The sequence below is a fragment of the Lissotriton vulgaris genome, chromosome 7 (genome assembly GCF_964263255.1).
Source record: "Lissotriton vulgaris chromosome 7, aLisVul1.2, whole genome shotgun sequence".
Lineage (NCBI taxonomy): Eukaryota > Metazoa > Chordata > Amphibia > Caudata > Salamandridae > Lissotriton > Lissotriton vulgaris.
The window spans coordinates 600,428,703-600,572,881 of NC_141695.1; positions in this window are offsets into that span (position 1 = coordinate 600,428,703).

Sequence of the window (144,179 nt, forward strand, 5' to 3'; positions counted from 1 at the left end):
AGGCACATGAACATCGGCAGACAGAGGTATTCTATTCATGGATTCTGTTTCCTGCAGCAAATGCAGTAACACACGAGTTCAACTACTACAAAGTAGAGGAACCTCCAATGGAATACGTTCCTTTCGAGGACGTTGAAATTCCATTAACTTACCAAGGGCATCAGCTCTGGTTTAAAGGCGCCCTACAACATCAAAATCACATTACCAGGCTCGGTCCACTAGGTAGACCAGGAGCAACATGGCCGGTACTAGCCAGCTACACACCACATCCTGAAATTAACGGAATGACAGGTCCAGAACTGTTAGCTCAGCTGAAACAGTTAATTAAAATACACAGACAATTGGTTCAATATGTCATGAGTACTTTAACAGTCCAACCACTGGTAAGAATTCCACAGCACACCCCTCACCAGGGGAATACAAATAAAATAACACCACAGATATTGGTAAATTACCCACAAAGAGGGAACAAATTCTGTTCTGGTTAGCTCAGAAAATTACTCAAACTGAGGCAGTATTCCCTGATAGTACACCTCATGAGAAACACAGAATTCTGACAATCTGTTTACCAATGGGGATAGCACCCCATGTGGAGGGCTGTGACACTTGGGGTACCATCTTTGCTTCAATCTACACAATTACACATGGTGTACCGTCTATGGCGGTAATACCAGATGTTCTGAGGCAGATTCAAAATGAATACGGTCCAGAACCGGCCTTAAATCTAGGTATGAAATTACTGAAAGATTTCAAACAAGTCTATATTATTAGCTAACATTAGAGGTGAAGCAGAATCCGTGGCAATCCGCCAAAAGTTAAAAGAAAGTGATATAACAGACCGACCATATGACCTTCCTAGAATTATTGAAAAATCTTATAAAGAACTAGGAAGAGATAGTTTGGGTGGGAAATCAGTAAAACCTGAATTAACAGAAAATCCTGAAAAGGTGTTTATTAAAAATAATCTCACTACTCCTAAAAAGAAGTGGGAAAATACTAAACAGACACTTCCTAAAGAGAAACGTTCTCAATCCAGAGGAAGGTCTCCCAACGGGAACCCTCTGAAAAAAGGTATAACCTTAGAAATAGGGATACTTTAAGAAAACCTGATAGATATCAAGATACTGATACACGTTCCTCTCGTCCCTTTCAGACTTCCTTGCAGAAATCCGAGAAGAGAGGACAGTCAGAACAGAAAGAGGAACACGTGAAGTCCAAAGATGAACAGCACGTTCCAAAAAATAAGAAAACTCAATTCACCAAAAAGAAGGTAGCAAGCAATAAGATCAGACATGCCGAGGATCTTGAGGATCTTGAGGACACAACTCAAGAACGGGGAGTGGGCCCAGACAATGCTAGACGGCGCAGCAGAAGTCACCATAGTTCGCAAGATCTTGAAGGATCATCTGGAGACAGTGGACTTGAATGAATCCATTCAAGTTGAAACTGCAGACACGAGGGTTAGTGTACCCCACAAGTTATATGAAGTAACACTCCAGATGGAGTGGGACATAACTAGAAAAATAAGAGCATTCTTTTGGGAGAAGCTCTCTAAGGGCTATGACATTCTTCTAGCTGAACAAGACAGGCCACCTGAATTTGTCAGGGAGTGCCTACATGGCGAAGAGATAATTATGCCAGCCTTCTCAAATCACATTTCAATTCATAAAAAATACACATATGCCAGAAAATGGGCCGTAGCTCAGGCTCCAGCATTATATAAAAATCATGTAGGATGGGATGAGGACTCTCCTCACCATAAAATCCAGTTAAAAAATCAGCTCACTGCTCAAAGGCAGTATCCAGTTAAGCAAGAAGCTAAAAAACAGGTCAGGGAAATTTTAAATCAACTTGAATACCAAGCAGTGATTGAAACATACACCTCGTCAATGAACAATTCCTTGCTTCCTGTCTCCAAATCAGACAATTCATATCGTCTAGTATTAGATTACAGACATTTAAACTCCTGTTGCAAAACATTTGCAGTACAAAATGCACACAGTGCAGCACTGATGAATAACATTGTGCGCAAAAAATATAAAACCACATTAGATATTTCGAATGGGTTTTTCTGTCAAAACATTGCACCTGAAAGCAGGCATTTGATCACTTTCTCAATTATGGGGACACGGCGACAATTTTGCCGTCTCCCCCAGGGATTCAAGAATAGTCCAGGGTTATTTTCAGCCAGAGTAACAGAGTGTTTGATGATGAGGCATTATCTTATGTCGATGACATCTATCTTACAGACGATGATTTGGATGTGCACTTGAAAAGAGTGAACACCATAATACTTGGGTGCGCATCTGAAGGGTATAAATTCAATTTTAAGAAATCATGAATTACCCCCCTCAACGTCCTATTTTTAGGCTATGTGTTATCAAGTGAAGGCAAAAGTCTGGAAGGTAACTTTCTAGAGAAATGTGCGCTGCTCCAACCTCCAAAGTCGCTGAAAAACTTACAGTCAATTCTAGGTTTCCTGAATTTCGGAAGAACGTATGTTCTGAATTACGCAGAGAGGGTTAAACCTCTCTACGAACTAATCAAACCTGATTTTAATCCAACTAATTGGACTCAAACACACACAGAAATTCTGTGATCAGTGCAAACAGACATGTTAGCAAAAACACAGTTAGAAACACGCGACAATGTACGCAACCTTGTGATCCGAATCATCCCAGGAAGATGCAGGTTCACATACCGCACCTTTAATGAAGGTGAAAAGGTACCAATTGCTTACAAATCACACTTGTACACACAAGCTGAAGTGAAATTCAGTTCTACAGAAAAAATTCTGACAGCGGTTCAAACTGCAGTAGCAAAAGAGAGAGCCCTAGCACAAGGAAAACAAATAATGGTTGTTACACCTGTACCAGCTTTAGAAGCAGTGACGAAAGCAAGCATTCCCAATGCTAAAGCTTTACATCCGAGATGGATACAATGGGTTAACTCTCTTGTTGCAACAGACGTTGAATATGTCTTTGACCCCTATCTGAAGACCCAAGAATTCCTACAATACGAATACGAATGTCCTCTGGCGACCAAAATTCTGCCTCTAGAACATTACGGATGTATAATATAAACAGACGGATCAGCATAGCCCGCAATTGGGTGTAAACAAGCCTATAGTGCTGCGTGCGCGATTGTTAAAGGTCGCTGGCGCGAAGGCAAATTTAGATCTATGGTCACTAAAACTCAATCACTTGGAGACTGTACAGCTCAGCGAGCTGAACTACAGGCTTTCAAGATGGCGCTTGAAAATACCGATCGCGAATTCCCCACACTGATAGTGTGCGATTCGTATTACTGTGTCCAGTCCTATAATGAATATCTGCAGAACTGGATTCAAAACGGTTTCAAAGATGCAAAAGGTGGCACAATCAAGCATAAAATGCTTTGGGAATAAATAGTTATTTTACAGAAAGAACTACAAAAGACTCACGTGATTCACACACTGAGTCATCAGCGTGATGGCGTTCACGTTGCAGGGAATTCATTGGCTGATGAAGCCGCGAAGGCAGCTGTACAAACGGCTTCCGTAGCTGCAATCACTCGGTCAAAAACAAAAATAGACAGCAAAATAATGCAAGCTGTCACTGCTTCAGTAAAAGACAGTGGTAAGACACTCCCGAAAGGCTTTCCCGTAAAGTACTCATATATAACTGATGCGAATAATGTTCCTTTTGCTCAAATCCCTGGAGTAGGGGATAGGGCAATTCCAAACATGGAACATAGGTTAGGACTAATCTTAGCAGCACATGAAGGACTGGCCTCTGCACACGCAGAAGTTTCCACCACAATATCATTATTAAAACCGAGATATTGATGGCCGCGCATGAGGAAACAAACTAGAAACTATGTTCTAGAATTTGAAATCTGCCAAAAAATGAAAGTTTCTACAGTAAAACGTCCTGCACAGACGCCCCTTCTAATTTCAGATAAACCTCTAGCGTGTGTTTACCTGGACCACTGTGGTCCCTTAACAAGGGACGGCAACTATAAATATATCATGGTCGCAGTGGATTCCTGCACAAGATTTATTTGGATGTGACCGCAGCGCTCGGCTGACGCCACAACTGTTATAAAGGATTTTCTAGTCTTTATTGGCACATACGCAATCAGCACGCTACATTCTGACCAGGGTCCTGCGTTTAGCTCTCGGGCTCACAAAGATGCCATGGCTAGCTTGGGCGTTGCATTGCGGTATTCTAGTCCCTTCCATCCTGGGGGTAATGCGGTAGTGGAAAGAAAAAATTGTGACATAAAGCAATCCATAACAGCTAGGGTATTAGGTTTGGGTGATGGGTGGGTCAAACAACTAATAAGTGTCCAACGTAGTCTTAATAATCTGCCAAGAAATTCTCTGGGTGGAATCACTCCATACGAATTACTATTTGGTACTAGAATGTTAATCGAAGACCTTGATTGTCAAACTTCAGTGGTGGAACAAAAACCCTTTGATGTCAAAGATTGTTTGGCTGTTTTACAGGACTTAAATTAAACAAGAAGAAGTCTGAGTAACACAACACAGAAGCCAACGACCACTGAAGAAAAACCACCTGTCCCAGCAAAGCCTGTCTGGATTCCAAAGATTGGGGATCTAGTCAAGGAAAATATCGCAGTAAAGAAGGAATTTGGGCCTTCTTACAGAAAAGCAGTACCTGTTTTGGCAATCCAAGGAACAAGATCAGTAGTACTACCGCCCCTTGCTGGTTAAAGGGAGAACAGAGTTGTGTCCATCGACCTAGTCAAACCGCAACATGTGGCCGATAATAAGTAGTAGGCCCAGTGGACTCCCAAGAAGTAGCAGAAGACCAAATCTTGCTACTATCCAAGAGGTACAAACTGAAAGACTTATCACCTTTGATAAACCTGCAGTAAGAAAAGACGGACTATGTAACAAAGCCATGGAACTTGTGCCTCTTGAGACCCAAATAACAGTTCATCAAGAAACACCTGTCTACAATGATGTAGCCTCTGACTATACCAATATGACAAAGGAAGAAGCAACTCCAAAGATTAATAACAATCCTGATGCAATTCCTACAATTAACAGAACTGCCTCTGGCTATTTTATCAACTTTGATACCTTCTCTGAGGATCCCAGTGAACCTGAAGATAGGCCAGCAAATAAAACTCTCAAAGAAAAAATACCAGAACTCTTTCATCAACTTGAAAAAACATATCTGGTTTCACCATGGAATGAATTTTGGATTGTGTTAGGTGTACTTTTCCTCCTGCTCTGGCTCATTCTGGGTTTAAGCTTGGGAAAAATGATAGATGGAATATACAGTTCAATGGACACAGCAAGTCAGAAAATCAACTTGGTCCTGAAACCTCACAAATCATCCCATCGTGAAAAAAGAGACCTCTCATCAGTGAACATCACAGCCGTTCCCATACCTGGTAGTATAGCATGGGACAGAACTGATTATGACATCTATGGCCCGGTGGAGCTGCTGAAGATTCCACACCAGTTCAAGGTTTCTTTGAGTGACTTTGTATCACCCAGCACATTTTCTGATGATTGGAACTTTGAGACTATTAATAATATGATGTCAGATTTAGAAATGTCTGCAAAATTTACAGAACATGAATACTTAGACGGTTCATCAGATTATGAACAAATGTATTGTTTTAATCACTATGGTCACCATTATTTGCATAAATCTGCAAGCCCTAGGAATGTTTTTACTAATAATCAATGGGAACATTGTCCAACGCCGCCAAAAGGCAGCTCAAAAACATTTTATGAAAAGTTTCTGTACTTCTCAGGGTTTAATGTTACAAATCCAGAAACGTTTTATTTAAAAAATATGAATAAGACAGGAATGAAAACAATGTTGACCAATACTAAACAAATTTATTCAGCAAACTTTTATGCTCAGCTGTCTACACTAGATTTTGACTTTTGGAAAGACAACATTGAGACAAAAACTGTCTGGGGCACAAAAGACTGGCAGGTGCAAGGTTTAGAAGCCCTGTTCAGAGCCTGCATTATACCAGAACAAATAATGTTTTTAAATGACACTGTGCAACAAACTTCTTGTCTTGGCCCGGCTAAGATAAAAGATTTAAATAAACCGTCTATACCTAAACCCACATCTGAGAATAATGATACTACATAAAAGGAGGTAGACGTACCATATATTTTAAAACACAACAGAACTAATCCTGGTTGGAAAAAATGGTTAATCTGGCCCACATACACTATAACTGTCATGATAGATTCCTGAATAAAACACAGGGGTTCAAAATGAACAGGCCAGATCAAAGATAATCCCAGAGACAACATCCAGGGACAGTAACAACATACAGTGTAGGAAAACTATGCCTTGAGTGGCTACAGACATCCACACTTCCAGAAATCAAACAACACTTATCTTTACTTAAAGAAAGCAATGATTTGCGAGATTTCTTAATGGGGCCTCGCAAACCACAGCAAAAACGTTTCATATACGCTGGTATATACGCTGCGTACAATGAAGCTTGGAAAATAACGCAAATGGAAACTGCAGAAAGAATACGAGAAATTGATCGTATTAATTTAGAGAAAGCTCTCTCTGTAGTGGACAATGGGTTAACGACTCCGTCCTCCAGAATATATTCTTTGGACCGCATTGTATCCTCTGCAATTGACATAATAGAGCAGGACTTGCTAATGTTACAATATGGCCAGTCTCAATTACGTTCTATAATGCAGTTAGGCTGGACGTTGCAAAATCTTTGTTCAGGCTATGTGCCATGGCATCTAATCAACACAACGTCATTGTTTGCTGTATTTAACCTTACAGATAAACAAATCTCTTTGGCACAAAGAGGAGCAGACTATACGGTGCTGAGCATGGAAAAATTGGAAAGATTACCATTGGCAGTTTCTGAGAAGCCTGTCATTGAATGGATAATATATGGCACCATCACGATACCAGTGACGATTTTCCAAATTCAATATTGTCTACAGCATATACCAGCGGGCCTGTATGAAAGGTTGGGTAAAGAATACATTAAGTCGACCTGGACTTTACCTTACACACACAAATGTTGGAATGGGGAAAGGAAGTATTCCTTAGTGGTAAAAATTGTAAGAACTCACTAAGTGGTACACTTTTGTGCCAAGGTATTAATTTACACGGAGCCAAAAAAGGATCTGTAAATAACCTCTCTTGCCACCTGCACGGTACACCCTCCACAGTGATAGAACCAATTTTCAGGCAGCTATCCAATGGCAGCTAGGTTATGCTCAATGATCACAGCTGTTGTGGCATGTTGCCAGGAAAACTTTATCTCGTTAGTGTGTCATCCAGGGTCACTTGTTGTATGCAAGTATTGTATCCAAAGAGCAAGACAGACAGTGGGACGGCATTATGGCCTTCACTGAATATCTCTTCTATACAAATTGATACTTTAAGGAGAATGAAAGTCATTCTTTTACAAAAGACTGTGCCACTGACCTCGTCTAAAGAAACGTATGATCTGCAAGTTGCAAGGACTTCTGCAGAGATACATGCATTATTATCAACAAACTGCCCAGTACATTTCGCAGAAATGTTAAGGCAAATCTTAAACATGTCTGATACCAGTGGCATCGCACATGTATTTAAGACAATTTTTTCGGGACTGTTAACACCATTTGAACCAGTCCTCTGCATTTTTCCAAATTTCGTGCACTCTGTGTTCGGCGGTCTGCCTCTCATTTTAGGACTCGTAGCAGGAATCCTATTTTTATTCCTTCTGCTCTGATATGGCAAGTCCGGTCACCAGCGATACCCAGAATACCATGGAACAATGCCTCCTTGCCATGAGGTATCGTGAGAGGATTACACAGAGTCTTGGCTTGGCTCGTTTAAGAGATCTGAACACAACTTGGTTTCTATCGTTCAGACCAATCTGGCAAGATTGCATCTTACCTGTTCTACGATGCCTGCTTTGCGGAGAGGAATGCGTGTTGGACATTTGTACTACACTTCCATCAGTCCTGCCATCGGATGTCGACGCCTTGCTGGGTCCGGTAACGACTCATGCATCGTGTTGTCCCCAACGGCTACCAATCCTGATGACGGCATTCATTGAGGTCTCACCAGTAAGTCTAACTGAGGGTGAGATACGAGGATCATCAGGCACACAGGTTCCATCTGATATGATCATTGCTAACGCGGCACCTGGGCTGACGGCAATGCTCCTCATCTGTGCGCATTTGATCTACATGATGAAATAGAACCACTATCACCTACTGTGGTAGACGATTTCTTTGCCAGCCTAGATGATCTGATGTTTACTCCTGACACCGAGAATAACTCTTGATTCATGCACACAGCGTTCCCTGAACTCTGAAATTCGGCCTTCCCGTTTTCAAAACAAAGACTTCTAACTCTAGTTTTCTCAAACGATTGCATATTTTTTCCTCCCCCAAAACATTAAACTTTTGGCACAGACTAATCTGCTTAAAGTAGAACTATTCTTAGAGAACAAGAAATTCTTTTTGAGAACTTCCTAGAGGAAATATTTGGCCTTGTCCTCAATACTATAAACGTTGATATGTTATGTTATGAAATGGTCTCGACCTTTTTTCTGTACTTAAGAGCCATTTTTCATAAAAGTAATTACATGGTTCATTCAGTTTGCATTTCAGATATGATACCTTATGCTTAGAATGGCAACATTTTCCTAAAATGCGTGCAGTAGAAATGCTCAATTTTTCGTGTACAGCCATTTCAAGTGCATTTCATGTATTTTGGGGTGGGATTGTAAACACATACCTTAGATATGTTCAGTGCTTATACATTTAGTTATTGAACTTAAGATCGTGGAGTGGGTGTTGTAAATAAATCTAGGACCCTAGTGTAATTTTCCCGATTCATGCCCTTATATAGGTATGAATTACCCGTTCCTTATATAGGCATAGAAATCATTACCATACTTGGACTGAGCCTATGCAGCCCAAATATGGCATGGCTACTTCCACTAAGTTCCACAAATCAACAACGATTTCTTAGAAAAACCCGCCTTCAGCAGCTAGGGACTTCCCCTCGCCTGAATACTAATTTATCTAGGAAATCATGGAGTTTTCAAAGAACTCAGTCTTTGAGTGACGTTATTAAGTCCAATCATACGTCAAACTCGGCACCTTCAAAGTATAAATATGCCTACATTTGCCTAGACAAACACACGGTGGTTTGGAGCAGATCGACTAACTACTTGCCCGACGCCTGCAGCAGCAAGTGCCGAAGGAAGCCAACCCTCCAGCTGACGCACTGAGAGACGCTGTCTTTTCTCCTGCCGAGAAATCCAGCTCCAGTGTTTCCAGGCTACCCTTGCGGGTTGCTGAGAAATCGAGTCCTGAGAAAGAGATACAAGACCTCCTTCATTCTAAACCAAGATACGGAGCTGATTAGACCCTTAGAGAATTCTTGGATAGATCCTTGGCAGAGTAATACAAAACTTAAGCTACTCCTCACTTACTTCTTCCCTCGTACTAGACTTAGGTTAGGTACACCGGGGTAGGCGTATTTTAGAAGCACCAGTTGAGTACTTTTAGTCTGTATTTTAACACTGTATGTATTTTATATGTTTTAAGGCAATTTATGGCTTAGAAACCATATCATGCTTTTACAGTACTACTTTATAATACTTTTCGTATTTTATGCCCTGTACTTTATAACCAGTATTACTATTGTAGCAGTACATTTCTTATCCTTGAGAAAGAAGACTGTTCAATAAATACCTTTTATTGAAAACGCCCGTCTCTCTATTTTCCCAGCACCTCTGGTGAAACGAAGCATGCACAATTGACTGAGTAAAAAAGTTATCTATTGTTTCCGTGACTCTAGAGATTGATTTCTTATTCTTGGGAAACAAAGTTGTCATGATTATGCGGTTGTCAGAAACTAATCCCTTCTTGTTTATTCGAGTTTCTAGTGACCTCTGAGCTAGCTGGCACTCACAATTAAGTTTAATATATACGATAGAGACCTAGTCGACCTCAGTCCAACGTCTAAACTATAGTATATGTTATTCCAATACGCAGAGCCTATTGGGAATATAGGAACTACACTACAAACTGTTATGATTGAAATATTTGTAATTGCCCGGGGCAGTACACAGCGATAAGTGCAGCTCAAACTGATTATTAATTAAATCTAATTGGACAAGTTTAGGCAAAACCTCTGGTCTTAAGTTTGAACATCTGGTCAGCAAATATCTGATGATATGGAATACATACGCAATTCATGCTCCTGCAAGTCACTCACATGTACCACATCTATGTTGAGAAGATACTAAAGTCTCCGCTTCAAAATGCTGATCATTGAGAACGTATTCCATCATTCTCTTTACTTACTATAAATTCTGTCTAGAACTGCAGTAACAATGTACGTGCAAAGGGCATCTGCACTTACAAGATCCAATTTTATGCTTCCCCTAACAAAAGATGCTTTGTGAGCAGGAGGAGTTATTTGTTTTTTTTGCAGCAATGACCATTTTAGTTTTAAAAGAATTTTATTTAAGAATATAGATGTGTCATTATACAATAAATGCGATTAAGCAACAATCAATGAGCTACAAACATTGTAATACAATTGTATTCCAGCATAAATAATTGAATAAAAAGAAGGAACAATTTTATCCGTATTAAGTAAACAAGCGAAATATAATAAATGAATTACAAAAGAAAGAGAAGGAAAGTTAAAGAAGTCACGGAGGTTTGAGTACTTCTTGTTGAGAGGGCTTCAGTAATGAATGTTTTTTGCCACAGGTGTTGGAAAATGTCGTAACTGGTAACCATAACTGAAGTCTTTTGAAAGCAGTGGGCGACGGTGAATTGGAGAAGGTATCCAGTCTATGGTTATGGCATACATCATACCACTAGGCCTTGAAGGAGATTTTCGTGAAGTCCTCCCAATTTCTTGTTATTTGTTGGAAAGCAACTGCTATCAAAAGATGAATTATTTTAAAATTAGTTGCATTATTATCCCATACTGATGAAAGGCTTCCTAAAAACATGTGTGTTGTAGAGAAAGGGAGATGTGTGCCAAAAATTACGTTGATTTGAAGCCAGACCTGTTTCCAAAAATGATATACTGGTGTACATGAGAACAACAGGTGAAAGGGGGGGCGTGGCTAGGGCGCCGATGGTGGAGGTCGCCTGAGCGCTCGGCTCCGCGATCGAGCCGCCATTAATCCTGTTTCCCGGGCCCCCAGGGCTCCCCAACCCCCGTTTGTTTAGTGAGGTGGAACGCTGAACCGGGGGGTGACATCGGAGAGCCGCGGCGAGGCACGGTCGAGGAGAACAAGGACCGATCGAGTGCCTACGGACCGGACGGCGCCGAGCTCAAAATGGCACCCACTCCGTCTTGGTGATCCTGAGGCGGCCCGCGGACCTGGGAAGCCGGAGAAACCGGCGAAGTCTTCCTTCTCTTTCCCCTTAGTGGTGGAGCGACGCATGTGCCAGCTGCCTGAGCGGACGACGGCGCTCGTGAACTCTTCGAGCGGTGCCCGTCGAGAACGCTACTCAGTTGGACCCTTGGAACGGTGCGTGGCGCGGAGCTGAGGAGAGCGGGGGGAGCTGACCAGAACCCTTGGGGCCTACGCGGTCCAACAACGGTGACGGTGGAGGCCTGCAGTTTGAGACAGTGTTGGAGGTGGCTCGAGAGGGTCGCTGCCTCCGGCCGAAAACTAAAAACTGGTGGTGGCCCTTCTCCCCCCTCTCCGAGGGAGTGTGCTGCCGTCCCTCGCTTGGCCCCCTGATTCCGACAAAGAGACGATTCGAGAAGGCCCGCGCCACGTGGTGATCGCGGCGGGCGCCATTGCTGCTAGATCCGAGCAACCTCGGCTAATCCACTACAGGCCTACCAACAAGTATCCGTGGACTCTAGAATCAACTACGAGCGGAGCGACTCGAGTGGGCGAGCTCCTGGCTCAACGCTCCTGGACCACGAGCGGTCGGGACCCTCTCCGTCGCCACACCAAGAGCTGGCTGAATAGAGACCAGTTGGGCCGCGCCGATACACGAGCTGAGGCGGGAGCTGTCTGCGGCTTGGTTGACATTCCTCATCTGGGCGATCGCCCGGTCCACCGCCGGAGACCACGGCCACCATGGGGAAGCCAAAGGGACCTAAGGGTGGTGCGCAGGCCACCTCGGACGCAGAGGCGCCGGACAAGGGAGACCAGCTGGACCCGGAGACGTCGAGGGACCCGCACCTCCAGCACCAACTGGACAAGATCCTGACGGCGATAACCGATATGAGATCTGCACTCCAACAAGACATTGCCCAGGTTGCGACGAGCCTGGGATTGCTCAGGGCTGACCATGGCAAGCTCTCGGACAGAGTTAAGGAGGTGGAGAGGTCGGTTAGTACCCTGGATCAGGCGCAAAAACCGTTGGCTGCCACCATGAAAGACGCCCTGATTCGGATCGACGCATTGGAGAGGAGGGCAGAGGACGCGGAAGGACGCAATAGAAGGAACAACATTCGCATAGTGGGGCTACCGGAAAAAATCGAAGGTGGGTACATGGTGGCCTATCTGGAGGACTGGCTAAGGGTGGTGGTGGCGACCGAGGGGCTCTCCTCGTTTTACACCCTGGAACGGGCGCACAGTGTTCCAGCCAGACCACCGCAACAGGGCCGGCCTCCGCGTCCCGTGGTGGCGTGGCTGCTGCACTTCCGAGACAGGGACCTGCTTCTTAATAATGCCAGAGTAAATGGACCCTTCCAGGTGGAGAACAGTAGAGTAAATATCTTCCCGGACTACATCTACGAGACCCAGCGCAAGAGAGCCTCCTTCTTTGCAATTAAGCGTGAACTGAGAAGTGAGAGTATACAGTACTCATTGCTATTTCCAGCGAGACTCCGAATCATACTGGATGGCACGACTAAATTTTTTGATACCCCTGATGACGCGTGCAGCTGGCTGGAACTGTATAAAGCTGGCAAGGATGGCCCTGGGTCTTCTTTCTCGGTTATCTCGGAGGTCGGACTGCGGCGGAGGTCTAAAAGGATCGAAATGGCCGGGGCAGGCTTGGTCGACCCTCGACTCTGGAGACAACGGCGGAACGGCGAGGTGTGAGATGGTTTCAGGTATGTCAGGGTCTCAAGGTGGGCCCATAATCGAAGACACGGAACCTGGCGGTGGAGAAGACCGCACAGACACGGAGGACTCCGAAACTGACAGTGTGCCCCTTCCTGTGATCACCCCAGAGACGGCAGAAGGGCTACTTGATGGACAAGGGTGATTCCGGGTGAGCCGATTACAACAAAGGAGTGGGTGGTGAGAAGGGGGGCGAGCTCTCGCGGGGAATGTTAGCTAATGTGATGATGGATGGGTTGGGGATAAGACCTATGCTTGCCCTAGATACTTATGGCTCGATTGCAATTAGGTAGCTCGGGCGTGGGGAGGCCTCCTGTCGGTGCTCGACCCCCATATTGCCCTTAAGGCAAGCCTGCGGTGGATACCGTCAGGATAGTCTTCGTTTTTCTGGGGACAGTTTGAATGGGAACTAGATTGCGATCTTTGGGACCTGTTCTGGGGAGGGTGGGTGGGGGAGATATGGTTTGGGGTTGAACTGTTGTTGTTGGGGGGTGGGTACGCCATTGGTGCAAAGCAACTACTGTGCTTGACCTTTCTGGAGCACGAATGGGGCAGAAGTGGCAGGACGCAATGGGACATTGGCTGAACTATCCACTTTGAAGTGCATTACCTGGAACGTGCGCGGGCTGCATACCATGTCCAGGCGCCACAAGATACATGCTTATTTAGTGCGTAGTGGAGTACAGATTGCGCTATTGCAGGAAACGCACCTCACGAAAGCAGAGGGACTAGCATTACAGCACAGGTGGAGGGGACAGGTATACAACACCACATACTCGGCCTATGCTAGAGGCGCGTTAATTTGGATAAGAGCTGGGGTCCCTCTGCAGGTGACGAAACATACTGTAGATCCGGAAGGGAGGTTTGTGGCCATAGCGGGCAAATTGGGGGGTAAAGACATAAATATCTGCAGCATTTATGCGCCTAACGTGGACCAACAAGCCTTCTTCGCGGCGCTGTCGGGTTCCTTGGCCCACTATCTGGTAGGGCCACTCCTGATCGGAGGAGACTTCAACTGGGTGGTGGACATAGACCTTGATAGATCACACCCTCCCCTGGCGGACTCACCAACATGCCGGGTAGCCAAAGGTAGACAGGAATGGCAGACTAAATGGGGACTGACGGACATCTGGCGAGCCCAACACCCGTATACCCAGGACTACTCTCATTTCTCCGGTATGCATGAACTACATGTGAGGCTGGATGGGTTCTTGGGATCGGCGGAATTGGTATCCTCGGCCGCGAGATCTGAGTACTTGGCGAGGACTATTTCCGACCACAACCCTCTTCTGGCCGACTTCAGGTGGTTCCCGGGTACCCCCTGTGTTCCAACTTGGAGATTGCGCCCCGAAATGCTAGAGGATTTACTGTTCCGGAGCGAACTGGGAGACAGGATCACTGACTACTTCGCAGAAAATGAGAGCACGACTGGGGAGAGGGCCACAGAGTGGGACGCCTTTAATGTAGTGGTGAGAGGCTATTGCGTAACTAAGAAAGTGGGGATGCGACGAGTCCTTTTGGAGGACCTCGGAAAGGCAGATCGAAAACTTTGCGAGTTGGAGCTCTTGCGACCCGGCCGCCCGGAGCTGCAACAGCAGACCGCAGCGGCGAAAGAAGCTGTAGCTGTTGAGGTTGAAAGACTGCGCAGTTTTGACTATAAAACTTACCTGACCAGATTGCTAGTAGAGGGTGACAAATCGGGGGCGCTCCTGGCTTGGCTAGCTAATCCCACGAGGCGAACCTCTCCCACGGTTTCTATGCGTGACGCTGAGGGAGTGGAGGTCTATACCCAGCCAGAAATCCTCAGTTGTTTTATGAACTACTACGAAGACCTGTATCAAAGTAGGATGATAGCGGACACTGCCCCCATAGATAACTTCTTACGGGATTTGCCCATCCCTACACTCGAACCCAAACAGGCGAAGGACCTGGGGAAAGACATAGAACTAGGGGAGATCCGCAGTGCCATAAAACGTATGGCACGCAACAAAACTCCGGGATTAGACGGGCTTCCAGTAGAGTTCTATGCCACCTATGTCGACCTGCTGGCCCCACGGTTGTTCGTAGTATATTAGGAGGCAAAATGCCTGGGGCGCCTCCCGGGCTCGATGCGGGAGGCCTTAGTAGTCCCCCTACTTAAGCCCGACAAGGAGAGTGGCGACCCGGCGTCTTATAGGCCGCTATCGATGCTCACGGTAGATTACAAAATATTAAGCAGCATCCTAGTGTCGAGACTACTGGGACACATGGGCTCTCTGGTGCACAAGGACCAAGCGGGGTTCATTCCCAAGCGAAACACAACAATGAACATACGCCGCCTGCTCCGCCTGTTGGAAGAGGGCCACGAGGAGGCTCCCCAACCCATGATACTTTCGATTGACCTGGAGACGGCTTTTGATAGTCTAGAGTGGGAGTACCTCCGTAGGGTGCTTAGTTGTTATGGGGTAGGAGAGGGATTCTTGCGGTGGACAGCAGTGCTCTATGCCTCTCCGATGGCGAGGGTAAGATGGGGACCGCTGATCTCCCAGCAATACCCGGTGGAACGAGGTACGAGGCAGGGCTGCTCGCTATCCCCGCTGCTCTTTGCGCTGGCGGTGGAGCCCCTGGCGTTGTCGATCCGCACCGGGGCCCACTACGGAGTACTGAGGACCTTATTGGGGCAACAGTTTATTTCCCTCTACGCTGATGACCTGTTGCTATTCCTGGAGGATGCTGAGGGGGCCTTAGCTGGTGCCGATGCCGTGCTCACTTCCTTTGGCGAAATATCGGGCCTCAGGGTAAACTGGTCGAAAACTTGCTTATTCCCAGTTCACAAAGGAGAACCTCAACCCGACACGCCCAGAGCAATCAGATGGGCACCCAGCTGCCTGAAATACTTGGAGGTTTACATTTACCACTGCCCTGCTGACGTACTGGCGGGCAATATATCCCGTAGCATTAGGGCGCTAAAGGGTAGCATATTAGGGAATCTTTTATGTAGGAGTTGAGGAGATAACAAAAGTCTATTATACACATAAAACAATGTTTGATTTAAACTAGCTGATCTGGAGGATTTACGTATTATAATCCATATATCGTTCCACAAAGTAAGAGACCAATCCGTATTAAAATCTTTTTCCCACATCTCTTCAGTACTTGTTTTCTTTCTCAATATATTTTCAGAATGTAAGAAAAAGTATCATTTTGATGCCTTGGGCTGAGTATGTAATAGATCGGATAGGTCTTTATGTATGTGATTGGTAGGGTTGACAATAGTGATATTTGATGCGATGTGAGGACATCAAGGACAGCTTTACAGAGAACCTGAAATTTGGAGATGAATGAGGTAGGTAGCTTAGAAAGTTGGTTGAGCGAAGAAAACAAAAGAAATTCTATATTAGAGAACAACTGATGGACCCAAATTATGCAACGTTGTCTCCAGGATTTCCAGTAAAAAGGTCTGTTACGTATTAATAATTTTTTATTATGCCATATGGGTGAATTCAAAAAGGAGTCTGGAGTATCATAAAATAGAGGGAATATAGGGCTGAGTAATTTTGATGTAAACTTGAATAATGGAGTAGAAAGTGTTTGGGGTTTGCAGGAAAAAGAGAGGTATTCTTGAAATGAGAAAGGAGAGAGGAACGAGAGTTCCACTGATGTCCAAAGAGGATAATCCTCCTCAGAGTCAAGCAGCCAGTAAGAAGCTTGGCGCAAAAAAAAGCATTTTGATAAGCAGTAAAGTTCGGAAAATTGACTCCACTTTCAGCTTTAGGACATGACAATTTTGAGATAGACATGCACGATTTTTTCTTATTCCATAAAAATGAAGACAATACTGAATTAATGGATTAAAATTTTTTAGTAGGGATGAAGACTGGAATATTAGATATGGTATATAAAGCTATGGTGGAAAGCATCATCTTAATAGTATCAAGGCGTCCCCACCAGGATAAATAAAGAGGATGCCATTTATTGGTAAGCTCTGTGAGTTTTTGGATGCAATTATTCAAGCATAGTGTGACTGTCTCCTTTATTGTCGGTGTAAAATTTAAGCCCAAATATTTAATAGAGGACGATTTCCAAGTAAAATTAGTCAAAATAAAGTCAGCTTTAAAAGTAAACTTGGTCAAGGACAATATTTCACATATATCATGCTCAATTTCAACCTGATATTAATGAAAACGAATGAACTTCATCTAAAAAGGCTGTTATCGACTCAGTGGGATTTGAAATAAAAAGCAAAATATCATCAGCATACGCTGCAAGTTTGATATCCGTTGTAGGGGTTTGAAAGCCTTGTATGTGCACATTTTGACAAATTCTTGAAAGGAAAGGTTCAAGGGCTAAATTAAACAGAAAAGGGGATAAAAGGCACCCCTGACGGACCCCTCTACCAAGGTCAAAGAAGGAAGAAGTTAACCCATTAGCACAGACAGCAGCACGAGGATTTGAATGCAATAGAGAGATTAAGGAAATGAAGTTAGGACCAAATCCAAACCACTTGAGAATGTAAAATAAATAACGCCATTCCACTCTATCAAATGCTTTTTCAGCGTCCAGTGCTGTAGCTGCAAAGGGATGTTTCAAATGCAAAGCCTTGGATAAAATGTTGAAAAAAAGTCTAGTGTTGACTTGTATAACACGGCCTTTCACAAAGCCAGACTGCTCCTTGCCTAATATCTTGGGGAGATAGGAGTCTAAACGGAGGGCAAGCGTTTTGGAAAAAATCTTATAATCAATATTAACAAGCGAAATGGTTCTAAAATTCTTACAGTGTTTCGGATCTTTCCCTTCTTTGGGTATCAAACATATGTGGGCATCTGAAAATGTGCCGCTAGACATTCCTAAGGATTGGAAAGACTCAAATAAAAGGTATAGTTTAGGCATTAATAAATTGGAGAAATGGAGAAAAAACTCAGCAGTAAACCCATCTGGCACAGGAGCCTTGTCTTTTTTCAAATGTTGAAGTGTGATTAAGAGTTCTTGTTGCCTTATGTTAGTTTCCAATAGTGATAAATCAGCAGAAAAGTGTTGGGGTTGTTGTAAGAGTGAAAAGAACTGTGAGCGTGAATGGTCTGTGGTTTCTGTTTCGGATGAATATAGTTTTTTATAAAATAAAGCAAACTCATCTAAAATTTCAGAATCCTTAAACTTTAAAATAGAATCACCATCAAAAATAGCATCAATATTCACTTTGTTCTGTTTAGTTTTTAAATATTTTGCAAGGAGTTTTCCTGCCTTGTTTCTACCACCATAAAATTTTGCACTAGATTTCAATAGATATAACGAGGCATTATCCGTTGATTCCTTATTAAACTGTAACTTTGCTCTGATGAGAGTATTACGGACATCTTTAGAATTGGAAGTGTAAAAAGAATGCTCCAGCCTCTTAATGTCTTGGAATAAAGAACGAGTACGGTTGCGGGCAATAGCACGCTTTTTTGACACGTAGGATATAATAAAATCCCAAGCAGAAGCTTTAAAAGAATCCCAAACAGTTGAGAAGGGCAGGGAATCAGTATGATTTAAGAGAAAGTATTTGTCAGAAAAAGTTCTAAACGAAGAAGAAAAATCTGGATCCAAAAGCAGGGTATTGTTAAAGCGCCTTCTTTTGGGAGCATTGGGTTTGGGTAAAATGTCCACATTAATCAGAGCAGGAGCGTGGTCAGATAATAGATAGGGCCTAATTCCGCATGTGTAAGTGCTTGCGAGATATTATGCGATGAAAAAAAAAATCAACAAGTCGTGATTGGGAATGATGCTTCGGAGAGTAAAAGGTGTATTCCCTTGTAGTAGGATTACATAATCTCCAGGCATCTAAAAGATTATGTTGTGTGACCGTGTGAATAAAGGATTTGTGTGTTTTGTTAGGGATAAATGATATTTAGAGTGCTGATCTAAATATTTAGAGTGCTGATCTAAAAAAGGATCAAAAACCTGATTACAGTCTCCCGCCAAATAAAATTATCCACCATGTGAAGAGTGATCTGCTTGGCCACTGAACGCCAAAAGGAGGCGTCACCGCCTGTAGGGGCATAGACAATGAAAAAAGATACTGGAACATCCTTAAGCATTAGTTTAACATTGAGCCAATGGCCATCTGTATCAGAGTCTTGTGAGATGAAAGTAAAGTTAAGGGATCTACGACACAACATCATAACTCATTACGTTTATCATCTCCTCCAGAATAAAATAGTTCTCCTACCCATCCCTTTATTAATTTTAATGACTCGTCATCTGTAAGATAAATCTCTTGCAGGAATACAATGTCAGCGCTTAACTTAGCCAAATGAGTCAGTACCCGCTGCCGTTTTATAGTAGAGATGAGTCCTCTAACATTCCATGAAACTAGCTTTAATGACTTAGGGCCAGATGTAGGTAAATTAGATTTACCGATTTTTAATTACCGAATTTTACCGATTCGGTAATTAAAAATCGGTAAATCTAAAGGGTGGATATGTAGGTATTTCCAGATGTGGAAATACCGAATCTGTAACAATCGGTATTTACCGATTCTTTAAATACAGAATCGGTATTTCCCAGTGATTCCTATCGGCTTTGAAGCCCATAGGAATCAAAGGGAAATACAGATTCTGTATTTACAGAATCGGTAAATACCGAATTTTGCAAGGGTGCAGGGGGTGTCACTTTGACACCCTCTGGCACCCCACAAATAGGCATGTGCGCCATGTGGCACACAGACATGCCCTAAGGGCATGTCTGTCTGTCACATGGCTAGGTGTGCATGCACACATGTGCATGCACACCTGAATTCGGTATTTTACCACACAATAGGATTGTGTGGTAAAATACCGATTTTGTAGGGCCTTTGGGACTCAGAAGAGTCCCACCTACATCTGAGATTTACCGAATCGGTAAAAATACCGATTCGGTATTTTACAGAATCGGTAAATTTACCGAATCGGTAAATGTACCGATTCTGTAAAATTGTGCCCCTACATGCCAATCCTTGAATACCGGTCGGTAACGGACGAAAATACTGATTTTCGGCCGTTACCGACCGACCTACATCGGGCCCATAATGAGTTAGAGATAGTAAAAGTTATCACAAACATACCAAAGACAACCAGAAAAGTTAAACTATGGGAAAAAAGCATAAATCAAGTAAAATATCAAACAAATAATGATCAAAGTTGGAGAGATAAGAGAGAGATATGCAAAAAATAGTGCATAAAGTGAAAACGCTGGAAATAACAATAAAAATAATGATAAGTATAAGGAAAGACAGTAAAGGACAGATAATCGATAAATGGACGAAAAAAGAAACTGTAAGGTAACAAAGATAATTAACGATAGAAAGTGGATATAAAGAATATTGAGATAAGAAGAAGCATATAAAAAGAGAGTATCAATGACACCTAAATAGTAAAGAAGAATGGCAATTACAAGAAAAAAGAAAGGAAAGAATAAAGGGACGTGCGGGGAAGGAACATACCTACAGGAGTACAATACATGTATAACAAGAGGAGAGATGGAACCACATGGGACTGACGGCACATCCAAGATCGGCTGAACGAGGAACCAGGAAGACATCACAGGGCGGGTATAGGAAACCTGTGTGAGTAATGAGGAAAAATAAAAGATTAAGGAACCGAATTAGAATGCAAAGTGACAACCATAACAATGAATTAAAGTGAAAAAAGCCATTAACAGAGGCATAGAAGCCGAAACCATGGTGAAAATTTCAAATATAATGAGGATTAACCAAAAATCAACATGTCAACAACCCAAAAAATATAACTCGAAAGGCAAGTTTGTAAATGAGATCATTATGAAAGTTCAATCATTGGAAAAAGAATATGGTCCAGATAAATCCATAGCGGACGTTTTGCAAGAATTGATGAAGCTTTGCAGACGCAGCAGGTCTTCATACGCAGTTGTTCTATTGTTGTAGGTAGCTTTGAACTAGCAGGGGTGGAAAAGACCATATCTGGCACCCATTAAACCAAGATCAGCTCTCATGTTTAGAAAGGCCTTACGTCGTGCAGCTGTAGCTTTAGCATAGTCTTGAGCAAAGAACAAAGAGGAACCAGACCAGGTAATTTTTGGGGAAGACCTAACTGCTGCCAGAACTTTCAGTTAGTCTGTGTATTACAAAAAATATAAGTTGACTCCTCTTGGCCTCTGTGAGGGTGATGCAAGAGATGGTGGGCGACCTAGCCGGTGTGCTCGTTGGATATTTAGAACAGTGTCTTCTGGTAAATGAAGCAATTTAGGGAGGAATGATTTAAAAAAAGCCAGCGGATCGGAAGCTTCAATTCCTTCATTTAAACCATAAATACGTAGGTTATTCCGCCTGTTTCAGTTTTCCAAGACCTCAACCTGCCTCTGGAGTGTAGAAACTTAAGAATGAAGATAGGAGATGTTGACACAAGTTTCTTTTAATGTAACCGTTTGCTGAACTGGGGAAACTCTTGTTTCAAGCTGCAACCAATTGTCTGTCAAAACCTGGAGTTTAGCATTAGTCTCTTCCATGAAAGGACGCAGTGCTCTAATTTCCTCTAGTAATAACTCCATGGAAACAAGCGACGCTTGTTTAGGAGGGGAAGGAGGATCTTTTTTCAGTCGTTTAGTATTTGATTTCTGGGAAGCACTTTGAGAGGAATCCATCGTTGTTTCTAAATTGTGTGAGGAACATGCTAAAGAATCTTCTAGCTTAGAAAACTCAGAGAAAACCTTCGAGTTTTTTTACAAAAATGCAATTTGGGAGAAGAAGAATGTAATGACTTTGTTCTACCCATAAAGTCTAAACTACACTGAAATACGAAGTATGAATTTAAGGGAAGTGTATCGCCATGCGTTGGAACTACATATTTAGGAGGAATGCATTACAAAAAAGAAAATACCACATATCTATTTATGAATAGACTTGTGAGCCAAAAATGTAGAGGTCGCTTTTAATCCAAGCAAACAATCAAAAAATAATACCTCCTTGAAGGTTGTGCATTAGAGGCTATAGGCAGTGCATAATAAATATCTGAAACTAAAATGGCCACCTTACAGATTGTTGCAGCGGCCTAAATAGGAAAAGCATATAAAATACGTGGTATTAAGGCATCAAAATTCAACTTGAGGAATGGCAGGATAAGACGCCTTGCATTCCAAACATGTTAGTTATGTGAGAAATGGCAATTCCACGTGAAGGTATGAAGAGAGGATCCAGTAAAATGCAATTCCTCTAAAATGGCTGCCATGCAAGAAGCAGAAATAACATGAAAAGCATTAAAATGAGCATGCTTCAGAACATAGATAGCTTCCAAATTGCAGCAAAACGTAGGTGGGCCTGGTCTGTTAAGGCTTTGTATAGCGCTCTATTTGGAGGAGGTTCGCTGAGGAAAGCTTGACGGAGCACAATTAATCTTGCGGAGAAAACAAATGGCGGCCGCATCAAAAACGGGATCGCAGTGAGCTCACTACCTCAAAAAACAGGTCCATTGCGCAGCACAAAGACTTCCAGGCAACCCGAAATGGTCCTGGTACCTTCCGACGGCGTCTCACATCGCCGGTGTGGTAGCGGAGAGCTTACAGCGCCGTGTCTTCAGGTCCCGCCGCGGACCCTCACTCGGCAGCCGCCATGTCCCTCGGGCACCAAGCCACGCCCCCTTGCAGCAATGACCATGAGATTGAGTTTGTTAGGATCCACACAAAAAATTTGAGTTGAAATGAGGAACACTGTAGTTTCTTCTTTGACATACAGGGTCTGGATTAATTTATCCTGGTTTCAAAAACACAACCAACTGAGAGCATCTGGTAAGGAAAATTTAGAAAGAATGTGGTACAGGAGGCAGGAGGCTCATACATCAAAGCTATGGAGGGTACATCTGAGGTGGAAGAGGTTGGGACACAGTTCACCAATGCATTTGTTGAAGAGGCGATTCTTTCCTGTCATTAACATGGAGAAGGCCTTTAACTGGCATTTATGAACGCTCTGCGCTTTGTGTTCAAGCAGCGTCGACAAGCTGACACATCTTTGGCAGGTGGCTGTAAGTACAGGCATCGGGTGTAGCCATCTTCGCCTGACATCGTCAGCCTAGTACTTGAAAGAGCACATTTTAGCAAATCTGTCATTAGGCATAACAGATGTATCTGTGGGGAAGTTGTGTTCATTTGCATATTGTTCATCACAATGGACTGATTTAAAAAAAGAACATGGAAAAATTCTTAGATCTTCGATCGGGTCTAATTAACTACAACATTCGGGGCATGCACACAGCTTCCCGTAGATATATTGTATATTCTTACTTACGCCGCTGGGAGATGCGCATAGCATTTCTGCAGGAATCTCGCCTCACTCAGGCAGAAGCTGCGAAGTTGCAAAAGAGCTGGAGGGGTCAGGTATTCTCTACTAACAATTCTACATATGTTTGTAGGGTTTTAGTGTGAATAGGAGCAGGAGTTTCATTTGTTGCTGATACCATAGTTGCAGACCTAGCGGGGCACTACACCGCCTTGGAGGGTAGGTTGGATGGCCTTCATATGCTGCTTGTAGCAATATATTCTCCTTACTCAGAACAGGCAGCCTTCCTGGATACACTTTCTGCGGTTTTGTTGCGTTGAAGTGGACTGCCCTGGTTATTTGGTGGGGACTTCAACAGTGTCTTGCATTTTGAATTGAACGCCTACTCCCCCCCCACTCCCTCATGCACTGTTAACGCTTCAATAGCACATATGTTATCTGGCTGGCTAAGTCACTAGAGCCTCCTAGATATCTGCCATTGGTGTAATTCCTCAGCAAGGGGTTATTTGTTGCATTCACATTCTCATGACCTCCATCTTTGAATAGATTGCCTAGTTGGCAGCCTGGATTTAGCCCCCTCCATTGTTTTCATTGATTTTCTCAGAAGAACCCACTCTGACCATAACCCCCAACACCCGCATTTGTGCTAGAAACAAGGCCTTCCTCGTCTTTCAACATGACGCCTACAAGCAGCGGAGATGGAAGACTTCCACTTTTGCTCTTCCCTCAGCAATAGTATATCTGAATACATTAATATTAATGTGAACACTGCATGCTACCCAGTGGTCAAGTGGGATGCTTTTGAGGTTGCAACCAGAGGACATTGCCTGGGAAGTGCCCTATATGCCGCTAGCTCCACGGTTCTTCTTCTCAGGGTCCTGGGCATTACGATCCTTGTGCCTCTCATTATTACCCCTTTTTCACTTTCAGATAATTCTTCATTGACTCTTTTGAAGGCCAGCAGCTCCTCTTTGTCTACTCCCCTCTCCACACTGGTGTTGGCGTTTACGTGTCTCCATCGTTGTGTTTTGGTGATCTTCATGATCTCCTGCAATGTCTCGTCTTTTACTGTTTCATGTTCTAGTTCTTCTAGTGTTATCGTTGCAGGCGTGCTTAACTTCAGTGCGAAATTGAGGTATTCTTCCGCCATTGTTGCTTATTCTGACTTCTTTGGTAAAGGGTGTCTTGACACATAGTCAGCTGGATTTTGCTCCTTTCCGGGCTTGTGGACTATCTTGAAGTTGTAGTCCATTAGTCTGATCCCCCATCTTTCTATCCTTGGCGGTATTTTTGCATTTGGGTTGCCGTATATCGTTATCAGCGCCTGGTGATCCGTTATGATTGTGAAAGGCTTCCCGTAGATGAACATGTGGTAGTGTTCGCAGGCCCATACCACTGCCAAGCTCTCCTTCTCGGGCTGGGAGTATCCCTTCTTAATGTCTGACAGGCTCTTGCTCCCATAGGCCACTATGTTTCTTGGGGAGTCTTTTCCTGGTTGGTCCTGTGCCAAGATTGCCCCTAGTCCGACTGGACTCGCATCTACAGTTAGTTCTGTGCACAGTTTGGGGTCGAAGTATGCCAGGTGATCCACGCCGTCACAGCTTTCCTTATTTCTTCGAACCCTTTGTCACACTCTTTTGTCCACACGAAGCTCTGTCCTTGCTTTGTCAGCTCTCATAGTGGGGCGCTTACAGTGGCAAAGTCTTTTATGCAGCGCGCGCAGTAGCTTGCTAGCCCTAGAAATGACCTTATTTCCGCCACATCAGTGGGTTTCCTCGCCTTTTCTAAGGTCTCCACCTTGCTGTGATCCGGCCTCATTCCATTCTTGGAAAAGATGTGGCCGAAGAATACAAGTTCCCTCCGCCCCAGTTCACATTTCTCTTCGTTGAGTGTCAAACCCTCATTTTCTAGTTGCGAGCACACTTCTCTGAGCGCTTGGTCATGCTCCTCATCTGATTTTCCGAACACCAGGATATCGTCGCTGTAATTTAGGCTGTTCATGACCGGTCTTATTATTTGTCTTATTGTCTCTTGAAAAATTTCTGCTGCGGATGAGATTCCGAAGCTCAGGCGCTTGTACCTGAACAGGCCTAGATGAGTGGAGAACGTCGTGATGTATCGCGACTGAGGGTCTAGTTCCAGCAGGTGGTACCCTTTGCATGGATCTAGTTTCGAGAATCTTCTTGTGCCTGTGAGACAGCTGATCATGTCGTCTAAATGTGGTCCTGGATGACGCTCTTGCTCAATTGCTTTGTTTGGGATTCTCATGTCCACACAGATTCTTATTTTTGATTTGTCTTTCTTTGGGACAGCTACTATTGGCGATACCCATGGTGTCGGACCATCTGCTGGCTCTATTATGTCCTGCTTTAGCAGCTCTTCCAGTTCTTCGGCCACTTGTGGCTGCAGGTGTATTAGTACTCTCCTATGGTGTTGTGCCACTGGCCTTATTGTCTCATCAATGTGCAGGGTTATCTGCCGTCCCTTTAGTTTTCCTAGTCCTTTTAGCAGTTTGGGGTATTCTTTCACAATGCTTTCCTTGCCTACCATGTTATATGTCATCTCCATCAGCCCCATTATTTGGGCCGTGACATTGCTCAAAAGGCATGGCGCAGGAATGTCCCCTTTTAGCACATGTATTACTTCTCTCAGTCTTTGGTCCTTATATTGTAGTTCTTCTTTGAACTTTCCCAAATTTATTACTGGTGTCTTTGCCCCCCATGTGAACACTTGTACTCTCGATGGCTTCAGTGTTGGTTGCACCTTCATTTTTTTGTATTCGGAGACGCACATGATGTTGCACATCGCTCCGCTGTCCAAAACGAACTTCGTTTCATGTGGCCCTACATTGATTGTTACCGATTCAGTCTTTTTTATTTTCTTTTTGTCCACCAGGCATATTCTCTCTTCACTTTCTTCTTCTTCTTCCTCTGATTCTGTGGTGATCTCTGTCATGAGGTATAGCCGTTCTGGTCTATCTTCTTCACTCGCTTCCCCCGACTCTGCAGACGAGCTTCTCACTCCTGCTTCCACGTGCCTGATGTGCCTGCTAGTTGGCATCCGTGCTCTTCCAGGTCTTCCCCGGTCATTTCTAAATTGTGTCCCTTGGCACACGCTGGCGTAATGATTCCGCCCGTTGCATTTGCGGCATGTCTGGCCGAATGCTGGGCACTGCCCTCTGTGTGGACACTCCAGTCCACATCTGTAGCAGGTTCCCTCCGGTTGCTTTTTGTTTGCCTGGTCTCCTCTGTCTTTCTTCCAGTTTCCTGGCCGATTGTTAGTGGTCATTCGTTGTATCTGTTCTCCTCCTCTTGTCTTGCCTCGTTCCATCTCTTTTGCGTGTGCAGTCGCTCGTGCTTCTGCCCTTCCTAGTGCAAGGATGTTCTCTAGGGAGATTGGTTCTTTAAGTACCCTTGCTCTGAATTCTATGTCGCGGCATCCCTCGATGATGCGCAGTCTTATTGCCTGTTCATTGTCAAACTTGTCGAATTCGCAGTGGGTGACCAATTTCCGCAGCCTCGTTGCGAATTCCTCCAGGGATTCCTCCACCTGTTGGAACGCGATCATGAAGCTATATCTCTCAAAGTCCACGTTTCTTTGCGGGTCAAATTTTGCTGTTAGACACGTTATCAGCTTGTCATATGTGTCAATGTCGCCTTTTGGTAGGGTCACTAGCAAATCCTCTATTTCGTCTCCAACTAAATTTATGAACTGTCCTCGCTTCTTGCCCTCTGTCACATCAGTGGCATCGATGTAGTTTTCAAAGCGTCTCACCCATTTCTCCCATCTGATCCCAGTCTGGGGTTCAGATAAACTAAATGGTAGTGGCCTCCTATATTGAGCACTTGGTTTTGGGTCTGCCATTTGCACTTTCTCCTTTGTTCTTTTGTCTTCTCTCTATATGTTGCTTCACCTTTCCTTCTCCCTTTAGTGTTCTTTATTTTCACTTTATTTCCTATTTTCCATTAAATTTAGTCTTTATGTCTACTTTCTTTCTGTTTGCCAATGCTTCTTTGCACTTTTCTGGCAATTTTCGTCTTTTTCGCGCTTTGCCTGTCCTCAAAATGGCCGCCGCGCTGGTTCTCTGTTCCTATTGGCTTGTACAGCCTGATTCTAAGATGGCCGCCGTCTTCTCGCGGGACTTCGCGGCTAATCGCGATGCAGCCTGACTTCAAAATGACCGCCGCGCTTGTTCTTCGTCCCTATTGGCCCTCGCGCCTGGCCCCAATATGGCCGCCGAGATTCTCGCGAGAGCTTGCGCTGGCTTTTCCTTTATTCTTTGAAACTCGCGCTCTTTGGCTGGCGCTTACCGGACTTGTTGCTTCTTCGTTCGCGGCGGTCGGGGTGGGCTCCCACGTCGCTGCTTGCTTCTGGATGGCGCTTCACTCTTCCCTCTTCCTTTTGACCACAACGCGATCCAGGGTGGGCTCCTGGTTTTCAAATCGCGATTCTTCGATTCTTGCACGCTGGATTCAGATCCCACCCTCGTCGTGTTCCCTGGACCCACAGAACACACGCCAGACGTTGTGGTGTTACCGGGTAACCTTTATTGTGTTTGTATCATGCTTGGTCATGTGGCGCCCCTCACCCTGCGACCTCTCGCCCTGAGGTCCGGTCCTGCACTGCGTCCTCGATCCCTCCCCTGACCGGATGTGGTGTCCGGTGTCCCTCGTCCCTGACCCTCCTCTTGCAGGGTCCTAGTGCCACCTGGGCACGACATGGAGAAGGTGCTCTTCAGTCACGAGAGCAGGCACAATGTTGCGCAGAGGGCAGGGGCGCCTCAACCAAGCACGCCCTGAACATGGTGCATTACTGGAGAGACTCCTCTGCCTCAATTATGCAGCAAACTTTTTTTTTCAGCGTTTTATATAGCATGAACTTGACGGGTATCAGAGTGCTTTACATAGCACCAGTTACGTTACATGAGGACACACATTAATTTTGGTTAGGCACAGGAAGGTTAAGTGATTTGCCCAGAATCACAGGATGTTCAGCGTCATTGCAGAGACTGGAACCCAGTTTCCAAGATTCGAGGTTGACGCCCTAGCCGTTAGGCCAACTCTACAAAGGCACACTCTGAGGACGATAAATCAGGAGAGCTACATGCCTGGCTTCTCCGGCAGATGACCCACAATGTCCCATACTTGCCATAGGAGTCGAGTCTGGGGCTTTCATACATGTGTAGAGGGATATACATGCAGCATTCACGCAACGTTATACTAGGAGGTTGAGCTCTTAATAACGAATGTACCTTTCATTGAGTGCTGGCAGAACAGGGGGAGGCTCTTAACAGCAACATCACACTTTTAGAGATCAATGAGGCTGTATGCATGCTTGGCAAGGCTCTGGGCCCTGGTAGGCTACCACTTAAATTCTATACACTTTCCTTCTCGAGCCACGGTTGAAGAAACTATACGACTGGGACATGTTGGCTGCTTGTTTCCCACCCTTACTTTGTGAAGCTCTTATATTAATACCCAAAACTGTCTGGGATCCCAGTATGCCAGAGTCTTATCGACCACTTGAAATCATCAATGCTGATTACAAAATATTCGCTAAGATCCTAGCTCATTGTCTTGTCCCCCTAATCTTGCATTTGGTCCATCCATCCCAAAATGGGTTTGTACTAGCAAGAAACACTCCCTCTACGTGCTGCTGTTCCTTTCCCATACTGGAGTGTGCTCCTGCTGTCTGTCACAGGGCAGACTGTCTAGTGTTAGATTCTGAAAAAGCCTTTGATTCACTAAAATGGACCTACTTATTTGAAGAGCTCCCACATTATGGTCTGGGTGTCTGCTTCATTTGCTTGATTAAACTCCTTTATATCTCATCCTCTGCTAGGGTAAAAATGTCCCGTCTTATTTCAGACCCTATCTCGATAAACAAGGGCACCCTTTGGAGGCAGACCACATAGACCTCACGCAAATGGAAATGTTGCCATGCCTATGTTATTTCTTTGTGTCACTAAGCCCTTCTTTCGCTCTCTTGAACAACTGACTGGCAATGTTATCTATGCTACACGACGTAGGCTTGCACTCACCAATCTTTACCTCCTGCCAGATCAGGGAGGTATAGGAGTTTTAGCACTGTTGTCTGTCCTCTCAGCTGCAGTGTGTGACTAAATGGTTATTAGGCTGCCAGCTGGATGACACTCTGACTGCCTCCCCCCGTGGGAGTTCATACGTCTGCTACACCCTTTTCACCCCTTTTCTAAAACATCACTGCCCCGCTCCAGTCTCATGCTGGTTGCATGTTGTTGCTTCCAGAGAAGCCTCTTGTTAGGTGACGTCATATCCTTCGGCGCTCCCATTGCCAGGTACACCTCGAGGAGGGTCGGTCACTTCCCTGGCAGAGGTGGACCCTTGGCATGGAGCGGGCCTCCATAGTCTACAGAACCTTTACCGGGACGGGTTCTCCTCCCATTGGAGGAACTTATTGCTGACGCTGGACATCATCTCGTTCAATTTCTGCAATACAACTCCCTTATCTGGGCAATGGGTGTGCACTGGGACACAATTCAGCAGGAACTCTTGATGCACCTAATGATTCAGTATCTATACATCATGGGGATGGGCCATCATCTAATAAAATGGTTTGCTAGCTCTTTACGTGTGCATATTGCAGTTCCTCTTGCATTACTACCCTACCACTGTGACTGTGACCTGGGCCGCCCCTAATCGGATAAAACATGTCAGAATAGAATATGCTGCCATATTCAGCCTTGGTGTCTTGTAACGCTGTTTTAATTAATTCAGTACTGTTAGAACTGGGGGTCTCTAGTTGGCTGAGGCAGTTACCTCAAATAGGGACCCTTGCTTCTAGTCAGGGAAAGGAGGGACACCCTCTTTGATAGCCCCTGCTCACCCCCTGGTACCTTGGCATGAGCAGCTGGGCTTATCTTCAAGACAATGTGTACAGTATTTGCAACCACACTCCCAGTGATGCAATGTTATGCAGTTCGTAATGCAGTTCGTATCGTCAGACTAATGCAGTTCGTAATGCAAGAATAATGCAATCCTCAATGCAAGTAATCAGGCAGCTCGTAATGCAAGAATAATGCGATCCTCAATGCACGGAATCAGGCAGTTCGTAATGAAGAATAATGCAATCCTCAATGCACGTAATCAGGCAATTCGCAATGCAAGTAAAACACACTCCAAATGCAAGTAATAAGGCAGGTCGTACTGCGAGAAAAATTCAATCCTTAATGCACATAATCAGGCAGTTCGTAATGCAAGAATACACTCTTTAATGCAAGTAATAAGGCAGTTTGAAATGTGAGAATAATTACATCCTCAATGCACATAATCAGGCAGTTCGTAATGTAGGAATAATACACTCCTTAATACAAGTAATAAGGCAGTTCGTAGTGCGAGAATAATTCAATCCTCAATGCACATATTCAGGCAGGTCGTAATGCAGGAATAATACACTCCTTAATGCAAGTAATAAGGCAGTTCGTAATGCAGGAATAATACCAGGCCGATCAATGCGATTAGCGCTGGCACCACTAGGCCCCAATCACGGACAACAGTTCTGAACTACCGGGGGCAGCCCCGGTCCTGCCGGGCAGGTCCAAGCCGCTCGAGGACTCAGCGCGTCTAATGCGATGCAGCGGAAGAGTGACGGGAGCACTCCTGTACTCCTCCTGCACGCCTCCCCAGGCCACACACTCTTGCGGCTCCTGACTGGAGTCCAAGCCTTACCTGGGGATGCGCTGCCTCACTCTCTCTCTCTCCAAGCCCGTTGGACGTCCTGCTGGGCGCTCCTGATGCCGACGCAGCTCAAATGCAAGGCGGCGCTGCAGCCGGACAGGTTACGGCACTGCCTTTCGCCGTTGCTGACGATCTTGGGCAGATTCCTCTTGCGGACAACGATCATGATTACCTCACGACTTCCTTAGCTTTACGAAATCCTTCAGCACATTGCGGCTCGGGCGGGGGGCGGCGATCTTGATCCGCAGCCTCCGTTACGATGACGGCTCAGGCCACAAACAGCTACACAGCAGCATGGATGATGATTCATGCTGCGGGGGCACTGCAGTCACGGGACACTTTCCAACCAGCAACACAGACCCCCACGGCAGTCTCAGGCTGCACACCCACATGTTAAGCAAAAGAATAACATGCACAAAGCGTCGCTGAGAGTCGGTTGGGTTTTGGGCCACACAGTCCAGAGGCAATGCTTACGAAGATCTTAGGCTGCAAAAAGCACATGCACATAGCGCCGCTGAGACACACTTGAAAACATTTATGTTCCTGAGTTTCAACAACAGGGAGCCAGCTCTCCTCGGGCCCTTGGAGACAAAGTTACTTCGGGACACAGCACACAGCAAAGTCCCTTACCCTCTCCTTAGTTAAATCAGCAAACTTCAGGCCAGCCCCAGAACACACAGCAAGGCTCAGTCCTTCTCTTCAGTCGATTCAGCTGTTCTTCCTTGGCAGAGGTTTCTGTTGACCACAAAGTAGTTTCAATCCTTTTTAGTCTTGATCAGTCCAACGTTCAGGGGTTTCAGCACTCATAGTTATACCCCTAAATGTCTTTGAAGTCTTTGTGTTCAGGGGGCATTGACCCATGACCAAACCAGTTCTGGGTGTCTCCCAGCCAGTGACACCTTCTTCCTTTGATAGTGGGGGTCTGGTTCCTCAATCACTCAGCAGGAGGGGGGGCCATTCTTTTAAGGCAACAGCCCAGACCTCTTCACCTCCAGGGGGCTACTCCTCCCCGTACACTCCAGATACATGTCAGCATATGGCTGTCTTACCTACTCCTCCCCTGGGTCAAGACTTTTCAAAAATCCTATCACATTCAACTCCAGACAGTCAATCCACAAATAGGCAGAGACACACAGAATCGTTAGAACAAAAAAAACAGCCACTTCTAAAAGCGTGATTTCTAAACACACAATTCAAAAACCAACTTCACAAAAAGATGTGATATTAAATTGGGAGTTCAGGCACACTAAACTTCACCTCTCCATCTTAAGCCTATGGAAAGATAGGCTGGAAACATATTACACAGCCTTCCCTATTCTGTCCTATGGGCAAGATGGCCTTGCAACAGTGAAAAACGAAACAGAGAGTATTTCACTGTTAGGACATGGTACACACCTCAGTACATGGAGAAGTGTGGCTCAATGGTTAGAGTGGCAGACCTTGATGCAGAGCTCAGGCCTGGGACCAGGGTTCGATTCTTGCCTTGGCGGGTCTCGGGCTCATAAATTTCTCTGACCTGATATTCTCGCCTCAGTGCCTATTCTAATCATGGGCCCCACGCTGCAACTCTGGGCAATAGCTTGCTTAATCTCCACAATGGCCCCCAACAGCGCTGGGGATGCCTGGTTTCACCATGGGGGTGTCCAGGAGTGGACACTTCACAAGGAAAGCCAGGAAGCGTTCCTCAGCGGTATGAGTACAAGCGCCGGGAGACCCGCGCTATACAAGTACAAAACATTTACATTTACATGTCCTACCTTTCCCAGACACTGCACCCTGCCCAGTGGGGTACCTTGGGCCTAATATAGCTGTGTCTGATGCGCAGGGAAAGGAAAGGTTAAGGTCTGGCAAGTGGGTGCACTTGTTAGGACAACATGGCAGTTAGCAAACTGCATGCAGGCACTGCAGTGGCAGGCCTGAGTTCTAGCTTTAGGGCTACTTGTGTGGGTGGCACAACTAGTGCTGCAGGCCCACAAGTAGCATTTGCATTAACAGCCCTGGCACACATAGTGCACTTTACTAGGGACTTTACTAGTAAGGCAAACACACCAATAATGGTCAGTCAATTACCATAACACTTTACACAGAGAGAATATGCACTTTAGCACTGATCAGCAGTAGTAAGGTGCCCAGAGGCCTAAAAGCAACAAAAACAAGTCAGAAACAATACAGGAGGAAGGCAAAAAGTTCAGGGATGACACAGGGCCTACCTCACTTCAGACAAAATCAACCTCTACTTTCACTGCACAGACAATGTTTGCCCCCACTATCTCTTGCCAAACGCTAACTTCCAGCACATGTTCTGGTCATGCCCCACACTCTGCCAGTACTGACTGGGTATCACAACTCTCTTAACCCGCTGCACAGGGAACATCATCGTTAAATACAAGGGAGGTGTGCCAACTGGGTATGTTTCATTGTACCAAAAAGAATAGAGTAACTGCGGTTCTTATGCCTGGCTCTTTTGCTTGCTAAGCGATTGATCACCCTCAGATGGAAATCAACCCCTCCACCACACTCTCTGCCTGGGTGCCCTCCACGGATACCTGGGGTCAGACTGAGAGCACAGGCTTACATTGGGAGGATAATACGGGCCTGCATAAATAACCAATATCTAGTGCTTAGTATGTTAAAAAAAATAAGTGCCAGGGCTCTCATAAGGAGGCCAGTGTAGTTGCACCACACATTGCCCCTTCCATTCTAACAATGATAGTAACAACATATCTTCTCACTGTTGATGGGGGTTTCATGTTGGCTAGGGTATGCACCTAAGCCAGGCAGAACCCACCACTCTAGTCAGGTTAAGGGAGTTAGACACCGAAGATAACCCCTGCTTACTCCCTTGGTAGCTTGGCAGAGCAGTAAGGCTTATCCCAGAGGCAATGTGTAAAGTGTTTGCGAACACACTCACACACCAGTGACACTCTAGGCACACCACAAAAAGAGACTCCACACAAGGGTATATAAATATATCCTTTGTATTGTTCATAAAACTCAGTAGACAACTATCACATTAGTTACTGTGCCTCTAGGCATTTGTCATTACGTCACATACATCATAAATCATTTTGCCATAAAGAAGTGTCATTACATTACGAGTTAGTGCACGCAAGTAAGTACTCATAGGGTGCACACATTAGGAAAACATCATCACAGCACTGTACATATTATGCAGTTCTCGAAGTGATACTCATTTTTCTATCAAATGTAAGGCAAAAATGACATAAATCATCACATCAGGGCACAAGCTGTAGCAGCTGGTTAAAGCACCTATGAGACAGGAATCACCAATCACTATGCAAACATAACAGTACAAGCGCCAGACCAATCTGCATCAAAACATTAGGACATAGGATGCAGCAGCAACTCCCATGGATGAAAACCTATGCATTTTCATGTCACGATACCAGCAGGGACCAAAACATATTCCCAGACACAGCGATCCTGGGCGCAGTAGCACCTACGCGCCAATAACAAGCTGCAGGAATCCTCGCAGAGAATCAGGGGCCTCCGTCGAGGTCCCACCCCGTCCCGACAAGCGATTCACAGTGCCCCAGGTATGTGCACCCATGGTGGGGGGAGGCATACACCGCCTACTCCCTGCAGGTAGACATCACTGGTTCCCCTGCAGGCAGGGCCGGTCCTAGGCATGGGCGGTATGGGCAGCTGCCCAGGGCCTCGCGCTCCTGGGGGCCCCGCCGCCGGCCCCGCAGTAGATTGCAGAACAGGGGGCCCACCGCCGGCCGGCCCGTCATGAAATTAGGTAAAAAAGCGCTGCGCGCATTCACGCAGCTGAGGCAATAATTAACAGTAAGGCAGTTCGTCAGTCACCGTACACGCACCTCACCACCTAGCTTAGTGAGCACCTAGCCTGGTGGTGCCTTAGTGGTGGTGATGGTGCTGTCTGCTGTGCGCAGTGCGCGGGCGCCAGGCTAGGCCGTTAATGATGTGGGTCCCAGGGCCGTCAATCTGGTAGCGCGCCAAAGCGCTACCAATGACAACCCTTGACGTCATTTTGGCCAGCCCGCGCTCTGCAGTTAACAGCACTGTGATGCAGTGATGGTTAACGTCTTAAGGTAAGAAGTGAGACCTCCTGCTATATTATATATACATGATGATGATTGCATACAGAGAGACTCCTGATCCATCACTTGTCGTCATTCATAAGTTTCCAGTGGCGGATCATGGTGACATTTGCAGGTGGTGGGGCGTAAAATGATTGTGATACTTCACCGTAGCGAGCGAGCGATACTGGGGCCTTCATATATTCTCAATGAATCTGCCTCTGCTGCATATTGCACATTTTTGAGGTTGCTGGAACACTGAACACTCAAAGTGGGCAACCAGGTTTGAATCTTGAAGTCGGCTCGCCTCGCTCAACATGCTTTGATTCTAGGCATATCACCTAATCTCCGTGCTTAAAAAATGATTGTGGCCATATGCATCCATGCCAATATTTTAGAAGAAGAAAGCGGGAGAATTTAAAAAAAGCGTAATAAAAACAAATAATCAGGAGAATGAATGTCACACATTGAGCTCTATTTAGGAAGAGGGAATTTCAAGTGGGCGACAGACAACATTAAGCCATTTTCTGGCTTACAAAATCGGTGGTCCCGCCTGAATCAGGTGACAGTCTTGGAATTCTGTAATTGAACTGGTGCTCATGTAAAGCTTTATAAAATTGCAACAAAAAAAAACCCTGCTTTAGGGGATAGTCTCAGGCTAACAGCAGAATCTTCCAAATTCATGGGAAACTTAAGTTCACCACAAAGCCTACAGGCGACGTTCAGCTGCTGTTTTCTTGCCTCATTGATAAGTTTAACCATGCATTAATAACCATGCAGCGTTTTATCGTGTGCGTCATGTTTTGCAGCGCAGTGCGTTTTATCGTGCCCAGAGCCCATATTGGCCTTGCAGCGCTATATAAACAGCAATGGGTGCGTGCTACACCACTGCTACTGTCCTCTTCCATGCTCAATAACTCTCGATAGAAAAATACCGTGCCTTCCCCTTCGGCCATAAGGCGCCAGCGTCAGGTGCATTGAACCGCCGATCTAATGGTGTATCCTTTGCAGATGAAGTAGAATAAGAGTTGACCGTGGAACATGATGAGTGCTAAGCAGGTGTCCCAAGGCCACTAATGTCATAAATACACCTCTTTGCTTGTAGCTTTTGGTGCGTGAGGAAAAAGATGAGCGTGTGCCACATGGTGCTTGAGTATGATGGTGATTTGCCATACATTCTCACCAATTAATTTGTTGTGAACATATATATTTCCATGGCAAATCACTGCAGAAACTCAATAACATAGTAACCTAGTGAGCCTAGGAGCTTTAGTTTGGGGGTTTTGGTGTGAGATGTGTTTTTCCCCAGTATGATGTGGTACATTATGAATAGGGCTCCCGGTTTTATGGTATTTTTTTTTGTTGCCATTTCTGTCTGTATTTATCCACATTTATTTGTTGCCAATTTTATCTGTATTTATCCATATTTATTTGTGGAAAAATGACGCTGAAATTACTATATTTCCACAAATAACTAAGATCAAAAGTCCTGCGAAGTCACTTTCTGTGATGTCACTTCTTGCGATGCAATATGTAATTAGAGGGGCCTCACATCTTCCCTTTCGCCCGGGGCCTCAGAAGGCCTAGGACCGGCACTGCCTGCAGGGGACACAATGGCGTGTGGTTGCTCTTGCTCAGAACAAATGGTGCAGCTACCAACCATGTGAAGCCCAGCCCCTTTTCTAGCGACCGGGCCATCTGTTCTCAGTGCCCTGTCAATGACGGTGAGGAGACTTCTCTGGGTCCATCACGGCAGAATTTCCACAAGTGCAGCTGCCCACGAACATGCGGTGCAGCTTCTGCAAACTAGCTCCATTGAGCCAGGTGGTGCACAGACATAATATCGACTCCAAAATATCGACTGGACATAATATCGACTTTTAAATATAGACTGGACAAAATATCGACAGGACAGAATATAGATGACCAAAATATCGTTTTTAAGGTAAGTGATAAAACTGTTAAAAATATAGATAGTAAAAAATATCGATTTTTTAATAATATCTAATTTTTTATAGTGTATTTTTATGGTATAATATGTGTGAAAAGTGTGTATTTATGTTATAATAAATTTTTATTAATGATTTTTGTTTTGATAATTATTGCGTAATTTAATTCTGTAGCGGGTTGTGGGTTTATAGGGGAATAGGGTGGGAAGTATTTTAATTATAATTAATTAAACATTTAAATTTATTTATTGATAGTAAATTTAAATTAATAGTTAATTAATTTATAATAGTTAATTAATTACATTTTAATTGGTAATTAATTATAATTAATTGATTAATTGGTAATTATGTAAATTTTACTAAATTATTTTTGTAGCGGGTTGTGAGTTTATAGGGGAATAGGGTGGGAAGTATTTTAATTATAATTAATTAAATATGTACATTTATTTATTGATAGTAAATTAAAATTAATAGTTAATTAATTTATAATAGTTAATTAATTAAATTTTAATTGGTAATTAATTTTAATTAATTGATTAATTGGTAATTATGTACATTTTACTAAATTGTTTTAGTAGCGGGTTGTGAGTTTATAGGGGAATTGGGTGGGAAGTGATTAAATTATAATTAATTAATTTATTACATTTATTTATATATATTCAATTTCAAATAATTGTTAAATACTTTTTCATTATTAAATAATTAATAGTAAATATTTTTATTAATTAGTATTAATAGGTGATCAATAGAAATAATTATTGTTAATTAGTAAATTTAATATATTAATTATTAAATTGTATACAAATATTTATTATTTTTAATTAATTATCAATAGATATTCAATAATACATTGTGTAATTATTTATGAAGTATTTACTTTCCCTAATGTTGTATTCTCTGGAGTGGGAATAGTAATTTTAACCCCTACGCTATCCAACTTTTTCCCTACTGTTGCACCCACTGGAGTGGGAATAGTAATTTTAACCCCTACGCTATCCAACACTTTCCCTACTGTTGCACCCACTGGAGTTTGAATAGTAATTTTAACCCCTACGCTATCCAACGCTTTCCCTACTGTTGCACCCACTGGAGTGGGAATAGTAATTTTTACCCCTACGCTATCCAACGCTTTCCCTACTGTTGCACCCACTGGAGTGGGAATAGTAATTTTTACCCCTACGCTATCCAACACTTTCCCTACTGTTGCACTCTTTGGAGTGGGAATAGTAAGTTTTTACCCCCACGCTATCCAACGCCTTCCCTACTGTTGCACCCACTGGAGTGGGAATAGTAATTTTTACCCCTACGCTATCCAACACTTTCCCTACTGTTGCACCCACTGGAGTGGGAATAGTAATTTTAACCCCTACGCTAGCCAACGCTTTCCCTACTGTTGCACCCACTGGAGTGGGAATAGTAATTTTTACCCCTACGCTATCCAACGCTTTCCCTACTGTTGCACCCACTGGAGTGGGAATAGTAATTTTTACCCCTACGCTATCCAACGCTTTCCCTACTGTTGCACTCTTTGGAGTGGGAATAGTAATTTTAACCCCTACGCTATCCAACGCTTTCCCTACTGTTGCACTCACTGGAGTGGGAATAGTAATTTAAACCCCTACGCTATCCAACGCTTTCCCTACTGTTGCACCCACTGGAGTGGGTTTAGTAATTTTAACCCCTACGCTGTCCAATGCTTTCCCTACGCTTGCACTCTTTGGAGTGGGAATAGGAAATTTTTTACACTTCTGCTATTGTACGGTAATATAATAGTATCTTATTTAATTATAGTATGTTACTATATATATGTGTTTTAACAAATATGATTGTAAAAATTTATTTTTATTAATTTCATTTAATATTTAATTATTATAAGTTAATTTAAGTATTTTTAAGTATATTTTAGTAATTAAATTTTAGTATTAATTTAATTTAACACTGTTTTTAATAAAGTCGATATTTTTTAAAACTATATTTTTGTAAACGATATTTTGTACTCGATATTTTTGTACTTACCTGTTTGTAGATACAAACTCGATATTCTGTCTGTCGATATTTTGTCCACGATATTTTTGCAAGTCGATATTTTGTCCCTCGATATTATTTCAGTGATCCGAGCCAGGTCAGCCCTCAAGGGCAGGGTCCCACCCACTGCCCACCCACTTGGTGATGCCTGCGTTGATCGGCAAGGTGGAGACACTGTGCCGAGGTTTCCTTTCGACGTCGTTTTTGAAAGTGGTTGGGAAGGAGGGGGCCCTAAGTGGTCACAGTCCATGCCCCGCGAGTCCTCCAGGAACCATGCTGGATTGCTGGAAACCCCTCAGGACACAGGAAACCTTAACCATGAAGGCACACTATAGTAAGTGCCTGCTTGTGCCCTGGGGCACTAAGTAGTGCACGTCTCGTCACACAGACTCGCCACAGGCAGACAAAGCCTTTAAACAGTGCGCAGGAGAGGACAGTTGCAGGCGGTCACACTCTGTGTCCCATGGTCAGTTCTTAGATGCTTTCTAGCATCCACAGTGCAGGGGGCAGCCACCAGCCACTGGAGAGCACCAGGGAGCACAAGGTGCAGGCAAGCAGCAGACCAGCACACTGGATTTCCTAGCAAAGTAGCTGAGTCTCTGGCAGCCACACAAGCAGGCAGACCAGTACTACAAAGCTTAGACAGTCCAAGGAGTTATCTTTTCTGGCAGCCCAGCAGTCCTTTGGTGCAGTATGCACAGACAGCAGTGTTTGATTACAAGTCCCACGCTGTGTCTTCACAATTTCATGGGGTCACAGTCCCTGTACTTAAAGTGCAAAAGTCTTTGATCTGGGCACACTTCAAACACATATTAGAAGTGCACAACAACCCCATTCACATTTTTAGCCCTGCTCCCAGACACTCCACAGGGGGGCGGAGACAGCATTGTAGAAGGCAGGCACAACCCTATTCCGGTGCAGGTGCAACTCCTCCCACCACCCCAAATGCAGACCAGGCCTATTCAGGTGCAAGGGATACTCCTCCAGCTACTCTAAATTCAGTCAAGGTCTATTCAGCCTAGCGCTGAGTCACCCAGGAAAGGCAGGACACACCTCAACCCCCCTTGTGACTGTCTAGAGTGAATGCAGATCCCCTCTCTCTTGTCAGTCAAAACCAGACGATGAATACACATCCAGGCAGGGCACAAGGACACATAGCACACATAAATGCCCTTGCCTCCTGTGCCACTGGATTCAAGCTAGCCTGGCTGAAGAAGGGTGACATATTCTGAAACTGGTCCCAGGATGCTTGTTTCCGGTCCAGGGAGGACCTGGCCTGGCAGTTCGATCAGGACTGTTCCCTTGGGGCACAGGGTTGACTGATTTGCATATGGCTGGGTCTAAATTGGGGTGGCGTAGTGGGCAAAAGAACAATGGATTTAACCCAGATCTTTTGACTGGGGGATAAGTTTGCATTGTCAGCATTCAGTCCATCATTTGTTTGCTGTAACACTTTTCGCCATAAGTGGGATGGGTATTGCCAGACGTGTGTCCCTTGCTCACTGTGCAACTGGATTCAAGCTAGTCTGGATGAAGAAGGATGACATACCCTGAAACCGGTCCCAGGATGCTTGTTTCCGGTCCAGGGAGGACCTGGCCTGCAGTTCGGTCTGGACTGTCCCCATGGGGCATTGGGTGAAGACTGATTTGCATATGGCTTGGTCCAAACTGGGGTGTCGTAGTGGGCAAAAAAACAATAGATTTAACCCAGATCTTTTGACTGGGGAGAATGTTTGCATTGTCAGCATTCCGGCCATCATTTGTTTGCTGTAACACACTTCTAAAAGTGGCATTTCTAAAATAATAATTACACCATTAGGCAGGGTTTATCACTACTATTCTAAACATACCAAACATGGATATGCTATCCCTCTCATGTCACAAGTTACCACAGAAGTACATATCAGGGAATTCCCAATGCAACCCTATGAGAGGGCAGCCTCACAGCAGTGGAAAACAAAATAGGCTGTTTCTCACTACCAGGATATCCCACACAGTTAAGGCACACACCCTATCTTTTACCTACACAGCGCCCTGCCTATAGGGCTAGCTAGGGCCTTATTTAGGGGTGACCTATATGTAGTAAAAGGGGAGTTTCAGACGTGGCAGCCACTTTACATGTCATGTCACTGTGGCAGTAAACTGCGCGCGCAGGTCCTGCAGTGGCAGAGGCCTGAGACAGGTTTCAAAGGCTACATCGGTGGGTGTCGCAAGCAGCGCTCCAAGCCTACTAGTAGAAATTAATTTACAGGCCCTCAGTATATGGGATTCCACTATACAAGGGACTTACAGGTAAATTAAATATGCCAAACAGGTGTAGACCAATCTTACCAAATTTACAAGCAAGAGCACATGCACTTCACCACTGATCAGCAGTGGTAAAGTGCCAAGAGTCATAAAACCAACAAAAACAGGTCAGAAACAATACAGGAGGAAGGCAAAAAGTTCAGGGATGACCCTGCAAAAAGGGCCAAGTCCAACACTAACCATAACACTTTTATAAGTGTGACTATTTGGACTATTTCAGGCCCCCAAAGCTATAAGAACGGCTTGAGCAGCCGGTAATAGTCATTTTAAATGTATATTGCATTAATAATGAACTGTTGTTGTGGTCCTATGTAAATTAGCCAGACAGTGCTACCGTGTGGCAGACTCACAAGCACTGGTATTGACAATTAACTGCTGGTGCTGGGTACTGATAGTCACTGACTCATATTAAGCACTGTCTATCTCTACCAGCCCGCACACCCTGCTGAATGAGCTATGGTCTGCGTGGGGACGCTGTCCCTGGTGTAAGGCACTGAGCGCTGAAGAAAGTCCCTCATCATGTGTCCCTCCCTGCCACACTGGCACATAAGAATCAAGGAGATTAAAACAAGCAGCCTGCAAAGAAGCATCCAGACTTCTTGTTCTTACGGAGGATTAGAACTAGGGCAAGCTATTGTACCAACTGTATGTTACCTTTACTACAAATCATTTTCAAAATTTGTTATCATGTATTTTTACATCCATGTTCATTTCATTGCATGCATTTACATTCTGTGTAGTTAATATAACGTCCATGCAAAACTAAGCCAACAGTGTGTATAGATAGAATGTTGACAAAATGCAGTACTGACTAATGTTATGATTTAAAAAAAACAGAAATCAGGAAAAAAATGTAAAAGAAGCTTAAAATATAAAATTAATTTAATATCGGCCAAAGAATATCTTTTAGGTGAATAAAATATTTTTCCCATTACCAAAGTCGTTTACAATTTTAGAAAAAATGTTTTGTCCAATTATCATCTTATGAATTCTAAGATTAAATTCTATTTTTTTCTAAAATGACAAAGTTGATGATCATCATTCTGGCATTTTTAAACGCAATTGTGGATTCGGCATACATTTCAAAATATTTCTCTAAAATTATTTCTTTATAAACAAAAAAGCGTATTATTATTATATAAATATTGTCAGTTTTACTAATAGAAAAATTGATGTTAACAAATGAGGCAGCGTTTTAATAGAATGCATTCTAAATATTGATTTAGTTTAATTGCACTAAAATACATTGTGTAAGTGTATGCGGTTTAAAACGTGCTTTATTAATAAATGTGTTGTACATGTTTCCTAAGTAATGAGAGAGATTTGGATGAGGTGCAATAAACCAGTTACTCCTATCATACCTGCGTGTACCTTGTTGCTGTATATTAATAAGAAAAAGCTTTATTAGTCTGGCAACGATCAGGAGGAACACATGTGACAAAAGCCTCAACAAGAGTGTACTCACTCGTTCTAAGATGTCAAAGATTTTGTTAGCATATGTGTTCTAATGAGCACATTTATTAAGAACACAAAACAATGGAACAGCCCCGCTGTCATGGTCCCAGCCACTGCACAACCCTCTTAAGCCTCTATGATCTAGGTAGACATTTTTCTTTTTTACTTGTTCCCTTCACCAAATTGCATGTTCATTCTCTGGTGTGGGTTGCTGTGTGTTCCTTCCCTGGTGACATGGTGGGAACTATTGGCCTTAACAGACAGTTGACTAAACCCAATAGTATTCTTGTTAAAAATCCATAACAACACTCCTGCATCTTGGTAACCGTGACAGGTGCACCTTTTAATCAAATTCATGAGAATAAACTGTCAAGACTAATTTCTCGCCCAATCTGAATGTTTCCAGACACTTGGGGCAGGAGCAAGTGCAATCAACAGGTTGTGTTATTTAGAAACACGCGGCCGGCTTCAATTTAAAAATTGTTCCCACCTTGGTTTTCTGATTGGTCTCTTTGTCCCACACTTACTTGCTTCCCTTTGCCGATCCTCCTCTCTCCTCCTTTAGGTTCTGCAACTTGCTTTTACATCAGGGCAAAACGAATCCTCTCTGCTCTAACTAGAACAGTCAGGCATTAGAATTCGCTCTGCCTCTAGCACTCTGTTGCCTCACTTGATGGTCAGGAGCCAGCTTTCTCTCATTAACTCCATTACAGCACTAATCTATAGTTTAATACCTTTTGTTGGAAAATGGCCCTCTCTGAAGGGGCACCCCAAACATGTTGCCTTCCTCCTTGTCTTTTTCAGACTTATTTTTGTTGGCCTTAGGACTCTGAGCACTGGTAACCAGTGCTAAAGTACATTTGCTCTCTCCCTAAAATATGGTAACATTGGTGTATCCACAACTGGGATCTTTAATGTATCTGTAAGTCCCTTGTAGATTGCACTACCTATGCCCAGGGCCTGTAAATTAAACGCTACTAGTTGGCCTGCGGCACTCATTGTGCCACCCCCACAAGTAGCCTTTTAAACATGTCCCAGGCCTGCCACTGCAGAGCCTGTTTGTGCAGTTTTCCTGCCCCTCCGACTTGGCATTTAAAACCCTTTGAAAAGCTTTAAACTACTCTTTTATTACACATAGGTCACCCCTAAGGTAGGCCCTAGGTAGCTCATAGAGCAGGGTACCGTGTAAGTGAAAGGTAGGACATGTACTTTAAAGTTTTTCATGTCCTCATAGTGTAAAACACCTACATTCATTTTTCACTACTGCAAGGCCTACTCCTCTCATAGGTTAACATTGGGAATTCTTTAATACACTTTTAATATGTATTTCCTAATACAAAAGAGTAGCTGTATCTTGTTTTATATCCTTGGAATGGTAATGACAAATCCAATTTTCTGGTAAAGTAGGATTTCGCATTACTATTTCAGAAATGCCACTTCTAGAAAGTGGACATCTCTCTACTCCTTGCACCTGAAGCTTTTCTCCAATACACGTTTGGGGTGGATGATAGCTATACTTTGTGCATTCCCTCTAGACAATTACAAACACAGAAAGATTAGGTGTGTCTGAGTACTCTTCTGCATTCTGATAACTTTTCCTGGGCAGAAAGGGGGACAGGGGCTGACACACCTGAATAGGCATGGTCCTGTACCCACACAAAGGGCTGATTACCCCCTACAGCTAGTCTGGAGCCAGGGCTGTGAAGAAAGGGCTTCTGCACACCACAAAAACCCATCTTTAAAATCGCCCCCACTCCTGGACCTGTAAAATTGTAATACCTTTTGTTTGCTTCAAGTTTAAGAGAACTCCATTTGCATTGTCCTCAGCTGTAGCTGGGTTTTAGAGAGCAATGGTGTTGATTTTGATAGGTATTTCCGGGGTACGTTGTTACCAAGTCGAACAGTTGATTTTTGGAAGTACTAAGCACCAACATGAACGTGTCAGGGTTGATTTTAAGAGGCTTACTGAAGCGGGTTCTGACCCTTAAATTTGAAAAATGTACATTTGGTGTAAGAGAAGCGAGTTACTTTGGATATCAGATATTAAGTTATACTAATTAATAACCCCAAAGAAGAAGTTGCTTAATGTCATCACGGTGATGAAAGTACCAAATAGTAAAGTTGAACTCTTAGCTTTCTTAGAGATGGTGAAGTATTAAAGTGAATGTATACACACCTCCAACTTGCGGACTTTATTGGGTAAGAAAGAAGAGTTTATATGAAGCCTAGAATGTCAGTTGATATTTGAAGGTCTCAAAAAGGATTTGGAACAGGCTACCTATCTCCAAGATTTTGTTCCAGGTGAAAGAACTGTCCTTTTTACTGATGCTTGTTCAAACTGTGTAGGTGCTGTGTTACTACAAAGAAAGAATGGGGAAGAAAAATGAATGAATTTCATGTGCTTATCTAGCATTAAATACGTTTCTTAATTTGATTTAGGGTTCTGAGTTCACTGGTTGTTCTGATCGTAAACCATTGAGATGTGTTTATCAAAACAAAAAAGGGCTAGATTTCATTTCTTCAAGAATTAGATGTGCAATTTCTCTGCAACCATTCAGGTTCATAGTTGAATATAATGCAGGTGTCAAAAACAATGCTGCTGATTGTTGTCATCACTGGTCAGTGATGTTAAGAAACATGATCATTCAGATTACGGGCACATGGGGATGCGATGGGGGGTAAAGTCCTTACTGACTCGAAGTGGCGTAAAGTTTTGCGATATTCAGGGAAGGTTTCCCAGAACAACCGACTGAAATATATCTAATTTAACTATATGCATATGACTTATATGACACCACATCGACTCAACGTGACATATGGAGGGGAAGTGAGACAATGACCTAGGTGGGCACATCCGGATGCTGACTTTGGACATATGACTTGGGATTGCCAGTGGTAACGCCCCTGTTGGAAGGCGGTGTTGCATAAGATCAAGGACGTGCTTGGTAGGGAGTTGGCATTACCAATTCAGAAGTGCCTGATGGGTCTCTTCCCTTGACCACCTAAACGCAAAGTTGGGAATCGCTTGATTGATCTTGCATTGGGCTTAGGTAAACGCAGGATCGCGATGGAGTGGAAATCTGCAAGGGGTCCACAGATCTCAGTTTGGAAATGGGAGGTCATTGGATGGACGGTGTAGGGGAGTAGGATCTGCTTCCTATGGTTACCCCCACTTTTTGCTTTGTTTCACTGTTTTTTCAACATTAGTCTGGATGTGGCCCTGATAATCAGGACCACAGCCTAGCTGTTCTCTCTCTAAATTGATACCATGTACTTTAGGTACATACCAGATTGGTTACTGGTTTACCCTTGTGAGTCCCTGTATATGGTACCTTAGGTACAAAGGGCATAGGTACCACCGAGGCCTACCAGGGGCTGAAGCATGTATTATGCCACCCCTGGGAAGTCTTCCAAAATGGCACAACAGGTCTGCACTTGCAGCCTGGGTAAGGTGGTGTAAGCACCCCTTACTTAGATATAGTATACCTATATCTACCTATATATATATATATATATAAACACATAGAAACCTATATGTCACTCCTATGGCAGGCCTTGACAATCCTGAAGGCAGAGTGCTTGGTTTTGTGTGAGAGGGTGCCCTAGCATGAGCTGAGTCCCTCTGCAGCTTTCATAAATATCTCCTTATAGCTGTTCTATGATATAGCCATACCATATACTCTTAAGTGCATTATAATCCTCGCGGTTAATGCTAACTTTGGTTTGGCTTTATCAAAACATGTGTTTGGTGTCAAAAACTTTGGAATACTGCCCCCCCCCGCCAGTTCTGGCAGCGGGGGTAGCATTCCACCCTTCTAGAGGGAGAAGACATGTGCACACTGGTATACCCGGTTAAAGTTAAACAGAGCCTCAGAATCACAAAATAGATGCTGCTGCCACAGACACGAGTCTGCCCTCCTGCTGCTGGGCGGAACTCTGGCAGGGGAGGCCTGGACAATAGGTTTCCTGTCCAGGGAGGTGCCAGCACCTCCCCAGACAGGCTCTAGTGTATTGGGGCAGGGTGGGTTGCATTCAGTGAATGCTTTTCAGACACTGTCTGGGGCACACAAGGTGCTCCATGCATTTCCCAGTTCAAACCGGTTGCTGGGGCACTCTGCTCCAACTCTGGAACGAAACTGGACAAAGGGGAAGGGGTGTAACCACCCCCTCCCCAGGTCCTCCCATAGGTGGGACCCTAGAGTTAGTTCAACCCCTAAACTTGGTATAAGTATAGGAACCCAGTCACTAGGACTTTAGATTACCCTGGACGAAACTCTGAAGAAGAAATCTTGGACCTTCGACATTCCATATCGACTGGAAGACGGAAGAAATCTCCCTGGGGGCCAAGGAGTGACCTCCCTATTCAAACAGGCACCAAAGAGCATCTTGCCAGTCTGCGTCCTCGAGGCTCCCGCCGGATCCTGAAGAATCTGTGACACAGGACACAGACTTCCAGACATCTCCGAGGCTGAAACGAGTTCCCAGCAAGGCTGAGACCTGTAGCTGACACGAGAGACGTGGGACCGGAACTCCTGGACATCCTGTAATTTTGCAACTGCACCTACTTCCCGAAGTTTCCCAAAGTTGTGCATTTGGGTATTTGTTGCCCTTGTCCAGAGCACCTTTTGCACTGAAGCTAAGAGGTCTACACTCCACGAGTGTTCCATGGGTCTGTTTTCTTCACTGCAGCTCGAGGCTCCTTTGTGATCCCTAATCCGTTGGCTAGTGGGTCCCCACGAAGTACAATCCTTTGTTTCTTGAGCTTTTCTGGTTGCTCCAGACATGCTCTAACTCCCCTCCAAAGGGTGAGTCCCTCAGACCTTGCTGGTCTGCACCGAAGCCAATCTTGTCATCTTGCGTGGGTTGCTGTTACCAAGGCTTGTTGAGTCCAATCCGGATTCTGACACTGCAGCACTCGACATCCTTTGTGGGACAGCTCGAATCCAGCCCCTGGTTGTCGTCGACGCATCCTGGTCCTTGTGGCTGAAGAGTCAAGCTTTACCCACTCCACTTGAAAGCACCCGACATCGGCTGGCATCTTCTTGTCGCCATCCTGGAAACTGGCTAGTGACCCAGACTCTGTCCCCTCTGCTTTCAGGTTCTTCACATCTCCGATCCACCCATGGATCCCCCCGGACACTTTTCCTCTGGTCGCCTGCAGCACTTCTTCGCAGCTCTCCATTGAAATCGACGACGAAACCTGACACCAAAAGGCACCTATGCACCCGGCTACCCAGGGTTAGGTAACACGAGTACTCCGGTCCTCCCGTGGGTCTTGACTCTCGAAGTGTCTAAGTCTAAAAGGGTTCCATCGTAGTTCACCTCTAAGTGTCCTTAATCTTTAAAACTGTAACTTGTTTATTCTCCATAGAAAGTCAATGGTGATTCGCGGCTGTGTTTAGACACTGCACGCGTCCCCCGTGAGTCTCCTGCGTCCCTACCTTGTGTGGTTCCTGGTTGCCCCTTTGGCAAAACGTATACTGTGCAATTTATTGTATGCTAATTAAGTTCCTTGTATTGTACTTTGGCCTCTAGCCTCATAAAAAGACTAGAGGGGTTGTGTTTAGAATAAATACATACATTTTATATATATATACCTTGTGTGGTGTACTTTCATTTGATCATTCAAGAGATTATAGACTGATAAAACAATCTGCTTTACATTCCTTCAAGACTTAGCCTGAAGGCTGCTCTCCACAGCTACCAGTAGGATAGCTTCTATAAAGGTTGTCTTAAACCTACCCTCAATAAGGGTCATTTGGACTGGTGCAAGGTGCCCACTAGAATAGTGGACATCATATACCAGGCCAGCTTCTCACAGGGTAGAGCGTTGGAATGGGAGGAGGTCAGAGGGGTGAGAAAGCTCCAGATGGCTCAGCAATGGAAGGAAGTGATAGCTAAATGGGAGAGGCCGGCGGGATCGGACAGTGACTGGGTAGAGTCAGACCGTTTGTTACAAACCGATACCGAGATCCAGGTGAATAGACTGGGCCCATCGGGGGCCTCTGGCATCTGACCTATGGTGAGGGACTCTGTAGACTTGGAATGCACCCTAGAACTACTAAGTCTACAAAGGGTGGGAGAGTACTGGCGAAGGGGGTCCCCTGCAACAGTCCATTTGCGGGTTGGGATTGTCCCCAACCCCGCTAGATATTAGCACATAGAGGTGTTCACACCACTACTCTGCACTAGTTAACCGTTGTTTGTTTTCTTTTTGTTTCCTTTCTTTTTAATTTCTCATTGGTTTGGATTTGTATAATGTCAATTGCAAATTATGATTCCAATTATAAACATGTATGCATAAGATGGACCACTATTGGACGACTCTCTAAATAATTTGTGAGATATTTTCGTATTGGTAAAGCAAACTTTCTTGATTGTAGACAGTGATAGTGGTTTCTGTTTCTTCCTTTTTCTCCTGATTGTATTCAAATTGTCGATTCTTAAAAAATGCCAATAAAAATATATTGAAAAAAAAAGAAACATGATCATTCAGAAGAATTAAAAGATGAATTTATGAATGTTGCTACAGGGCGGTCGGAAGCTGTTACTGAGTGTGAATGGGAGTTTGAAAAAGCAACTGATAATACTTTGAAAGATTGTCTGTAGCGTTGCAAAACTCAAAGTTCTGAGGTAGATAAAGGCATTATGTTTGGAGGAAACAGGTTACTACCTTACGGAAGGTTTGCAACTTCCTGACTTACCTCACGAGGCCATTTTGGCATTGTAAAAATTAAGGAAAGACTCAGGGCTGACTTCGGGTGGCCAGAACTGAAGTAGAACAATTGGTGAGAGATTGTGTAGAAAGCTGAAAATGCAACAATTTAAAGGTTAATAAACACCTTTAATGTGCAAACATTTACCACTCCTTGGTAGAAAATAGTGATTAACTTAATTGGTCCCATAACAGGAGAACGCACCACTCCATATCTAATTGTTTTACTTTGCTCTGTACCCTGGAGATTGCCATAGTCTGGCAGTGATGGGACGAGGGCATTCTGATTCCTCGACAAAGATTGGGGTTGGGTCACCAGACTAGGATTTTAGATAGATTCCTAGGTCAATGTTTAATACAGATGATGTTATAGTTCTGAAACAGGAATGTGCAGTATGTGGACCGGATACTCACACAAGGGAACAGTGAAAGTGTACTTGGTGTGCATACTCAGTGTTGTGAATGAAAACGTTATACTCACTCAACCTGGTGGTATAACCTTCTAGTGTGCTAGAAGGTGTGGTGATTAATTTAATGATGTTCTTTTCTCCCTCTGAAAACATGAAAATGTGTCATAAATGCAGATAGTCCTCAGTAAAGTTCTTGGTCTCGGCACAGGCTTTTGTTTTAGCTGGGGTAAATGAGGTCTGGTGGAAGATCGCAAAGGCAAGGAAAGAAATAAAAACGCCACAAATGTAATTTGTTCACACTAATGACCACAATATGATTCCCCTGCACACGCTAATAGTGTATAGTCAAGTGACAGAAAGATAAAACAATAACCCTCGCATGTGCCTATTCCGTGGAGACCCAAGCATACATACCTACCGGCCCCCGCATCCTGCTGTTGCCAATGGTGGGAAATAATGTCAGCCAACAATACTGGTATTAGTGGTGGTCGTTGTTGGCCACAGTTTATTAATAACCAAAGACATATTAATAACACAAACTGGTTTTAAGCAATCTTCCATTTTGCGAACAGTAATCATCAATCATACATGTCATATTTACAAATTATGACACCATCTTGTGATAACAGGTGTCAGTCTTTTTGTGCCCTTCTTAGTTCGAAAATGGGACTTGTACACAAACCAGTTTGTTGCCAGTCTATTGGTGCTCCAGTGGTTGGTTGCCCACGCCTTCTGCGTGTTGCGGAGGGGAGCTTACCTGTCGGGAGTTAGGTCCCCAGCTCGCTACCATTTGCGCCCTGCCGTCCAGCCGGGTCTGGGCCGCGAGTGCCGTCTCCTCCTGTTACTCCCCTCCTTTATGCCGCCACGTCACCCTGCCATGCGGCATTCAAAAGTGAGTGGCCATCCTCTTACACACCGCCCGCCGGTGTGTTTTCTTAGCCAACCAGTGTAGGATTTCCGCCACGCCGCAGGGAGGCTCACGTCTTACTGCGGCTCCCCCCCTGCACCTGGTTCGTGGCTCCCACCTTTTTTTCCCCCTTATTATTATTATTTTTTTTTTAAATTGCAACCTGCGAGTGTCATTGCACCCCACAAGTTATCCCAGAACACCTTCATCCCCTTTTCGGAGAGGTGCACCCCATCTTGCCCGTAAAGTTCCGGGCGGCCCGGGTGGATGAGGCCGTGCCGGATTGATTCCAGGCCATTGGTGTAGCAAAACTTGTGCATCGCGATATTTAATTTCCTCCTTGCGTTATCAACGGCCTTGTTGGAATCAGCACCTCTCCAATGTTTTCTGCTGATCATTTCGGACCAGACTACCGATGTGGGGCCCAGCTACGCTGCTGCTTTGGTGAGATCCTTTTGGATGGCCTGCCCGACTGCTTTTCGCCCTAGCCGGGTCAGGTCGTTGCCCCCAAGGTGGATGATCAGGACGTCAGGCAGCCAGGCCGAATCTGCCATGAGGCCGTCCAGCATCGGCAGTAGCTGCTCCCATCTCATACCTGGCTGCCCTATCCAGCGGATGTACGTTGATTTGGGCCTGCTTGTGCTGTGACCCAATTGCCGCCACCAAGACTCCATTCGGGACACGAATGAATGTCCCACCACCCAGACCAGCCGCGGGCGTCCCCCTGTCGAGAGAAAGCATTCTGTTAAGGTGGCCTTCTGCGCACCGGGTGAGGTTGAGGGGGGCTATCACCCAGCCGTGCGGCATCCCAAAGTGACTACCTCCCCTTCTCCCCCCTTGGGTTTTTTTTTATTTTTTTTTATACGAGGTGAGGGCGTATGTATGACTTGTACGCCCTGGAGCGCCATCTGCCCACCGCCTGGATCCTGTCCTCGGGCATGCCATGCTGCGCTGCCGAGGTCGCCGCGCCGATCCTGAATGAGTGAGAGGCAAACGATGCCGCGCGATACCCGGCTTTACCAAGGCCTTGGCGCATTATGGCCGTAAACTGGAACTTACTCAGGTTCCTTCCATCCTTATGTATAAAGAGGGGGCCCTCGCCAGCCGGGCGAGCCCCCATGTACTTAAATAGCCAGCATACCGTGCAGAGCCCAGCCTCTGGGATGCAATGGAGACGTATCGTCGTCCCCCTCCTTGCCCTGTCTGTCTTGGACTGTCTCAGTGTTAAATCCACAGCCTTCACCATTGGTTTGATGTCCCTCGCCTGCAGGCATTGCTGCGCTGGGCCCGATTTGTTGGGAGCTACCAATTCGCTGATTCGGAATGCTCCGAAGAAGGGCGTGGTGAACGCCGCCCTGAATAATAGCAGCTCGTATTTATCTGATATTATGCCTGCGAGGGCTCCTAGGAGCTGCCCCAGCTTGGCGAAATCGATGGGACGCCTGTCGTCCTTCTTTTTTCCCTCAACCCTTCTCCAACCTTTTAAGGCTGTCTTTAGATAGGCCGAGGTAGTGGGGTCCTCGCCTGTGTAAAGCCTGGCAAAGTGGGCGATGGCGGCCAAGTGCGCCTGGGCCCACGATCTCGTTTTCTTTGAGTTGAATGCCCATTGTACGAATTTCTCGACTGCTGTGCGAGTTTCTGCCCTGTCTTCCAGCAATTTTATGCCCCCAACTCTCATTACCGTGCTCGCGTAGGTCCTGTATCTTCTGTTTGCCTCTGCGGTAAGTGAGTGCCCTATTAGCCAGGACAAGTCTACTCCCCCAGGTCCCACAGGCACAGTGGAAAGGGGGTCATCTCCCTGTCCGCCCCGGGTACAAGTTCTCTGAACCGCTTCATTTGGGACCGGGAAAGTGCATCTGCTGCCGTGTTCTCTGACCCTGGCACGTGGCGTGCCTTCAGCTCCAGATTCCCCTCCAGCTGTAATTTAATTAACCGCCGCATTAACCTCAACATGTCAGGGCATCTCGCTGCGCCTCTGTTAATGGCCTGCACTACTCCCATGTTATCTGACCAAAGCGTGAGTTTCAGGTTTTTTATATTTTCCTTACAGATGGTCAGTGCCACAATTATCGGGAACAGCTCGAGAAACGTGATGTTCCTAGTGAGCCCCTGCGCATGCCACTTGTCCGGCCACTGGCTGGCGCACCAACTGTTTCCCAGGACCACGCCGAACCCCAGGTTTCCGGCTGCGTCCGTGTAAAGAGCTATCTGCTCGGCCGTCACCCAACCCTCTCTCCAAATCCGCACCCCATTGAAATCCTGTAGGAACTCGTCCCACACCTGCAGGTCCTGTTTCACGCCTGCACTCAGCCGGATGTGGTGGTGTTTGTGGGTGACGCCGGCCGTTAGCCCTGTTAGGCGCCTAGAAAATACCCTGGCGGGAGGGATTACCTGAGCCGCGAAGTTAAGTCTACCTATTACTCCTTGGATATCCCTCAGGGTGGCTTTCTTCCGACCCTGTAGCTTCGACACTTCTTCGCGAAATTCCTTTACTTTGTCTGGAGGCAGCCTGGCCGTTCCTGCTATAGAATCCAATTCTATGCCCAGGAACGTGAGTCTCGTGGTCGGGCCTGTCGTTTTCTCCTTTGCGAGGGGGACCCCTAGAGACCTGGCTAATTCCTCGAAGGCTGCCAGTGTACTAGCGCACACCGAGGATCCTGCCGGGCCTGTGAACAGGAAATCGTCTAGGTAGTGCAGTTTTCCACCTTCCTGGTGCCGGTCGTGAAGCGCCCATTCTAAGAAAGTGGCGAACTGCTCGAAATAGGCGCATGATATCGCGCAGCCCATGGGCATGGCCTTGTCAATAAACACATCCTCCCCCCATTGGAAACCCAGTAGGTGAAAACTGGAGGGGTGGACCGGCAATAGGCGGAACGCTGATTCAATATCCGCTTTCGCCATGAGGGATCCTATGCCTGACGCCTTCACCAGCTCATTTGCGTCGTCGACTGACGCGTAGCCCACTGAGCAAGCTTCGGGGTCAATACCGTCGTTCACGGAGGAACCTTCCGGAAATGATAGGTGGTGTATCAGCCTGAATTGCCCTTTTTCTTTCTTGGGGACCACGCCCAGCGGGGAGACGACTATGCCTCCGTGCAACTCCTTTGGGAGAGGGCCCTCGACTCTACCCAGGTTCAATTCTTTCTCTATCTTAGCGCTAACAACCTCGGGGTGTTGCATTGCTGACTTCAAGTTGCTCGCCCCCGCTAAGGGGAGAGGGCCCTGGAATGGGATAACAAAGCCTTCCTCAAAGCCATCCACCAGTAACCTGGCATCTGCTCTGTTCGGATATTTGTTCGCCAATCTGCGCAGCTGTTGTGTACTAATGGGGGATCTGGCCAGCTGGCACTTACGAATGTCCACCAGGTCCCCTCCTCTCCCTGCGTTGGGGCTAACGCTTCTTGCTCTTCTCTTTCTTTTCCCCTTTTGACTCGCGCTTGGAACCTTTGCATGCAACGGTAGAGTGCCTGCCCCCGCAGCTAGTGCATGCGTGTTGGAACTTACAAGAAGAGCCCCATGAGCAATCCCCCGCCTCGTATCTCCAACAGATCGCCTTAGTTGCGGTTTGGGAGTAAGATCTCCCGGTAGACCGCCTCTGATATGTACTATTCTTCCCCTTTTGGTACGAGCTCCGAAAGGGCTGGTCGCTTTTGCCCGCCCAGGCCCTAACCTCTTTGGCTGTAAGCATCTTGTGGATAAACCCCGAGACATCTTCCTCGTTCCACTCCATTTCGGGGTGCCTCTGCATTTTCAATCTAAACCCTTTATCGTACTCTAACCAGGCATCCCCAGGGAACTGCCTCTGTGCTAGGTGGATGTTGGCCTCGTACAGCCACAAATCAGCAGCGCAATGGGGGAACCTTTCCACTATAATGCATGCCATGATTCTGAATGCGTCTAACCAATTGTCGAAGGTGCGCTCCTTTCTGGCCCCGCGTCTTTATCTCCTGTCCTCGTCCTTCCTGTCGCACGTGGTTAGATCGAGCCCCTCTAGCTGTATTTCCAGTAGCGAAAATATGTCTATGAATTCCTTGCGCCATATCCTCTCTTTAACCGCAAGGGGGATGAGACATGCTAAGCCGGTGGCTTTCGTAGTCAGGGACGCCGGACCCGGGGATGGCCTGATGTAAGGGTCGCTGACTAGCCCGCCCGGAGGTGGGCTTCCCGACACGGGGCCGTAACCCCACCCGGGTAGCGGGGAAATTTGTTCACCTTGGGCAGACAAGCCTACCTGCTCTTGCACTCTTGTCTGCCGGGCCCACCCCGGGTCGACCATATGCCAAGTCAGACCTGCCGCTTCTTCTGCGCGCTGCTCCCTAGGCCCTACTAATACTTGCCCTGTGCCATTAAGTAACCCCGGCGCCAGCGATTTCAAGCATTCTTTTACGATGTTGCTAATATGCTCACCCTTTTTCTTTTTGCCGGTCGTCTCACTCTGGTCGCCGCCCTCCGGTCTCGACGGAAGAGGTTTCTGACGTACTTTCCTCGGAGGGTTCCTCTTGGATGTTCTTTTCATCGGCGTGCTTTTGGGCTTCTTTGGTGCGGAAGGCCCTGGTTCTTCGTCTGCCTGGTCCACTGGTCTGTTCTCCTTCCCTTTACCCAAGTGAGGGTGGAGCCAGTCGTCACCATGGATGGCCGATAATTCGCGGATCTTCTTCAGTACCTCTGCCATCTCGTCTGGCTGGCCTTCCGACATGTCGTGAGTCTCTGCGCACTTTTGTGTGGCTTCTTGGTTTCTCGCGTCTGCGTCAGGCCGTCGGCTGGGGCACAGCCAAATGCGTGTGCTCACCCCGGGCTCTGAGCTTGCTGCCGATTTACCTGATGCGATCTGGCGCCTTCGAAACCTTCGCGCTAATTCTTTGCTTCGGGGGAGCTGGCACGGCGCGCCGTACTCCACGAGGTGTCCTCGGCGACGGTGACCTGGATCTCCGACAGGGCCTCGCCTTCTTCGGCTACGTCCTCCGCCGCGTCGACTCCTTCCCTTCAGTCGTTGCTGCTGTCGCGCCGTTCTCCCAGCTCCTCGAAGGCGTAGTGCTTCTGCTGGGAGGGCGGCGTCGCTTAAATCCTCTTGGGCCCTCCATGAAGGCCTCAGGTGAGTCCCCCTGATTGGGGGGTTCAAATAACGCCAGGTTGACCATTGGGCGCCCTCTGGGGGCGCCCGGGTCAAGAGGTCACTTCCGGTCGGGTGGCTGGTGCCCACCCCGCTTCCGCTGGTTCCTGGGCGCATCAAGGCGCCCAGAACCAGTTTACCCCACTGGTGGCACCATGAGGATTATGGCGCCGGCCTTCAAGCCTCCCCCCCCCTACGGGGGGGTGCGGCGGCCTCTGCAACAATTTGTCTTCTTTAGTCTTCCGATTTTAATATTTTCTTTCTTCCATGAATGAGGTTTGTGTACATTCCAATAAAGCATTTACAACCGGTCCTAAACCAACACGTGTTTCGTTGCGTTATCAGGAAGTAATCCTGGACTTCTTCAGGGCTAACAGAATTAAATTGTGGTGTGTCTGACCATAGTCACACCTGTTTAAACAACCCTTGGTGACTTGGTGTATTGGGATATGAGAAAACTTGAACTCGTTGTGAATTAGTAGAAACCCATGCTTACATAATTGCACTCCAAATTGGAGTAATGGGCGAGAGAGGCTGGGTGTTCTGAGGGCTGTACAAGCACAGCATTTGCACATTTAGGTTTACTGCTCAAGGTACTGGCAGTTCACATGATGTTAAAGTGAGATGTCTTTTTGGTAGTCATATTTGCCTAACGTAGTAGACACTCACACAGAAATTATGGTAGCTCCTGATTGCTGGAACTAGGTATCCAAGAAGCATACATGAAGGAAGAGGTTAAGGGCACAAAACTGTAGTTTGCCTAATATTGTAAGTGAGATTAGGCTGATGTTTGACTGTGGGGTGGTTGTTATGTGGGGAGTGGGCCTGGGGGCAAGCAAGGAAGATAAAGACATGTAACGGCATATAAGGGACCCTTTAACATATGTGGAGTATTGATAGCAATGTGTTAGTTAGACTTTGATGCTGAGGTGGTTGCGATTCAAGTTACCGGGACGTGCAATATTGAGCTTGGCCTTTGAAGCTGTGGTGATTGCCTACAACAAGCAGGCAGCTCACAGTACCTGCAGTTTATGAAATGCAGTTGGAGAGAGTACAACTGAAACTCTCCTGTTCAATATTTTGTGCACAACGGTTCTGTGGCGGAAGATGTGTCTGGTTAGAGTTGTTATTTGTATTAGTTTATTGGAAGGGTGTCTTGAGGTTTGGGTTTGTCGTGGCTGTTCGATCGCTGTTTTTTAGTTTCAATGTGTGTTGTTTTGAGTTGAAAGATGAGTTGTGAAGGAGTGAGTGGGTTGTTGTTTTGAGTGTGGCAGGATTGAGCTAAATGCCCGTCAGAGTGAAGAACTTGGTGGATTTGTCCTGTATTTGAGAGGATATAGGAGATGCAGAGTGTGTTTCTTTTGAGTCAGTGTGCATCTTTTGGAGAGAGGGTGCACATCCACCCGTCAACCTCTGGTCCTGGTCCTTCCTTCCTGCAGTTCTGTTCAAATGGGACCATGAAATCGACAATTAGCTAGTTATGTACAGTTATTGTTCCCTTTCCTTCATTGTAAATGAAAAGAAAAATATATAAATATATATATATATATATATGTGTGTGTGTGTGTGTGTGTGTGTGTGTATGTATATATATATATATATATATATATATGTGTGTGTGTATGTGTATATCTTGTGAATTGCAGCCTACCTATGGCCCAGATTGCAGTGAGCAGAGCCCAGGAAGTGGTAAGGAGACAGACTATTGCTGTCTTTTCCCTTCGATAAAGCGCCGGGATACTCCGTGGAGTGGCCGTGCGCTATAGAAGTAAAAAAATAACATAACATAACATAACAAATACTTTCATCTGCTAATAAAGAACATAAAAGGCCGTGCTGCCCCTTTCAATTATCCTCATTACTTAGGTCACATGTCTTTGGAGCAGGACTATCATTTTAAACTTGACAAGTCTCTGTTTGAAAGTTACAAATCTCTCTGCCTGACTAAACCAAAGGGTCTGTGGTTTGACCATCTTATTTAGTTCAGGAGGTTCTGTTTGATTTTACATCCAACCTAACCACAAACTAAAGCCTTCTTATGTACTTGATTGCTCCATGCAGCCCATGAGGGGGAACCAGCTGTAAAGGGGATACAGTGACCAGTATCTTTGATGAGTGACACTGTTGCCCTGCCATGCCATAGGTACAACTGTTGGGAGTCCCTTCCCATGATGCGGTCTTTGTGCTACTCAGTGAGGAGCCATATCCCGCCCATACCATTACATCTCGCTATAAACCCAGGGAAATAATTAAGTTAAAATGTCTATATAGTCCTTTTCTTTTAAAAAAAGTATCAATTTTTTTATTATGGAGTGTATAGGTAATCTAAATGCAAATTCTCAACAGAAAACAGCATAATAGAAATGCAATAGAAAAGAGTGAAACTGCCTCCATAAAAGTGCGAGGTGGAGAAATATACACAATACACAGCCCCACCCAGAAAGAAGGAGCATAAAAGAATTCATACAGAATCTTCCCCCGCAGGAGGTAAACAAAACAGTAGTTCTCTTAGACACATACCATCCATACAAAGCCCTGACACTGTAAAACTCAATATAGCCCAGAGCGTCTAAAGATTATAAAGTGCAAAAAAGTCAGATACTGAACCTCTCAACAAAAGTGCAAGGCACCTTACCCAATTTAAGCTTTTTCTAGCATTGCCCTCCCAGCAACCCATCAATAATACCCTGATAAGCAAAAGATTATAAAATTCTACTAAAGTGCAAAACAATGACCCTTACCAGACCACATCGAGCTGGGCAAAAGTGACCGAAGCCTCACAAAGTGCATGTGCTCTACTCAACAGTACTAACTCCTCCACCCACCCTTTCTTAAATGGAAGTTGTCATCGGAGGAAGGAGTGTTACCAAAGAGTAAACAATCATACAAGGACTACTTAAGTTGTGCAAATAGCAGGGGGTACCAACCAAGCCGGTCCCCATTTTTATTAACTGTGTATGCCCCGAACAGGGCTGAATATTCTATTGATTCCGATCAGAGAATACCCTCATTTGGGTACGCGTAACCTATTGCATGGTCCAATCCTCTAAACTATGTTTACACATGACCCGATCATCTAGAAAAGTAGTTCTCAATGCACTGATATTATCTGATGTACTAAAGTGAGACGCTCTGCATGTTAATGAATGATATTTTTACACATTGCAAGACGTCTTCAAAAATTAAGGTGTTCATAAAGTTAAATGGTGCAGAAAACCTTCTTTGCTTCTTTTCTTTTACTTCAGTTAACCGTAAATAAATTCATACCTGTTTATTCAACATCATTCTAAATGTTAGTGCTCTGTCTAGTAAACAGCCATGTTGTGTTGCTTTTTACCTGTGAACCTTATGTAAACGTCAGGAGGGCCCCAAATGTGCCCCATGGCCGTACTTTGAATATCACTACTTTAGAGCCACAAACCCATCTCCATCTCCTTGACTGAACTGCACACATTTATCTGGTTTTGAAAACTATCCATCAGACTTGTCTGCCTCTATAATGAGGGCACTGGAATTGTGCAATTCTGTGCCTGCTATGCTTTCCACATAATTATAGATCAGCTGCATTTGCCACTTAATCTATCCTCTGCAGCATAAACTGCAGATTAAAAACAATTGTTGCTAGGTCAGTAGGTTCAATCTTTATTAAAATTGAGGCAAGACATGTTCCTGCCCACTAGAGGACCTTTTCGCAAAATTTGACTGACCATCTTTCAGTTGTTTATTGCTGTATTCAATTATTAAACTGGTATTCATGAGGTGCAGTATTCACCCAAACAGTGTTACAAAGCGTAAAACTTGCAAAGTAATGAAGCAATACAATTATAAAATGTGCTGCACTACATCCATAATATGCATTTCCTGCTGTATAATTTAATCTACCCTGCTGCATAATCTTCCCGTACTGCTCGTTCCTGTAGCCCTGCCTAACTCTGGTATTTACTATTTTCAAATAGTGTCCTCTGGGAGACATAAATTCTTGAGTGTCAATACCTACTCTCACGTTCATTCACCATACTCCTAATCCAAACTACTCCACACCACTCTCAATGTTACCCTCCAAGTCACCCAAGTATTGGCACAAAATACCTAATTGTATGTAAAAATAATTTTAAAATCTATTATCACAAAAAATCATAAAACTATTCGATAAAGATAATTGTTCTGATTCAAAACATCATGATCACTTCATTACAATACTAACATCATAAAAACACATTTAAAAGCACATGAAATATATAAAAGACTGTCACGAGAGTTCGTACAGACATTGATCTTTGTCTTTAAATGCCACAATTTAATGCTACCAGAATTTCTTGACCTAAACAACTTATTGTATATCACATTTTATACATCTAAGGTGATAGATAAACAATAAAAATTGTGGCTGTGCTATGTGCGTCAAATCGTTTAGAAGGTTCCATCTTATAACACCTTCTTTCTCAAGACTTTAGTTAATACTCCCATTCTTATATAATCTAAAAATACAAATAAGTACAATTAGAATATAACTCAGATACATTTGTCTTAAACATAGCTGTTTTCATTAAACATGTCTATCATTGGTCCTGGAAATACCAACAATACAACCATTTCCACATAGGAGAAACAATCTGTGCCAGTACCTCAGTCCCATGTCCACCCTCTATCTGATAACACTCTCTCCCTCTACTGGCTCATTCTCCCCTCTTCTTTTACCATTCACTCGCCCTGTAGTCCTAACTTTCTTTGGTATACTAACAATTATATAGTTCTGTATGAAATAATTACAACAGCTTCTGTATTGAATAACTTATATTCTTCTAATGTTGTTGGTAAGGTCACACTTACATCAAATGATGCTTCCATAAAGCTCCCACCACTGTCCTGTTGTGACCACTTTGCCGTGCTCGTAACCGTGTGCTTCTTCTTTGAAATCAAGACTAGAAATGCACATCAAGACAGCATGGATTTAGTCACCTGTCCACTATTCTTTTCTCACTTTTAAGTTCTTAAATATTAATGAAGACCTGATTGCCCCAACTTACTTCAATCAGTAGCGACGTATGCCAAAAGTAAAAAAAAAAGTCTCATTCCTCTGGACGGGCATTCATACTTTTAAGGAGTTAGAATCTGACTGTATTGATGAAAATGACATGTTTTAGCTACATGGTAATTTCTTACTCCACTCATTCGTATAGTACTAATATCAATGCCTACCTTAAATCAAGGACCTTAACTCTTAGGCTTTTCAAACACTCGCTCAGTAGTGTTCTAATATTTTTAAATAACGCTCATTTTTGGTGGCTGTTACGCACACTCTTCTATCTGGAGACACCTTTTTGTATTGTAGGCTCTAAAAATAAAGAAAATATATAAATTCATTCCTCTGCTTCTCTCATTATTAATGTTGTCATTTTCAACGTGCCTAAAACCTATCTAATGAAATATTAGTCGGAGTGATCCCCCGTGTCTACCTCCATTCCACAAATTTTTCAAGACCAGAGACTTCTCCTAAAACCATGTATAATGGCTCCCTGCTTTCCCTATTTGCGGGCTCCTGTCAACATATTGTTTTTCTAAATTTCCCATTTAGGAGAAGCCATTTGTGTTTACACCGCCTGAGAAGGAGGCAGATTTAAGCTCCATCCTCTCACGCCCCGACTTTTAAATAAAGAGCATACCACCCGCTCTCCGCTATCTTCAACATCGGCCATTCCGATTCTTAAACAAAGTTGTGTGTACATTGCCAATGGAGGAGGTGAATTTAAACTCTCTCGCAGCCCGACTTTTAGATAAAGAGCAGGCCGCTCTCCCTTAAACCCCTCGAACTCCGGGTCATTTCAACATTCCTTACCCATCAGAGCAGCGCTTACCTAATATAACGGTGGTGTCCTCGCGTGTTCGTTTGGAAATATGCAAGTTTCACTACCGTGATGGTCGCCTTTTAACTTTCTCTTCGCTCCTCCCCATGTGCTCTTAATTAACTGTTGGCGTGAGTGTATATTGTCAAGTTAGCATCCACCTCATATACGTTGTTCTACAACAACCTGGACTGAGACCCTAATCTATTGAAAACCCATGTAAAAACTTCTACAGGGTATACTAATTAAATGTCGGGCTCTCTTACATCTGCCCTTCACTTGAATTTCATCATTATATCTAAAGTTGACCCCCACATATCATAATGCCTTAACTTGACTATCTTCTACCCCCTGGTTATCTTATTGGCACATTTCTCCTTGATTAATATTCATGCCCTTCATTCTAACTAATAATGGACATCCAGTCCTCTCTGGAGTTTAACCCTTTAGTGACTGTGTTGACCTTGCAAATGAACCATTGTTACCTGGGTTTCCTTTTTTTTCTAAGTCACCTCCTCTCATGTTACCAGAGAATTTTTCAAGAATAAACCATCTCAAGTCATTACAGCCATGTCCTAACTTTAGGAAGTGTTCAGTCAGGGGGGCATTTTCCTTCTCTGTCCTCAGTGCAGACTTGTGCTCTAATACTCTCAGTCTTAGTTCTCTGCCTGTTTCCCCCACATAACCCAGTACACATGGCAGATTAGTAGGTAAACAAGATTCTTGCTCCAGCACTTATTTAAGCTCTTGCATTTCACCTCTTGTCCACTTAATGTGATAATTTTAGTGACTATACAATGGTCACAGACTGAACACGTGCCACATTTGTGGTTGCCAATCATCTTTGTGTTATGTAGGGTGTTTTGCACTGCTCTGTTGGTATCTCTATATGTGCTAACAAGACTGTTTCTAATATTTTTGTTTTTTTCTATAGGCAAAAAGGGGCCTGTCCAATTTAAGTTCTTGGACATCGTTCAGTATTTTCCAGTTCTTATTAAGAATATTCTTAATTTGATTGCTCCTCTCATTAAACTGACAAAGAAAAACAATTTTATCCATTATTTGGTCCTCATTTTTGGTCCTATTTTGATCCAACATGTACTCTCTATCGTAGTATTTTGTTCTTTTATAAGACTGTTTGATTAACTTATGTGGATATCCCGTCTTTCAATTTCTGTTTGAGGATCTCTGAATGTTTGTTGAAATCGCACATGGAGGAACAATTCCTTCTTAGTCTAAGGAATTGTCCAAAGGGAATATTATACCTTTGAGCTTTGGGATGAAAACTCCCATAGTGCAGCAGAGTATTTTTGTCAGTTGGTTTGCTGTAAAGTTCAACTTCCAGATGGTCTTCCTTCTCTTTGATGCACACATCCAGGAAATTGACCTTGCTGTTACTAAATTCTGAGGTGAATTTCAAGTTGGGATCTCCCAGGTTCAGCCTACTGATGAAATCCTCCAGCTCCTCCTGATTTCCCTCCCAGATGAAGACTATGTCATCAACGAAGCTGTACCATGCGCTCACGTTCTCAAAATATGGCGCCACTTCATTGAAGACATGCCTTTCTTCAAACTCATCTACGTAGAGGCGGGCCAGACTGGGAGCACAAGTAGCTCCCATGCTGGTCCCCTTTACCTGCTGGTACAGGACCTCCTCAAACAGGAATAGGTTGTTCTTCAACACCATGGTGATGCATTGAAGAGTGAACTCCATGCTGCCACCATGGAGATCCACCCTTTGTAATAGCGTCCTCACTACTAATATGGTGTAATCCTGCGGTATATTGGTATACAGGGCTTCAATGTCCAGGGGGACCCAATATTGGGTCACCCTGTTGAAGCCCTTACCCTCAAAGACAGAAATAGCATGGGCAGAGTCTTCAAAGTATGATCTCTGCTGCTGCACTAATGGTTTAATAAAACAGTCAACAAGTTTACTAAGGGGCTCTAAGAGAGGACCTATACTGCTGACGATTAGTCTCATTGGCGTTTTTTTTTTTATCCTTGTGGACTTTAGGTAGCCTATAAATGGCTGGTGTGGTTGGAGAACTCGTAGGCAGGAACTCATATTCGTCCTCACAAATCCACCCCTCCATTTTGGCCATATCTAACATGGAGTCAATCTCTCTTTTTAAATTAGAAAGCCTACTGTGGGGAACTCTTTTATAGTGTTCTGGAATCATTAATAATTTCAACATTTTCTTTCTATAGTCCACAGTGAACACCACGACACCCCCGCCTTTGTCGGCGGGTTTGATTGTGAAGCCTGTGTCCTCTTGGAGTGATCTCAACGCCTCTCTATGATTTTTAGAAAGATTGTTATCAAAAATTTTCCTCGTTTTTGGATTCTCCTACACTTGTCTTAATTTAATTTCCATCACTCTTTCAAACACTTCTATGTTCTTATCTACCATACTCTATTCTTAAATGCCCAAGTCCGAGTGACAAATAAGATGCAGTCAATCCAAAATGCAGCCGCACGAATGCTGGCTGGGATCCCCAAGTTCGCACCAGTTACAAACATCATTAGGGATCTCCATTGGCTCCCGATACGCAGCCGTATCAAATTCAAATCGCTGTGTATTGTTTACAAGTCACTCAATAATCAAGGTCCCCACTTTCTCAAACAGAATCTTCTCCATCATGTCCCAACCCGATCTCTTTGTTCCTCTATTCAGAACCTCTTGGCTGTGCCTCGCACTAGAACAGTCACCTGGGGCGACAGGCGTTGCCTGGTTGCCGCCCCTAGACTCTGGAACACCCTTCCTGCACATATCCGAGCAAGTCCCTCCCTGTTCACATTCCGCAAACAGCTAAAGACGTGGTTATTTGACCAATAGCCTTGTATATCTTCTTTACCCCGTTGCTGATCCATCCCTTAATTAGCGCCGAGACGCCCACGGGTATTCGCCGCGCTCTACAAATGTCAATAAATAAATAAATAAATACTGAGTGTGGGAGTGAACGTAGGTTTAGGCATAAAGCCTGATCTATTTTCAGTCGGTTGATAGTCCCTATTTTCAAATAATCTTTTTAAGCGAATCTTCCTAAACAATGCTTTTAGATCTTCAAAACAAATTTAGCGTGATGCTGGGGGCAAAACTAAATCCCTTTTCTAAAACCTCCATTTTTACTCACACTGAGAATTCTCTCTGACAGATTGATAATAGGGAATTTATCTTGTTTTGAATTTGAAAAAGATCTAAAAGCATTGTTTAGGAAGATTCGCTTAAAAATATTCTTTGAAAATAGGGACTGTCAACCGACCAGAGATCCTCAAATAGAAATTGAAAGACAGGGGATTTCTACATAAGTTAATCAAACAGTCTTATAAAAGAGCAAAATGCTATGATAGAGAGTACATGTTGGTTCAAAATAGGACCAAAAAGATGAGGACCAAATAATGGATTAAATTGTTTTTGTCAATCAGTTTAGTGAGAGGAGCAATCAAATTAAGAATATTCTTAATAAGAACTGGAAAATACTGAACGATGGCCAAGAATTAAAATTGGACAGGCTCTTTTTTGCCTATAGAAAAAAACAAAAATATTAGGAACTGTCTTGTAAGCACATATAGAGATACCAACAGAGCAGTGCAAAATACACTGCATAACTCAAAGGCGATTGGCAACCACAAATGTTCAGTCTTTGACCATTGTATAGTCACTAAAAGTATCACATTAAATGGACAAGAGGTGAAATGCAAGAGCTTAAACAACTGCTGGAGTAAGAATCTTGTTTACCTACTAATCTGTCCATGTGGACTGGGTTATGTGGGGGGAAACAGGCTGAGAACTAAGACTGAGAGTAGTAGAGCACAAGTCTGCGCTGAGGACGGGGAATGAAAATGCCCCCCTGACTAAACTCTTCCTAAAGTTAGGACATGACTATAATGACTTGAGATGGTTTATTCTTGAAAAAATCGCTGGTAACATAAGAGGAGGTGACTTAGAGAAAAAAAGGAAACTCATGGAACAATGGTACATTTGCAAGTTCAACACGGTCACTAAAGGGTTAAACTCCAGAGAGGACTGGATGTCCATTATTAGTTAGAATGAAGGGCATGAATATTAATCAAGGAGAAATGTGCCAATAAGAGAACCAGGGGGTAGAAGATAGTCAAGTTAAGGCATTATGATATTCGGGGGTCAACCTTAGATATAATGATGAAATTCAAGTGAAGGGCAGATGTGAGAGAGCCCGACATTTCATTAGTATACCCTGTAGAAGTTTTGACATGGGTTTTCAATAGACCAGGGTCTCAGTCCAGGTTGTTGTAGAACAAAGTATATGAGGTGGATGCTAACTTGACAATATACACCTACCCCAACAGTTCATTAGGATAATATAGTAGATAAACACTCTAACGAGGGGCAGAGGTAACACGATGTATAGTATGGCAAATTTTTATAAATAACATGTGACGCACATAGCAATTGCAAAAGGGATGCCGGAAATAAATGTTAAGGTTAATTAAAAAAAAGGCGGAAAGCTTCACATAAAGTTTTCGGGCTTTGAAAATACCTCATTAAGAAAAAACGTTGAGCATGAAATTGCCTAGGCAACACAGAGGACAATGTCAGGCAAGCACGCTAGACCATGTGACGAGGTCACAAGGAAGACATGGGGAGGAGCAAAGAGAAAGTTAAAAGGCGACCATCACGGTAGTGAAGTTTGGATATTTCCAAACGAACACGCGAGGACGCCACTGTTATATTAGGTAAGCGCTGCTCTGATGGGAAGGAATGTTGAAATGACCCAGAATTGGAGGGTTTTAAGGGAGAGCGGTCTGCTCTTTATCTAAAAGTCGGGCTGCGAGAGAGTTTAAATTCACCTCCTCCATTGGCAATGTACACACAACTTTGTTTAAGAAATCGGAATGGCCCGATGTTGAAGATAGCTGAGAGCGGGTGGTCTGCTCTTTATGTAAAAGTCGGGGCGTGGGAGGATGGAGTTTAAATCTGCTTCCTCCTCAGGCGGTGTAAACACAAATGGCTTCTCCTAAATGGGAAATATAGAAACCAATATGTTGACAGGAGCCCACAAATAGGGAAAGCAGGGAGCCATTATACATAGTTTTAGGAGAAGGCTCTGGTCTCTAAAAATTTGTGGAATAGAGTGAGACACGGGGAATCACTCCTTCTACTATTTCATTAGATAGGTTTTTAGACATGTTGGAAATGACAACATTAATAATGAGAGAAGCAGAGGAATGAATTTATATATTTTCTTTATTTTTAGAACCTACAATACAAAAAGCCGTCTCCAGATAGAAGAGTGTGCGTAACAGCCACCAAAATTTAAATAATAGAACACCACTGAGCGAGTGTTTGAAAAGCCTAAGAGTTAAGTTCCTTGATTTAATGTAGGCATTGATATTAGTACTATACGAATGGGTGGAGTAAGAAATTACCATGTAGCTAAAACATGTCATTTATATCCATACAGTCAGATTCTAACTCCTTCAAAATATGAATGCCCGTGCAGAGGAATTAGTTTTTTTTTTACTTCTGGCGTACGTCGCTACTGATTGAAGTAAGTAGGGGCAATCAGGTCTCCATTAATATTTAGGAACTTAAAAGTGAGAAAAGAATAGTGGACAGGTGACTAAATCCATGCTGTCTTGATGTGCATTTATAGTATTGATTTCAAAGAAGAAGCACACGGTAACGAGCACGGCAAAGTGGTCACAAAAGGACAGTGGTGGGAGCTTTATGGAAGCCTCATTTGATGTAAGTGTGACTTTACCAACATCATTAGAAGTAAATGAGTTAGTCAATACAGAACCTGTTGTAATTATTTCATACAGAACTATTTAATTGTTAGTATACCAAAGAAAGTTAGGACTACATGGCGAGTGAATGTTAAAAGAAGAGGATTAAATGAGCCTGTAGAAGGAGAGAGTGTTGTCAGATAGATGGTGGACATGGGACTGAGGTATTGGCACAGAATGTTTCTCCTATGTGGAAATGGTTGTATTGTTTTTGTATTGTATTTCCAGGAATAATGATAGACATGTTTAATGAAAACAGCTATGTTTAAGACAAATGTATCTGAGTTATATTTTAATTGCACTTATTTGTAGTTTTTGGTTATATAAGAATGGGAGTAATAACTACGGTTTTTGAGAAAGAAGGTGTTATGAGATTGAACCTTCGAAACGCGTCGAAGCACATAGCACAGCCACACATTTTATTATTTATCTATCACCTTTGATGTATAAAACATGATAGATAATTGGGTGTTTAGGTCAAGAAATTCTGGTAGCATTAAATTGTTGCATTTAAAGACAAAGATCAATGTCTGTACGAACTCTCGTGGGACAGTCTTTTATAAATTTCATGTGATTTTAAATGTGTTTTTATAAAGTGTTAGTATTGTGATGAAGTGATCATGATGTTTTGAACCAGAACAATTATCTTTATTGAATAGTTTTATGATTTTTTGTGATTATAAATGTTTTAATTATTTTTACATACAATTAGGTATTTTGTGCCAATACTTGGGTGACTTGGAGGGTAAAATTGAGAGTGGTGTGGAGTAGTGTGGATTAGGAGTATGGTGAATGAAAGTGAGAGAAGTTATTGACACTCAAGGATTTATGTCTCCCAGAGGACACCATTTGAAAATAGTTCTTGTCTGAACCCTAGTCGTTTAGGAAATCAAGGGTTCCTCTGATTTTTGGACAAATATCTCTGGTATTTAAACAGGATTTTTTTGCCTCCAAATAGATTATCGATACATCTTTCTAATCGTAATAAGTAGTCTGGTAGACTGGTTTTGCCCTGTTTACTGCCTGTTTCCCACCAAACATTTTGCCATTTTTAAGCTCCAGCATGTATATCTAAATAGTGTAAATGTCTGTGATTTTATTCAGTATTTCGCTATAACTTGACTTCCACTGCTTGTTTTGAAAAGGCTTAATCTTTTTTCCTATCTACAATAATGGCACTCACTAACTGCACTTGTAAAGTACCCTATACCATCTCTTAGCACTGGACTCGCCTACTTTGAGACCCAGATCTATACAGCCAAGTCTTGATCTGCTGCTTGAGTGACATCAAGGTGGAGAACAATCGTATCTCCAAGGAAAGCAAATTCCAATGAGCGACTGCTGGGAGATGTTTTACCTTCCACTCCATGTAGCCTGGAGGAAGAAACCAGACGCTGTCTGTTTGTATTGTTGCTTTGATTTGAGTGAGCAGCTTGTAGGATACATTCTGCATATGTTTGGAGCCAAGGACTGATGTTATTTATGGTCTGCATGCTTAGGTTTAACTTTGGCCAGTGAGTTACACAAAGCAGTGCTGTGACATTCATGGCTCTGTGATATGATCCGATGGTTCTGTTCTGAGTGAACAGATGCAGAGTAATTTGCTGACAGATCCTACTGCTATGCCCTCCAAAACAAACAATTGGCGGCTAATTTTGCGTTTGCAATCTTATTGAACTGGTCTCCAAATGTCTAACACTCGAGTTCCCATATAGGTTCGCGACAAAAATCAGTTAATTGACCCGTTTGGGCAAATGTTGTTTCGATGCGGTTAGTATTTCGGAATAGGTTCGTGAAGATCTATAATATTTTCGTTAACGAACTTACGGTGACTACACTCGAGTCTTTCGTTTATGTCTATGTTTATTCGCCTGGCGATTGAATAAAACTAAAGAAGGGACTAGTCCTAGTTTGTAAACCTCGGGCAGAACGCCATTACGTGCGGCAGCATATCAAGCTATCGGTAAGCAAGGAGAACGATTGTTTGCTTACGTTCGTGGAAAACCACTTCTCGCATGCAAACCAAACTTCTAAATGGACGTTTCTTTATCTGCAGGGCACTGTTTTTTGAGACTCCGGCGAGACCGCTGCAATAGTGCGAAGGCTCGCAGGTAATTTCCCTTTTTGTTTAAACTGTTGAGAAACCTCCATCTATGTGGCAGAAACAGTATACTGATTGCAACTTTTGTTTCATTCAGGCTGTCTTGATTGCACGAAATCTAAACACAATACAGGTGAGCTCTTTATTAGAGCATGTATGTGGTTAAAGCATACCGGTTTCTTGTCAATTCACTTATTCAGTATTACCTTATTGTCTCCCCCCCCCCTCCCACCCTCTTTTTGTACAGATAATTTAATTAACGGAAAGACATTCAGGTAAATACACCTAGGAATATGGCACATATGGTGTCGATTTAAATTAAATAAATTTCGCTTTCTAAATTATGTAACACCTTTTCTTTAGAAAACACAAACCCCTCGGGTACGATATTTAAAAATGGATTTCACAATCTTCCCACATCTGTGGTAAGAAGTCTTCTTGATCATATAAACTTAATACAAGCAATTTATAACTGTACTTTGCATCAGGAGTAATGAGATTTCCTTCTTTTCTTTTCTTTTTTCTTTTTTCTTTTCTTTAAACACAGACCCCTGACGAAGGGGCTTCCGCCCCGAAATGCATTGGGTGTTGATTAATTGTTATGTTTTCTGAGTCAAAGAATCTGTTTGTATTTACTTTATTATTATGATGATAAAAATGGTGAAATGTTAAGATATTTTGCAAAAAAGTGAAGTGAAATATGATATATCTTTCATTTTTGATTAAATAAATAGAATGTACTAAAGGAAAATTTGTATTGTAGTAGTGCGTACTGGAGTCCTGGTGACCTACAGCACCAGGCCACATACATTCATTTACACTAGTGAGCAGACACTAATCTAGTACAGCACACATGCCGGATTAACAATCTAGATAGTGTGAGTCGTGTGCAGCACCCTTCCACATTCATTCTATATTCATACTGCAACCCTAGGGCGCTTGCACCAAATTTGAAAATGTCATTTGATTCCATCGCAGCAATTACTGATAATAGAGCCAACACAAAAGTATATACAGCGGATGAAGCAAGTCAAATTTATAAACTTATCAAGGAATCGAAAACTTTTGATGCACAAGGAGGATCCGTAGCACAGCAGCTAAAACAACTGGAGTATCTAACCAGACGAGAACTAAATCAGCGGTTGCATGCTACGACGCTTATACAGTACCATCGTGTGAAACGAATTCCCAGAGGCCTCAGACTAGCCATAAGACCAATGTTATACAGACTAAATAACAATCCTCAATTCATGGAGAAATGGTTCGAAATCTTAAATAAATGTTCCTTGGATTTAATTTTATTGCTAATTGAAGAACTTGCAAAGACTATACGAGATCTGGAAGAAGAAATCTTTAATGTAAAACGAGAGTTATCTGAGAGAATGGAGGAAGAATCATGGGCTAGGATCTTAGAGGACATCAACACAAAATTGGACAAGTATGGAAAAGAGCTACAAGAGACAAAACTGCGCAAATTCAAACGCGACACTATTGATTATAAGTTAAACGAAGCATATACTTGGGCGGAAGTTTATGCAAAAAGAAGATTCAATAGCAAAAAACATCAACCAGTTTCATCAGATGAAAGTGTAGTCTCTGATAGTGATTTAAGTACTACAAGGCAGTCTCTAACTGCTCAACAACCTCAGAAACCAAGTGCACAAACCTCAGCACTGACGGAAACAACACCTGAACCATCATCGAGTGCTTTTTTAGAGAAGGACCTACCACCGAGCAAACCACCAGAGGTTTCGACAACACAAACTGGAGACAAAAGACAAGAAGAGGACAAAGAAAGAGAAAAGGAGAAGGACAAAGAACAATCAAAGAAACGGGATTGCGAAGCCAGACCAAAACCTCATAATTAACATCTCTAGTTACTCTCTTTCGAACTTCAAAGAAAAACTGTTAAATAAAGGAACGTCTTTTGTGAGCACATACCACACCAACGCACTAGAGACTGAAGTGGCATTTTTTAAATTCATGAGAATTTTGAGGTTGAAGCATTTCTTCACGATGGTAAATCCAATTGAGAATACGGAGGATACAGAAAGACAATTTAAACCCAAAAGCAACTTCATGGCACCTGTATCCCATAAAACTCTAGACACGTTTGAGACTCTGGTAAAAGCAGACATGAATAAAATCCAGTACAAGAGGAAACTAAACAATCTAACAAGAGCAGAATATAGTGCCCTCCAAAGATTGGCAAAGAACAATACTTTAATGTTTCAGAAAGCTGACAAAGGTGGAGGACTAGTTCTCATGGATTTTGATTTCTATAAACAAAGAGGTGACGAATATGTTCAGAATGCTGATACATACGCTAAGCTTGAAGATGACCCCACGACAAGTATTTCCCAAAATCTGGATAACATCTTGAATAAAGCTGAAGAACTGGACTGGATTGACAATACCACCAAACGGTATTTGAAGCAGATATACCCCAGAAGACCGAAAATTTACTTTCTGCCGAAAGTTCATAAAAATTTGAATAACCCAACATTCAGGCCTATTGTGTCTGGGTGTTCTTCTATTTTCGAGAATCTTGGTGTCTTCATTGATGCACATATGCAATCATTCATTCGAAATTGGCCAACATATTTGGAGGATAAATCAGATTTTTTAAGAAGCCTCGCAACCATCACAACGGACGTTAGCCCTGACTGCACACTTTGCAGTATTGATGTCGCTTCCCTGTATACATCAATCCCTCACAAACAAGGATTGGAAGCCATGGAATGGGCTCTGCTAAGATCAGACAAACCAGATGAGCTCAAATACCTGATATTACAGTTACTGGAGTTTTGTCTTGAAAATAGTTATTTCCTTTGGCAAGGAGAATTCTACACTCAGCTTACAGGCACGGCAATGGGATTTCCGGGGGCATGTATCTATGCCAATATCTTCATGGCGAAATTTGAGTTGGACTATATACTAGAGGATTCCACTTGGAAACAAGGAATAGTATATTTTAGGCGTTACATTGACGATATATTCATAATATGGAAACGCCCAACTGCTGAACTGCTTCAAAACATCAACAGCTTAAATTTGGCTGATCCCAGAATACAATTCACGTACAATGTGAGTATGACGTCATTACCCTTTTTGGATGTTCTAGTTGAGCTCAGGGAAGGATCGATCCAAACAAAATTGTTCAAAAAAGTGACTGACAAAAATACAGCATTAATGTACGGAAGCTTTCACCCGGCGAACCTCATCAACAATCTTCCAGCATCTCAGTTCATGAGGATCAAAAGAATCTCTTCAAATGAAAAAGAATGTGAAAAAAGTCTGATTGAACAGAAACAGAGATACTTAGATAGGGGCTACCCTGAGAAGTTGTTAGAGGCACATTTGGATAAATTAAAAACAACCCCAAGGACAGATCTATTGCAAAAGAAATCCAAGGTAATTAACAAAAGGATGGTCTTTGTATCCAAATATTCATCAGCTTCAAGGGACATACAGAAAATAATTCTAAAAAGATGGGAGATTGTGTCGGCTGAAAAGGATTTTGAAGCAATGTTCATGGATAGACCGTTATTTGCCTACAAAAGATCCCAGAATTTAAAGGAGCTCCTAAGCAAATCAGCAAGGGAAATCACAGAACAAGTACCAATTCACAGAGGCACAACGCAATGTTTCAATTGCAAAAATTGCAATAATGTAATTTCAGGAAATACTTTGCTGCATCCACGAACAGGCGAAAAAATTCTATTAAGACATACAACGAATTGCAATTCTGAACATGTGGTCTATTCTATCAAGTGCCCATGTGGATTACTGTATGTTGGCAAGACAAATAGAAAATTAAAGTTAAGACTATCTGAACACAAAAGTCGCATCCGTAATAAAAATCATACTTCTCCACTTGCTAAGCATTGGATTGAAGCAGGACACTCTATCGCCCAGTTAAGATTCCAAGTTATCGAATTGGTCCCACAGAGACTAGGTATGGACAATGCAAAAATACTTCTCCAGAGAGAGGCATTTTGGATTCGCAAATTACAAACGCTCATCCCAAACGGTCTGAACGATAAAATGGAGATGATATGTTTTCTGTAAAATATACATATCTGAATCCTCAGGATGCCCAACACACAATGATACTGACACATATGATCACACGTATACTTAAGGGTACTACAACAGGCAGGTTGTTTTCTAAATGGGACCATTGCTGACTCCATTTAGAATGTATATAGGTAGGAACTTGAAATGTTGTGCTTGTGATAATTATCTGGAAAATCATGTGTACATATTAGTTATTTTTATCCTGTCATTCTTATTTTTAATTCCATCTTCTCCTTTATTTTCATTTTTTTAATTCCATCTTCTCCTTTCTCTCAAGATTATTTGACATAGTGCTAAATGTGTTCAACAATGCCCATTTTACCATTTATTAATGGCGGCTAATTTTGCGTTTGCAATCTTATTGAACTGGTCTCCAAATGTCTAACACTCGAGTTCCCATATAGGTTCGCGACAAAAATCAGGTCATTGACCCGTTTGGGCAAATGTTGTTTTGATGCGGTTAGTATTTCGGAATAGGTTCGTGAAGATCTATAATATTTTCGTTAAAGAACTTACGGTGACTACACTCGAGTCTTTCGTTTATGTCTATGTTTATTCGCCTGGCGATTGAATAAAACTAAAGAAGGGACTAGTCCTAGTTTGTAAACCTTGGGCAGAACGCCATTACGTGCGGCAGCATATCAAGCTATCGGTAAGCAAGGAGAACGATTGTTTGCTTACGTTCGTGGAAAACCGCTTCTCGCATGCAAACCAAACTTCTAAATGGACGTTTCTTTATCTGCAGGGCACTGTTTTTTGAGACTCCGGCGAGACCGCTGCAATAGTGCGAAGGCTCGCAGGTAATTTCCCTTTTTGTTTAAACTGTTGAGAAACCCCCATCTATGTGGCGAAACAGTATACTGATTGCAACTTTTGTTTCATTCAGGCTGTCTTGATTCCACGAAATCTAAACACAATACAGGTGAGCTCTTTATTAGAGCATGTATGTGGTTAAAGCATACCGATTTCTTGTCAATTCACTTATTCAGTATTACCTTATTGTCTACCCCCCCCACCCTCTTTTTGTACAGATAATTTAATAAACGGAAAGACATTCAGGTAAATACACCTAGGAATATGGCACATATGGTGTCGATTTAAATCAAATAAATTTCGCTTTCTAAATTATGTAACACCTTTTCTTTAGAAAACACAAACCCCTCGGGTACGATATTTAAAAATGGATTTCACAATCTTCCCCTTCTGTGGTAAGAAGTCTTCTTGATCATATAAACTTAATACAAGCAATTTATAACTGTACTTTGCATCAGGAGTAATGAGATTTCCTTGTTTTCTTTTCTTTTTTCTTTTCTTTAAACACAGACCCCTGACGAAGGGGCTTCCGCCCCGAAATGCATTGGGTGTTGATTAATTGTTATGTTTTCTGAGTCAAAGAATCTGTTTGTATTTACTTTATTATTATGATGATAAAAATGGTGAAATGTTAAGATATTTAGCAAAAAAGTGAAGTGAAATATGATATATCTTTCATTTTTGATTAAATAAATAGAATGTACTAAAGGAAAATTTGTATTGTAGTAGTGCGTACTGGAGTCCTGGTGACCTACAGCACCAGGCCACATACATTCATTGACACTAGTGAGCAGACACTAATCTAGTACAGAACACGTACCGGATTAACAATCTAGATAGTGTGAGTCGTGTGCAGCACCCTTCCACATTCATTCTCCAAAACAAACAAACAAAAAGTTTAAATCCTTCCCTCTTGGGGGCCGTGGCCAAGATGGCGAGCAGTTAGGACATGTCTGTCCTTGTCTCCCTTCTTGCTGCTTTTTGTCGCTTATACTGATGGCCCTTTCGATCTCCTGGGGGTCTCTCATATTGATAGTGGGGGAAGCCACCGACCAGCGCAGCAGGATTTAGAAGGATCGTGCCAGTGGAAGCAGTCATAATACCATAGTCGGGCAAGGCTGGCCTGGATGTAATGGCGGCTGCCGTGCTCAAACCCCGGCGTCACTCAAAAGCGAACACCCACTATCACAGTGGCGGGAAAACTGACGAGCCTGGCTGTTGAAGGTGTCCCGCCTGAAAATACTGCTGGGAAGAGCTGAATTCCTGGCCTCTCGGGGAGTACAAGGTGAGGAGTGAGGGCAAACGGAGCCTGGGAGTGGGCATATCCCCCAGAGCTCTGCAACGTATTCGGCACAGAGGGAGTGAGTGGCGCAGAGAGGGGCTGCGACTGAACCCGGCCTGCATTTAGAGATCAGCGATCCCCTGGATGCGGCACCCGTCCGATCATAGGTTGAAGCAGAGGCAGGAGAGCTCGCCAAAGGTACGGAGGGGGGAGAACGCAAATCATGCTTCAGGCTCCCTATAAACCCAGCACGCCTGGGCCTAACTGGCAATTCCTGAAGGCTAGAAGCAGTCACCCAGGGAACACCAGGGCCTGATCAATGATCAGTCGATGTTTGACGCCAACAACCTGGAGTAGGGGTTGAGGAAGAGAGTAATGGGCCCCCGCACCAGACATCCCCCATCCTCTGTGAGCAAGTGTAGTGCTAGAGGCACTCTTATTGTTTGACACCGCATGATGACCTTTGACTACCATCATTTTAATGGACTTTGGTTTTTTACTTTACTTTGAATGTTCGTCCTGCATATGCCTTGTTTCTCTTCAAGGTTTCTTCCTTTTAATCTTGCAGTCTGAGAGTGGGAGCTGTCACAGAGTAGAACAGCTTTGAGAAGAACAGAACGCATTTGAAAGTCTGAGAGAGAGAAAGAGGTGTGGAATTTACTTTTTGGTCTCGAAGTGCAGTGTTATGAGCAGTAGTGCTCAAATGTGCATTGTGTTGCACATTGAAAGATGAAGTATGTGACGCTATAGGTATATATATATATATATATATATATATATATATATATATATATATATATATATATATATATATATATACACGAAACTCCAAAACGCCACTTCTAATCCCCACTCGGATCAGCGAAGCAGAAAGCAGGAGACGGACCACTGGATTGAGTTACAGGTTCTTTTTTATTTCAGTTCAGCTGGTGGAAAGTGCCCGACGCGTTTTGGGCTGAGCAAGCCCTTGTTCACATGCAATGACTGGTTGTAGCTTTCTTGATTTTATAATGCTTGGTGGCCCGCCTACAACCACCCTCTGACCAGGTCATGTGACCATGAATTTATTTTTCATTTATTTATTTTTGACATTTTTAAAGCGCACTGTTACCCGCAGGTGTCCTGGCCCTGGCTGATCGCTAGTGGGCGTGGGCAGGGAAGTTAGCGTGTAAAGAGCCACGTTTTAATGGACTTCCTGAACTTGAGCAAGTCGGGGGTCAGTCTGAGACTTGAGGGCAGCGCGTTCCATGCCTTGGCGGCACCTAGGGATAGACTTTAGCCTCCCCAGCGGACTTTTCTTACTCTGGGGACAACAGCCAGCCCCTGCTCGGCTGATCGTAGAGCTCGCACTGGCTTATACCACTGGAAAAGAGGGGTCAGGCATTGGGGGCCCAGGCCATGCAGCGCCTTGAAAATCACGCAGAGTGACTTAAACAAAATTATTTTCCGCACTGGCAGCCAATGTAGCTTTACAAGGTCCTGGGAGACTGAGGCGAACTTGGGGGTGCCCGTGAGCAGACGTGCTGCTGCATTCTGCAGGATTTGAAGTTTATCTAGAAGTCCCTGCTGGGCATTCAGAAGCAGAGCGTTGCAGTAATCTAACCAAGAGATCACCAGTCTGGTCACTACTGTCTTCTTATGTTCCACCGGAAGGAATGGCAGGACTTTCCGGATAGTTTTAAGCACGTAATGGGTAGCCGAGAACAGTGCATTGATTTGTGGCCTGAAGGACAGAGAGTCGTCCATCAAGACACCCAGATTTTTTACCTTTGCCACTGGAGAGGGGGGGGGCGGGGCCATTTCCTCTGGCCACCAGCGAGGTGGCCAAAAATTGTCTTTTGACCCAAACAGCAGCACTTCTGTTTTTGCAGAGTTGAGCTTAAGGCAGTTTCCTGCCATCCAGTTGCTCACCTCCCGCATGCAGCATCTAAACCGATCTGCTGTGCTGTCCAGTTCTCCCTGACGCAGTGACACCACGATCTTCGTGTCGTCAGCGTAGGATGTAAGATTACATCCGAAGGATCTGATTACTGGCGCTAGAGACTTAAACATTAAAAAGAGTTGGACTCAGGGAGGACCCCTGTGGGACTCCGCAGGGGAGCACAAATGGCTCAGGTTCAAAGTCCCCCAAGGCCACCGACTGAGTTCTCCCAGATAGGAAGGCTTTCAAGATGTCGAGTGCCTTTCCCTGAATCCCACTGGCCCTCAAACGGTCCACCAATAATTTATGGTGGACCGTATCGAAGGCCGCCGATAGGTCCAGCAGGATCAGGGCGACTCTTCCCCCTGCGTCCAGCACCCTTCGTATGTCTTCGGCTGATTTAATTAGCGCCGATTCTGTGCTATGTCCAGCCCTAAATCCTGCTGAGAAGAGTCCAGCCTCTCTCCTGATCCTAGGAAGGTGCTAAGCTGTGTGTTCAGTATGCCCTCCATGATTTTGGCTGGGAGGGGGAGTCTGGCGATGGGACGAAAGTTGTTCAAATCGGTTACGTCTAGGTTGGATTTTTTTTAAAGGGGCAGGATGGAGGCTTGTTTCCAGCGCAGGGGCAATTCCCCCTCGTCCAGCATGACATTGAACAGGGGGGTGAGTCCAGAAGCAATGGTTGCAGGAGCTAGTTTAGCAATCATGGCTGGGCAGGGGTCGTGAGGGGAGCCTGATTTTATTCTCATTAGCCGACCTGATACCTCCTCCTCACTGATGGGGGGGAAGTTGTCTAGTATCTTAAGTTTCGTATTGGTCTCAAGATGCGTATCTGGGGTAAAGTATGAGGCGTTGGTCATGATTTAGTTGTCTAGGGAATGAAAGATTTTCTCTACCATGAACATGGACAACATACTATACAATGCAATTCTATATATATATATATCCAAATACTTCGTCCGACGCAAACACGTCTTCAATCCATATCACTCAGATTGCATTAAAGGACGAAAAAGCCAAACCCGTTTCTGGTGCAAAATTCAGTGCTTTATTCCTTTAGAAAAATAAACACCCAGCAAGTCCGCATGACGCATTTTGCCTCTAGCCTGAGGCTTGATCACATGATGTGCTGCTGAAACTGTTGAGGGTACTTATAGGGCATATCACAAGAGGTGGAGTAACATAGTTTCCTCCTACATTTTAACCCCTTAGAAACTGTGAACAAGTTTGTGTTTGCCAAACACTGTTTTGTGCAGAAATAAAAGACATAGGGGGCGATTAGGATGGCGGTGAATCCGCATCCTCCGGGCCGGCGGAAGCCACCGCCGTCCTGGAGGATGCGGATTCACCGCTGCAGCCACGGAAAACACCCACCGCCAAATTAGGATGGCGGAGGATTGCGGCGGGACCAGCGGCGGACGGCAGGTCCGTCCGCCGCTGATCCGCAGGGTGTGGAGGGCTATTTGGTGGCGGTGTCTGCAAGACACCGTCAGCCAAATTATGATGTGCATTTAAACATGCTTTTCCATGGCAGCTTTTCTGCCGTGGAAAAGCATGTGGTCTTTGGTGTTTGGGGGCCCGTTGCGGGCCCCCAGGGTGTCGGGGGGTGGGGGGTGCACATGGGGGGTACCTATGGTACCCCCCAGCATTTACATGCACAAAGCGGCAGGCACCGAGCGGTGCCTGCCGCTTTGTGCATGTCAATGTAAAACATGCATTTTTAACCTTGCGGCCCGCCGCAAGGTTAAAGATACAGGGTGTGACCGCCGCCAGGATGGCGGTCACATCCTAATTGCACTGGAGGGACCGCTGCTGCCCCTGCGGATGGTCCCTCCACCTCGGGGATGGCGGACAGACGCAGGTCCGTCCGCCATCCTAATAGGCCCGATAGTGTCTAAAATTCATCGAGCCACAGTATAACAATCTCAGAAAAAGCCACAAGGATCTGTGCGAATTACGCAATACTTTTTGTAAACATATTAGAGCACAGAATCCATTTCACTGTGGAGAAGTCAAAAAAATAAAAGACATAATGCCTAAAATTCATAAAAACTTCATTATGGTATTTGAGCATAGCAGCAACAACATGTGCAAACCACGCAATATAGACAATTTAAAACTTATTCATATCTAAGTCTAAAAATCATCCTTTTACAAAAACAGGTCACAGTTTGTAAAAAATTCATAGAGGGTACCAATATAACCCAAGTGGGTCTTATCTCTCATTGTTAATGCCTATTTCAGGTTATCTCAATCAGTAAAACGAGCCCAAAAGTGCAAGTGATGTGCAAAATTCTGCTATTAATTGATATGTGCAAATATTTAAAATCATGGGGAACAGGGAGGAGGAGGTCAATATTGTAAATGTAAATGTAAATTGATACTTGTATAGCGCACTACTCACCCACAAGGGTTTCAAGGCACTTGTACGAATACCGCTGTGGAACCCCTCCTGGCTTTCCCTGTGAGACGTCCACTCCTAGGCACCCCCAAGGTGGAGGCCAGGCATCCTTAGCGTTGTGGGGGCCGTTGTGGAGATTAAGGAAGCTATTTCCCAGAGTTGTAGAGTGGGACTCCATGATTGGAATAGGCACTGAGGCGAGAATTATCAGGTCCGTGGAATTTTTGAGCCCAAGACCCGCCGAGGCGGGGAATTGAACCCTGGTCCCGGGCTAGACCTCTGCATCAGGGTCTGCCACTCTAACCATTGAGCCACACTTCTCCACTAACATTCTATCCTTAATTATTCAAACAGTTGTTCTTTCATGTTACTAAAACCACTTGTAAGATCAGCGTTTCCCTTTGTTCTTGTCTCAGAAGATACAACATAAGAGATAGACACTGTAATCTATGGTGCCTGGAGGTATTGTCGGAAACCATGATACATACGCTTTTCCAGCTATAGACACGTGTGTAGATCTTCACTGGCGTTACTATCCAATTCTAATATGTATCTGGTTTCCAGAAGGCGCAATAATGCTTCTCGATTACCTCCTCTCTTTAGAGGCATAATACAATCTATAACATAATATTGTAAATGTGTAGGATCGCTGTTATGAACACTTTCAAAATGGCGGGCCACCGGATGAGTTTGATCCTTTCCTACGATGGCCCTTATGTGTTGCAATATCCGTTTGTGGGCGGGCAGTCGGGTACTCCCCACAAACCTCAACCCACACGGACACTGCAACACATAGACTGCATAGTCAGTTTTGCAGGTCAGACGTTTCTTGATTGGTACTGCAGTTTCTTTGAATGGAACTGTATAGTGCGTTTTATTGCACCCATATCTGCATGCTTTGCAAACACTGCACTTTTTAAATCCACCACTCAGAGCCATCCAGGTGTTCGATACAGGTGTCTCAAGGATGTTACTAACTAATTTATCAGCCATAGAGATAGATTTTCTAAAGTTGATATCTGGTTTTCTTGATATATATCTACCTATGACAGGGTCCCCTGTCACCAGGTTCCAATTTTTATAGAAAATCTTTCTAATTTCCTTATGTTGCTTGTTAAAAGTCGTGATCACTCTAGGAGATATTTTCGGATTGCTTTCTGTCACAGTAATGGGTTTAATTTTGACAGTTAAAGCTTCCTCCCTAGTTATTGCAGTGGATCGGTTAATTGCCTTCTGGGTTGTCTTTTCAGTATACCCCGAGACAAAAAACGTTTCCTGCTCTACTCCTGTGCCACATGACATTGCTCGTCTGTACTACATATTCTTCTAATGCGTAGCATTTCCCCGAAGGGAATGCTACTTATTAGATGATGGGGATGTTGGCTGGTCGCGTGTAACACTGTATTACCAGCAGTTGGCTTTCTATGTAGCCTAGTAGTCAGACCCGTATTGGTCACAAATACCTCTGTATCCAAAAACACAACCGATTTCTCATTTATAGTGGAAGTGAATTTCAAATTCAAATTGTTCTTATTTAATTGATCCACAAAACTTTGGGCCTCATCCTTCGATCCCTGCCATATCATAAATAAGTCATCTATATATCTAAGATAAATAGGTACATGATTTTGCATGATGGCAAAAAGGTGTCCCCTGAGAACCTGCTCCTCCCAGAGTCCCATGTGCAAAAACGCTAGACTCGGAGAAAAGCAGGCCCCCATAGCGACCCCCCCTGATCTGCTGGTATATCTGGTTGTTGAACCTTAAATAATTTTGCTCCAAGCAGATCTGGATCATAAGGAGTAACATCTTGTTATGCAATGAAAAATTCATCGCTCTTTTGTCTAGGTAATACTGTACTGCTTTTATCCCATCGCTGTGTTTAATGGATGTATACAATGAGGATACGTCAAGTGTCATGAGCAAACAGTTGGAATTCCAAACAACATTATTCAATTTTCTGATAAAATCTGAAGTATCCTGTACATATGACCACAAATGATTGACCCAATCCTGCAAATAATAGTCTATGTATTTGGAAATGTTCTCTGTGGAGCTATTGATGGCCGAAATAATTGGGCAACCGGGTGGGTTGTCCACATTTTTATGTATTTTTGGGATCAGGTAAAATGTCGGTATTACTGGATGCTCTGTCTTTAAAAAGCCGAATTCTTCTTTAGATATTAAATTTCCACTTCTCCATGCCATTAATTTGGAGTTCTGATCCTGCCACACTGTTTTAATGGCTGATAGATTGCTTTTCCTATAGCATAGAGGATCCATCAATTGATTCTCGGCTTCAGTGACATACATTTGTCGTGGCCATAATACTATGTTACCGCCTTTGTCGGCTTGTCTGACAATTCTGTTCTTATTCGATTCCAATTTTTTAATCAGATTATGGTAACATTGATATCTTTTGTAAATGGCACTGTGTTTTTTATTTGTGGCAATGTAAAGCTGTTTCAATTCCTTCATGACAAGTTCCTGATACACATCAAGATTTTCGTGGGTCAAAATTGGTTGAAATGTGGACTTGGGTTTGAATGGTGTTCTACAGAATGCTTGATCTTCCCTTGATGACACTAATGGTTGTTATCCCTGATTCATTCTGTAGATCCCAAATCTCTTCAAACATAGTTCGATCCCCCGCTTCCAATAAGGATGGCCTGTTTCGTGCCTCCATTTGTTTTTTTCGATTTGGTTGAAGGAGAAAGAACTTGCTTAATTTAAGTTTCCACACAAATCGATACGTGTCCATTCTGGTGTTTGCATAATTGAAATTTGATGGCGGACAGTACGGCAATCCTAAGCCTAGGAAAGTCTTATCGTTCATAGTCAGTTTGGCATTGGTGAGGTTTATTACTGAGTTGGAGTTTGGGCTGGTGCTGGTTTACGATTTTGTGGCTTTTTCTCGCTGTTTGGCTTTGTACCGGTGACCCTTCTGCCTTGCGTTACGTTTTTGATTTGCTCGTTGTTGCCTACTCGTACACCTCCTGGGATTCTGGGTCTTAACGTGTCTCGACGATCCTGGCATAGGCAACTTACTTCTTGCGCCAGCGAGAGTTTTGTAAACCCCACATTTGATGGTCCTGCCACTTCATTCTCTACCTCACTCTCTGCTGCTGAACTGACATCAGTTGATGATACTGAAATGGCTGTATCTGTTATGAAAGAAATTGAGGCCTTAACATAGGTACTGTCTCAGAGGCACAAATCCTTTGCGTCACAGAGAGAAGCAGGCTCTTTCACAGAGACAGGCAGGCCCTTTGACCTAGATTAGCCCTCATTTCACAATAACGAGCAACAGAGAGGCTGTCCCCTTATCTGATCACTGTGTGCTCTGTGCACAGAAGACGGTCCATCCTAAATACGTAATCTCCATGTCCAACAGTGACTAACCTACGTCACAACAAATTCTTGGAAACAGACCAAGAACACATCTTCCTCTGACCAACATTACGTCAATCCAAGACACCTATCCAGTATAAGCATACCTCCCTTTGCCCAAGCAAAACAGAGGCGACAGAGACTTCCAGGGCGACACTCTGCCCGAGGCGCTGCAACCTGCATCATGCCACCGCTCCATCTGGCAGAGGTCCATCACCCATCTGTGGGTGTCCAGCTCAAGATCAGGATGAAGTCCCACTAAGGTAATGGGGTTAGACTAACTCCTAGGGGGATTCTTGGCTCTCTGAGACCTACACACATGCTAGGTACACTTAGGTACATCTAGTTAGGCATCATAGGGGTATAGGCTTTATCTTAATGCATTCTGTATTTCATGTATGTGTTCATTACTATTGCAAAATGGTAGAACTATACAAAGCCTTTTTATTTAACTGCACTGCTGGCCATAATTCTCTGCTACTGTCCAACAGTTGTGCAGCACATATAACCAGTACTAGAATAACAACTGTGCAATAAATTTTATTGTAAACACACCAACTGTTTCTTCTATGTACTTCTCTGAGATGAGTGACTGATTGAAAAGTAGTATATTGTTTCCATAATCCTGAGGCATGTGGGTTTTATGTTATGTGGTTGCCAGAAGCTATTCCCTTCTTGTCTTCAAGAAGTTTCTAGTGGCCTCTGAGCTAGCTGGTACACAGTAATTAAGTTTAATATACATAATAGGGGCATACAGACCTCAGTCCTATGCCAAGCCTATCGTGTATGTTATTCCAATGCACAGAACCTATAAGGGATATAGGAACTACACTACATATCTTCCCCATTACCTTGGCGTGTTTTTCTAGCCCTGACTTTTACATTATCATAACGCTTTGTAAATGTAAATATTTGCCCATTTAGATAATCAATGAGGTCGCGTTCAAATTTGTAGGCCTTGCGTTTCTTAATTATTTCCTCATCTTTATTTATTCTTATCATCATTTCAGTTCTCATTTTATCCGCCTGCTCACTTGTCCCCATTCCAGTTATTTCCATTTCTAATTGCTCTATCTCAGCCTGTATTTTGATGCGGTCACTTTCCGCATACCTCACCAGGATTGCCATCAGCTTACTTGAGGACTCAAGGTTAGTCCCAGCCCACTCCGTTAGCATCGCTGGGTCAGGAGTCTCATAACTTGGAGCAAGTGTTATACGCAAACCTCTGGACTTGTAAATACCGGGAAAGGGATTTATTTTCCCACCACTTTGACTGCTCTTTCTTCATCAGTTTCTCCAGTTTTTTTTAACATATCTCTTAATGTGGGATTAGCAGTTGTAATTATTGTTTGTCTTTGTATTCGTGATTCCACAGCCGGAGATTCCACGAACAGTGTTTCTGCTGCCTCCTCCCTGTTACGCAACACATCTGCGGACATTGTTTGCTGACATTTGTTACGGGTGGAATATATCTAATAGAGCACCGTTTCAATGAAAAGCGCCTTTCTTCTTGGAGCCCCAAGATAGCTCGCGCTTACACTGTTGCACAACTCCCCACTGGAACTTCCAGACATCCCCCATCCTCTGTGAGCAAGTGTAGTGCTAGAGGCACTCTTATGGTTTGACACCGCATGATGACCTTTGACTACCATGGACTTTGGTTTTTTACTTTACCCTAGCATGAATGTACGTCCTGCATATGCCTTGTTTCTCTTCAAGGTTTCTTTCTTTTAATCTTCAAGTCTGAGAGTGGGAGCTGTCACAGAGTAGAACAGCTTTGAGAAGAACAGAACGTGCATTTGAAAGTCTGAGAGAGAGAGAGAGGTGTGGAATTTACTTTTTGGTCTCGAAGTGCAGGTTATGAGCAGTAGTGCTCAAATGTGCATTGTGTTGCACATTGAAAAATTAAGTGTGTGACGCTATAAGTATATATATATATATATATATATATATGCAATTTGAGATGTCATCAGGGGGCGCGTTTGCAGAGAGGTGCAGGGAGGGGGCGTGGCCTCCTCCCGATCCATTTTTCTTTCAAATCTGCTTTTAATAGGGGGGCTGTGTAGTCCCCCTTCTTTTTCTTTTTTTTTGCCCCTGGGGACCCCATACCCCAAAGCCTGATCCAATTTAAAAAAAAAAAAAAAAAAACGGCATGGCCCCTCTCCCACGACCATGCTCTCCCCCTGGGACCCCATCCCCCAGGGCATGGGCCTTTTTTAAATGTATTTATTTTTAATTATGAGGGGGGCTCCTTTGCCCCCCTCCTGTGGCCACTATTGGCCCCGGGGACCCCATCCCCAGAGCCGGCCATTTAAAAACAAATGTATTTATTTTTTTGAGAGGGGGCCACGTGGCCCCCCTCCCAGGCCACTTGTAGCCCCGGGGACCCCATCTCCAGGGGCTGGCGCACTCCATTGGGGACCGTGGGGGGGGCCCCCAAGTCCCCCACGGTCCCTGCCGGCGCCCTGCATCCTGCTGGAGCCAGCATTGCTTTTCTGCATGGGGAGCAGCTAACATGCTGCTCCCCATGCAGAAAAGCAATTGGCTTCGGTTTTTGAAAGAGAGAGCCGGTTTCCTGCTCTCTCTTTCAAAAACCAAAGCAGTTTGCTAGCCAACTGCAGTGTCCCGGGGGTAGGCACCCCAGGACACTGCAGGAGCTGGCCCTGGGGGGTGGCTGTCCCCAGGGCCATCAAGGGCTCCAGGAGAGGGGACGCGCGGCCCAACTCCCACCTGTTAAAAGCCCCAGGGTGTGGTGGTCCCCCAGGGCTGGGGGGTCCATCACGGACCCCCCAATTTAAATATTAGTGCCCTGGGGAGGTGGCGGTCCCCGGGGCATCTGGGGGGGCTTGAGCCCCCCACACAGATTTATTTTTTTAATTTATAAAAAATGAAGCCCCTGGGGGTGGCAGTCCCCAGGGCTGCGGGGGGGGTTGTGAACCCCCACATACTTAATAATAAAGCCCCGGGGGTGGCGGTCCCCGGGGCTCGGGGGGCCTTAGAGGCCCCCATCATTCCTATCCAAGCCCCGGGGGTGGAGGTCCCCAGGCTTGCGGGGGGGGCCATGAGCCCCCGGATACTTTACAATAAAGCCCCGGGGGTGGTGGTCCCCGGGGCTGCGGGTGGGGCGTGTGCCCCCGCTATTATTATTACTTTGCCCCGGGGGTGGCGGTCCCCAGAGCAGTGTGCGGGGGCTTGGGGCCCCCCCACACTTTTTTTATTATGCCCCCGGGATTTGGTCCCCCCGGGGGCTAATTACAATAAAAATCAGACCGGGTTTTTTTTTTCTTCACCGGGGGGTACCTACACGTACCCCGCAATTTAAAAAAAAATATATATATATTTTTTGGCCTTGTGGGTCCCCTGAGCAGGCCTAGGGGGTCAGTGTGTTTCTACCCTGCCGCCTTTGCGTGTTTTGCACGTTTGTTTCACTGCTTTCTTGTGCCTCGGTTCTACTGAGGCACAAGATGGTTGCCAACACTTCCTGGTTTGGAGTGTTGACAGCCAATTAGCATAAAGCTCGTGCTCGGGAAGGTACAGAGTACAGTACAGAGTACAGTACAGAGTAGGGTACTTCATCTATAGATATATCTATGATCTCGTAGCGCTGGACTGCTACATTGCCTGATTCATACCGTACCAGATTGGCATCGTAGCGCTGCGCTGGACTGTAATATTGCCTGCATTTGAATTGTGCCACATCGTAGCGCTATATCGTAGCGCTATATCGCATTGCCTGTGTGTTTGCTGCACCTGGTTTCGCTTTTGTTGCTGATGCCATTTTGTTGTTTGTTTGCCTCCCAGCCCGTCCCTCCACCCCGCTCCCGCCTCCCAGCTGCTCCTCCCTCCCACAGATAGCATAGGAATCGTCCTGCCTCCCCCAGCGCTGTGACCATCCTGACTCCTGCAGAGGTGGTCGCTCCCCACGCTCCCTGATCTCGTAGCGCTGGACTGCTACATTGCCTGATTCATACGTGCCAGATTGGAATCGTAGCGCTGCGCTGGACTGTAATATTGCCTGCATTTGAATTGTGCCACATCGTAGCGCTATATCGTAGCGCTATATCGCATTGCCTGTGTATTTGCTGCACCTGGTTTCGCTTTTGTTGCTGATGCCATTTTGTTGTTTGTTTGCCTCCCAGCCCGTCCCTCCACCCCGCTCCCGCCTCCCAGCTGCTCCTCCCTCGCCCCACCCCTCTCCACTATCCACTTATGACAGACGCTTTTGCGCGCAGAAGGTGCGCCAAAGGTAAGCCTGTCTATGCCCGTCCGCTCCTGGACCGCGCCCAGCGCCATACCCCCTGTTCCCCGCAATTTTCACTCCGCCCGCATAACGTACGACGCCGCTACCCTCTCAGCACTTAACCCCGGCCGAATCCCAAACTGCTACCAAGCCGCCCCAGGACACACCCATGGACCCTTCACCTGCCGCTCCTGCAAGTTCGACAGCATCAGGACCCACACCAAATCCACTAACTCCAAACAGAGCTCCAACACTAACCACCTGAAATGCATCCTACTCAACACCCGTTCGGTCCACAGACACGCCATTGACCTTTGGAACCTACTCGACACTACATCGCCGGACGTCGCCTTCCTTACAGAAACCTGGATGAACGCCTCCTCAGCTCCAGACATCGCCATAGCCATCCCGGACGGCTACAAGATCATCCGAAAGGACCGCACCAACCAAACAGGAGGAGGCATCGCCATCGTCCATAAGAACACCATCCGCATCACCACCAGTTCCGACGACAACCTCACAACCGCCGAACACCTTCACTTCCAGATCCACACCGACCCCAAGACCACACTCAGAGGCACCCTCATCTACAGGCCACCAGGACCCTGCACACAATTCAGCGAAGACATCACTGACTTCATCAGCCCACACGCCCTCCCCTCCAAGGACTACATTCCTACTGGGAGACCTCAACTTCCACCTTGAAAAGAAAAACGACAGCAACACCACCACCCTCCTAGACAACCTGGCCAACCTCGGACTCGAACAACTTGTTGATACCCCCACCCACTATGCCGGACACACACTCGACCCAATCTTCACCTCCAGCAAGCACATCTCCTTCAACCACATCACAACTCTCCATTGGACAGACCACAGCTGCGTTCACTACAACTACAAAAAGTCCACAGCCCACAACCTCCCACAACCAGTTCCCCGAAGCAACTGGAACAAAATTACCACCGACCAGCTCTTCACATCGCTCCACCAAAACCCTCCGGCAAAATAATTGGACCCAAACCAAGCTGCCACCAACCTCACACAATGGATCACCCTCAGCGCCGACGAACTAGCACCCTTGAAAAACCATCAATTCAAGCAAGGTAGCAAAAAATCCAAGAAGTTCTGTCGCACCCTCGAGAAAGCCTGGAGAAAAAACCCAACCACTGACAACCTGACCACCTTCAAGAACGCCACCCGCAAATACCACCAACTGATCCGATCCACCAAGAAATCAGCATTCAAGGATCGACTTGACAACAACGCCCACAGCAGCAAGGAACAATTCAACATTGTCAAAGAATTTACCAACCCCAACGCCGGCACCAACGACATCACTCCCTCCCAAGACCTCTTTGACTCCCTAGCCTCACCCACGCACACAAAGCCCTCTACGACCTAGGACCCGAATGCCTCAACACGCGCCTGTCCTTCTACACCCCCACCCGACAACTGCGATCGTCCAATCAAGCCCTCGCCGCGATTCCGCGCATCCATAGATCCACCATGGGAGGTAGATCCTTCTCCTTCTTAGCAGCCAAAACTTGGAATTCTCTCCCCACCCACCTCCGCCTTACACAGAACCACCTCTCCTTCAGAAAGCAACTAAAAACTTGGATATTCGATAAGTAAAATACCCCCCCTCCCTCAAGCGCCTTGAGACCCTCTGGGTGAGTAGTGCGCTATACAAATTTTTGAACTTGAACTTGAACTATTTTCTCAGCAACTACTGAACAGATTTACACCATTTAACAAAAAGGGTAATCTGCAAACCAAACGCTACCTTTTTGCCAAATTTGGTGTAATTCCGTTCAGCCGTTCGGGCTGTAGCCCTGGCTAAAAGTCCTATGGAAAATTGCATGGGGAAAACACGTTTTGGGACCCCCTTTTTTTCGGTCCCGGCTTCACGAATCACCCCCAAACTTTCAGGGAAGGAGCAGAGCGGAGCAGGCCATTTTCTTGGAGAATTTTGCGTGTATTCATCGACCGGCGCCACAGTTATTCCAAATAGAATGTTCCGGATTTCCTAAGTAAACTAGGTCCTAACTACAACTACCTATTGGCGACCGCCAGTAGGTAATATATATATATATATATATTGCCGTTCCAACTTCCTGTCTGCTGATCCTTGACAGAACCATCAGGCACGGACCTCAGTCAAACTCGCAAGGAGGCTTTAGACAACGAAGGTCTTGTGGAGAAAGCAGTGTCCTTTATTAGAGTAAACCACAGAGCTAAATAGGCATAGTGCCCTCCATGATGCGTTTCGCTCACCACACGCAAGCTTAATCACATGATATGCCACGTATCAAGGGAACTCATTAAAAAAACAAAATGTGCACTAATACCTATAAAACAAACTCACCAAGATAAGGAACATAGTAAACAGACTACAAACAATAGAAATAGCAGCATAGTAAGGTACTAATGATGTAAAAATACACTTCCCTTTACAACATTCCTAGCAATGTGCAAATACGCAAAAATGTAAAAATATCAGATAAATAATGTCTGTTACAGCATTAAAATGATGAATATAAATATACATAAATATATATTGGCAATTAGTGTAGAAATGAGTCTTTTTAGGGGCCCACCGGTGCAGGGGTTCACCCTTATCTATCCACTGGTTCTTGAACCAACAAAGAAGAGATTGGCACGGAATCTGTAATATCAAAGAAATAAGTTTTATTAACCTCTCATGAGTGGGACCACGTCAATACAGTACCCTCGGGCCACTGTAGGAGGTAGTCCACGGAATACAGAAACCAAGGGTGTTATATACTCTATTTACAGCTGAGTAAGCATGGAGACTCAAAGAGGAGGTACAGGCATATACAGGAATGGTTATTGACTAACATGGGCGTACAACTATTTCTTGGTCAGCAAAGTGGGAGGGGAAACATTACTGCTTACATCAGTTGAAACAGCGTGACAGTTACAGTCTAAGACAGGTGTATTCTAGCAGCTCAGGCCTTTCTGAGCATGTGCAGTGCTCTGGCATAGTACTGAAGGAGTTAACTATAGTTGATGACTCAAGCAGAATAGAAAAGCAGGCAACAGTGAAGACGGAAGAAGCACATGGCTAACACATGGTTTACTAAAATGGATGCCACAAAAAAATGGCTTCAGCTTATGCTAACGGTAATTTCTGCAATTTCCACAAGTGCCTAATGATTTACATCATACTGCAGTTGCCTATAGGCATACTTTCCAAATAAAGACTGATAGGCTTGTAATAATACCATAGAGAAAATGTTACAAAGTACATTGGTATAGAATGTATACTGTAGCCACATATTGTGTACGAATCCTCTTACTCACATTTGAGTAAAATCTATAATTTGGGGTAAAGATGTGCCCATATGATAGGACTTGGTGAATGGCATATAAATCCAATGTTACACTTACAGTTACATATAAGAAAATAGACATAGTCCAATAATAGGGACATAAAGTGCTAGTGCAAAATTAGTCTAGAATGTTCTCTAAATAATTCACTAATAATAGATGCCTAAAGAAATGCAATGCTTTCAGAATCAAAGCCAATACTAATGCCTATAAATCAATATATATCAAATCCAATCTGTAGAAATAACTGACATTAATAAAGTGCAATATAACTAAGTGAAAGTGCAAATAGTGCTGTGCAAATCTCACACTCAATAGCAGCTTATCAAGATTATTGAGGCCTCAAAAATTCAAAAATGTAAGTGCCAAAAACATTAGAGATTCACAGAAAAAACCTAAAATAGAAATATAAAAGTTAAGTATAAGCATAACAAAGCAGAACATTACATATATCAAATCAATTATATATATCTCTCTCTCTCACACTATTGTAACCAATTATGGAGTAACACACAGGATCAGGAGGTGAGACTGTACTAGTAATAGATGGAGACATAGATGCACTAGACCAACAAAGTTGACTACCTTAAGGAAATTGTGCAGATCTTCGCTCATGTTCAGGCCATTTGGAATTTTTGTGTGGAGGGCTAAAATAAAGTGAGATTCACGTTGGCGGAGCATTTTCTCTCAGTTTCCTCCCCGTCCAGGGGTTGGAACAGCGCCTAAAACAGTGTACTCTAAATCTTTCAGTTTATTTTCATGAACTAATTTAAAATGCCTAGCGACAGGGTAATTCGGGTCAGAATAGACAATGGCTCTCACATGCTGAAGAATCCTTTTATGCACAGGGAGCTTTGTGCTTCCTATATACTCTAAGCCAGACGTGCACCTTTGTTTATATATAGCAAATTCAGTGCGGCAGTGTAAAGTAGGAGAGTAATCGGGTTCCTTAAGTTCTTTATTGAAAATAAAGAATAGCAGTAGAAGAACAGGTAGTGCCAGGAAGCACAACCTTACACATACATAGCCAGGCTCTAACTGACTCTCACATTAGAACATAAATGATGCCACAAGCATTCCAGAGGCTCCCTCCAACACGAGCCTTAAAGCAATACACAAGATATAATATAATAATACATAACACTCCCCCCCCCCTTACAATGATAACGAAATGTACAACATAGGAATAACAATAAATGAAAAAGAAAATTAAATAATAAAAAATACAATAATACAGAACCTAAGAAATTCTACCTAACATATTCTTTAAGCCAACCAGGCAACACTTTTCCTTTTTGAGCCTTCAGCACTAACAATACAAGGCTCTATATTTTTGTCTATGTCAGTGAAACTGGAATCCCTGTTTTCATCCTTGTTCCCCTCATTGCCTTCTTCACCACCTTGACCTGACAAGGACCCGCCAACCTGCCTGTCCATAACAGAACCACTAACCATCCCTTCTCCTTCCCTTAATTGAGGAAACAAACCACCTTCATCTGCACCACTTAGTAAACCTGTAGTCTGTTTTCCACCCAAAGCTAACTGGGATTGTAACTCACTGTTTTCGAAATAATCTTCCACCCAACCAAAGTCTCTTGACCTTTTACTCACAATCTCCTCTTCATCGTGATCTTGACAAATATCAAAGGCAACATCTTTAAGGTTCCAAACCTTTCCGTCACTTAACTTAACAGAGTTCCTAAAAACATCAACAACTTTTTTTGCCAAATCAAACGTATTATCGCCCTTCTGGACCCTATATGGTTTCCTGATCCTGACCCAATCTCCAATTTTCACCATTGTATCTTTAGCACCATGGTGTTTATCATAGTATTCTTTGATCTTAAAATGAACTAATTCTTTTTCACTTCCTCAGGTGACCATCTCTGCACACTCTCCTTAAATAGCCAAGCCGGATTAAACTTACACCTGGGTAATCTACCTCTCATCATTACGAAAGGAGACTGTCAAGACCAGCTCTTCTTTTCTCGCTGGCTAAATGACACAGGAGCAGAACGACGCAAGCTCCCAATTCCTCGTCAGAACTCCCCCGGTCACGCACAATATATAAATGCGTAGCCAGCAGAGCCCCAACAGGGAAAGGGGAATTGGACAGAGAAGAGAATGCACACAATGTTATCTTCTTTTTCTTCTTCTTCTTAAACGAACTTCTTTTTCTTCTGTGCTACTGTTTGACGTGCTGAAACAAATAAGTACATGTATATAACTCTCTCTTCACTCTCTTGGTCAGTTGCACTATTCTTCCATAAAACACTCTAAACTTACTCAGTAGCTGTGTGCCTTTACTTTCTCTTCATATGCTTCAGGTTCTTCTACTCTTTTAAATGATGCACTGGAATGTAATGAATTTATATTACCAACTATTCCTTCTCTACTTCAGATTTTATCTATTATTTCTTATTGGTACTCACTTACAGAAATAGAAAACTGAAGCCTCGGTAAGTATTAATCCTCTTCTTCACCTGAATATCTTCTCGTTTGTTTATACAGTTACATCACTGTTGTCTTTTATTAATTCTGGAGCTGGGAGCTAATTACCCTACAGTTACTTCACTGCCGTGTAATTTATTATGGAGACTACTAACACTATAAGGTGCTAGTGCTTTACTCTAGGATACAGTTCTCTCAAATGTCAAACGTTTTCTCTCAAAAAACTCTCGAATTCAACTGCACTCAGAATTTTCATTAATTACTTGTGCTGGCTCTAGTTTTTAGCGGTTGTCTAAGGCACTGCGCACTCGCTCTGTAAAGTGTTGTTTTCAGCGAGCATGCGCAGAGCTATATCACGGAAACTCTTTTTCAAAACAAATAACAAAGAACAGTCTTACTGGGTTGACTATGAACTCCGGACTCAGATACTTCTCCTCCGAACTCGCGACGCGTAGTTTCTTGGCCCTAAACTAACGCGACGCTTGGATACACCTCCGGCTCCTCTCACGATTCAGGTGAAGTGCGCAGTTCTCTGTGCGTTCCACCTGCTTCAATCAGCGCTGCCGCTTTGACTAGAGCGCTGACTCGTTTATTCTTAAGGGATTCTCTGCCGCCATGTTGAATCGATTCTGTACCCCAGGCTGTTTAATCAACTTGGACAATACGGCAACCACCATTGCTTTCCGATATTGTTGGAATTTCTTCTTGTTAGTAGACCCTTTAGTTTGGGACCTGACAGTACCCTCCCTCAAAGATCTTCCTTTCCTCAGAACCTTGTTAGGGAATCTTTTGTGAAACTCTGCTATTAATCGTGGAGCATTTACTTCAGATTCTGGCTCCCAAGATCTCTCCTCTGGACCATAACCTTTCCAGTCTAACAAGTAATATATTTTCCCTTTCTGCAGTTTAGCATCTAGAATTTGTTGTACTTCAAATTCTTCTCCTTTCTCAGTCTGAATTGGTTTCGGGGTCTTACTTAACCTGACTTCTGGTTCTGCCTTTTTAAGTAAGGAAACATGAAAAACTGGGTGTATACGTAACTTCTTGGGTAATTTTAATTGGTAATTCAGTGTACTTAACTTCTTCTCTATAGGATATGGACCTATAAATCGTGGTTGGAATTTTCTAACACCTTTTAGTCTGAGATTTTTTGTACTTAACCAAACCTTGTCTCCCTCAACCAACTCTGGTTCTTTTCTTCTTTTCCTGTCTGCGTAGTGTTTATAATTGGCCTTTGCTGCAGTTAAATTTTGGATGGCCCTACTATGAACTTGTGTCAGATGTTCTACTAAGTCTGATACTGCTGGTACATCTACTTCTTGAAAGTTTAAAGAATGTTGTGGGTGTCTACCTGCATTCATAAAGAACGGGGTGTAACCGGTGGAAACATTTATAGTGTTATTGTGTGCAAACTCTGCTGCCCAAAGATAATCTGGCCAATCTCCTTCCTGCTCTAAAAGACACATTCTTAGATACTGTTCCAACTCCTGATTGGTGCGTTCTGTTTGACCATCAGACTCAGGATGGAAACTTGTGGAGTACCTGTTCTCAATGTTCAAACGCTTAGTGAACGCCTTCCAAAAATGAGACAGAAACTGAGAGCCCCTATCTGACACCAAAACCTTTGGTATGCCGTGTGCACGAACTACATGCTGACTGAAAGCTTCTGCTAGCACTTTGGCAGTGGGCACCCCTTTTAAAGGCACAAAATGTGCCATTTTTGTAAAAGCGTCCACACAAACTAATATGGTATCATTACCATGACTAGAGGGTAAGTCTACCACAAGATCTAAGGTTACAGTGTGCCAAGGAAAAGGAGGGGTGGGTAAGGGGTGTAATAGGCCTTGTGGACGTTTCCTTTCTGATTTTCCTCTTGCACAAATCTCACATGTTGCTAAATACTGATGTATGTCCTTGATCATGTTTGGCCACCAGAATCGTCTGCGTACCAATTCCTTAGTTTTGTTGATGCCTTTGTGCCCTGCCAAAATACTATCATGACATTCCTTTAAGGCCTTTAATCGCATCTCTGGCGTGGGCAAATATAATGCTCCATTGTGATAAGGTAGACCTTCTCGAATTTCTCTTCTGGAATCTTCCTTCAACCAACTCATCATTTCTTCACAATTCAAGACATCCATTTTCTCACAATTCTCCACAGTTTCTTGTAACACAGCATTAATCACCTTTTCCGCTGGTATAATAGCCTGTTCTAAAATCTCTTCTTTAACTCCATCCGTTTCTAATCTGGACAAGGCATCTGCCTTTCCATTCTGGGTTCCAGGTCGGTAAGTGATAACAAAATCATATTCCGAGAAATACAAGGACCAGCGTAGCTGTCTGGGAGTCAAGGTTCTGGCTGATTTTAAAAATTTCAGATTTCGATGATCAGTATATACTGTTACAACGTGCCGAGCTCCCATCAGATAGTGTCTCCATTCTTTAAAGGCATCCTTGATTGCTAGTAGCTCTTTTTCTGTGATGGTATAATTCACTTCTGGGGGTGTTAACTTGCGAGAGCGGAAGGCCACAGGGTGGAGTTGACCCGTAGTCTTGTGTCTTTGTGATAACACACCTCCCAAAGCTAGATTTGATGCATCGGTTTCTACAAAGAATGGTTCCGCAGGATCTGGATGCAACAAAATGGGCGCTGTCGTAAAATCCTTTTTTAACTGCACAAATGCTGCCTCTGCCTCTGCATTCCACTGAAAAGGAGCTCCTTTTTTCAATAAACGTGTGATTGGAATTAGCTTCTTCGAGAAATCCTGGATAAACCTTCTATAAAAGTTGGCAAACCCTATGAAACTTTGGATCTCCTTTACTGATGTAGGAGATCTCCACTCAATCACAGCCTTTATCTTATTTTCGTCCATGGTAATACCTCCAGGAGCCAGTACAAATCCCAAAAACTCGACTGTGGTGACATCAAAGGCACATTTTTCCAATTTGACGAATAGTCCATTCTCTCGAAGTCTTTGTAGCACCTTTTTGACATGTCCTTCATGTTTTTCTACTTCAGAAGAGTAAACCAATATATCATCGATATATACAATTGCTATCTGATCGATGCAATCCTTTAGCACATCATTTATAAAATGCTGGAATGCTGCTGGCACATTACATAATCCATACGGCATCACTTGATATTCAAATAAACCTTGCTTAGTTCTAAATGCCGTCTTCCACTCATCTCCCTCTCTGATTCGAACCAAGTGGTAAGCTCCTCACAAGTCTAGTTTTGTATAGATTTTAGCTTCCTTCACTTGGTCCAACAGAGTGGAAATTAGAGGTAATGGATAACGGTTCTTGATTGTTATTCGGTTTATTGCTCTGTAGTCAATGCACGTGCACAGTTCACCACTCTTTTTTGGAATAAAAAACAAATGGGATGAAACTGGAGACTGCGAAGGTCGAATGAACCCATTCTCTAGGTATTCTGCCAGATACTCCTTCAAATGTTTATCTTCCTGTTCGGTCAATGCATAAATTCTACTGCAGGGAAGATTCACTCCTGGTTTGAGGTCGATTTTACAATCATACTCCCTATGTGGAGGTAATTTCTTTGCTTCAACCTCATTGAAGACATCCTGATAGTCTTGATACTTTTCAGGCAAGGTCACCGTATTTATGACGCAGACTGAATTTTCATTTTCACTCAAATGATAAGCAGGAGACTTATCTTCCTTGATCTTCTTGTGCTGGAAACAATTTTCCGTACAGTATTTTGAGTTCAAAGTTATTGTTCTTGCTGCCCAATCTATGGTGGGGTTGTGCTCTGTGAGCCAGTGTAAACCTAAGATCAATTGAAATTGAGGGGCATCAATTAAATTGAATTGTAAAACTTCACGATGCCCTTCTGTAGTTTCTAATTGCACTGGTTCCGTGTGGCTCACAATGGGGCCAGATGACAGATTGGTTCCATCTACAGCCCTAACTGTCTCACTCTTCTCCTTCCGAATGGCTTGTAATCCAATTCTCTTAGCAAACTGTAAATCACAGAAATTTCCCGTAGCTCCAGAGTCTATCATTACTGTTATTCGTTCCCATCTACTTTCTCGATAGCTCATAGTTACTGATATCACCAAATGAGGGGCGGCTGATTGCAAGGTATTAGCCAAAGCGTGATTCTTGGGAGCTGAATTTGTTTCTGCATCCACCAGTCCAACTCCCTCTACTGGTGGCGCTGGGCGTTTTCCGCCGACGGTGTTTTGGGCTTCTTGGGGCAATCCCGAACAAAATGCCCACTTCCTCCACAATAGAGACACAATTTATTATTTCGTCTTTTTTCTTTTTCCTCTTTAGTAAGAGGACCACGGATGGTTCCTATTTGCATGGGTTCAGTTCCACGATTTGCATCTGATTCTTTATGTGATTCATATCTGGCTCTGTCAAAACGTGGTACACTGGGTCGATAATCTCTTTTCTTCTCACCTCTTCTCTCACTCTGGCGAAAATCTATCTCCAAAACTAGATCCACCAAAGCTGAAATTTCCGTAGGGCGATTGGGAACTTGCGCTAATGCATCTTTTAATTCATCTTTTAGTCCCCGATAAAACACTGCAGCTCGTTTGTTTTCTGGCCATTCCGTCTCTAACACCAACTTGTTGAATTGTACCAGGTATGCCACTAACTCTCTATTTCCTTGGCGGATCTCCAGAAGTTCGTTATCTGTAGCTTGTGACACCTTCCGACGATCAAAAATTCGCATGAATTCCTTCTTGAAATCATCTAAATTAAATAGCACAGGATCGTTTCTGGTGACCAAAGGCATAGACCAAGCTGCAGCATCCCCACTTAAGTAAGATAGGATGAATGCCACACGAGACTGCGCATCAGGAAATAATGCAGGTCTGCACATAAAGTGCAAGGAGCATTGTGTTAAGAAGACTTGAGCCTTCTGTGGATCATCACTAAATCACTCGGGAGGTGCTAGGGGAATAACTGGGGATAAAGAATGTATCACTTGTGTGTTCACTTTTGACTGAGATGAAGCGGAATCGCCTAAGGAACTCAAAACTGGAGATGATATCTTAAAACCCTCTCCAGAAACTAAACTCCCTATTCTTTGTGCCAATTCTGTGGTGTCCTTCTTTAGTTCTCTATTTTCTTCTCTAACTGTAATCAATTCTCTTTGTATCTCATCTAAAATGTCTCCCAATCTCTTTAAATCCAAACCTTCCGCCATTCTGCTCAGGTGCCAATATCTCTTGGGCACTTCACTCTGTCAAGACCAGCTCTTCTTTTCTCGCTGGCTAAATGACACAGGAGCAGAACGACGCAAGCTCCCAATTCCTCGTCAGATCTCCCCCGGTCACGCACAATATATAAATGCGTAGCCAGCAGAGCCCCAACAGGGAAAGGGGAATTGGACAGAGAAGAGAATGCGCACAATGTTATCTTCTTTTTCTTCTTCTTCTTAAGCGAACTTCTTTTTCTTCTGTGCTACTGTTTGACGTGCTGAAACAAATAAGTACATGTATATAACTCTCTCTTCACTCTCTTACTCAGTTGTACTATTCTTCCATAAAACACTCTAAACTTACTCAGTAGGTGTGTGCCTTTACTTTCTCTTCTTATGCTTCAGGTTCTTCTACTCTTTTAAATGATGCACTGGAATGTAATGAATTTATATTACCAACTATTCCTTCTCTACTTCAGATTTTATCTATTATTTCTTATTGGTACTCACTTACAGAAATAGAAAACTGAAGCCTCGGTAGGTATTAATCCTCTTCTTCACCTGAATATCTTCTCGTTTGTTTATACAGTTACATCACTGTTGTCTTTTATTAATTCTGGAGCTGGGAGCTAATTACCCTACAGTTACTTCACTGCCGTGTAATTTATTATGGAGACTACTAACACTATAAGGTGCTAGTGCTTTACTCTAGGATACAGTTCTCTCAAATGTCAAACGTTTTCTCTAAAAAAACTCTCGAATTCAACTGCACTCAGAATTTTCATTAATTACTTGTGCTGGCTCTAGTTTTTAGCGGTTGTCTGAGGCACTGCGCACTCGCTCTGTAAAGTATTGTTTTCAGCGAGCATGCGCAGAGCTATATCACGGAAACTCTTTTTCAAAACAAATAACAAAGAACAGTCTTACTGAGTTGACTATGAACTCCGGACTCAGATACTTCTCCGCCGAACTCGTGACACGTAGTTTCTTGGCCCTAAACTAACGCGACGCTTGGATACACCTCCGGCTCCTCTTACGGTTCAGGTGAAGTGCGCAGTTCTCTGTGCGTTCCACCTGCTTCAATCAGCGCTGCCGCTTTGACTAGAGCGCTGACTCGTTTATTCTTAAGGGATTCTCTGCCGCCATGTTGAATCCGATTCTGTTCCCCAGGCTGTTTAATCAACTTGGACAATACGGCAACCACCATTGCTTTCCGATATTGTTGGAATTTCTTCTTGTTAGTAGACCCTTTAGTTTGGGACCTGACAGAGACACACCAGTACAATTGTGCAAAGTTACTTTATAAGACCAAACCGCTTTCTGCATCTCTACTTTCCAATCCAAATTCTTGTTATTAGCTGCCTGCAAAATACCTTTAATCACCCTATTAAACCGTTCTACCGTTCCGTTCCCACTTGGATTGTACAAAGCCGTTGTTTTATGCTTAATACCACACTTCTCAAAGTACTCTTTAGCTGACTTGGATAAAAATTGTACTCCATTGTCCGTTAAAATATTCACAGGCAACCCTTCCATCATAAAAATGTTATCCAAAAATTTCAGAACTGTTTGAGTGTCCACCTTTTCTACAAACTTAACCACGGGCCACTTAGTAAAAAGATCAATAGCAACCAGACCATATCCTTTCATGTCTCCTATTGGACCAAAAATGTCTACTGCAATAGTTTCCCAAGGAAGATTTGGAATTAGTCCCTCACTCATTGTTGGTCGCAACGTCCTCAAGGACTTATCAGCCGAACTACAGACTGGACAAACTTTTACAAAAGTTTCTATCTCCTTATCAACCTTCGGCCACCAAAACAAACCCTTGACTGCCAACTTAGTTCTTACTATTCCAAAATGTCCCTCATGACACATTTCTAAAATCTTTTTTCTTAATCCTGCAAGTGGAACAATCCGGTCCCCCCTCATTAAAACTTCCTTTTCAAAAGATAATTCAGAACGTACTGGTTTCAAATTGCTTGTCATAAACCTTTCTTTAGGCCATCCTTTGCAAATAAATTTAGAAACTTCTATCAACTCTCTATCCTTATCATGTTCCTTAGACCATTCTTCTCTGCTGATGGCAGGAACTCCAGAATCCTGTATTAAAGCCACGCTGAAGTTCCCCCATGGGTCATCAACACAGGCTCACTGGTTAGAGGCGGCAGACCCGAGAGCAGAGGACGGCCTGGGACCAGGGTTCGATTCCCGGCGCGGCAGGTTTCTGGACCAGGGTCAGCGGGCTCGATAATTCTCTCGCCTCGGTGCCCACTCTGATCAGCGATCACACTCGGCAACTCTGGGCATTAGCTTGCCTCATCTTCACTAACGGCCCCACCAGACTGCCGGGGATGCCTGGTCTCACCCTGGAGATACCCATTAAGGGACCATCTCTCAGGGAAGCCAGGAAGGGTTTCGCAGCGGTCGAAGCGCCTTGGGACCCTCCGGGTAAGTAGTGCGCTATATAAATGCCTATACATTTACATTTACATTTACTCCTCCAACGGTGCAGGCAGTCTAGACAAACAATCCGCCACTACATTATCTTTTCCTGGTACATAATTAATACTGTATATGTATTCCTTCATACGCATTGAAATTCTTGCCAATCTAGCTGAAGCTGTTGCAGTTACATCTGTAGACAAAATGTGGACTAATGGTTTATGATCCGTCCTGATGTTTACCATTTTCCCCCATACAAATGCACGAAAGTGCTCTAACGCCCACGCGCAAGCTAAAGCTTCCCTTTCTATTATTGGGTAGCTGCTTTCCGCAGGTGACAAAGCCCTGGACGCAAACAAAATAATTCTCTCTTTTCCATCACCTCCAACCTGCGATAGTGCTGCGCCCAACCCTTTATCACTTGCGTCTGTTGTCAAAAGGCAATCCAAATTGGGGTCCAAACTTGACAAAGCATTTACTTTTTGTAATTCCCATTTAATTTCTGCAAACTCCCTTTCGCACTCCTTCGTCCACTCAAACTTCACATTCTTCTTCAATAATGATCTAATATTATTCACCTTTGAAGCAAAATTTTCTATTAATTTAGCGCAGTATTTTGCCATTCCTAAGAAGGATTTAATCTCTTCTTTAAATTCTGGTGCCGGCGATGATACAATGCTTTCCACCAGTGACACTTTTGGCCTGACACCTTCCTCACTAATGATATGTCCTAGATAAGAGACACTTCTTTCACCAAATTTACACTTAGATAACGCTACAGTTAATCCTGCTGAATTCAGTGTGTCAAACACTTTCCACAGTTTTCAATCATGATCTTCTTTGTTGGTGCCTGCAATTAAAACATCATATTGAAAGAAACATATCCCTTCCATATCTCCAAACAATTTGTGCATTAACTGCTGGAAAACAGCCGTGGCTGATGCAAGCCCAAAAGGCATTCTTCTGAATTGATAACAACCAAACGGCGTGATGAAAGCTGTTAAATGCCTCGATTCCGGCTCCAGAACCACCTGGTGATAGGCGGCAGAAAGGTCTATTGTGGAGATCCAAGTTGCTCCTCTTAACGAAGAGACCATCTCATTAATCTTTGGTAACGGGAACCTTTCAATGACAATATTTTTATTAAGATGGCGTAAATCTATACACAAACAAATTTTGCCGTTAGATTTCCTCGCTACTACTACTGGACTAATCCATTCTGATGAATCTACTTCTTCAATAACACCTTTAGCTAAAAGGCCTTGTATTTCTTTCTTTACCTCATCCTTTATCAACAATGGAATAGGTCTGACCTTATGCACTTTAGGTTGCGCATCACTTTTGAGCATGATCCTATCCTCAAAACCTCTTAACTTCCCCAACTTTTCTCCCACTACATTAGTGAATTTACTTTTCAAGACATCCTCTATCTTGCTACACTCATCTAAGACCAGCACCTCTCTTTGCTGTTAGGGTCCAAAATGATATGTAGGTTTTTCTGGTCATGCCACCCTAAGACAGATGGTCCCGTTTTGGCTATGTATAACTTCCCTCTTGTCAACCTCCCTTTAAAAAGGAAAGTAAGCCATCTGAAACCCAACAAACCTATTCTTTCTCTCGTGTAACTCACAGGGTTAACATCAGAGACATTCAATGTATCCCCTATTTTGTGTGTAAATTTCTTCTTCCATATCTCTTCATTAATGATAGTGTAAGGAGATCCAGAATCCGCATATACTTTTACCTTTATACCCCCTAAGGACACTTCGCATGCTGGTTTACCCTCCATTGCTTCATCAGTGACATTGAGCATATAATTCCCCCTCACATTTTTCACACAACTCTCATCATCTTCACCACTCTCCTTTGCACTCAAATCTTCGCTCCAAATACATTTAACATTACTACGCTTGCGACACATTTTGCTAAAATGGCCCATTAACCCACACACTCCACATTTTTTTCTTAGAGCTTGGCACGTCTTGCTGTAAGCCATGTGTTCTTTGCTGTCGCAACGGTTACACCTTCTCTCTTCTACACTCTTTTCTCTTCCTTGATTCCTGAAAGGTTGATTAGGACCCTTGTTTTGAAATTGTCTAGCTTGGCTTTTTGCCGCCCCTTGTATTTTGAAAACTGCTGATGACGCTTTTTCAGATTCTTTTACTGTGTCCTTGACAACAATGGCACATCTCCCGGACATTTCCGACTTCCTCATAATAGCCAGTACATCATCCAAGGGTGCATCACCATTTACCCAAAGACGGTCCTGTATTAGTGAGTTATCATTGTGCATAACTAGTTGGTCCCGAATAAGGTCATCATGCAGATTTCCAAATTTACAGTCGATTGCAAGTTTTTTCAAGTCATCTAACCATTCATCAACTAATTCTTCTTTTTTTTGTTTTCTCTGAAAGAATTTATGTCTCACTACACCAATACAAACTTTTGGTGCGAAATATCTGTCCATATCTCCAATGGCATTATCAAATTCACTCAAATCTGCATTGACCACTTTTTGCATGCGTGAATACGTTTTTAACCCTTTCGGTCCCAAGGAATGTAAAAGTATCCTTTTTTTCTGTTCTGGCTTCATTTTTCCGTTTTCATCGATAGCACAAATATAATTGGTGAAATACTCCTTCCATTCTACCCATTTCATATCTGGCTGAGATCCCGTAGCCCAGAAAGGTTGTGGAGGGCTGATTATAAAAGTTTGTTGAGCCATCTCCTCTTTTAATGTATTCTCAGGCTGACCACCAGTTTCCATAAATTGTACTTCACTTTTAAATGTGCAATAAAGTAGTTGTAAATATGCTCAATGATAACACAAATATATATATATATATTTTTTTTTAAATAATGTATTCACAAATACCATCCAGTTAAAATAGTGCCCGACAGTCTCACCTGTTCTTCATATGAAGCGCTAATGAACCGCTTTGTTTATATTCCAACTGTTCCTCCTTTGCTCTGTTTAAATGTGTACTCCGTCTTGTGAAACTGACAATCTGAAAATGTATTCACGAAGAAAAAAAAATGGCTGCCACGCAGTGTCACGCTGCGTGACCTTGCGCCCTTTCGTCATCCCGCAAACTCATCACAGCGGAGAATTGACGTCGGAGCGTTGAAAGGGGAAGGACGTTCTAATGCCGGCCAGGAGATCGCGCTTGGAACTTTCCACCCGGTCAAAGAATACAGGCAGGCGCCGTTCAACTGAAAGTTGCGAGGTAAAAGTGATCCTTTCCTCCTACCTTGCAGAGGATGTTGCTCGATCTCACGGCTTCTGTGTAGAAGAGTAGAATCACGCAGGTATTACTCTTCCGTCATTTTTTTTTTCTTGCCAGCATGCTCCAATATAAAAAAAAATTCTTGAAATGTCCGCAGTTTCACCACGACGTTGAAAATAGTTAAAATTTCTGTATCCCTCGTCGTCGCCAATTGTAAAGTAGGAGAGTAATCAGGTTCCTTAAGTTCTTGATTGAAAATAAGGAATAGCAGTAGAAGAACAGATAGTGCCAGGAAGCACAACCTTACACATACATAGCCAGGCTCTAACTGATTCTCACATTAGAACATAAATGATGCCACAAGCATTCCAGAGGCTCGCTCCAACACGAGCCTTAAAGCAATACACAAGATATAATATAATACAACATAACAGGCAGGTAAGATGTTCCCTGATTTTGATTCTTTTTTCACTGAAAGCAGTTACATAGTAGGTAGAATTTGTCGCAAAGGTGCAAGCAGGACATGAGTTACATTTAAAGAAACCCATTTTGGTGAGCCAAGTATTTTTACTTCAGGCATAGATTTAACTAAGGCATCCCTCATTGAGGGTGCCCTTCTGAAAGTGATAGATGGCAGAGTTGGTAGGATGGGACCTAAAGTAATGTCGGTAAGTATAATAGGCCATTCTGAATAGATGATTTTTTTTATTTTTTGTCTTGTTGACTATATGTAGTTATCAGTCGAACTGTTCGCTCCTCATTGTTGGTATTTTCAGTAATGAAACCAGAACTACTGGCGTCTTCATCTTTAGGTTTTAGTCGGTCCACTCAAGGTAAATTGTTTGCTTTAGTTAATGCTTGGATCAGGTAAGAGTTCCTGTACCCCCAGTCCAAAAAACGACCAATGCTTCACGCTGACAGTCTTCAGAAACAGCTCTCAGACTACATATTTGGCGAATGCGCACAAACTCTCTGTATGGTATGCTCTTAATGAGATGGGGTGGATGCGAACTGTCAGCATGTAATATCGAATTTCCTGCAGTGGACTTGCGATGGAACTAGTGTGGATTTTACCTTCACTGATGTAAACTGAGACGTCAAGAAATTCTACATTTGAACTGTCTATAATGGCAGTGAATTTAAGATTTAATTCATTAGAATTAATAGCTGTGACAAAATCAAAAGCTGCCTCTCTTGTTCCATCCCAAATCAGACATATATCATCTATGTAACGCCAATTACGTGCTTGTTCCAATCTCTGTGCTTGGTCATTAGGACGCACCTCTTTCACCAGCCAACATGCACGCATGAGTAGATGGGGGAGAAGCATGTCCCCATCGCCACACCTCTCAGTTGTTGGTATATCTCTTGATGGAATACAAAATAATTGTTCAACAAGCATGATTCTATTATTTCAATAAGCATACAGGTATGATCTTTCATACTGATTTCTCTGGTCTCTAAAAAGTACTTAGTTGCAGCAAGGCCATCTACACGGTTGATGCTAGTATATAGCGACTCAATGTCCATAACCACAAGAAAATTGTTGGGTTGCCACACTACCTCATTGATCTTGGTCAGAAAAACTGTAGTATCTTTTATGTAAGATGGTAAAGAAACAACGTGAGGCTGCAGGAAATAGTTGACATCTTTTGATAGCTTTTCATTTGTACTTTTCTGGGCTGAACTAATAGGACGTCCCGGTATTGGTATCGTCTTTTTATGAACTTTAGGCAGTAAATATAGCATAGGGGTAACGGGGTGCTACACATTTAAAAAGTTAAATTTGTCTTTTGTTAGTAGACCATTCCTTTTCCAATGATGAAGACGTTTAACCACCTTGTCATGGGCTGATCGCATTTCCTGCTTGAAAGATTTTTTGTAACATGTTACATCAGACAAATGGCGATCCGCTTCTGCCAAATACTGAGTTTGAGACCATTAAACAATATTTCTGCCCTTGTCAGACTTGTTGATGATAAGGTCTTGATTGTTTCGCAGTTTCTTAATCAAACTGTGATTCTGGGCATTTCGGTAGTTTTTACGATAAAGTGAAGATGCCACCGTTCTGTTTAGTCTTTTCAATTCCTCTATAATTCTCTCACTGAACACACTCCTCCAGCCTTAGTTATCAAGGATGTTAAGTGAACGATCGGGTGAGGTGATTTGTTTTTAGGACTCGACCTCTGCCAATGCGCTTGCGCATTGCAGATGTCGAGGCATATAGAGAGTGCAACAGGAATGCTGAACAAGAGGGCTTTGGCAGGCGGATTACGCAGAGTGCATGTGCCCGTGCACGCGCTTGCCATTTGCTCCCCGAGCCGCCTCGCATCATGGCATCAGACCCGCCACAGCAATGCCGAGAGCTTCAGACATCAAAGGAATGCTCTCCCCCACCCCCCTCTGCGCAATGCCAGAGCTTGTACTTCGAGAGGCATGACATTTCACACCAGCCACTTCACGCGCTGCGCAGAATCAGCCCTCCTCCCAGCGCTGCTGTTACATACTGCCAGGGAAGCTGCTAAAGCTATGTTTTCAAAGAAAATATGCAATTTACTTGGCAGTTCTAGGAATAAACTTTATATTTCATTGGCCCGTGCTGCAGACACAAATCTCATCAGCGGCCTTGGTATTTTTCCTAGGAACAGACCACAATAACTTTTTCTGCCCTTTTTACCCTGGTATGTCATACTGTTGATTATTGTGTGTGAGTTTACACATCACTGAAACCCATTCCATGCATCCAGTGTTTAAAAACAACTCTTGCTTGGGCGAGCTGAGACCGGACTGGCACTAACTTTTTAAAGGGCATGCCACTTAAAATAACTTTATTTTTATTTAATTTTGGATGATCTAGCTGGAAAAAATCTGCAGCTTCTGAGCTTTACTCGCCCCAGAATTCTGATGTGCTGTTGCTGTGTGGCAAAAGTAATGCAGGGGTGATCTGAAGGTAAATGTGCGTCGAGCTCCAGGAAACTTCCCATAAACGTCGATTCACTAGAATGCCTGGTTTAGTGGCATTGACGTCACAAGACCTACAGTGACATCACAAGGTGGATCGAAGGCCATTAGAGGCCTGCTAACCTGCAGCCTTCATGCATGCCCGTTAGTGCCTGTCGATGCTACACCCTCGACGAGGAAATATGATTTATTCTCCTCCCCTGCCTGGACAAGCAACTCCTAAATTTTGGACGACAATCCATTACCTTAGCTATTATGCAGTCACTACTTAACAATGTCCCCCTGTAATGTCCGAACTGAACAAAACAAATAACTGCTGTGAGAACTGAATGTCTGCACACCTTGCAATGCCTTCCCTGTGTGCTTCAATTCCACAGAACAATTCTCCAGGCTGTATGTGTCTTGTATCAAACAAGATACAAGACACATACAGCCCTGATGACAGACCAGTGACTCCAGTCTGGTCTAGAAACGCGTCGGCAGTGTTGTTTGGGAGATACAAAGTATCATTGTTGTATAAAAGCTAGGACCGGCAGGTCCAGCATTAAAATATATATAAGTCATTTAATTACTTATATTCTATCCTCCCAACCCCTAGTTTCTCTCATTCAGTGTTTGCAATTTTTTTGTTGTTTGTGACAAAAATGTTTGTATTATTTTTTCAATAATTGGTTTATTTAATGTCTGATGTGAGAATACTTTCTAATGTTTGACATAATGGTTTCTAAATGTGTAAATAGTATTTGCCTTTAATGTTTGTTAAAGTTTGTTTAGCCTTGTAAATATTTGCAATCAATGTCTTTTTCTGTCAGCAATTCTTTGAAAATATAAAAAACACAAAATGATTGACACAAAATAATGGTGTCTAGGGAAGCGACAATAAATTGGTTTCTTACCCTGTATCAAAAAAACGTATTGAGTCACTGTGGTTTGGGTACTTTGTGTTGTTCACTATCCACCAGGCGCACAGCACCAGCCGTCAGTGCATGCTTCCACCAGGCGCACACACACCACCAGCCGTCACTGCACGCTTTCACCAGGCACACACACCACCAGCCATCAGTGCACGCTTTCACCAGGCACACACCCCACCAGCCATCAGTGCACACTTTTAACAGGCACACACACCACCAGCCGTCAGTTCACGCTTTCACTAGGCATACACACCACCAGTCGTCAGTGCACGCTTTCACCAGGCACAGACACCATCAGTCGTCAGTGCACGCTTTCACCAGGCACAAACACCACCAGATGTCAGTGCACGCTTCCACCAGGCACACACCACCAGACATCAGTGCACGCTTTCACCAGGCAGACACACACCATCAGACGTCAGTGCACGCTTGCACCAGGCACACACACACCACCAGCCGTCAGTGCACACTTTCACCAGGCACACATACCATCAGCCGTCAGTGCACGCTTCCACCAGGCACACAGCGCCAGCCGTCAGTGCACGCTTTCACAAGGCACACACACACCACCAGCCGTCAGTGCACGTTTTCACCAGGCACACACCATCAGCTGTCAGTGCACGCTTTCACTAGGCACACACACCACCAGCCGTCAGTGCACGCTTTCAACAGGCATACTCACCACCGGTCGTCAGTGCACACTTTCACCAGGCACAAACACCACCAGCCGTCTGTGCATGCTTTCACCAGGCACACACCACCAGATGTCAGTGCACGCTTCCACCAGGCACACACCACCAGACATCAGTGCACGCTTTCACCAGAAAGACACACACCACCAGATGTCAGTGCGTGCTTTTACAAGGTAAACACACAACACCAGCCATCAGTGCACACTTTCACCAGGCACACACACCATCAGCCGTCAGTGCATGCTTCCACCAGGCACACAGCGCCAGCCGTCAGTGCATGCTTTCACCAGGCACACACACACCACCAGCCGTCAGTGCACGTTTTCACCAGGCACGCACACCATCAGCCGTCAGTGCACGTTTTCACCAGGCACAGACACCATCAGTCGTCAGTGCACGCTTTCACCGCTGCATGCTGCTCACTACCGCACGACTCACACTGCTGCACTCCACACACTGCTGTACGCCTCACACTGCTGCACGCCTCACACTGCTGCACGCCACACACTGCTGCACGCCACACACTGCTGCACGCCTCATACTGCTGCATGCCTCACACTGCTGCATGCCTCACACTGCTGCACGGCTCACACTGTTGCACGGCTTACACTGCTGCATTACTCACACTGCTGCATTACTCACACTGCTGCACGCCTCACACTGCTGCACGCCTCACACTCCTGCATTACTCACACTTCTGCATGCTTCACACTGCTGCATGCAGCACACTGCTGCACGCCTCACTCTGTTGCATGCCGCATACTGCTGCACGCCTCACACTGCTGCACGCTGCACACTGCTGCACAACTCACACTGCTGCATGCCTCACACTGCTGCACGCCTCACACTGCTGCACGCCTCACACTCCTGCACGCCTCATACTGCTGCACTCCTCACAATGCTGCACGCATCACACTGCTGCACGCATCACACACCTGCATGCTGCACACTGCTGCATTACTCACTCTGCTGCATGCTACACACTGCTGTACACCTCACACTGCTGCACGCCTCACACTGCTGCACGCCTCACACTGCTGCACGACTCACACTGCTGCTGGCCACACACTGCTGCACGCCACACACTGCTGCACGCCTCACACTGCTGCACACCTCACACTGCTGCACGCCTCACACTGCTGCATGCCTCACACTGCTGCACGACTCACAATGCTGCACGCTGCACACTGCAGTATGCTGCACACTGCTGCATTACTCACACTGCTGCATGCTGAACACTACTGCATGACTCACACTGCTGCACGCCTCACACTGCTGCACGCTGCACACTGCTGCAGTACACACACTGCTGCATGACACACACTGCTGCACGCCACACACTGCTACACGCCACACACTGCTGCACGCCTCACACTGCTGCACTCCTCACACCGCTATACGCCTCACACTGCTGCATGCCTCACATTGCTGAATGCCACACAACACCACCACATCACTCAGGGACACCACCATATCACTCTAGGACACGCCACATCACTATAGGACACCATCACATCACTCTGGGACACCACCACATCATTCTGGGACACCACCACATCACTCTAATACACCACCACATCACTCTGAGACACCACCACATCACTCTAATACACCAACACGTCACTCAGCCCAACCACATCATCACTCAGCACCACAACAGCATCACTCAGCACCACAACAGCACTGTCCTTGCTTGCTACCAACAAGCATTGCCATAGCCAATAGGACTCGCATTAGGAAAGTGTAAGCTATTGGCTTTGTGAATAACAATCCTATTAATTGTTATATTTTCAAAGCCCACACATATTTAAAAAAATTGTCATTTACAATACCAATCGCTCACACTTTCCTAATGCGACACCTATTGCATTGCAAATGCTTGTTGATTAGTGCCATTGTGATGTGTGGCCAGTGGCTATATTCAGTTGAGGTGTTTTCTTTGGGTACCGTGTCAGAGTGCACATCCAAAGTAATCATTTGATGTATTTAGTGTATATATCTTCCTGATTTCTTGCAAGATGCCCAGTATTATTTGCTGCTTGTTTTTTATTTTTGTCATCCTTGCATTTTACTCTTGCATTTACCAAGTGTGTTATTATTGCTTGCATACATACATATATATATTCATTCATTCATTTGAATGCTATTCATTTGACATCTGGGAAAGCCTTTCTGTTAGAGAGTATTGCATAAATAAAACCCCAAGCCTTATTCTAAAAAGAGAGTCTTTTCATTTTATAAAGTGAAACCCCTTCCTAGGTGTTGTTGTGTTTTATGTCTCCTGCTTCGTCGTGTTTGGGCCATTGTGTGGGAGTGGTATTATTTGGAACTCTGTATTACCTGAAGGGCTAAGCAAGACAGCAAGTGACCCAATTGAAAATAGGTCAGCGTCCACGAGGAGATGACCGGAAGGCGGCTGGCAGGAATTCAGGCCCTCTGAAAAACGGAGGAGAATCGGCGCTAGAGGACCAATAAAAGTCAGCGCTGCCTGTTGGTAGCTGAACTGGACTGCATTCCTCAGAAGAGGTAATGCAAGTGCCACTGGCCCTGACTGGTGGCCCTGAAGTAGACTGAGGAACCCAGATGCTGGCACCCTGATGCATAGGAAGTCAAAGTATGCCAGCGCATCGCAAGAGTAGTCCGCTATAAGCCCCCTGGGCAAGGACAGGCAAGAGCCCAGAGACAGAGGGAAACAGGGGGCTGAACTACCCCAGACTTGAGCCCCCGGGATTGGGAGTACCGGCAAAAGAGTCAGGGGAGAGTTTGACGGTTTAGCTGAAGAGGTGGTGCACCTGACCCTTAGCAAAACCCTCTCCGCATGAGGAGCCCCCATCAGGAAGCGGCAGTACACTATCGGAGCGGAACATATCTCGTACCTCTCCCCAATCATGGCGGCCGGAAGGGAGAAAAAAGATCGTACATTGAGAGCCATGCTGACTTGGCTCCCTTCCGCGTCTGGGGGGGATGGGCAGGCGCATCAGAGCGGCCATCCTGATCAGGAGCCAGAAAAGGCAGAGGAACCAGTCACCCAAGCCTTTTTGGAGTCCCTGTTTGCCTCACTGCATGAAGACATACAGTCCCTCGGAGGGGAGCTATCTAACGACATTAAAGACGTTCGGCAAGAGGTTGACTGTGGAGGACAATGAACACGTGTGGTATGAGGAAGTGGAGTCCCTGCAACAAGAGGTAATTCGCATATGGGAGCAGAAGATTGAGCTGCAAGCCCATGCTGAAGACCTTGAGAATCGCTTGAGGCGCAATAATATCTGCATCAAATGTATACCGTCGCAAGCAGAGGGCTAGGATATCTTCCAATACCTGATGGAACTCTTCAACTATATCCCGGTGTCCCCACAAGATAACAAGATTAAAGGAACTGATCCTGGTAAAAGTACGAGAGAGGCAATCTCTGAAGTTCCAAGCCCATACCCCAACATTGTATCAAGACTTAGCCATGATCACCTTGTAGAAAAGAAGAGAGTTTCGCTTGGCCACTGCGAAACTTGGGGATGCCTACTCATGGGGTCACCCTTTTCACTTAATATTCCGGTGGGAAGGTAAATTGCTCCAACTCCGATCCTTACAAAAAACTTGTAGCATCCTGGGAATTGTGGACTCTTCAGACAAAGAGTCAGAGAGCGGTGATTCTAACCCCCAACGAAGGAGAATTCGGTGGGGCTGGAAAGGTTGCTGAAGAGAGCACAGTTCGAGGCCCAACTCTGCCACTATAGCGGAAGAACGCAAGGCTGTCAGGGGAACAACGAGAAGAAGCTGCAGCATGAGACCCTTTGACAAGCATTACACTTCATAAGGGTTCAATCTGGTGGCGGGCGGGGGCTGCTGGCAGGAAGAGGAGACACATGGGACACTGCACATCCCCAACTTTTCTACTTTCCAGGGACTTGTGGACTCGACCCGTGAGTCTCTGACTTATGATTGTTTTGAGTTCTAAGTTGCGCTGACTCTAATGGGAAAGGAGGACCACAACTGCCTTCTACAGGGAAGAAACTTTGTTCAAAGAGGCTGCAGGGGATTGGAACTGCTAGAGGTACAAGGAAACAATTAGATAACCTATCCCACAAAAGATATGGCATGCAGGTAATTGAAGTACTTTCACTTAACGTCAAGGGCCTTAATAATCCCAGCAAGAGCAGGGCGGTGCTTTCCTTTCTCAAACGGGGAGGCAGATATTTGCCTCCTCCAGAAGACGCACTTCTGAGCAAGGATTGGCAACGTCTTACAGCACACACATTCCCACATCAATTTTTCTCCTCCGCCTCTGACAAAAAAAACGGGTGTAGCTATCCTGATAGCGCAATGGTTCAAAGGGAAGATCGGCCCCAATGTAGCAGAGGTTAAAGGTAGATTCCTGGCTTACTCTGTCCACATTGGAGGTCACAACCTAGTAGTGGGATCCCTATACGCTCCTAATTCAAGCCAGGAGCTGTTCCTTCGGACAGTAGTCTCAGAGGTGATGACTACACAGGACCACATGACTTTGGTGGGAGGAGACTTGAACCTTGTCTTTGACCTGGATAAGGATAGGTCCGGTTCAAGGACCGATTTGGCGGGGGCCTTGTCTAACGGAGGATGCAAGTGGCTTTAGGAGAGGGGGTTACTTGATCTCTGGAGAGAGGGGCATACACAATCTACCCAATACACATCCTATTCACATGCCCACAAAACTTATGCATAAGTTGATTACCTACTAGAGACCATGGAGGTCCATCGCATCATGAGGGACATAGAGATAGAGCCAGCAGCATTAACGGACTACTACTCAGTTATCCTCACACTTGAAGTCCCACCCCAAAGGCACCAATATGGGAACTGGCATCTCAGGGACACCCTACTGCACAGGCCTGCAGTAGTACAACAGCTTACGATCGCTATACGCAAATATTTTGAACAGAGCGACACCCCTGATATTGCCATTTCCACATTCTGGGAGGCTGGAACTTATGGCGATATCGGCAGCCGACAACAGAGCGCATAGAGAGAAACAGGAACAATTGACAGCCTAAGTCAGGGAACTGGAAAATATATACGGTATACGTGGCCCTCTGCCTAAAACACTCCTTCTTTATAGGGGGGCACAAGTCAGGGCGACTACTAGCCAATAAGCTGAGGGTCCAAAGACAGCAGACAAATGTTCAATCCCTGAAGAACCAAGCGGGGGAGAGATAATGGGGGATGAACAAGTAGCAAATACGTTTCTGACTTTTTCCACAGAATTATATGAAAGCCAAGAGCCAGCAGTGCAGCACATAGATACTTATTTGAAAGGGACCAATATCCTGTGTTTAGATGACACTCAAGCAACTTCGCTAGACGCCCCCATCTGGGTTGAGGAAGTTATCTCCGCAATCTCCCACCTCAAGTAATTCAAATTCCAGTGCCCAGATGGATTCCCTGAGAGCTTTTAAAATCATTCTGTCAGGTTCTGGCCCCTATCCTTATGAGACTGTTTAACTCGTTTGGGGGCTCTGGCTCGGTCCCCTCGATCATGTTGGCTGCATCTATCATAGTGATCCCCAAGCCAGGAAAAGATAGGCAACTCTGTAGGTCTTGTTGCCCTATATTGTTGCTAAACATTGTCATCAAGCTCTTTAAGAGTATTCTAGCAGCTCGGTTGTGTCCCAAGATGCCAGGTATCATTGATCCTGATCAGGCAGGATTTATAAAGGGTAGGCAGAGTAGTGACAACACGAAACGCATTCTGCACCTGATCAACAAGGCGGATCGCACATGTTTGGAGTCCCATCTCTTGACAGTCGATGCTGAAAATGAATTCTACAGGGTGCATTGGCAATACATGGAGCAAGCCCTAGCCCGTTTCAGAACAGGCGACTGCTTCCGTGCCTGGGTGATGGGCTGCTACGGTTCACCCACGGCTACGGTTAGATTTAATGGTGTTTTGTCTCCTTCCTTTCCTATAGGTAGAGGTACCAGGCAAAGGTGCGCCTTGTCATCCCTGTTATTTGCCCTGTACATAAAACCCCTAGCACAGCGGATTATAGACAACCCCAAGATGAAAGGCATTCCCTTTGAAGAAGAGAGGCATACAGTCCATCTATATACCGATGATATCTTGGCCTCTCTAAGCAATCCTGTTGCCTCTTTCCCGGCCTTTTTCAAGGAGTTATCCGTAGTCAGCCTAGCATCAGGACTCCAGATAAATGTTGGGAAATCTCAGGCTCTGGCCATATCAGTTACATGCGAGCACATGCCCTTCCTGAAAGACAGCTGTCCAGTGAGTTGGATGCAGGGGTCCCTACCATACTTGGGGATTCAACTCGCCCCCTCAGTAGCTCAAACTACAGTGACAAACTACAACACACTCCTACGGCAAATTAAAGGTGAGCTACACAGTTGGAAGAACCATAACCTCTCCCTTTTAGGGAAAATCGCAGGTATTAAAATGTCCATACTACCGAAGATTTTATACCTCTTCAAGACAATTCCGGTTTCCCCTCCCAGGGGGATGCTCCCTACGCTACAGAGCGAGCTTCCTAGGTTTGTATGACACAGGGCGAGACCTCGCAAGAGGAAGACCTTGAGCTATCTTGGACCGGATGAAGGGGGGGTTGGGTATCCCAGATTTGAAGAGAGATTTTCAGACAGCTCAGATGAGGTACCTAATTGAATGGAATAGGGAGGAGTCTGAAAACCATTGGTTATTTCAGGAAAGGGCAATTGTAAGGCTTCCCCTGTGGAAGGTACCATTTCTTAAAAGAGCGGCAAGGCCGCAGAGCCTCATGGGCTCCCAAATCACCAAGATAGTCGTGGAGGTTTGGGACTCCATGCATGTCAGACCTAAGGGGTTTACTTTGGGGGCATTTGTGGCCTGGCATCGGACACCAAGTTCCGCCACTAGCAACATGTTTGATGAGGCGGGAATACTCACCTTCTGGCAAAAGCGTCAACAGTACAACCTGCCAGAATCTGGAAGATTCTGATACCTCTAGGTGCAGCATTGGCTATTATTCCCTACCAATTTCCCCAATGTTAGCAGATGCCTTACCAAGTATGAGAAATGGCTAATCACCAAGTCTACGGATCGACGACTGATCTCTGAAGTCTATGTCCTACTGCGCCATCCCGCCCCCACACAGCATACACTCAGTCAATGTAGGTGTGCAAAGGAACTTGGAAGTGAGCTATCTCCTAAAGAATGGGGGAGGTATACTATAGAGCCCAACATACAGCGCGGAACACAAGTAGTACAGAGACAGCCTCTAAAATAGCAACATACTGGTATCTGACCCTGGTACTCCTTAACAAAGTAACCCATGACATATCCCTGACTGTTGGCGGAGATGATGTTTGACAGGCACGCTTCTACACATACTCTGGGAATGTCCAAAGATTGCGGCATACTGGACTCAGATCCTGGATCAAATAGACACACATTTTGACACTCACATCCCCTGGTGTCCGGCCTGTACAGTCATGGGTCTGCCCAATCCTTTGACCTTCCCACTTAAATCTTGAAAAGGCAGGTAGATGGGAGTAGCACTCGGGGCAGTGCTCCAGAACATTCTCTCGCACTGGGGTTCTGCTACGACTCCTACACATCTAGGTTGGCTCCACAGGATATGATACATATTGGGGATGGAAAGGATGTCCACCACCGTCACAGCATCAAAGGCCGTGTTCTGTGAAACATGCACCCATTCCTTAGTCTCCTAACCACTGAATTCAGGGAGCTTACCTGTCCCATATACCTGCGCATCCTTTGGCTTTCTGAAATGTAGTAGTGCATGCCACAACCACAATGGGGAAGATATAGCTACACCTCCCTACAATGCCAAGGTCAAACACCTGTGCAATGGATACTAGGGGAGGGTGAGAAGGGTTGCGTTTCGTTTCTCTTTTTTATAATTGTTGTGTTAAGATAACAGGTAAAATCCACATGTAAAGTTACGAGACACCTGGAGTGGAGACTTGCATATAGTATGTGCACACTGAATTAGATTGTTTAAATGCTATATCCCTCTGCCTTCGATGCTTGGGAATAAAAAAGATTCAAACCATAAATCCTTCTCTCTTCTATCCTTACACTATCCTTTTGAAAATAACAGATTAACATATCCACTTCTCACATTCATTTCATATTTCACTATACTAATTCGCCACTAATCCTTTATGGGTTCCAGATTAGCATGCTACTCACTGAAAAAGAGCTTCAACACCTCCTCAGGGGTAGCAAGCACTATATAAATGCAAACCTTTATCTCTCTTCTATCCCTCCGCTACCCTTCTTGTTCCAAATAACTGACTAACATATCCACCATTCAAATTACTTTTGTATTTCACTACACTAATTCACCACTAATCCTTTATGGATTCCGGAGTAGTGTGATACTCGCCAAAAAAGCGCTTCAACACCCCATCAGGGGTAACAAGCACCATTTAAATTCAAGCATTTTTCCCTCTTCTATCCTTCCGAATCCAAATAACTGACTAACATAACCATCACTCAAATTACTTTTCATATTTCACAATACTAATTGAACAATAATCCTTTTGGGTTCCGGAGTAGTGGGCTACTGGCCGAAAAAGTGCTTTGACGCCTCGCCAGGTATAGTAAGCGCTACATAAATGCAATTACAATTATGAGGTAGCCTAGATAACAATTTAAAACTCTGTCTTCGCAACTACACTTGGGTTTTCTGGAATAAAATTAGAATTACCCATTTCGGTTAGTGAAGTTCTAATAGTTTTGCCATGTAAACAACTTGGCGGGGGGGAATACTTCTTTCCTTCAGATGATGTTCAGGTGCTGCACAATGTTCAGGCCCTGGTATGCAGTGCTTACTTTATAAAAAAATAAGCGCTGGTGCCTAGGACTCTGCTCAGAATCCCGTCGCTTGTGCAATTCAATGATGGCGCGCTGAACCCAAAGCTGAGTCCTCCTAAATCCACCTCTTGCCTCTTTAATCCATTCTACGACTCTCCACTCCACTCTACGCCCTTCCACTCTGTCACTCAACTCCACTCTGTGTCACTCCATGCCACGCCACTTTACTAGACTCTACACCACCCCAATCTACTGCACTCCACTGTACAACACACTATTTGACTCTACACTACCCCAATCTACCAGGGTTGGATTGGGATCAAAAAGCAGCCCGATACACCCAAACAAAAGTGGCCCACATTTACGTATTGCCTTCCCACAAAATACTGCTACAGCGAAGTTTTATGAAAGGAAAGGTCGGGGTGGCATGTTTTTATTAACTTCACTTAGATAAAAAAAAAATGCACAGATTAGTTCAGACTGTTGAGCCACACATGAATGCAAATGAGATCACTTCTGCTCAGGCCCCCTGCCCCCGCTCAATCAGCATACATTAATGGGCCAGCCTAGCAAGAGAATGGGAGTGATACCTCCGCCCATCTGCTTCTAGAAAGGCCACTCAGGCACCCACTGGCCCACTGCCGGCCCTCTAACAGCACAGACAGCCACTAGGCTGCCCCAAAAAGCAGTCCACAGCTAGAACTCGGCTACCGGCCCTTCGGCCATTTCCCGAGTGCCTGCGTTACCAATCTGACCCTGCAGTCTACAACACTCTTTGCCACTCTATTTCACTCCATGCTCCTCTACTCCCCTCCATTCTACATCACTCAAATCTACTTTACTTCACTCCACTCTACTTCACCCAGCTCCACTCTTCTTCATGACACTCCACTCTTCTTCATGACACTCCAGTACACTCCACGCCACTCCACTCAACGCCACTCCACAACCCTCCTCTCCACTCAGCTGAGTAGGTATATTCTATGTATTGGCTGTTGGTAGTTCAAGCTTGAAAGGATCTAATTCCAAATGTGATAGCCTACTCTTTTACTTCATTTTCACATACATGGCACAAAACATTGCTGAGAACTGCAGATATGCAGATATGCAGAAAATAATACAACATGGTCTCACACTAGATGGTGGGGACATTACCTTTGTGGTTGAAACACATGAAGCATATTGAACAGAGGTATTTTATTCTGTTGTTACATTCCCAGCTGCAGATGCTGTAACCCAAGTATTTCACACAAACACTAAGGATGAAATACTTGATGAATACACTCTATATGTGGCCATAGAAGTTCCTCTTATCAATTGGTTTAAAGGCACCCTCCCACACACTATAGAAAATGTGAGACTGGGCCTACTCAGCAATGAGGGGGGAATATGGCCAGTCCTAGCCGGATACACACAGCATCCCGGTAAAAATAACTAGTCCGCCGCTCAGATGTGGGGATTGTACAATAATCTAGTGACAACATATAGATGCCTTACACATTTTGTGATGTGAACATTTGCTCCTGCGTGGGCTGTTTAAGCTGCACCACCACAGTTGGTTTCTCGGGCCATTAGCCCACAAATACTGAATGCAGTTATGGGTCAGGTTCCCACCAGGAGGGAAGAAAATCCATTTTGGATGGCACAAAAATCAAATCAGCTTGAAGAATTGTTTCTCCATACGGGCCTGCAGGAAAAACATAGAATATTGACAATTTACTTGATGTAGGAGATGGCTTCTCCTGTGGAGGTCGGTGCAACTATGGGTGCGGTCTTTGTTGCAGTATATACCAGAACACATGGTACTCCTTCACTGACTGTTCTGCCTGAAGTGCTGAAACAGATCCAGATTGAGTAAGGGCCAGCACCTGCCCTGGACCTGGAGATGAAACTGATGGTCCACTTTGTTGCATTATCCGCCATAGAGTTGAGTGACATTAAAAAGGAGGCAGCAGCATTAGCTATACGCCCATGCCTATAGGATTTGACTCCTGCACAGCAGGAGTGCGAGTTGCCTAAAATTATCACAGAAACCTATACTACGCTTGTTAGAGATAATTTAGGAGCCAGATCTGGCAAACTTCAGTTGAAAAGTAATTCTAAAAAGGATAACTCTAAGCAAGCACCCAACTCTTTGACAAAGAAGTAATGGGATAGTAAGAAAAACAAAGATAAAACTAAATCACAGGGTGGGTCTCCTACACAAGAATCCACTGAGAAACATTATAGCTTGTGGAACTGTGATAATGTTAGATCGCCTGACAGGTATCAGGATACTGATACACATTTGTCTTGTTCTCTCCAGGATTCATCCGATAAGCGTTTGGAGAGGGGAGGACGGTCAGAGCACAGATCGGAAGAGCACGTGAAATTGAAGGGCTCACAATGCTTGTCTGACTACATTATTAAGCAAGAATAAAAACCTAAAACTTAATAAGCTCTATTCAAAAGAAGGAGGTAGCCGGACTTAAGATCAGGCATGCCCCGGATATTGAGGACTCTGCTTCTGAGCTGGGAATGGACAGTGACAAATCTGGACAGCACGGCAGAAGTCACATTAGTTCACCAGAAGAAATACTCGGCTCTGGAATATCCCAAAGTCTATCTTCTTCACAGACAGCATCGCCATGGGTGTCATCCAGGGGTTCAAATTTTCAATTGAAATCGCCCCCTAAGACCAAATAAGTGCTGTCCGTAATAGCGGACAGAAGAGAGGCCTATTGGTCCACAGTCAAGTATTCTTGACCTATTCTTACAGAGTTCTAGAGTTGGAATTAACCAATGCTAATTTGATCTTGGGGCCAAAGTGAGTAGAACACACAGAATACCATTGGAGGGAAATTCCACCCTCTTGGCCGTACATCATAAGTGTGTACCTACCCATGCACAACGGACAGACTACTGCTCCCCCTAGTGGTGGTGGCTGTTGAAAAGGTTGCAAAATCCAGCCACAGAGCATACTTCCTGGTCTACGAAGGACCCCCAGTCATTGGAATCAAGTTTGCTCTTTAGACCAGCAACATTCCAGGAGAGTACCCTCAGGGATGCCGGTGCTTCTTTGGTGCCCGAGTTTGCTACATTAGGGGTAGTATTATAGGACGATGTCATCCTCAATGGCTCCGGAGATTCCTCCTACCCTGGTCCTGGCTGTGTACTTCTATTGCACGTGGCATTTGTTCAGGAACTTAGACTGGCTGTCCTGGCTGCCCTACAACCCAGTTCCTGCTCCACTAAGGTAAGCATATGTGGGGAGAATTGGAAACATTTGTGGGACTGGCACTGGTTCATCGCCCCTTCTCTGCCCCTTTCCTTGTCTCGACTGCTTTTGAGGGCTCGATCTGTAGCTCCATTCTCCCCTCCAACATCTTAAGGGCACGCTATGGACTATATGGCCAAGGATTGTGGTTGGTCCTCTTCATTGGTCTCACCTCAGAAGCTTTTGTTAAATCAAACTCTGGCTGGCCGGAGAGTCAATCTACCCCCTCCAGAACCCCAAACCTGTTAGCTGTTGATAGTGTAAATAGCAGGAGCCTAGGTGTCTGGTGTGGGAGTCCGACCTGTCGTTGGATTGTATTCAGGGTGCCCAATGTAAGGCTGTTTTGCTCCCTGGTTGGTGGTGCGTGCAGTGGCTTATACAAATATCCAAGTGAGAGGGGCTTGATCAATGTGCCAAGGTCCTGGTTGGGACGATTCAATAGCAAAAAACTATGAGTGGTCATTGGGTTCCTAAGGTTTTTTGGTCTTTTTAGATCTGAAAAAGAGTCCTTTTATTTGACAAGTGTATTAAACTCAGTGAAGAATACATTTAAGTCAAGCATGAGTAATCAGTACAGCAAGGGGTATAAAGCGTACTAATGCACATCAAGACTAATTGCAAGGGTTTCACATAATTACTCTCCAGAACAAGGATGCGTAAAGAAGGACATATATAGATAAGGGGGTTCCTAAGGTTGATCACAACACTGTCCCCTTGCTTATCTTTAGGTCTGTTTCCTACCCAATTGACCGTACGAGTCATGAGAATATCCCCAGCTCTATCATACTGGAACTGCCTATATCTAGCTAGCCAATACAAACATTTGTTGGTTAGTTCATTCTTGCTTTCTCACTGATTTTCTTTTATCTGGGGGAACCCTGCGAGCAAAACAACATGTGGGGATGAGACAGGAGGTAGGTTAATCGTGGGAAAGAATGCCCTGTCAGCTCTTTCAGCCTCCAGCCCCCCCCCCCCCCGCTCCTAGCCTCTCTTGTAGGGATATAATTGCTTGATGGAGCTTCATTCGAGTGGTCCTGCACTCCTTATGTGCCCCACAGTCATTATTGTTGATGTTGCTGTCTTGAACATGTGATATAGCAATCTTTGTTACTTCAGTGGTGTAGGGGGTAGTCGTCTGGCAGATGGCATCAATTCCTCTTACTATAACCCCGGAGGTTCTCTTGCTGGTCTTGTCATCCAGTTTTTCGCAGAGTTCCGTCACTTTATCTAGGCATGCTGCCAAGGGGGTTAGTTTTTCCCTCAAGATGATTTTGATCTGCTCCCGTAGATCCGTTAGTAGATAGGCCGCCCATATGGGGTATTTATTGTCTATTCGTGTTCTGGCAGAAGGACTGAGGTCTGGATTATCTGGGCATGGAGAGTTATCACGTACACCAGCATTCGGCTTCCTGTGTTTAGCTGCCCCTCGTTTTCCATTTTTTTACTTTTGTCGGACTTAGAGATGCCTGCAGTATCACCCACCTTCTACAGATGCTCTTTCGGAGTGACTTTGGTTTTAGTGAGGTCGCCATGTTGAGTGGGAGGAGAGTAGGCCTAATTACATGGGGTAACTAGGGGGGGACCAGACCTATTGAAGAGCATTGAGAGCCAGGGGTTGGAGATAGCAGTCTTTCAGTTAGTTCGATTTGATGGCCACTTTCCCTACAGCCCTCTGCAGCATTCTATCAATTGACATTGGTGGCAGGGCTGAGGTTAGCGCCTGTACCTGTGATTTTTCTTGGCAGCCCCACTTTCCCATGATTGCTTAGCTGGTAGCAAATCACCCCTGTTAGGTATTATGCAGAAAAAGCAGTTGGTTCAGCAAAAACGAGAAAAACAGAAGAAACAAAGCCACACCACTGACCCAAATCTTCCCACACCGCTGGGTAGAGCAGCCGTACGGAGTTTCTTGCAGGTCAAAATTTGAATCACAGATGGAAGAGACGTCCCCTAACCTGGCCATGTCTGGCTGCAGACGGATGCCGACAGGCCCGCTCTTTACCTACAGTTGATTTCTAGCGCTTCGGCAGCTCCGGCACCTGTCCTTTTACATGTGGCCCAAGGGTTTCTGGAGAGTGTGGTCCAACTCCTCCTCAGCACAGCCCAGCACAGCATGGTGTGACTTTCCTTCTGGTCGGGAGGCAGGACGTAGACAGGAGCAAGTGAGGGTCCCTCAGTCTCTATTTGATCTCCTAAAATCGGCAAAAGGTTTCTGCCCTGGAGAGTCACAACAAAAATGCTTCTAATGCTCAATATTCCTGGTAGATATAATTCCATCACTGAATGGCCTTAAGCAAGGTTGTTTGTTGGCCCCCCTTTTGTTTTCTTTGTATACGGTAGACCTACCTGCAGCCCTTTCTTCTAGTATAGGCATTGCCCCGGTGCTCGGGGGGTCCCCTATATTTTGCCTGATGTACGCCGACGATGTCCTCATTTTAGATTTATCCCCCAAAGGACTGGCAGATCGGCTAAATGCGCTTCATATGTTTGCTGTGGCGCATCAGATGAAGATCAACATCACTAAAAGCAAAATTATGTGTATAGCTGGTAAGAAGAGGTGCCGCTCCGCTGATTTTGGTTGGTTTTTAGGAGGCCAAAAACTTGAGGTGGTAAAGTCCTATACTTTTTTGGGGAAAATTATCATGGCTAACTTGAGTGAGAAACTCCACTTAGAACATTGTACACGCAAAGCTATTGCCCATGGCAAAGGTCTAAACTCTCTTTACCATGCAACGGGGAAACGGCACTTTCTGATTTTATTGGAAGTGTACAGATCAAAAATCCCCGCAACAATATTGTATGGTATTGAACTTATTGATATGAAAAAGTGGGACTTTTGCCATAAGATAGAGGGTAAACTTCTAAGATCTCTCTCCTCCCTAAACAACGCGTGTCCCTTAGCGGCCTGCAGGCTGGATTTTGGACTCAGGAGTACCAGGGTACAGGGACTATCTGCCCTTGTTAGATGGGTGGCCTGCCTTGCAAGAGCTAAGGTAGGGACAATGAGAGCTATCCTCAAAAGTGAACTACTGGGTAATTTCAATGAGTTTTCTCAACTTGTGCGTAATTTTCGAAAAGCTGTAATCCTCCTCAAATTAGATGAATCTGCTTTGTTTTTGTATTCTTCTTTACAGTTAAAATTAGTTTTAAAAGCAGCTTCATGGGACTTGTGTTTCCAGACGGATAAAAAAGTAATTTGTGGAAAATGAAAGGTAGAACATCTCCTTGATTCCTATCTGTGGAAACTCCCTCAGCCCTATGTAAGATGGAACCTACCACATGGTATCCGTAGATTTTGGTTTCTTTTACGCTATGATTTATTACCGTTAAACCGACTGTTATCTAAATGGAATGGCTCCTCTCCTCTGTGTAATTTTTGTAAAGTAAATATCCAGGACTGTATGCATGTGCTGCTGGTCTGCCCGGCGCTTCGTAAATTACGATGCAGATGGATAAAAGTAATCTGTTTGAATCTTGGCATTGTCACTTTGAACGATTTCCTGCTTGCACTTTATTCCCCCCCGAATGAAATGTTCTGTTTTTATATTTTTAACTTCTTTAAAGGGTTTTTAGCTATTTATTAATATGTCTATGGAGATGTACCTTGACTGCCCGATTTGTGTAGCTTTTTGATTCATATGTCAGTTTCGTATTTACCTGTGGATATTTTTTGTACTCTTCTTTGTGCAATGTAATGGTCGCGCTGTAACTGTTGTGTGTTATATTTTGTATATTTTATGTGGCCCTCTTTGAGAGCCAAAATCATAATAAATAAAATTGAATTCCTGGTATTCTTGAACTCCTGAGTCCCAGCTCCGCTCACAGTACACTCACGGTGTTGCAGCACCTTCTGTTATTCACAGCGCTGTCAAGAGCCAACCCGCATTTGCTCTTACTCAGCCAAACTCCCTCCAACACCAACCTCGCTTACGGACCCACCTCCCGCCATGGGGCTCCTAAATTTGTAAAAAAGCAAGTATTTGAAGCAAGTTTGTCTGGCACTGTTTAGTACCCTTTGTGAGCAGTTTTGTTGTAAACTGCTGTTTCTACAGAAGGAGGTGTTGTAACTGGTACCTGTAAAGCCGGCCACTTTCTCGCCAACGCTGTAACTCCGGATGACGCTGAAACTGGCTGCAAGCTGTGACTCCTCTGACCTCCAGTGGTGCTCTCTGCAGCTGCGCTGGATGGAGCTGCACGTAAATTTAATTTAAAGAAATCATAAATCGCCCACCTCAATGTCCTATTTCTGATATATGAGTTGTCAAATGAAGGCAAAAACCTGGTGACCTATTTTTTAGAAAAATGTGCGTTGCTCCAACCTCCAACAACTTTAAATAGATTTCAAACCATAGTAAGATTTCTAACTTTTGGCGGAACATACATTCCATATTAAGCAGAATGGGTTAGATTATTCTACGACTTGATACAACCAGACTTTTTAAGCACACACTGGATACAGGAACATACAGATATTTTATGTTTTGTACAAGCAGGCACAAACACTTCCAAACATCTCTACACATGTGTAAACAGAACAAACCTGGTGATCTATGTGATCGCAGGTACACTTGACTACATCATTTACACTGATGGTTCTGCTCAGCCTGCTGTAGGAACAAAGCCCCAATACTCAGTGGCATGCGTAATAGTGAAAGGGTGAATGCATGGTGGAGAATCCCACCCTGAGAAGATCTACACACAGTCACTAGTTGATTGCACAGCGCAGCTGACAGAATTAAAGGCTTTAGTACTGGCACTACAGAATACAAATGCTGGATTCCCCACACTTATAGGTTGTGATTTGTAGTATTGTATGCATCCATATAATGAATATGTATGTTTTTGTAGACAGAATGGGTTTAGTAGGCTGCACAGTAAAGCACAAGTTGCCTTGGGAACAAGTGGCAAAGTTGAAAGAATGATTGTCACAGGCTCATGTCATTCGCACACTGACCCATTAACTTGTTGACTTTCATGTTGCAGGGAATTCCACGGCTGATGAAGCCGCAAAAGCAACAGTTTGCACTGCTGCGGTTGCTGCAATCACTCGTTCTAGTACGAGGATAGACAGAGACATCATGGTGGCCGTCAATGCTGCTCGCAATGACACACACCTGCCGAAAGGCTTTCCTCTCAAGTACTCCTAAAATTTAGATCACAGAACACACCTTATGCTCAGATTCCAGGAGTGGGGGATAGGGTAATACCAAACAGTGATCGCTGACTGGGGTTAATTCTAGCTGCACATGAGGGTCTGGCTTCTGCACATGCAGGGGTGGCTGCTACAATTTCATTATTGCAGCACCACTATTGGTAGCCAGGTCTTTACAAACAGACCTAGGATTTTATCCTTAGATGTGCCATCTGCCAGCAGATGAAGGGTTCTACCGTGGCACGTCCACTATTGACCCCTCTATTAATTTCAAACAAGCCATTGGCTTGTGTTTACTTGGACCATGCAGCCCCCTACCATCAGATGGGGCTTACAAGTATATCTTGGTGTCAGTGCGTTCCTGCTCTTGATTCCTTTGGGTGTGGCTACAGGGATCGGCTGACACCCAAATTGTTATAAAGGATTTGCGAATATTTATCGGGACGTATGCAGTTGACACATTACATTCCCACCAGAGTCTGGCATTTAGCTCCAGGGCTTACAAAGAGGCCCTGGAAGTTTGGGTGTGACCATGCTTTTCTCGTCTTCTTACCATCCCAAGGGAAACACAGTAGTGGAGGGGAAAAAACGTCACTTAAAGCAATCTTTAACAGCGAGGGTCCGTCTTTGCAGTTATTTGTTTATATTGCACCTTGCGCTGTTCTGTTTTTAGTTAGGGGGCTGTGTCCGCATATCTAATAAAGGTTGTTTACTTGGGGCACACCACCCTATTTTAATCCACTATTCACTAGTTCTTGTCTTTGCACTGCTTTCACTGTTTCTAGTGATCTAGTTAAGTACGGCTCACTGTGCTAGTTAACAATATATTTGGGAATTATCCAGCCGAATACACATATAGGCATGGTATTCACTATGATCAAGAGGTACACTAGCCTTTGAACTGGATGACCAAATGATTATACTGATCATCTGGAAAGTTGATGGTTATCCAGAGTCGTTTGTAGGCTGATCCTCCTTTAATATATATTTGGCTTTTCCATTTTTGGGTCGGTTTGTAATGCGTATTTGAGGTAAAAGTGAAATAATACACTTCTATTCAGAGCGATTGACAGCATTTGTCTGAATTGAGGCATACTAGACCCCCGGTTCTTTTATGTTGTTGCAATTATAGTAATTGGGGATGTGAACCTGGGATGGTCTTAAAATTATCCCTTTGACCCTCCCTTCCTCTGTGTTTCATGATATGTCAGACCATCCCAGTGCCCAAGAAAGTAGGGCTAACTTAGGGGTAGCGGCGTGAGGGCCTACCCCTGATCCCCGCCTCCTATCGAGCAATGACATAGTATCATTCCAATCTCCTCCCAGGTGGGACAGACCCTCTGCAAGTTCGTTCCACAAACGAGTGATGCAATCTACAACCGTGGTCCCAAAGTTGGGGGTGCATAAATGCAGCCTAGATTAAGTGGTTCACCATAAAGTGTGCCCGATAGAAGAACATACCTACCCCCGGGATCTACCCAGTGTTTAATATGAATGAAGGGAACACGGTGATGAATAAGGATAGCTGTTCCACGGGAACCCCTAGTGAAACCTGCATGATATGCCTGCTGATACCCAGATCAGTTGACTGGGGGTGAGTGTTTGATTTGCTCAAATGCTCCCTCCATCATCCCCTTTGGTATTTTTTTGTTCACCCAAACCTAGCCAGGCAAGGAGGTTTATTGCCCAATAGATGAGTCTCCTGTAGGAGAAGAATGTCTGTGCCATAGCGTTTAGCTTGCCGAAGGATAGCACCTTGTTTGAGTTTGTTAAGTAACCCTTAGACATCCCACGTTACTACTGTCAGGTCACCCACATGGGAGACAGCCGCCTGAGTGGCCATAATTCGATTATGGGTCTAATAGTAATGGCACGCCAGATGAGAAATGGGATGTGTGTCTGTGCGTGTAAAAGATCTGAATACAACATAACTCTGAACCCCAAAAACACCCCCACTTATCCCCCTGATGCTGCCAAGAACCAGGAGCAACAGTCGTGGAGAGGAGCACCCCAGGACCCCCCTCCAATGGATCCCAACATTCCCATAAAACATTAACATTGGGGTACAAGTGTCTGGGTCAGGTCAGCCACAGTGCACAAGGTCCACCTCCACTTACTGCAAGGCAGTCAGAGTAGTTCCAAACTATAGACATACAGTCATGATCAAATGGATGCAACACAGACTGTGAGTTGATCAAGATACTCGCTCAGGACATGAGGAGCGCCGGTGTGAACCAGAGAGATGTTGCCGTTTTGATTTTGTCCTCCGTGATCTATTTCGTTGCCAGCCCCTGGAGGAGTCGGACTCCAGTGGTGGCGGGAAGTGAGATTTCAAATGGACCCTCTCATCAGACCACGCGAAGACTGCTTCGGCCGAATCGAAAAAGTAGTCTTAGAGTTATACACAACATGTAAAGCAGCATATATGAAATATTAAGGTCACGTAGTCTCCGTTTTCCTGCTGTGAAGGACTGCCTTTGTTATTGCACTAGACGGGTGTAATCTAGAAAGATCATTATAGGACTGGAGTCAAAGACAAGTTTATCTTTATGCAATCAAGCAAACTGCAACACTGCATTCCTGTCTGCATAATTAAGCAGCTTGGCGATGACTGGTCGTGGATTTTCCACGGGGGGTGGCTTTCTCCTCAGTGCCTGGTGGGCCCTCTCAACCACGAAGCATGTGGTAATCATATCAGCAGGTAGCAGATCTTTGAGCCATGAGGTAAGGAAACAATTCATGGAGTTCCCCTCGCAGCCTTCCAGAAAACCAACAAAGCGGAGGTTGTTGCGCCTCGCGTAACCTTTGGCGTCTTCACCTCGGGATGCTAGCTCCTGAGAGATCACAGTTCATTTGTTCAGACGCTGCTGTAAGGTCGTCACATTATCTTCCACAGAGGACACCCGTGTCTCAGCTTCAGTGATTCGGTCTACAGCTTTCCTCAGGTCTTGTCGTGAGAATGAGACTTCGGTACCCACTGCGCCAATCTTGGCATCTAGTGTGTCTCTTGCTTCTGTAATGGCCGCTAAGGGAGCCACGTTGTCCAGTAGTCAAGTCAAGTCAAGTCATAAAATTTATATAGCGCACTACATACCCAGAGGGTTTCAAGGCGCTTAGGAAGGGGGGGATGATTATTTGTCAAATATCCACGTTTTAAGCTGCTTTCTGAACGCTAGGTGATTCTGGGTGAGGCGAAGGTAAGCGGGGAGTGAGTTCCAGGTTTTGGCAGCCAGGTATGAAAAGGATCTGCCTCCCATGGTGGTCTTGTTGATGCGAGGTACAGTGGCGAAGGCTTGGCTGGAAGAGCGGAGTTGGCGGGAGGGGGTGTAGAAGGACAGTCGAGAGTTGAGGCAGTCTGGTCCGATGTCGTAGAGTGATTTGTGTGCGTGGGTGAGCAGTCGGAAAGTAATCCTCTTATTGACAGGTAGCCAGTGGAGATCTTTAAGGTGACCAGAGATGTGTTCGTTGCGTGGGATGTCTAATATGAGCCTGGCTGAGGCGTTTTGGATTCGTTGTAGTTTATTCTGGAGTTTGGCGGTGGTACCTGCGTAGAGGGTGTTTCCGTAGTCCAGTCGGCTCGTGACCAGAGCATGGGTGACTGTTTTCCTTGTTTCGGTGGGGATCCAGCAAAATGTTTTTCTGAGCATGCGAAGAATGTTAAAGCAGGAAGACGATACGGCGCTGACTTGTCTGTTCATTGAGAGTGAAGAATCCAGGATGACGCCAAGGTTCCGTGCGTGGTCTGTCGGGGTGGGTGCATTTCCGAGGGCTTCTGGCCACCAGGAGTTGTCCCATGCAGAGGGGGAATTACCTAGGATGAGGACCTCTGTTTTGTCTGAGTTCAGTTTCAGTCGGCTTTGTTTCATCCATTCGGCGACTTCTTTCATTCCTTCGTGAAGGTTAGTTTTGGCGGTGCTGGGGTCCTTGGTGAGAGATAGGATCAGTTGAGTGTCATCTGCGTAAGAGATGATGTTGAGGTTGTGTTGGCGGGCGATGGCCGCGAGGGGGCTCATGTATACGTTGAAGAGGGTGGGACTGAGTGAGGATCCTTGTGGTACGCCGCAGATGATTTCAGAGGCCTTGGACTTGAATGGTGGGAGGCGGACTCTCTGGGTTCTTCCGGTGAGGAACGAGGTGATCCATTCCAGTGCTTTTGCTTGGATTCCGATGTTATTGAGGCGTTGTAAAAGGGTGCTGTGGCAGACAGTGTCGAAGGCTGCAGAAAGGTCGAGGAGGATGAGGGCGACTGTGTCTCCATTGTCCAGTAGAGTTCGAATGTCGTCTGTTGCTGCGATGAGGGCGGTCTCAGTGCTGTGTTTGGCTCGGAAGCCAGATTGTGAGGGGTCGAGTGATTTGTTGGCTTCGAGGAAGGCGGCGAGCTGGTTGTTGACAGCTTTCTCGATGACTTTGGCCGGGAATGGAAGAAGCGAGATGGGGCGGTAGTTTTTGAGTTCGGTGGGGTCAGCTGTTGGTTTTTTCAGAAGGGCGGTGAGTTCAGCGTGTTTCCAATGTTCTGGGAAGGTAGCGGAGTTGAAGGAGCAGTTGATGACGTCTCGGAGGTGCGGAGCTATGACGGAGTCTGCTTTGTTGAAGATGTGATGAGGGCAAGGGTCTGTGGGGGATCCAGAGTGGATGGAATTCATCAGGCGGATGGTGTCCTCAGTGGAGATAGGGTTCCAGGCGTTGAGGGTGTTAATGGGGGGAAGATGGACAGCTGATGGTAGGGTGGGTTGGTTTCCGGGTTGGTTGTCAAAGCTGTTGTGGATGTCAGCAATCTTGTTGTGGAAAAAAGAGGCTAGGGAATCGCAGAGGGTTTGAGAGGGGGTGATGTCGTTGGAGTTGGCCGAGGGGTTGGAAAATTCCTTGACGATGTTGAAAAGTTCCTTACTGTTGTGGGCGTTGTTGTCAAGTCGATCCTTGAATGCTGTTTTCTTGGCTTTACGGATCAGTTGGTGGTGAGTACGGATGGCGCTTTTGAAGGCGTCTTTGTTGCTGGTGGATGGGTCTTTTTTCCAGGCTTTTTCAAGGGAGCGGCACAGTTTCTTGGACTTCTTAAGATCATCGTTGAACCATGAGGCCTTTTTGCTGCCAGGTTTGCTTTGACGTTTCTTCAGTGGTGCTAAGGTGTCGGCGGTGTTGGATAGCCAAAGGGTGAGGTTGGAGGCGGCTTCGTTGGCGTTGGAAGAGAGGGCTGGGGAGGTTTGAAGGAGCGATGTGGAGATCTGCTCCGTGGTGATTTTGTTCCAGTTTCTTTGTAGGGTTGGTTGGAGGTGGTTGGTGGGTTTCGGCTTGTTGTAGGTGAAGTGAACGCAGCTGTGGTCAGTCCAGAGGAGATCCGTAGTGTGGCTGAAGGAGACATGGTTGCTGGAGGTGAAGATGGGGTCGAGTGTGTGACCTGCGATGTGGGTGGGGGAAGTGACCAGTTGTTTAAGTCCGAGGTTGGCGAGGTTGTCTAAGAGGGTGGTGGTGTTGCGGTCGTTGATCTTTTCAAGGTGGAAGTTGAGGTCTCCCAGAAGGATGTAGTCTTTGGAGGGGAGCGCGTGTGGGGTGATGAAGTCCGTGATGTCTTCACTGAATTTTGCGCGGGGTCCTGGTGGTCTGTAGAGGAGGGTGCCTCTGAGTGTGGTCTTGGGGTCGATGTGGATCTGGAAGTGAAGGTGTTCGGAGTTGGCGAGGTTGGCGTCAGAGCTGGTTGAGATGCGGATTGATTTCTTATGGACGATAGCGATTCCTCCTCCTGTATGGTCGGTGCGGTCCTTGCGTGTGATCTTATAGTCATCGGGGATGGCAATGGCGATGTCAGGAGCGGAGGAAGCGTTCATCCATGTTTCCGTTAGGAAGGCGACGTCAGGAGAGATGGTGTCTAGTAGGTTCCAAAGGTCAATGGCGTGCCTGTGGACCGAGCGGGTGTTGAGAAGGATGCATTGTAGGTGGTTGGGGTCGGGAATCTGTGTTGTGGTCGTAGCGGGGATGTTGGCGGTGCCGATGAAATTGCAGGAGATGCAGGAGAACGGTCCATGGGTGCGTCCCGGAGCGGCTTGGACGCAGTTGGGGGAGCGACCGGGGTTAAGGGCTAGGAGGGTGGCAGCATCGTAGGTAATGCGGGAGGGCTGGGTGGCGCGAGGGGCAGGGGGTCTGGCGCTAGGCGCGGTCCAGGCGCGGACGGGCGTAGACGGGCTTACCTTTGGCGCACCTAGTGACTATGCTGCTGACTCTGATTTTTATAATCTGCATTTTGGTATTATACAAGATACTGCGTTTGAGAACTTTGCATTGAATAATAAATATTTCAAACTTGCACTTGTGTTCTTTGACTCTCAGTTTTAGTTTGAAATGATTATCTAACGAAAGAGTGTTCATGTGTTCCACGACTCCTGAGGTATTCTAAAGATCATGTTCTGGTTTGTCTAAGACATGGATCATTCCATAATGATCCATGAGACACTGTAGCTAGCTAGGTAAAGAGATTTCTGACACTGAGATGAGTTTTTGGATCATCCTAACTCACTGAGGTTCTAGATCTCTATGCACAGTTCTGTGGGAGAACGGAAACCCTGCTACATGGCGCCCAACGGATTGGTTGGCCGTATTTCATGACACTCGAGTAGTATATCATTCATACCTTGACGCCTTCATTCCCGTTTCCGGTAAACGGCGGTGTCGGAAAACCTACCTGTTTTTGAAATAGGTCTTTTCAAGCTTGAATTCTTCTAAAAAAGGTTTCTTTGAATCACTACCCAGTTGTGCTACAAAGTGTTCTTTGTCTTTTTTTTCTTCTTCCTGTGCTAACATGGCAGTGGAAATAGCGCAGCATAGCCGCGTCGCGGTTCGCGACCACTTGCGGGGTTATAATGTACCCGCGGAAGGCTTCGCTGTGGTTCTAGTAGTGAGTGCGGAACATGCGTACCCGTACGAATTGTTTTATTCCTGGGTGACATTTCCGGAAGTGGACGCTAATTCGGGTGTCTACCATTCATACACTGCCACGGATGTACCGGCGGCTTATGCTCCGTACAGAGCACTGGAAGTACCTATAGACGCTTGGCAGCACGGAGTTTGGTTTGGTGGCGCCCTACCCCATTCTTTAACGGCTCCGAGGTTAGGTCCCTTATCCATTCCGGGCACAAATTGGCCCGCTTTGGGTGGATTTACTCCTCATCCTAATCGCACCACTTGTAATGTAGCTGACCTGCGGCGTCTTCATGAGGTCGCGTTTGGAGTGATTAGAGCGCTTGTTCATTACATTGGTCGTAATATTCATGGCGCAGCCCCCGCAGGTGCGCAGCTTCGAGCAGAACAGGCTGGTTTGAAAATCAGTCCTGTCTTGGTGAATTCCGTTATGGGCAGAAAGCCAGACAATAAGGATGATTTTCCTTACTGGCTTGCCGAGAAATTCGACCAGCTGGAGGCTGTGTTTCCTAATACGACTCCGGGTGAAAAACACCGGATTCTTACGCTTAGTTTACCAAAAGATTTAGCCCCGGAACTTGTTGACTGTGAGACATGGGGTAAGACTTTTGCAGCGGTTTACTCGCGGTGCTTTGGCACACCGTCAGTGTCGAACCTGTCTGCGATCCTCAAACGTGTTCAGGATGATCACGGACCTGAGTCGGCGGTTGAGTTGGGTATGCGCCTGAACGGTTCATTTGAGACAGTTTGCGGTATTATCCTTGCCAATGTAAAAGGGGATGCAGTGAACTTTCAAGTGGCCAATGGTCTGGCGTTAATTCCCGATGCCGAGAAACCCCGTCAGCTGGCAAGAATAATTGTGGCGGCTTATAAAATGGTTGGCCGCAATTCTAAGGGTGCGAAGGTTTTTCTTGAAAAAGAAAAGAAGCAGCCCCAGGGGCAGTCTTCGGAAACAGGTGGACAGCCCAGGTCCAAAAAACAAAATTGGCCTAAGAAGCAGAATCAGGGTAAGCAACAACAACAACAGACACAGGTCTCGAGTCCGGCGCCTTCACAACCTGCGCAGTCAGAGCGAGTTTATGAATTGCGCGATCGCGCTATGATTAAATCGCCTGACAGATATCAGGCATCTGACCAACGCTCTCCTCGTTCCTTTCAGGACTCATCGGCTCCGTCAACCGGTGGTGGAGGGGGCGGCAGGGGCAGGGGTGGTCAGCAAGGACGTGGCCAGCCCCGCACGCGAAGTGAAGGGGACCAGCGGGACGACTCTACGCCAAAGAGACCGCAGTTTGCCAAGAAGAAAGTCGCAGCCTTAACGGCGCATCGATATGCCCCAGATAGTGAGAACGCGGCTTCGGAATCTGACGTGGGCTCTGACCTTGCTGGACAGCGCGGCGGAGATTACCATAGTGAGAGAGGCCCTCCGTCCACTGTTGAAGGTGACAGCGACTGACACTTATGTTGTAATCGAAACAGCTGATACACATGTTGCTCCCCCTGAAAGACTTTTTGAAATTGTCCTGTTAATTGAAGGTGACATGCAGCGAACTGTAAAAGGGGTATTTTGGGAGAATCTATCGGATACGTATGACATTTTGCTTTCGGAGGCTGACTGGCCCCCACCTTTTGTTCTCGCAGCTCCGCGAGGGGAGGAGGTAATCCTCCCCAGTTTCGCGCACACTGTACCGAGAGTGGAAGCGCTGCATTTTGCAGAAGAGTGGGCTCTGGCGCTTGCGCCGGCTGTGTACCGGAATCAGTGTGGCTGGGATAAATTGTCCCCTAGCCATGAGATTCCGTTGCGGTCACAGCCGCAGCCACAACCCCAGTATCCCATACGGCGTGAAGCTAAGGCTTCGGTCGCGGCTATCCTTGAACAATTGGAATATCAAGGTGTAATTGAAACGTGTGTGTCACCAATGAATAATCCCCTTTTTACTGTTAACAAGCCGGACGGCTCATATCGTCTGGTTTTGGATTACCGGCATTTGAACTCGCATTGCCGTAACTGTGCAGTACAGAATACTCACGGCTCTGCCCTAGTGAATAGTCTTGAGCGTAAACGGTTTAAAACCACGCTTGACATTTCCAATGGTTTTTATGCACATAGATTAGATGGTCTAAGTTCCCAATGGACCAGTTTTACTTGCGGCGGCGTACAAAAAATGTTTAAACGACTCCCAATGGGATATAAAAATAGTCCTGGAGTGTTTTCCGCCCGCATAGTCTCTCTTTTGGAGAGTTTCGATCCAGTTGCATGTTCGTATGTGGATGACATTTATCTCACAGACGATGAGCTTTGGGTGCATCTGTGTCGAGTGAACAGCATAATTTGTAACTTTGCAGACATGGGTTACAAGTTTAACTTTGCGAAATCACACATTGCGGAGTACACAGTGTTGTTTCTAGGTTATGAACTTAACCATGAAGGAAAGGGATTGGCTCCTCATTTCCTGGAGAAGTGCGCGCAGTTGCGCTCTCCGACAACGCTGAAAAAATTACAGTCTTTACTGGGTTTTTTAAATTTCGGGAGGACATACATTCCGGAATATGCCCAGCGTATCAAGCCTTTATATGCCTTGGTACAACCATCTTTTTCCAAATCATGCTGGCTGCCTGAGCATTCAGCCATTCTGCAGTCTTTGCAGGCTGATTTGCTCACTTCTGACTACTTACAGACCCGTGATAACCAGACCAACCTGGTGATAAGAATTATCCCTGGGACGGTGGGTTTCACGTACCTGACTTTTAATGAGGGGGATACTGTACCTATTGCTTACAAGTCACACTTGTACACTTCGGCTGAACTGCGTTTTTCCACTGTGGAGAAAGTTTTAACGGCTGTGCAGATGGCAATTCTTAAAGAACGTGCCCTGTCGCAGGGAAAGCGCATGTTGGTTGTTACCCCGTGTCCTGCATTGGAGGCGGTCACGAAAGCCAGTGTACCAAATTCTAAAGCTTTGCACCCTCGGAGGATTCAGTGGGCTACATCCTTGACATCTCAGGATGTCACGTTTATTTTTGACGCCGCTTTACGGTCGCAGGAGTATTTACAGTATGAATTTGTTCATCCTGCTCCTTTAGCAATGCGGCCGTTGGAGGATTTCCATTGTATCATTTACACGGATGGTTCGGCGCAGGTTGCGCATGGCTCTAAACATGCCTACGTTTCCGCTTGCGCCATTGTGGTCGGTGCCATGGTGAACGATGAGTTCCAATCCAGTGTCGTGCACACGCAGACGCTTGGAGACTGCACCGCACAATTAGCAGAGCTCCGTGCTCTTATGCTCGCATTGGAGTACGCAGATCCTGGTGTGACGACTTTAATCGTAAGTGATTCTTACTACTGTGTCCAGTCTTACAATGAGAACTTGTTCTTTTGGATTCAGAATGATTTTCGTGATTCCAAAGGTAGCACAATAAAACATAAAATGATCTGGGTCCGAGTGGCGGAACTTAAAGAAAAGCTGCCGCTCGTGTTTGTGATTCATACTCTCGGCCACCAGCGCGTGGGAGTCCACGCTGTTGGCAACTCGCTTGCTGATGAAGCAGCGAAGTCAGCGGTATCAAAATACTTAGTTGCAGCAGTCACGAGGTCCAAAAGCAAAATAGATGATGACAACTTGGCGGCTGTTGCTGCCACGGCGAAGGGAGGTAAATATCCTGCGGGGTTCCCTTCGAAGTACACATACCACTTAAGTCCCGATAAGGTTCCTTATGTGAAAATTCCTGAAGTTGGAGAGCGTCTAGTTCCCAACTCGGATCGCAGAGCTTCTCTGATTACAGCGGCTCATGAAGGTGTGGCGTCTGCGCATGCGGGCGTCTCAGCCACTGTATCTCAGCTACAACAGAGGTTCTGGTGGCGGGGACTGTACAAACAGACGCGCGATTATGTCCTTATGTGTGACATTTGTCAGCAGATCAAGCCTTCTACTGCTGCGCGTCCGCCTCAGACACAGTTGTACATCTCTAATAAACCACTTGGATGTGTTTATTTGGATCACTGCGGTCCTTTTTCTTCTGATACTGCGTATAAATACATCTTAGTAGCAGTTGACTCATGCACACGCTTTGTGTGGTTATGGCCGCATCGCAGCGCTGATTCACGGACTGTCATTAAGGATTTGCGTGTCTTTGTGGGAATCTTTGCTTGTGGTGCTTTCCATTCGGACCAGGGTCCGGCTTTCGCCTCTAAGGCGTATAAGGATGCTATGGTTTCGTTGGGAGTACAGGTGAAGTTTTCAAGCCCCTACAGGCCTGAGGGCAATTCTGTGGTAGAAAGAATGAACCGCGACTTAAAGCAATCTTTGACAGCCCGAGTTATAGGCACTGGTAGAAACTGGCTGACCCACCTCTATGGCGTGCAGCGTGCGCTTAATAATCTCCCTAGAAGGTCTCTGGGTGGGCGGACCCCATACGAAATGCTCTTTGGTATCAAGATGTACGTCCCTGACCTTGATGGTGCAGACTGCGAGGCCCAGGCCGCGGCCTTTGACGTAGATGAACATTGCAATGTTTTACAGGATCTACAAAAGACCAGAGACAGTCTTGCAAAGGAACACTTGCCCTCCACGTCGGATGATGCGTTGCAGATCCCGGTAGTTGGCTGGCTACCCCAAGTTGGAGAACTGGTTCGAGAGAAGATCGATAACAAAAAAGAGTTTGGTCCCTCATATCGAGCACCGGTTCGAGTCCTTGGAGTGAAGGGCACAAGAACAGTCATTTTACCACCACTTCCAGGTCGTAAAGAAAACAGATTTATTTCTATTGACAATGTCAAGACACACAGGGTGGCCGATTCTTCATAGCATGACACCGGCTGTATCCTGTCCTTCCATGGTGAGGAACTCTGTGCTGGCTATTACATCTGGTGCAGATCAGGAGGTGTCCCTCGAGATGCCTGCTATATCAAGTCCTTTATTAAATACTATTCCTATTACTAACATTGATGAGCTGACCTATGCAGAACCTGCTGAGTTATCTATGTCCGATATACAAGCTCGTTTGGCTAACCAGTCCAGATTCTCTTTTGACTCTGATTCGGAACTTTCAAAGAAACCATCGACTATTGCAAAATATGCCACGTTGTTTAAAAAACATTTTTTAGTTCCACCTTGGACATACATTTGGCTGATACTATTTTCATTTTATCTTTTTATGTCAATTGGTTTTGTGTATTATTTTTTCCGTCTGATTGATGGCCATTATGTAAAAGAAAGAACAGGAATTCGGTACCTTAATGGAACATTGGCCCCTCTCTCCTCCTCACATTCCGCACACAGACTAAAGAGAGACTTGAAAACTGTAAAGATTACTGCTTGGCCTGTCCTTGATGGGATTGTGTGGGATGCGGTTAGGTTTCAGATACATGGCCCCACAGAAGTTATTAATGTTCCTAATGTGCTTAGAGTAAACATGGGAGATGTGATTAAGCAAAATATTCGTTCTGATGATTGGGATCTTCAGGCCGTAGAAGCATTGTTCTCTGATTTGAAATATTATGCGGCCTTTGATGATGAGGATTTATATTTAGATTCTGTCAATTATGGTGATTTGTTTTGTTACCAACATTATGGAAATCATTTCTTGCACAAGACAAGTTCCAGGCGGGTTCCTGTGAATTACACTCAGTGGGAACATTGCCCTACTCCTTTACAGGGGAGCTCAAGTACGTTACTGGGGAAATATTCTTACTTTACAGATTTTAATCAATCAAATCCGGAGTCATTTTATTTTAAAGTGACCCAGAAATTCATGCCCAAAGTTAGATTGACTGACACAAAATTGTTGTATTCAAAGTCCTTTCTAGAAAGGTTATCTGTGGATGGCTATGAGTTATGGAAGGATGCCATTGACCTTAAATCGGTTTGGGGTACCAAAGATTGGCAGGTACAAGGCACTGAGGCTTTGCATCGTGCATGTCTCATCCCGAATCACATGTTGTTTTTAAATTCGACTGTTTCCCAAACAACATGTTTTGGATTGGCTACATCTAAAAAATTAAATACCCCTACTATCCCTGATTTGGAAGAATATTCGGGTTGGAGTAATTTCACTACATTATCCATAGGTGAGATACAAGCACTTATGCAGAATTCCTCCTTTAATATTTCCAGTTTTGATCCAGTTGGGTGGCTTTTATGGCAAAGAAGCTCTGATTCTTGCCAACGTCGTTTTTTGGGTTTGTCTGAAGGTTTTACACACATCAGGCCAGATCCCAGGTTTGACACAGATCACACGGTTACAACTTATTCAGTAGGCAAATTGTGTCAGAACTGGTTACAACATTCCACTTTAGCTGCAGTTAAACTGCATCTGTCCCAGTTGAATGAGAATATAGAGCTAAATGATTTTATAAAAGGCCCGACTATGGGTAGGTCTAAACGCTTTATTTATGCTGTTTACAATGAAATTTGGAAATTTTCACAAGTCGAAGCAGCTAAACGCCTGAGGGCTATTGATCAAGCCAATTTGGAAAAAGTGCTTGCAGTGGTCGATAACAGTATTAACACGCTTTCTTCCAGAATTTACACATTGGATAATATTGTTTCTTCTGTTGTTGATATTGTACATGATGAAGTGTCCACGTTATACCATGGTCAAAATCAATTGCGTTCTGTAATGCAGTTTGCCTGGACTCTACAGACAATTAAGGCTGGTCGAGTTCCCTGGACCTCATTGAACGTTTCATCCCTTTTCGCCCCTTTTAATCTTACTGAAAAACAGCGCATGCTTTCAATGCGTGATGCATCATTTTCTATGTTACATATTGAGAAGCTAGAATCCTTACCTTTCTCTGTTGCTGAAACCACTACTGCCACGTGGCTTATTCATGGTTTAATTACATTACCATTTCCTTTATATAAATTTACTAACTGTATGCGGTATATTGCTATAGGACGATATGAGCCACTAGGCAATGCATTCCTACATGAGGCATGGTCATTACCATACACATACAGATGTCGGAAGGATGGGAAAGAAGTGAATCTTAATGGTGAGGAATGCACACAGTCACCTGACCATTCATTAATATGCAGACACATTCAGTTACACGGTTCTTGTAATCAGGACCGACCAAATTTAGCATGTGTTTTAAAAGGCACGCCAGTGCCAGCAGTGGTTCTCACATTTACATTATTAGCTAATGGTAGTTATTTGCTTTTAAACAACGAATTATGTTGTGGTTTATTAATTGGTGTGGCTTATGTGGTAACTGTATCAGAGCGTGTGGTGTGCTGCAAGAATGTTCTATACCCACCCACGCATGGGTCTTTAGATGTCTCCATCTGGCCACGGATTCCAACCTTGGAAGCAAAATTCAATGGTTTAAGCAGAATAAGGGCCCTTTTGTCTCAAAAACAAGTGACCCTGAGTTCGGCCCGGGAAACTTATGTCCTTCACATAGCCAACACCCGCACAGAGGTGCAGGCGCTTTTAAATACTGATTTGCCGTTTCATTTCTGCGAGCTGGTACACCAGATTTTTAATGCTTCTTCAACGACTGGGCTGGCACATTTTTTCAAGTTAGTGAGCAGTGGCCTCGTGACTACGTTTGAAAAAGTTTTTGGTATCATTCCCACGTTTTTCCACACTATTTTTTCGAGTTTGTTTGGTGGACTACCTGTGTTGCTGGCTGTAGCCGCAGGCATTCTGTTGGTGTTTTTCTTCATAAAACATGGATGCCCAACCTGCGCAAGACGCCGTTCAACGCCTCCTGACACTGTGCCGTAATCGGATGCTCAATTACTATGGAACATTGCCGCTTGCAGCATTAAGCACGGCCTATAGATTGTCATTTCGGTTCACCGACTTCACATGTGTCCAACCTGTGTTTCACTGCCTGAGCTGCGAGTTCGATTGGGCCATTGATTTGTGCCTATGCTTGAGGACTGCTCCTGACGTCGATTTTGATCAACTAATGCGTCCCGTGGTGGCTCATGAGCTGATCTGTTCTGGCGAAAGAGTTATGGCCTTGGCAGCGATAAATGGAGTTCTGGGCCAATGGGAGATCTCTGCAGCGGCGGATGCCTTTCTGACAAACAGCGATCTGGTGAACCCACCGAGTTGTCCTCTGACGTTACAGGAGGATCCGATGCTGGAGGAGCACGTATGTTCTTTCCCATTGCTGAATTGGATTGCTGAACTATTTTCGGATGATGGCAGTGATTTCATACTGGAGGCTGTTGCAACTTTCTTTGCATATACTTTCCAATCATGACATGCCTGAAGGAGTGCTTTGTTGTGAAATATGACTTTCCCCTCGCTGAATTGGAGGGATGGACTGTGTTCAGCTGATGGAGAGTTCAAGCACGTGATGTCGCTGAGGATAACGTCAACATGGCACATGACTTTGGATATCGGATAAGTGCCTTACAAAAAATTTTTTTCTCTCTTACAGACATTTGGATTGATGCGGCCTGGTCCTACATTTCATAATTTTGAAGACCTGGCGAATAACTTTTGGTTCGAAAGTTTTGTTTTTATTTTTAGACTTGAGGCCACTGTAGGCATGCGTACATATGCATTCATACATATTTTTGTAGCTTATTTTAGCTCAAGATTATTGAACTTTGCTTTCAATCTTTGTATCTGGTTTAGTATTGCCTTTTCCCTTATGTTTGACGGTGCTCGGACCAATGGGGGGGTGTCATATGGATACTTCGTTACATATATTGCGTTAAGTTAGCATGAGTGCATTACATGTTTAAACAGCCTTTTTTCCTTCGGCTTCAGTTTTGCACACGACACATACTTGTTGTTGTCGCCTTCACCCTAGAAGCGGTGAGGGGGGTTTATTTGAGAATAATATGTTATTTCTATGCTATCAGCTTTGCCTGGTACACTTGGTACAACTGTCTGCACACTGAGAGCTGCACACTCTGAAATTAACCTAACACAAGGTTGCTGGGAGGCTTGATCCTCGCACCACATTAGACATAACACAAATAATGTTGATGCCAACATTTTGGGCTCTACGCGGGTTTAAGATAGAGTTACACGGAATGAACGTAGACACTTGGTGCTGCGCATGAAGAGAGCTGGTAGCTGTTGATGTGAACTGCTCCTACTGACATTGAGAGGTATGGGGCCGCCCTGCTAAAGCCCGAATGAGACCTTCTTAGATATAATATAATATGCTAGATAGGGTGCGCGAAATATAGGTGATATAGATTTCTATAGAAATTGCATTAGAACATGCTAGCACCTTTTGCTTACTATGGATTAGTGACTATGCTGCTGACTCTGATTTTTATAATCTGCATTTTGGTATTATACAAGATACTGCGTTTGAGAACTTTGCATTGAATAATAAATATTTCAAACTTGCACTTGTGTTCTTTGACTCTCAGTTTTGGTTTGAAATGATTATCTAACGAAAGAGTGTTCATGTGTTCCACGACTCCTGAGGTATTCTAAAGATCATGTTCTGGTTTGTCTAAGACATGGATCATTCCATAATGATCCATGAGACACTGTAGCTAGCTAGGTAAAGAGATTTCTGACACTGAGATGAGTTTTTGGATCATCCTAACTCACTGAGGTTCTAGATCTCTATGCACAGTTCTGTGGGAGAACGGAAACCCTGCTACACCGGGTTGTGGGTTTACAGGGGAATAGGGTGGGAAGTAATTTAATTATAATATATTTTTAAAGAATTATTTAGAATTAATTCATTATATGTTAATTACTTTTTGTGTAATTTAATTCTGTAGCCGGTTGTGGATTTATAGGGTAATAGGGTGGGAAGTAATTTAAATTAATGAATTAATTTATTTACTTATTAATTCATAATTTAGTATTTAATCATTTTTATTGTTAATTAACGTAATTTATTTATTATTAATTAATTATAAATTGATCAATGACAATTACAAATTAATTGGTAATTATGTTAATTGTTTTTTTAATTAATTAGTAATTAGTTAGATATTAATCATTAATAATTAATTTGTAAATATGTTAATTGTGTACTTTTTTATGAGTGGGTTGCGGGTTGATAGGATAGTAGGGTGGGAAGTGATTTAATTTTAATGTAATTGTTATTCTTTTTTAGATAATATTTTTATAAAAGTTATTTTATAGTGTTAATTGTGTGAATGTATTTAGATTTGATGGTTATTCATTGTATTGTTAATTGTTATTAGTTAATTAGTTAATTGTTATTTAAATATGTTAATTTATTAATATTTTACAATATTGTAGATGACGTTTATGGGGGGAAATGGTGGTAGGTAAATTAATTTAGAAAAATTCCCTACCGCTAACCAACACTTTCCCTACTGTTGCACTCACTGGAGTGGGAATAGTAATTTTTATCCACCCGCTATCCAACACTTTCCCTACTGTTGCACTCACTAGAGTGGAAATAGTAATTTCTACCCTCCCGCTATCCAAAACTTTCCCTAATGTTGCACTCCCTGGAGTGGGAATAGTAATGTTTACCCACCCGCTATCCAACACTTTCCCTACAATTGCACCCGCTGGAGTGGGAATAGTAATTTTTACCCACCCGCTATCCAACACTTTACCTACAGTAATACTCGTTGGAGTAGAAATAGTATTTTATCCTTTATGCTATGCAACGTCTTCAGTATTGTTATATTTAGTCTAGTGTAAAAAATAATCATTATGTAAATGTTTTAACGTATTATATATTTTAAAAAAATATATTAATTGTATAGGTTTATTTATATATTTATATATGTAATTATATTTAAAATTATGTTTTTTAACATCTTATTATTAAAAATATTAATTCTTTTTTAATATTATTAACTTCATATATATAATAAAAATGCATGTTTATTTGTATTTTATTACATTTATTATTTATTAATTGTAAAGTTTGTAAATTATTTTTAAGTATGTTTTACTTAATTATAATTATTATTTAATTAATTTGATATTACTTTTCAGACATTTAAAAGTCAATATATTAGCAAACTATATTAATGACAACGATATTTAGGATTCAATATTTTTGTACTTATCTGTTTGTAGATAGGAATTCGATA